Source organism: Eumetopias jubatus, unplaced genomic scaffold, assembly GCF_037043125.1.
Source record: "Eumetopias jubatus isolate StellerSeaLion01/CBP00866 unplaced genomic scaffold, mEumJub1_p1.0 scaffold_58, whole genome shotgun sequence".
Taxonomy (NCBI): domain Eukaryota; kingdom Metazoa; phylum Chordata; class Mammalia; order Carnivora; family Otariidae; genus Eumetopias; species Eumetopias jubatus.
The window spans coordinates 1,045,892-1,190,070 of NW_028274864.1; positions in this window are offsets into that span (position 1 = coordinate 1,045,892).

A 144,179-nucleotide genomic window follows, 5' to 3' on the forward strand; every position below is an offset into this window, starting at 1 on the left:
CTTCTGCGGGACCTTCTTGGGCGGGATGCCGCTGTTGTCCCCTTGAGCGCCACAGGTTTCTGAATATGACTGAAGCCCTAGAAGGGATGGAGGTAGATTCAGACGGGCCTTGACCATGCGGGATGTAAGCCAAGGCTCTACACCTGCCCCACCCTATTCCACTCTCTCCCACTCCCACGTCTCATCCAGATGCAGAGAGATTCTCACAGGCCTCCTCTCACCCCTGTAGACAAAGGAGAGCCCAGTCCCTCACCCCTGAGGATGTGACCATTTCACCCAGGGACAGATGTTTTCATAACTAATCAATAACACTGGACAACTGGGGCCTCCACAAGGAAGAGTGATGGGAAGCTTGCACTCCATCCATCCCAGAGCCCAAAACATTGTGTCTGTGCTATGCACCTGGGCAATGCTTTCATGTTTGTCTTTTGCAAAATGTCACTTTTCATCTCCATGGCAGACAGCTGCTGCCTAGTTCTGTAGGGTGAAACTAGACAGTCCATGTAATGGACGTCCACATAAAGCTGAGGAATGTTAGTATGTCCTCACTCAAGACTATCCTGCATCTCAAAGCCTTGTGGTACCTCCCCTACATCTTCTCCACTGACAGAAGTACTTAAACTAGGAATATACATTACAACTCATGTCATCCAATTCAGATCATCTTACCATGTGGTGGAGGAACGAGCTTCAGGTGAGGCCCCCCGGTCGAACTATGTGGAGGAGGCTGAGTTAGCCCATAGCCAGTGAAGCCTGGTAAACACCATCCCGTGTGGTAGGGCATATGGGGGGGGGGGGCTTGGAGCACGAGGAAACCCTCTCACATCTGTACCGACCTGCAGAACAGAGGACAAAATATTCGGCTAAGACAGCCAAAAGTTGCAACACCAAGAGATGAAACCCAAAGAGCCAGCTCTCAGCATCTGGCTCCTTCTCCAATACCACGTTCCAGAAGCGCTGCATCGTGCTAGAAAACTTTATCCCTCTCACTTGGTACCAACTATAATAAGGCAGGGAGCAGAGGAATAGATGTTACAGGAATAACCTACTGTCACCAAACATCACTACCCCTGTCTGCCAACGTTCAGTACCAAGAAGTAGTGTCTTAGAAGGTGAGAAGGGATCATGGGATAGGAGTAAAGCAGCATACTCCAGACACGGAGGCATCGAATTCCTGGGTAACACTTCATCGTTCCTCTTCAACCACCGTAGTTTTGGGTTTGTTAAGAAGAGACAGAATGTGATGAAACTGAATGCCCTTTCTCCACAAGGAATCCGAGCCACTCGAGCTGAATCCTTTGCCTGCCAAGCTCCTGAATCTCCCTACCTGCCTCACTTCCCGACAAAACGGTCTTCTACACTCTGCAGTTTCTGTCCAAGGCCACAAAGACCCTGGAGGAATGAGGGGCCTGTGGTCTGATAGGTGGCCTGGAAAAGGGTTTTCTGAGAGGAACATGATACCAAGATCCCTTATTTATGCAAAGCAGCTGTGTTTATCGTAAAACTCACTCTTCGGAAATTTCCGCACACTGAGTTCCAGAGCAATTTTGTCCAGTGGGAAATGAAGATGGGAAGGCTAAATAAGAGAATTCACATAAATGTATATGCTTTCTGATGGACAACTCTTGAGCGTGTGATGAGAGAAGAAACCAGCTCTCACAGTGACATAGGACCAAAACGACCTGCTCCTAGAAGCCCAAAGGAAGGGCTTGTGAGGCACTGGTCACACAGCTAATCACTGACATCCCCCCTTCAGAACCTGTGTGCCAGTCCACCCAACAGCTTTGAAAATTCAAAACAGTTGTAGAAAGGGTAACAAGTAGAGGGATTCTGTACAGCATTTTTACCAGCAGAAGTAAAACATGGATGACTTATGAAACTTGCCCTAAGAACATTCCAAACTGCAAAACAAACACTATAAAATGGAGAAGAGGTTCCCCTAGTTTCCAGTCGTGAGGATTACCACAGACCTTGTCACAGTTTAATCATCTAAACCCAGCATGAACACTACACAAATCGCACTTACTGACTGGGAGTCAGATCGGCCAGAGACTTCACCTTGCAGTGAGGTGTCATCCTTCTGAAGTTAATTCCCCCCACGGGCATTGTGGGCGGGCAGGTGTGAATGGACCCACACACATGCACACACACTCACGCACACACATCGAATGCCCTGCCATCCTTCACCTCCTAGCACCTGTGGCTTTGGAAGGTGCCACTGAATGTGATGATTTATAATGAAGAAGTCTGTCAGCCCCTGGGTGATTTGCTTGCATTTTGAAAGGTAAACAATGCCACAGACAAACTACAGGACCCACCCAACAGACACAAGGCCAGGACTGGATGTGGCTCACTAAGGGAAGTTCTGGAACACCTGGTAGAGGCCAAAGTAGTTATCTTGCCCATCCCTGGACCTTTATGAGGCTCGGTGCCCCTGTTCCTCATGGGAGCCCCAGCAGCTTCAGCATCAGACCAAAGCCTTAGAACCGATGGTGGTGGATTCAGAACGGCATTGACTGTGCAGAATTCAAACAAATGCTCCAAGCCTGCTGTCATCACATTTCCTTCGCTCCCACTCTCGGGTCCCTACTCAGACATAGAGCATTTCCCACATGTTTCCGCTGACACCTGAATACAAGGGGAAGACCTGTCCTTCCCCCTCAAAGAAGGGACCACAGCCCCCCAGCATCCTTCAGGAGTTTCCATAGCTAAGGAAAAAACAGTCCGGGCTCAAGCAGCTAAAAATGAACTGAGCTGGGGCGCCTGGGTGCCTCAGTCCGTTAAGTGTCTGTCTTTGACTCAGGTCATGATCCCGGGATCCTGATATTGAGGCGTGCATCGGGCGCCCTGCTCCGCGGAGAGCCTGCTTCTCCCTCTCCCTCTGCCTGCCGCTCTGCCTACTTGTGCTCTCTCTCTATTTCTCTGTCAAATAAATAAATAAAATCTTTTTAATAAAATGAACTGAGCAGTGTGCTTCATCCCTCAACAGCCCAAAATGTGGGAAATATCCTGGCTGAAAAATGTTATGTCTGACATTCTGTAAAATGTCTTTCTCTCTCTACAAGAGACAACTGTTACCCAGATGAAAATGGAAAAACGACACAGCCCCACAATGTAGTAATAGCATAGAAACTGATGAATCTTGGAATGTCTTTAGCCAGAGGAACCCCTACAATACAAATCCCTAGGGCACCACTTCTACATCTTCTCCAAAGTCTCCTCGTGGAGAAAGATGGATATGCTTTGCAAGTCAAGACCTAATGTTCAGATCACATTGCCAAATGCAGGAGGTGGAGGTGGTCGGTGAGGTTCATGAGGCCAGCAGGTTGCAGGCTGTAAACGTGGCCCATAGTACAGGAACGGTGATAAGGTAGGACCCCTGCGGTAAGGCCCGCAGTGTGGTCTCAGGAAATGACGAAGCCCTTGTGCATCCATACAGACGTACACACACAAAATAAACTATAGGCTGAGATGAGACAGAAAAGTAACAACACCAACAAAACCTGAAACCCAAAGAAACAGGTCTCAGCACGTGAAACCTCCACCACTACTTTCCAAGACAGGAGCATCACTGCCAGAGTTTACCTGTGTCCTGCGCCCCACCTATGGCCTAGGGTGAACAGATGCCATGGGGATAAACTACTGTCACCACATGTTAATATATGTCTGCGACTCTAAAGAGGCATGGAACCTGCCCCAAGGGCTTGACAGAGTTAATACCAAACTAATAAAAGGGTCTATTACAGATGGGCCGGCAATCATAGCACCTGATGTGCCATAACTGTGTGTGAATTCAGCAAACAGCCAACCCTTAGTGAGAGTTCAGAGAAGCTTTCTGGACAAGGAAAAAGGCATAATTTTGTCAGAGATTTAGTCACCTGCCAGCCTTCCTTCCTACATTCCTTCCCCCCTTCCTTCCATTTCCTTTCTTTCGGGATTTTATAATAATCCCAGGTTCTGAACTTCAGTGTGGATATCGGGTTGCAGTAAATTTCCGGAAATGATGAATTAATGAATATTTTTTAAATGTCTGCATGATACACTGTCAAAATAGAACAGGCTGAGCATTCATTTCCTAGAATGTGAATAGACTTTGGGGTCAAAAATAAGTTATATACCTTTGTGCTCTTTATCAGAAATGGAATGTGAACTATGATGACTTAATCAGGAAATTCCCATTTTGTCTTCTTTTTTACTCCTGTGAAGTCATTCTTTTAAACAATATGATTATTGTAATTTTATTGGATGACTTTTCCGGTATTGACCTGAACTAGAGGTTTTTACTAGTAATACTTTTTGACATGAAACTTAATTTTGTTTCTTCCTGTCTTAGATAAAGCCTCGACAATATGATGGTAAGGGTTTTGGCTTTGGTTTTCTTTGTCCTAAATTCTCAGTACCGTTGTTTGACGTGGGTATAATTAGACGAGGCGTAAATATGGTGACTTCTGATATCTAATTGACTTGTTCACTCCTGAAAATCATTCTCTTCCCCATGTGGAGTCTAAATGACAAGGTGGAGGGTGTTTCCAAACTTCTGAGACCAGGGGGAGGAACACCTCATGGGAGGGGGGAGAATAGAAAGAGTAATTTTTCAGAGAGATGTTTAGGAGGCAAGCGGTGATAGGAACCTGAGGTCTGGAGTGAGTATTTTGCCATGACCTGGCTCTTGGTGAAATGTCGAGATGAGAAAACACTCTTTGAGTCTAGCAAGCAGGCCACACTTAGAGAAGAAGCCACATATTGCCAGGCAGAGTGTGTGTCACAAGAAAGGTTGAAACCATGGTTTTGAGTCTGAGGTGGAGGGAGCCTTTCCTGCCAGGGGAGAATGAGTAGAAAGGAACGTGTGCCAGTGGGGGTGACGTGTTGTGTCCGTGCCTCAGAGGTTGTGGTGATTCCGCGGTGCTATCTGTTGATGGCCAGGGTGGCTGCTTGGCACTTAGCCAAACCTCAAATGCTGATGTTCGTCCCTGGGAGTGCAGCAATGGGGGTGGTGAGAAGAGAGATCTCAGGGCACGGGAGTGCTCACATTGGGCCAATAGAAGAGAAGTTTGCACTTTGAGGTAAGATGAGAGAAGTATTATTTTGTAAAAGATTCTGTTTAGTTGTTTGACAGAGACAGAGAGGCCAAGCAGACCGAGTGGCTGGCAGACAGAGGGGGAGAAGCGTGTACCCCACTGAGCCAAGAACCAGATGTGGGATCCCAGGGCCCGAAGTGGGATCATGATCCGATGTGGGATCCTGACCCGAGCTGAAGGCAGACACTTAACCGGCTGAGCCACGCAGGTGCCCCAGGATGAGAGAATTAAGGGCCAGTTAGTGGAGTCTGTGTTCTCCACCTCCGATGTGTTATCCATCTGCGATGGGGTGTTTCATGAGTGTTGTTTTCCTCTCAGGGTGGAGGGTAACCTTCTCATGTTGGGATGAGAAAAGCTTGTGTTCCAGGGAGTGTGAGTTATCCAGGCCCTCCCGAGATGGTGTAACGTGGAGTTTGTCCCCAAATGTGTTTGATTCCAAAGATCTTGTCTTCCAGAGCACCCACCTAGATTTCATGACAGGCCATCTGTGAACAGCAGGAAGTCACTGAAGGCCATGGAGTTGTCACTCAATTGCCATTTTGAGCTTTCCTTGTGTGGAATTCCAAGGAGGACCTGGAAATGGACGTGGCGCTGAGCAGGAGCAAAGGATGGTTTTGTTCATTTTGGGTGGTTTGCAGGGACCTATTTTTGCACCTTAATCATTGGAGGAGAGAAATGTTAGTTGACAGCATGCTTGTTTTTTCTGTTACATATCTGGGGATGACATTAGCATTTGCAGTGATTGCATTTTCCAAGAATGGGGCTTACAGATGGGCAAAAACTTAGAAGATATTTGATTGCTTTTCTCTATTTTTGAAAACAATTTCAAGTAGGAATCTCCCCGAAATAGGTTGTCTTAGGTTTCAAATGCTGGTAAAGCTTGCTTCCCTCGGGCAAAATGAGAATGCTAACAAGTTAGTTTCACCCAAGTGTCAGAGAATGTGTCTCTGGAGCTCATACACTGGGATATTCAATGTCACTGGTTTTGCTAATTATCTTAGAGATTCTTTTTTCTCCTTGTAGTTACCTTACAACAAATAAATGAGAAGATCCATTGACTTAGACAAGGAAACAGGGAGCTTGCTAAGGAAATATCCCTTCAGAAGCTGAAGGTATCAGGACCCTTTCAAATACTTTTTGTGATTTCATTTTGGTTACTTCCACCTCTTGTAGTTCATCCTACTGACCTAATTCATGTGGTCCACAAACGGTCCTGATTTGAGAGAAGCTTCACAAATGCAGAGCACTACCTCTCTATTTTGAAAGGTATCACAGATTAGTAGATAGGTTTATCTTACACAATGCTATTTTTGAATTCTGATTCCTTATTTCATATGTTTTATAGATCAGGGAAGGCAAGAAACATCTTGCAGAACACTGAATAAACATGAGTTTCTCACTGAGGATGTTCTGAAATTGAAGGTAAGAATCCCTGCTTTGCCTGAATTGTGTCCTAACAACAGAAATAAAATTAGTGAGTTATCATCATCATCATCATCTTCATCTTAAAGATTAATGGATTGATTGATTTGAGAGAGAGAAAGAGTGAGTGGTGGGGGGCAGAGGAAGAGAGAGAATCCCAAGCAGACTCCATGCTGAGGTTGTAGCCTGATGCAGGTGTCAATCCCATAACACTGAGATCAGGCCTTGAGCCAAAACGAAAGCAGAGAGACACTCCACCGATGGTGCCAACCAGATGCCAACCATGTGCCCCAAGGAATGCATTATTATTACTCACTCAAAACGTTTTGTTGAAGGAGAACATCAAAAAGGTTGAGGCAGTTAATGAAAAGTTAAATGACACCCTTCGTTAGGCACTGGCTCTGAGTTTTACCTTAATATGGCTCCGGGAGCCTTTTGGTTCACTGGGTGATGTGAGTGCAGCATCTTCACTTGCTGTTGACCACAGTAGAGAGTTGGGTTCTGGGCACTGAAAATCCTACGGAGCAGGTAGCTGGGATTTCACTTAGAACCACCATGATGAGGATTGCTCTTTCAAGGACTAGGAAGTATGGATAATTTCACGGCGAGGTAATGAACCCATCATTCAGCCCTGCCCTCCAAGATCTGTAGAAAATCCCCACAAGACACTTGGGCGATGAAGGGCAATGGCTTGCCCAATTGTACAGTGCCTTCCTCTTAATGCCAATCAGAGCATTTTCAATGTGAAGAGGGGAAGATATGTATATATGTATGTATGGGGATATATATATGAAAGAAAGCCACTAAGAAATCCATTTGTGAGTTCTTTGACTTGAACTATTTTCCACTTTGCTTACTTTCTCCTGATTCTCTTATGCCTTAAGGGCTTTCTTTGTTGCACTGCATGATCCTGTCCTGTTAGGCATCCTCACATTATACTGTGATCATGATTTCTTGAATGTCTTTTCTCATATCTGTCCTAAAGGGCCAAGAAAAATTGGAGGATGGAGAGCAGAGAGCCTTGAGGGTCAAAAAAGGAATACTGCAGGGTATGTTATTCTGGGGGAAGAAATCCCCATACGGTGGCAATGAGTTTGCATTGGGAACAGAAAGAATGCCTTCCTGCCTTCAAGGTCTTGCCCTTCTCCTTGCCCCATCCAACCCAAGTTCTCAGGTCATGTGCACATACACACACATTCCTTTCCAGAATGTGAAGAATTATTGAACTACCAATACAATGCCCTGAGTTCTTTGAAAACAACTCAAGAAGCCGAATTGAAAATGCTGAGGAGGAAAGTGGATATTGTGGTGGATTTCTCTAAACAAAGACAAGTGGCTGCAGGAAAGTAAGATATTCCTCTGTGAATTGTCACAAATATTGTTGTATAAAGTTATGTGACGGCCTGTCTAGATACTTGTATTTCTTTAGAATTAGATCTCGAGTATTTTTGCCAAATGCATTCTGTAGAATTGTGCCTGTCCCTCATGCCTTGATGTGTGTAACCTGCATTTCCCTTTCTGTTCTAACTGCTTGTCGCGCTTGTTGTGTGACTCCTTGGAGTAGAAGAGGGAAGGTACCATCATTAAAAACTTTGATACCTGGATCCCCTCTGGGTCTGCCTGCATTGTCCTTTTGGTTTCAGTATCATCACATGTTCTTATCAGCCCTGAATTCAGTCACTTTTGGTTCAGTACGAGACTTGGGTCAATAATATGGATAGAAAAATGGAATTGTCTTGCTGCAGAAACACTGGGAATTTCTTTGTGGAAAGTGGGTTGGGGCTTCAGCAGTCCCGGATCCCTTCATTCAGTGTACAACTGACATCCCTCACTTTAGCCCAGTCCCTAAGAAGGCCCGGGTATTTACCCTCCACCTGAGTTTCTAGGTGTAACTCTCTTGGGTCCCAATCAAAGCCCGTGGTTTCACTAGGGCTCACCTTTGCTGGCTGACCTTGAACTTCACTCGTTTCCTTCTAAGCCCATGCCCATAAAGTTGTTCAGCTTCTTTATAGTTCCCTTGCGTCTTCCAGAATGTATTGATGTGTCCTGGGGAGATTGGCTCCCACTGTTAGGCTGCCTTTCTCCTAACCTTCCTTCTTCTCCATGTGGTTCTCATGTTTCTTCATGTGCTCCTGAGAAATTGGGTGCATTCACTCATATGAGTTGGCTCTTTTGTCCAGTGTTTCCTTTATTTTCTCAGGAGGAGATCAGGACCTTAGAGTCCCTCATTCACGTGGAAATATAAAACTATCCCTGTCTTCGCTGGAGACTCAGCTTTGTGTTATTCCATCCCACACTGGGGTGGGGGCTGCTCTGTGTCATTGGCATCTTGGTTCTGTTCATTGGTAAGTTCTTTTGGGGGTGGGCACAGTGTCCTGACCACCTTTCCATCTTCTACACCTTCCACCTGAGCCACTCCATCCCAGCCGGTCCAGAAGGCACTTGCTGAAGGATTGCCTGAGAGACCAGAAGCAATGCATGTGTCTTTCTCTGTCTAGAGGTTTGACTCAGTTTCTAACGGTCTTTTTGCATGTGTTCTTGAGTAAATCAGGTGTCCTGTTGAAACCCTTTAAATCAACACCATGAACAAAAGAGTCTGAGGGCAACGCAGCAAACCAGCCTTTCTAAGCATCCTCCTTTGCTGCTTTCATTTCAGTGAACCCAGTCTTGTTAAAGTCGGTTGACTCCATGCAGTTGATAGTTTTCCATCTTAAATCTGTTGCATGGAGATAACACTGTGAGTATGTGACAGTTCACAGCATTTTACACTTCAGGACATATTGCCGGCACTAAGATTGGCCTCTTCAAACGAGGACTTCCATGTAGTCTTTCAATATTTGTTGTAGTAAGTTCTACTCTTGCTATTTCTCGTTTGGATGTGAAGGCATCTCAAACTATAAAGATCATTAATATTACCACTGTTAATGAACTAAATGAGCCCAGGGGAGACCATATTTAATGTTGTGTATGCATCTGGGTAATCAGAGTAGCATTAAGGCTTTCCGGAATGGCCAAGAAAATGTTGAGGAAAGAATGTTCTGTTGATGCCAACAAACATGATCATGAAGTGAATTTTTGCTCAGGTGCTATTAAGAGTATAGTCTTAGAATGAAGGGAATCCGTGAACGAACCTGCCCATGATAGCAAATAGCAGTCCTATTGGGAGAACATATTGAAAATGTGCTACAACAATAATATGTGTCATGGAGGATAATGACTAGGGATGAGTTAGCTCATGCAATGCCTGTTAGGCTTCCTATAGTAAATCGGAAAAGAAATCCTAGGGCTCATAGGATAGCAAGAGATAACTTGGTATTTCCTCCTTGAAGGGTGGCAAGTCAGCTGAATACATTGACTCCTGTTGGAATAGTAATAATTACAGTAGCTGATGTAAATTATGCTCGTGTTTCACTGTCTATCCCTACAGTAAACATACGGTTGGCCATATGATAAAGCCAAAGAAACCAATAGATATTATTGCTCAGACTGTTCCCACATACCTGAAGGGCTCTTTTTTGCATGAATATAGGTGAGATTATCCTGAAACCTTGTAAAATGAGGACACCAACTTCGTGGTGTCCAAAGAATCAGAATAGATGCTGATAAACACCGGGGTCCCCTCCTCTGGCTGTGACAAAGCATGTAGTATTAAGGTTTCAATCTGTTAATAGTATAGCAATTCCAGGTGCCAATATGGTAGTGATAGGAGCAGCAAAACTGCTGTCATTGGGATGAACCCTGTGAATAAGGGGGTTAGGTATTGGGATTGCAGGGGGTGAGTGTTATATTAATAATAGTAGTAATAAAATTAATAGTGCCTAGAATTGAGGACACACCTGTTAGATGTAGTGAGATGATTGTTAGATCCACGGGTGCTCCTGTGTGAGCTAGACGGCTGGCCAGAGGAGGGTAGACAGTTCATCCCATTCTGGCACCTGCTTCCACCATAGAAGAGGCAAGTAATAGCAAAAAAATGGTAGGAGTAATCAGAAGCTTATCTTATTTATTTGGATGAATGCTTCATCTGGAGAGCCAGTTATTCGAGGGCCAAATCGAATTCCAAAACCACCAATCAGTAGAACTACAAAGAAAATTATTTCGTGTGCATGGGCAGTTAGATTCCATTATAAACTTGGTCGTCTCCTAGTAGAGCATGGAGCTGAACTAATTCAGCACGGATCAGGAGACTAAGAGTGGCACCTCCCATGCCAGCCCACACACCAGATAAGACTTAAGAGTGCCAGGATTATGGTTTGTGGAAGTAATCAACGATATATGAACATCGATAAAATTGCTAGAAAATCATTAGACTGCAAATCTAAGAATAGATGTTTAGCCCTCTTCCTGCCAAGTTCTGTGGTGTAATATCACAGTGAATCAAAGCAGCAGCTTCAATTCCGCTGGGGCTTCTTCCGTCATTTTTCACCTACGTGGTGGGAGAAGTAGATTGAAGCCAGCTGATTTGGGTATTTACCTGTTAACTAAGATTTCACGGGATGGAAACCCACTGATCTAGTAAGGGCTTAGCTCAATTCAAGTGTTTGATTTGCATTCCACTGATGTAAGATAGATTCTTGCAGGCCTTAAATTTGAGTTCGGGAGTTTGATAATACTTAGCGCTTTGAAGGCCCTTGGTCTTCTTAGCCTAAACCTCTAGTCCAGAATTGATACTAGTAGGGTTAGTGGGAGCAATATGGTTGAGATTACAATCAGTGGTGGTAAGAAGGTTATCTTTTTTCTATTTTCAAAGTGTTGTTTTATATTGCTCATCGAAGGGAATATAGTTAGTGCTGTAGTGTAGGTTAGTTGAATGTAGAAAGAAGTTTAGTGATGCTCCAATAGCTCTTAGTGCTGGGATAATAATTCTATCATTTTTTATTTCTTAAATGATTATTCATTTGGGGATGAAACCTGAAAGTGGGGGGAGGCCTCCCAGTGAAGTATTAATATGAAGGTTAGTGAGGTAATACGTGGTAGTTTACTTCATGTGTGGGATAATGGTAGTGTTGTTGTGGATGCATTTTATATAAAAAATATGAATGTAGTGAGTGTTTTTATGATGTCAACTGTCAAGTTAAGGATCATCATAGGGTTATACACTCTAATGGCTGCTATTCATCCTATGGGCAATTGATGAGTAGGCTAAGATTTTTCATATTTGAGTTTGGTAAAGTCCTCGTCAACCTCCTAGGAGTATGGATGTAATGGCTATTGCTATTAATAGGTTGGAGTTGATGGATGGTGAGATTCACATAGAATGGCTAGTGGTGCGATGTTTTTGTCACGTTAGCAAGATTACGCCTGAAGATGATAAAATTCCTTGTGTTACTTCCGGAACTCAAGTGGAATGGGGACAATCCGAGTTTTACTGTTAGGGCAGTAGTTATTGTGGTTGATATAACAGGGTTAAGAATTTTTGAGAATGTTCATTGTCCGGAGAACAATAGGTTAATAACAATTGCTATTAGGAGCATAGATGCAGTGGCCTGTGTTAAATATTTTGTAGATGCTTCAGTGGCTAGTAAATTCTTTTATAAGAATAGGGATAATTGCTAATATCTTTATTTCAAAACCGATTCAGATTATGAGTTATTGAGGACTTAATATTACAAGGAAGGTTTCTGAGATAACGGTTGCTATAATGGTAATGAGAATAAGTTTTATTAGGTTTTATTATCCTAGGAAGGATAGGCACCAACCTTTTCAAGGTATGGGCCCAATAGCTTATTTAGCTGAATTTAATGTAGAATAGGGTGTAAATGGGAAGCGCGGATTTTGGACATTTTTTTTCCTTAAGATGAAGTTTGATTCCTATCATTCTAAAAATAAGAGAATTTAAACCTCTCTTATTTATGCTATCCAAGTAAATCTTCTGTCAGACATACTTCTTACGTTTGAGCTGGAATACTTGCTGTAGTGATGGGTAGGGATACATGTCACATGCATAAGGCTAGTGTGAGGGGTAGAAAATGTTTTCATAGTAGGTGTATTAGTTGATCATAATCGGAATCATGGGTAGGATGCTCGAATTTATAGGAAGGGGATTGTTAGGAGCAGAGTTTTGATGGTGAAATTAACGGTATATAACAGTTCTAGTATATACGGGCTGTGGAATGTGCCAAAGAATAAAATTGTTCTGAGAATATTTATGATGATGATGTTGGCAGATTCAGCTAGGAAGAATAGGGCAAATGGGCCTGCTCCATATTCAGGGTTGAACCCAGATCCTAGTTTGGATTCTCCTTCTGTTAGGTCACATGGGGCTTGGTTTGTTTCTGCTAAGGTTGAGATGAATCCTATTATGGCCAATGGTCATGCGGGGAAGATGAATCATAGGTGTTCTTGGACAATGATTAGTGTTGATAGTGTGAGAGATGCATTTATTTTAGGGCTGAAAAAAGGATAATTGCTAGTGTTCCTTCACATGAGATTGTTTGAGCTGTGGCTCGAAGAACTCCAGTTGAGTTATATTTTGAGTTTGAGGCTCATCCCGATCACAGGATGGAGTATACCGTGGGGGCTTGATACAGCTAATATGAATAGCACACCTCAGTTCATATTCAGTGGGTATGGTGTGGGTAGGGGAATTCATAGAGCTAAAGCAAGTGTTAGGGCTAAATTGGTGCTGTAATAAATATGGATATAGAAGAGTGGTTGTAGCGATTCTCTAGTGACAAGTTTTACAGCATCGGCAATGGTTTGTAGAAGGCCACACGGGCCTCCAGTATTTGGTCTTGTATTTTATATACCTCATACTTTTTAGTTGTATATACCCTCGTACTTTTCGTTCTACTAGGGTTCAGAAGGTCACAGTGAGAAGGCTAAGAATGATTAGCGAGTGAATGCTGATTACACACACATTATGTTAGGGAGAACAATTGAAACTCTGGGAATAAAGGCTTAAGTTTTATGTAATTACCAGGCTCTGTCACCCTAACAAGCCCTTCTCTTGGGCGTGACTTTTTATTTTTTTTTTAAGATTTTATTCATTTATTTGACAGAGAGAGACAAAGCGAGAGAAGGAACACAAGCAGGGGGAATGGGAGGGGGAGAAGCAGGCTTCCCATGGAACAGGGAGCCCGATGAGGGGCTCGATCCCAGGACCCTGGGATCAGGACCTGAGCCAAAGGCAGATGCTTAATGACTGAGCCACCCAGGCATCTTGGGTGTGATTTAAAGTCAACTGGTTAATGGCAAAAGATCTATACGATCTGAAGAGTAACCAGAGTATACAGTCAACTGGTTAGATTAAGATAATATCATCTATTAATCGAAGGTGCTTCAATAATTAGTTCTTATTTGTTTTGTCCTTTCGAACTGGAAGAAATTATTTAATAGATAGAAACTGACCTGGATGACTCCAGTCTGAACTCAGATCCCATAGGACTTTAACTATTGAATAAATGAACCGTTAACAGCTGCTGCACCATTAGGATGTCCTGATCCAATATCCGTAGGAACTCTCAAATAGGATTCTGCTGTTGTCCCCAGGGTAACTTGTTCCATTGATCAAAATTTTTTGCATCAACAAATAATATTTTGACTGGCGAGTCTAGGTTTCTATCACTTGGAGTTTATTTTGTTCTCTGAGTTCACCCCAACCTAAACTGCGAACCCACATAGAAGTTTGTTACTGCTGGTCAGTTAGATTGAGGAATTTCTTTGGGCTAGTTAATTCAAGCTCCAAAGGGTCTTCTGGTGTATTTTTTTTTTTTTTTAATCCCTGCCTCTTCACAGGAAGGTCAATTTCACTGAATGGAAAGAAGAGACAGTTAACCCCTCCTGTGGCCAATCATACAAGGCCTGATTTAGAGAACAAATAATTATGCTCTCCTTTGCAGGGTCTGGATCCCATGGCCGTTTAATGAATGTCAGTGGGCAGCAGTGCCTCCAATACTGGAAATGCTGGAGGGGATGTGTTTGGTAAACAGGCAGGGTTTGTGTTTGCCGAGTTCCTTTTTCTTCTTTTAATCTTTCCTTAATTGCATGCCTGTGTTGCATTAACAGTTAGTTTGATTAAGTGATTTGTTAGATACATTTTATTTTTTTAACTCTCAGTGGTTATATGCTCTGAAATAAGCTTATGCAAGGAGAAGAATTCTTGTTACTCATGTTAACATTATTGCTTCCACATTAATAGATTAACTGAGTGTTAGAAAAGGAGTTAAATATTTTTGGTATTAAATTTATTGAGCTTGAACACTTTCTTAATGACTGCTTTAAAGCCTATGTGGGTGTATTTATTCACTCTAAACAGGGTTGTATGCTTTTTCTAAAAAGCTGTACCTTTTAAGATTCTATTTTACTTTTTTAAGATTTTATTTATTTGAGAGAGACACAGTGAGAGAGGGAACACAAGCAGGAGGAGTGGGAGAGGGAGAAGCAGTCTTCCTGCTGAGCAGGGAGCCCGATGCAGGGCTTGATCCCAGGACCCTGGGTTCATGACCTGAGCCAAAGGTAGACGCTTAATGACTGAGCCACCCAGGTGCCCCTTTTTAGACTATATTTTAAACTTACAGTACAGTTTTTAGGTTTTTTACGTAAAGTTTAAAGTTGAACTGATATTCTATTCTGGGTAACCAGCTATCACCAGGCTCGTTAGGTTTTTCACCTCTATACTCTCACTATTATGCAACATAGATGACTTCATCCCCGTGGATTATTCATAGGTAGCTCCTCTGGTTTGGTGGGGGTTAGGGGCTTCGCTTAAATTCTCTTTAAGTTAGTCTAGCTAATTGATTATGCAAAAGGTAAAAGTGTTAATCTTTGCTATTTAGTACTTTTAATTTTTCTTTCATCATTCCCTTATGGTCCTTTCTCTATAGCTCCAATTAAAATTTCTCCTATATTTTTATAACTGTTTGTCTTGTGGTAATTTATAGTTGTTTGGGCTAGCTCTGCTTCAAAGTGGTCTTTATTATGAACTCTTCTTTGTATAAGCCAGATGCTGTATTTAAGCTTCACTTGGGTTTACCCAAGCACACTTTCCAGTATGTTAACCTTGTTAAGACTTGTCTCCTCTTGTGTTTTAGTGCTTTTAATATGGGATATTTAGATTCTATGACTTGAGGAGGGTGATGGGCTGTGTGTGCGTGCTTCCTGACCCAATTCAATTAAGCTCTCTACTCTTAATTTACTACTAAATCCTCCTTTGGTTTTTAGTTTCATAAAAACTTTCCTGGGTGTTGTGTTCTTAAGTAGAAAATGTAGCCCATTTCTTCCCACCCCATGGGTTACACCTTGACCTAACTTCTTCCTGTGTAATGTTTGTGCTTACTTTTTTTCCCTTTTAAGGGTTTGCTGAAGATGGCAGTATATAGACTGAATTAGCAAGGGGTGGTAAGGTTTATCGGGGTGTATCAATTATAGAACAGGCTCCTTTCAAGGGGTGTAAAGTACTGCCAAGTCCATTGAGTTGTCAGCTGTTGCTAGTAGTACTCTGGCGAATGATTTTGTTGAGCGAATTATTCATGTGTAGGGCTAAGCATAGTGGGGTATCAAATCCCAGTTTGGGTTTTACTTATTGTGTAGTCAGAAGGATTGAAGTCACTCCCGTAGCTTCTTTTTGTGGTCATTGTAGCTTCCTACGGCTTAGTTAAGTCTTAACATTTCTATTGCAATATCTTTAACACGTTTTACGCCACAGGCTTATTAATTTGGGTTAATCAAATGACTGCGGTGGCTGGCACAAAATTTACCAAACCTATTTTAACAGAGCTTAGTTGAACTTTCATTCATGGCCTAATTTATCACTGCTGTATCCCGTGGGGGTGTGCTTGACCAAGGCGTTGCGAGCTACTTGTATAGTGTTCTTGATCCCTGCTCCTTTTAATCATTTGTGATTTGGAGGGCATTTTCACTGGGAGGCAGAGGCTGGCATGTGTGATCTTATGAAGAATTCATGGCAAGGCCAGGACCGTACCTTTGTGCTTATGGAGTCTAATGACTCACATGAGCATTTTCAGTACCTTGCTTTCTGTATTAAGCTACAGTAACAGGTGTCCCTTGTGAAGATCTGTCATGGCTTGTAGTATTATGTTGTGAAATTAAGCATTGGTCCTTGAGGCCTATCATGGTAAGATTACGCAACAGGGGGATTTAGAGTTAAATGTTGTCTGTCTATAGATAGATTCTCAACTAAAATAGTATGCTGGTGTTATGAGTGATTGGGATTATGTAGTCAATCATGTAAAATTTGAGATGTTTAATCTTATATCTGTAGCATATACTTAGTTGTGTTTTTGGGATTTGGCAGGACAACAGTAAGTATTTGTGTACCTTTTTAAGGTTACGGGGGAGGGGGCTGGTTAAGCTACTTTTTTATCTGTTGTATATGGTTACAAGTACGTATCTACTCTAAAATTCTATCTTGTAACCACTTATTACACCTATGGTTACGTGATGTTGCTAAGTAACGTTCAACTCAAGCCCAGCTACATGTTATTTGACTGTGTGAGACCTTATGGTCCTAGCTGAGTGATACCACCCTTCCACCCTAAAAATTAAAAGATACCAAATGTATGACAGCGCAGTTATGTGTGATCATCAGCTGATTAGTCATTAGTCCATCAAGATGTCCCTGTAAGTAATTAATTACTCTAAGTAATACAGTAGATAAATCCTAGAACACACAAACTAGAGACGAGGCCAGGAGAGAGCACTGTATAAAGAGATTAAAGTTTCCTGAAATAGTTACAACGTAAAATTCTCACAGCATTTACCTTGACCCTCTCTGTGTCCATACTAAGGACTGAGCTATTTCTCATGGAAGCTGCACCAGGTCCTGCTTTTGATAGCGGCCAGAGAAGGGATGGAGGTTTATTCTGATTTGCATAGACTGGGTGGAAAAAGACAAAAACCCTCCATGGCTTTCACCATCTTAACACTGCTTCCTACACTCAGTTCCCTTGTGAGAGACAGAGGGTTTCCCACATGCCTCAGGTGACCCCTTTGGACTACGGGGAGACCTGTTCCCTCAGTCTTAAGGAAGGCTCTAGAAGGCCTTGGTTAGATATTTGATAATCAACTGTGGAGAGGTCAGAGATCAACTAGTTGGAAATCAACAATGAAACAAAGGTTTCCTGATATACAACACAGGAAATGAAAACTTATCAGATTAAAAATTACCCATGCCTCAGGCAGTAAGCCATCAGCACAAACAGCACCTGTCCTTTCTACAAGCTGTGGGTGGGTTATTCAGGTGTTTTACTGTATATTATCTGCTCTATATATCTGACAGGGGAAGATGTAAGTATTCATGACCAGAAATTACCTCAAAGAATTCATCTTTCCTCATTGCTATAGTATTAGTCTCTACGTGGAATTTCTTATAAAGTTTTAGCATGACACTACCTAATAAAATAACAGTAGAGGACTGAAATTACACAAGGATTCATTTCCCTATTGGGGAAGTGTAGTTGAGAACACAAAATTTTTTTGGAAAATGAAAAGGGATCTCCATAAAGAGGAAAGAAATGTCTGCTTTCTTAAAGCAGATTGTCTATGGAATATTTATCCGCAAAGACAAATCAAGAAAGCTTACCAGGACATACAGCCTCTCATCTCTAATTCTATTCATGTTATTTTTCTCAAATCAAAGAAAAACACAGCCTTCAACATTGTGTCAAGGTGGAAGGGGCCCTGACCCATGTCTATTCTCACACCCACTCTCAAGTTAAGTGTAACAGAGAGGTTGCTTGGGGAGGGGGGTGACAGTCAGCAGCGGGGCGTGAGCTCCACCACTCACAAGGGACAGACCCAAAGGGCCCTGCCACCTGGGGGCTTCTGAGGAATCAGAGTCCTGTCACCTCTGCGAGACAACCTGTTTCCTCTTGTAACCTCTTGTGATTATTTCCAGGAGACACAGAGATTGCCCACTGGAACAAGAAGCCAATTGAGGGGATGTTGCAGCAGAAATTAAACTGCTGCATTTCACATCGTGCCTCTTACCTGTCCACGGAGGGATGTCCTTGTCACATTCTCCTGGCACTGGTTTCTGCCTCCTGGATTCCTCTGGTGGCCTGTCTTTAGATTTCTTCCGGTCTTGGAAGATGGAGATGAATCAATTTCACTAAGAATTACCACACCCAGGCTTCCCCTGGACAAGAAACAGCTTCTCTTTAGAAACCTCACAACGTCCTTCACCGAAGTATGTCAAACTCCTGTACTGGTGTTTCAAGTGGGCAACCTCCCTGCTCTGCTCCACCCCGCCATCACCCCATCCAGATCAGGAGCCCTGAGATGTGGGAGAGAAACACAGCCATGTTCAGCTGGGGCAGAGCGCGCACAAGAGGAGGAGAGAAAAACATTCTTACCCAGTTGTCCAGAGCCACCTTCTCCTGAAGAGTGATCTGAAAGAATCTGCACATCAGTCAAAAACCCACGCGCAGAAATTCAGTGGGCCTTTGATCGTCTGCATTAGGTGCCGAAGGATTCAGAAAACACTGGGCAGAACTTATGGGCTCCCTGGTGTCTGAAAGGGGGAGCTCTTGCTGCTGCACCTGTTCTTACATCTCTTCTTTTGTCTTCCTGCGAGTGACAAATGCTTTCATCAGGCGGAGCACAACGTGGAGTAGGGCTTTTTAGTCTGCCCAGGTTCCTGTTATGAGAACTGAACTCTCATATACATTTTGCAATCATATAAGACATATTTCTCATAATTATCAAAATACGGTAGACTCGAAGCTGTTGCTAAGTCATTTTGTATTCACTATTTAATGCTTGTGGGGATCTGAGCTGATGAGGTCTCCTTACCAGTCATGACAGCTCCCTAGTTTATCCTGCAATGAATATCTTTCATCATAAAGTTTGATTCTCCTTTTCCTCATATCCTTCCCGTGTTTCTCCGGGCTACAACAAGTGGATCTCTAAAATGGCACGGTCCTTTTTTTTGATGTGATTTGTCCTACACCAAACTGCTTCTTAAGGTTTATAATCATTTACACCACCCTAGAAGCATGTCTGGGAACCACAGTTACCCATAGTCTGGCCAGCATTGGGGATCAGGAAACCTTTGGTAACTTAACTATTGAATATTTTCAACTGAACATCTGGAAAATTATTTTCACATATAAAATCTCTAAGTGTCTTCTGAACAGTGGTGGTTATTTGTGTGTGAGCTTGGACTAAACACCATACCCAGTTTCAGAATCATCCACCAGCGTTCACCGCTGGGGTTAGGAGCTGAACTCCCTTGTGGTTCCCTATCTTTTCTGCAACTAATTTCAGTTTCTCCCCCGCCCCCTGCTCACATTCTTTCAGTCCCAGCTTCCTAAGAGGGAAAGGAAACATCTATACCTTGTAGCCCATGTGGAACTCTGCCTTTCTTCTTTCCCAGGAATCTGAAGGCAGGACTCAAATGTCCCCACATACCTTCCACATAAACGCAACATTCACAAACCCAATCACAGGGACGAATTGATGCCCCCGCCCCCCAATAAGAGACTAAAACCACTCAAACTTCAGCCTGCTGGCAAGTCTTCAGCAGCTCTGAGCTTCTCTTCACAGTTCCCTATTGCTACTCATCAATACATCAAATAAATATAAAAAGCACATATGAGATGCACTATGTGTCCGCCCAGGCCCTGGTGATTGGGATGGCATAAGCGTATTTCATTACAACGTAGGAAACCAGGCCTGACCAACGCATCACTACTAAACGCATAAGGATGAAGCAGGGCTTCCTGACTTGTCTAGGTTCTCTTGAGAGCCCTGAATTTTCAGTTCAAGCCTGGGGCCATGACACTGTCATAGAGACACCTTTCCGGGACATGGTGTCATTAACACTGTGCTATTAACTACTGGACATTTCCTACAGTTCCCGAGGGAACTCGTGCCACCTACCTCAAAGACACTAGTTGAGAAGAATGCAAACCATGCTGAACAAAAAAAACAATGATCTGAATTGCTCCACTGTCAGGATATTGTCTCCTGGAAAAGGATTTTAGCTGGGAGGTGGGGAGGAATGAAGGAAAGGGAAAGGGAAGGGAGGGGGAGGGGAAGAGAAGAGAAAAGAAAAGAAGGAAAACTGAGTTCACAGGATTTGCGACTGCTGGCACCCCTCAGTCACCTGCCAGCCATTAACTCCCATCTTGTCTGCAGCAAGATACCATCAGGGTGCACCTCAGTTTTTCTCCAGATATTTCCTACCCAATATCTAGCGTTTAACAACGATAGCTATATGGCAGTCATGAGACTATGACATTCTGCTCTCTCTCACATTACAACTGAGCATGCCCACTTTGAGTGATGTCACTAAGGTTTGCATTAGCGCTCTCAAGTGTGTCCAGGTCATTCTTCAACAGAACATACAGACATCAGGAATACATACTCATTAATTTTACCTCTGTTTTGAGAGTGTAATCCAGGACAAAGAAAGGATTATTATTTATTTATTATTATTATTTTTTTACCTTAAGTCTACGGGCTCCATAAGAGGGAAGCTTCTTTGGCCACATGGTTTCTTGAGTACATTTCTTTGCTTCATTGATCTATACAAATATATAATAGAGGATTCAGAATTCAAAAAATTAATTATGGTGACAGCAAAACCGATCTCTCGTGGGTCAGTCATTATGGAAATAAAGGAAGCAATATTTTACATATGTGATGCTTGCTTTAAATTCAGCCTGGTATAGAATGGAATGAAAGGGACACTAGGATGAAAGAGGAGATGGCAAAATCAGGGACCTGGAAGTGGACATCATTCCACGTGAAACCATAAAAATGAAAAAAAAATGGGGGGTGATTGTACCTTCTGTTCAAAAATGCATATTGTTTCTGCAAGTTCTACATTTTCCTTCATGCAATTCTTAATCTTCTCAGAAATTTGATCTAAATTAACCAGAAAGATAAAAAAGCGATCTCTAAGGTGAGTACCAAAACCAATAAAATCAAATTACCCACTGCATCAACAGAAAAGGTGTGTGATCCCGCACTATGGGCACATGTAACATTTGAGCATTACTGTGGTCTGGGAAGAAAGCACGTTTTAGTTAGTAGCATTAAATGTTGGAAACAAATACGAAAATAAGAACCCCATTTCAATGAGGTTAATCTTTAGGGGAAACACAGTAAAACCTCTTAGCCTAATATCCCATCATTAAGCAACACTCATCTTAGAATATATGAACAGTTCAAATTGCTGTCATCACCGGCAGAGAAATGGACAAAAATCAAGTACCCTATTTCCTTATATTCTGCTCCTCCATTATCAAATAAATAAATCAGTGCAATTGATTTAAAAACAGAGGTTAAAAATCAAAATCCCTATTAAAAATAACCCACCTAATTTCTTCCAGGTTTTCCCCCAATTTCACCCCCATGCCTTGAAAAATAGAGAGAGAGTAATTATTCTAAATGTCACTTGTTTGGTACTCAGAGACTTCCAATGTCTTTCTGCTGCCCAGCAGAGTCCCCTCCATGAGAACCAGAGTGGGACGTGCAGATGGACATGGTCCTGGAATCAAACACCCTTGGGTGCAATGTCTGTTTTACTACCTAGTGGCTAGAGGCGCCGGGTAATTCCTCATATTCCTAAATCACAAGATGTTGAAGGGCCAAAATGCAAACATCAACACCTGCATTACTGGTAAACAACACTCAGGAAACGCTCACCTTACAAGTGGATAGCACATGTAAAGCACCCAGAACCGGGCCCAAGACGCCAGAATCTTCTCACATGGACTTAATTCTACTGCTGTACCCCAAACTGCAAACTGATCTTCTTTCTGTACAGTGGGAGAGCTCTGTGGCCCAGAGGTCACCTCTTCTATACCATCAATACTGTACTCATCATAGAAAGGCCAGCATTTGAGGGCCTACTATGTGTCAGGTCACTTAATCATCACAGTCCTTGAAGCCCATACACAATTCATTATCCCCATTTTGCATCCTGCCCACTTCCTCTCTCTCTGCACTGGCCTTAGTCTCCCTCCCCTCAAGACTCATAACACACACTTTTTAAACTTCTCTTGTGACACACACTTTGTCTGGCAATATTTGGTTCTTCTCTAAGCCTTGAGCTTCCTGACAGCCTCAAAGTCCCTTAATCTGTACATTTCCCCCAATAGCCAAGTCATGTCAAAGTACACCTGCCAGATTTCACACACACATAGTCACTGGCTTCTTAAACATTTCTAACCAGAGGTAAACTCATCTGCTTCTCCCTAATTGTGTAGTCTGTTCCTCCACCCGGTCTCCTGTCTCAATTGGTGGCAACCCAACCTGTGCTGTCACCTGGGCCTCAAACCAGGAAAAGCATCTGTGAAGAGTTAAGGGGCTAACCTGATCTGATAAATCAATGTATTTACTTCTAGCTGGATTAGAAACCACATCAAACAATTGTATTAAGAAAAGATTACCAGGCAGGGTGCCTGGGTGGCTCAGTCTTTAAACGTCTGCCTTTGGCTCAGGTCATGATCCCAGGGTCCAGGGATCCAGCCTTGTATCGTGCTGCCTGCTCAACAGGAAGCTTGCTTCTCCCTTTCCCACTCCCCCTGCTTGTGCTTTATCTCTCGCTGTGTCTCAGTCAAATAAATAAATATAATATTAAAAAAGAAAGAAAGAAAGAAACCCATGTTGAGCTCCCTCCTCTGCAGGGAATCTGCTTCTCCCTCTCCCTCTGCCCTTCTCCCTCTCCCTCTGCCCCTTCTCCCTGCTCATGCTGTCTATCAAATAAATAAAATCTTTACATAAAAAAAAGATTATCAGGCAAACCACAGAATGGGAGAAGGTATTTGCAAATGACCCTACAGATAAATGGCTGATATCCGAGATCTATAAAGACCTTCCCAAACTCAAATCCAAACAACAAATAATCAAGTCAATAAATGGGCAGAGGACCATGAACAGACACTTCTCCAAAGAAGACATACAAATGGCTAAAAGACACATGAAAAAATGTTCATCGTCATTAGCCATCAGGGAAATTCAACTCAAAACCACATTGAGATACCACCTTACACGAGTTAGACTGGCAAACAGTGACAAGGCCATAAACAACAAATGTTGGAGAGGTTGTGGAGCAAGGGGAACCCTCTTACACTGTTGGTGGGAATGCAAGGTGGTAGAACCACTTTGGAAAACAGTGTGGAGGTGCTTCAAAATATTAAAAATAGAGCTACACTATGACCCAGCAATTTCACCACTGGGTATTTACCCCAGAGACACAGATGTAGTGAAAAGAAGGGCCATATGCACCCCAATGTTCATAGCAGCAATGTCCGCAATAGCCAAACTGTGGAAAGAGCCGAGATGCCCTTCAATAGAAGAATGGATAAAGAAGATGTGGTCCATAAACACAATGGAATATTACTCAGCCATCAGAAAGGATGAATACCCAACTTTTCCATCAACATGGATGGGACTGGAGGACATGATGCTAAGTGAAATAAGTCAGGCAGGGAAAGTCAATTATCTTATGGTTTCACTTAGTTTTGGAACATAAGGAGTACCATGGAGGACATTAAGAGAAGGAAAGGAAAAATGAAGGGGGGAAATCAGAGGGAGGACAAACCATGAGAGACTATGGACCCCGGGAAACAAACTGAGGGCTTCAGAGGGGAGAGGGGTGGGGTGATGGGTTGGCCCAGTGATGGGAATTAAAGAGGTCATGGATTGCAGGGAGCACTGGGTGTTATAGGAAAACAATGAATAATGGAACAGTACATGAAAAACTCATGCTGTATTGTACGGTGACTAACAACATAATAAAATTTAATTAAAAAAAAAAAGGAAAAGACTACCAGGAAAAGTGAACCCTGAAATCTTACCTTCAAATGCTTGAGTCTTTACCTAGAAGAGGGAGAAACAAAATTGCAGTTGATGGAGAAAAAATATTTTTTAACAAAATTATACTTTATGACAAAACAGTCAAAATGATAATCTAATGGTACAATAATGGTATAGTTCAGCAGAGTAAATTCTATAAATTAAGAAGATTTCAAAGCATCAATCCCCTAATAGAGGGTGACAAGCATCAGGGCCTCATGATCCCCTGCACCTATCCATGTAACACCTCTATTATACCTGTCAGAAAACCCAACCACTGAGGACGGGAATTTGTCCAGACCTCTAAGCAATAATTAACACTGTAGACGCTCGCCATCACCTTATTCCCAACCCGCCCACCCTGACATCCATTCCAACTGACACCAAAGTCCTCACTGTAATTGACCAATGTGCTGTATTTAGTATTCCAGTTGATAAGGACTGCCACGATAATTTGCATTGACCTTAGAGAATGGCAATACACCTGGACTGTAAGGGCCCACGGTTTCACAGAATGCTTCCTATTTCCTACAAACCTTACTGGCTGACTTGGATGATAAAATGTGTGCTGTGGGCTCTCCTTTGTTACAATATGTACGTGATTGGCATCTCTGCTCCCCCCCTAACACCTCTGCACAGGAAGACAGCATTCCCCTGTGAAAACTTTTGGCCTTCAAAGGGACATCCAGTCTCCAAAGAAAAACTCCAGTTTGCTCAAACTCAGGTTAGGTATTTAGGACACCTGATCTCAGAACAAGGATGACAGCTGGAAACAGGTAGAGTCAAGGCAACCTCGATTTCCCACAGCCTTAAGCACCAATGACCAGGCTTTCTTGGACTGTCTGGCTACTGTCAACAATGGATTCCAAACTTATCTCTTAAGGCTCAGCTGCTATACAGTTTACTAAAAAATGACAAACCTAACACAATTTTTCAGAAAAACGGGGATGACATAGACTTTGAAACCTTAAACAAATGTCTAACAACAGACCCTGACCTCCAACTTCCTAATTATCTACTTCCCTTTTTCCTCTCTCTATGTGACAGGGAAGGGAATGCTCTTGGAGTGCTCAACACCAAACTCGGGGACCACCATCACCCCATAGAGTATTAGAGTCAACAGGGAGATGCTGTGGCTGGAGGATGTACCCCCTACCTCAGAGCCATTCCCGCCACGGCCCTCTGGGATAAGGCCACTGAAGAATTCATCACAGCCTCCCCTTTAACCATCCCTGGGCCCCATGTAGTAGAAGCCCTTCTGAATTCTCCTCACACTCAACATTTTCCAGTCACCTCACCTCCTATGAAATCCTCCTGCTTACCACTCCTCACATAACTCTTTCTGGTTCCAATAGCCTCAACCCTGGCACTCTTCTCCCCTCCTTCACATATGAAATCCATCACAGCTGCTTCACACTGACAGATCAACTGTTGACTCCCTGTGACGATTTTCAGCAAACTGCTCTAACCGAGGTAGACTTTTCATGCTTTCCTGATGGTTCTTATTTAAAGGAGGACAGGGATAAATATCATGCCAGGTCAGCTACGGCAACTCCTTTTGAAGACACGGAGGCAGCACCTCAAAAGTCTGTCTTTTACCGAAACTACTAACCGAATCCTGATTCTAATCCAAATGCATGGTTTCTGAATTTACAACACAACAGACCATTACTGATAACCCATATAGTTCTAAACAATTCTTTTGAAGTAACAATACTGTTTTGAAATATCCTGTCAGTATTCCTATTCTTACAACAAGTTCTCTCTTACTTCATGTTTTTCAGTGTACTCTATGTTCCCAAATGTGCTCAGTGATTTCATTCAGTGCATTCCCGCAGTATTTGACTGTTTTGCTCCTAGCCACTGGAGGAGGACACTTCCAGGATGCATACAGGACTCCGGGTTTGCCTTCAGTCCAAACAAGTGCCAATAAATATTTTCAGTTGGCTCCTTTCAGACCTAGGGTCCTGGATTAAAACCAACATATGGTTTGGAATTGTCATCTTGTTTTTGATTCTGTATTTGCTGTCTCTCAATCCTTTGTAGAAACGCTGTCCCAGTGCAGTTATGCTGGCTCACAGGTCTCAATCTTGAGCAAATACAGACTTCAGTGGAAAGTTCATGAGAGTTTCTCCCTTCTAATCCTCCCTGTACCTCAAGCATCACTTGAGTAGTTTACAACTGCGATGCACATTCCCTCCAACATGAGACATGCCAATCTGGAAAAGCTTTGCTGGCACTGAAACACAAAACCACGAAATATAAAGACCTTGACTGTTGATCAGAAAGCCTTCCAGGGATACCTGGCGGGCTCAGTCGACTAAGCATCTGCCTGTGGCTCAGGTCATGGTCCCAAGGTCCTGGGACTGAGTCCCACATTGGGCTCCTTGCTCAGCAGGGGCCTGTTGCTCCCTCTGCCTCTCTCTCTCTCTCTCTCTCTCTCACTCTCTCTGTCTCTCTCTCACACACACACATACAAATAAATAAAATCCTAAAAAGAAAAAAGAAATTCTCCCAAGGAAACATTTTTAAAATTTTTATTTACAATTAGTCCACATGCACTATTATATTCATTTCAGGTGTACAATCTAGAGATTCAACACTTCCAGGCAACACCTGGTGCTCATCACAAGTGCATGACCTAATCCGTGTCACCTATTCAACCCATTCCCCCAAACACCTCTCCTCTGGGAACAACAGGTTGTTCTCTCTACTTAAGAGTGTTTCTTGGTTTAACTCTTTTTTCTTCTCTTTGCTCATTTGGTTTTTCTTTTTTTTTATAAACTCCACAGATGAGTAAAATCATATAGTATTTGTCTTTCTCTGACTGCTTTATTTTGCTCATCAAAGCAAATCTTGATGAGAAGGAGTAAGGGTGTTACACAAAAACAATGAATCATGGAGCACTACATCAAAAACTAATGGACTGTAGGGTGACTAACATAAAAAAATAAAATTTTAAAAAAGGGTAAATTTGAAAACTCATAACAGGAAATGTCACAAAACACAGGCAGGTGGTTTGGGCAGGGGGAGCTCTCACACACTACCACTCCAAATAAATTGGGGACCCAACAGGAAGACATGGACTTGACCTCGCACATGGATACTCCACTATTCCAGCTAGCAGAACTCTATTCTCATCTCTATACCCCCCGCACCTCCTCCAACAGGACTCATCCATGAGGAGCTACAACACTTTGAACTACCAGATGCCGCCAAATGACCTTTGGTTATTTTGTTGTTGTTGTTGTTAAGATTTTATTTATTTGACAGAGCGAGTGAGGCAACACAAGCAGGGGGAGTGGGAGAGGGAGAAGCAGGCCGCCTGCCTAGCAGGGACCCCGATGTGGGGCTCGATCCCAGGACCCCAAGATCATAACCTGAGCCGAAGGCACACGCTCAATGACGGAGCCAGCCAGGTGACCCTGGACCTTTGGTTCTTAACAGCCTTCCAAATTGCCCCCTTTTCTCCTGAAAACAGTGAGCCTCTCTTATATTCCCCAATGTGCCTAAGGTTTAATCACAGCTTCTCTGTCTTACATTCAAGTCTCCATCCTTCCAAAGAAATCCGACGTTGGCGGATAATTCCCTGAGAGTTTCTACCTTTAAGGTTACAAACTGGAGGGCAGTTTGTGTTTTTACCTGGGGCTCTGGTTCCAGCAGAAATCAGAAAGTGGGATCCCAGCTCATTCTTCTAGAAGGTCCTGAGAGTCAGCAGTTAGTGTATTCACCTCCTAACTAAATGCTGCTCCACTTCCCCTAATTTGAGTCAGGATTTCTCCCCAGAAAGAAGCCTGCCTCTAACAAACCAACCACAGCATCTCTGAGGTGGCGTCGCAGGACCCCTCAATCCACGGATCCCTGAGTAAAATACCTCTTGTTCAAATACCCTCAGGGAAAATAAGGACCAAACCAGGGGATCAGCCCCCAAAATGCAAGCGACTGTGCTGCTTACCTACCAGTATGTCCCGGGGAAGCCGCCCAGAGTCCCCTCCTCAGCACTCAGGGAACAAGGCAGCTTCTCCGTCGCTCCTTAGGAGGCAACAAGATGCTGCAAAGGGCCCAGGTTCCCCCGGGCCGGCTGCAGAACTTATTGGAAACGTAGCTCTGGCTCTCGGAGGGGCGCTGGGTCCCAAGGGGGCGGCAGAAACCTCTCCTGCCCTGAGGCACCCTGGGTCAGGTAACGCCCTGGCGTCCTCTGACAGCAGGCGCTTGCTGCGCAGGCAGGGAAACCGCCCCTCGCGGGTGAGGTGCGCGCGCGCCCTCTGCCGGCTGCCCTGGGAATCCCTACAATGCTTAAGACCCAGGCTGCTCAGGTGCAGGCACTGAGGGTGCTTGGGTCCCGCCAAGCCTGTTCTCTAGACCGGGACAGGTCTTTGTGACAGTGCCTCGGGCACGAAGACATCTTTTCCTTCTCCTTTCTGTGTCACTGAAGAATGAAACCGATTTTGTCAATGTCATTAGGAAACGGCTAGGGCTGGCACCACTCCCCTCCAAAATACAGACTTCAAATTGACATAATGCAAACTCACATGATTGAATTTACCCACCAAAAGGTTCCTAGTACATAAAACACTGACGCCCAATACACTCTTTTAATTTTGCTTTCATTCTTCTTCCTCTTAAGAAAAGAATAAAGTCTGGTCAGGTCAGCATATTGAAATTCCATTTATACAAGACATCAACTAGGACCATGATCTCAATTGGGACAGCGCATTTTTTACTTTGCCAATCAAGTGTTTGAGGACACATTGGTGACAGGGTCAAAATGCAAACCTATAGGTAGCTACACATGCATTATGAATTACTGCATATCTCATGTCATAATATTTTCAATGAAAAGTGCTTTAGACATGGCAGATGGATGAAATTGTTTCCATGAGTCTGGTAAGGAACCAATTTTACCTTCAAATACTAATTGCCACCTGGTCACAACTAGAAGCTTGATGAAGTATGACGTTTCACAACTAGAAGCTTGATGAAGTATGACGTAAGAGATGCTTGGGGTTTGTTTGGGTTTTGTTCAGTTGTTTTAAGATTTCTTTTGACACAGAGAGAGAGTGAGAGAGGGAACACAGGCAGGGAGAGTGGGAGAGGGAGAAGCAGGCTTCCTGCTGAGCAGGGAGCCCGATGCGGGATTCGATCCCAGGACCCTGGGATCACGACCTGAGCCAAAGGCAGATGTTTAATGACTGAGCCACCCAGGCGCCCCGAATGCTTGGGATTTGAAACCATCCACCTACCATCCTGCATCAGGATCCACAGTGGACATGAGGATAGCAACCCCCATCCTGCTGCACATTGCTAGCTCCAGAGGGAGAATAAGGTCCTTATTCTTGAATACTCTGTGTCGAGATCAGCAATGCCTCTGTGCCAGTTCCAGGCTGCAGGACCTGGGGCCTGGTTTTGGAACTTGAGCAAGGCCCCGCTGGTACAGGAGGGCCTCCCTGGCCCATGGTTCCCCCTCCACACACTTGGACCGCCTCCCCCTTTCCTCCTTGCAATTCCTCTTTGTCCCTTCTCTCTACTCCTATCTCCCTCTGATTCTTCCTCACCCTCTCTCAGGTTCCTGGTGGTGCCACACTCCCTGGGTGTTGTCCAGGAGTCCCTTGAGAGAGAAGCTTATGAACTTTATGAATGAAAATTGTCATGGAGATCCCACACAGAGCAAGCACGAGATTCAGCTTGGCGTTTTTCCATTTATGTGCATAATTTAAACCCAACACTGACACCTAATGAGGTGACAGAGTTAAGAGGCATTTCTAGGAAAGTTTAACATGTAACAGCTTCTCCATTAGTATGGGATGATTTGAAAACTACATATCTTTCTATCCAAAGGCAAATTCCCAGGACAGAAAGAGGTCTATTTTACTGCAATATATTCAGTATCATGTTCATTCAGTTCACACCGTTTCTTCCCTTGAGATTTCCTTCTGGGGTGTTGTTCAATAGGCTATTCAATTACCAAAATATGTGGAAATTCTAGTTATCATTTCTACAATGATCCAGCACATTTGCAATTGTGATCAAAGAACATCCTTTGTGGGTTTCACTCTTCTGAAATATATTGACACTTGCTTTCTGTCCAATTCATGGTTAAATTTTATAAACATATGATATGTCCTTAAAAATAATGACTCTCTTTTATCTGTTTAGTAAATTAACCTATAGATATCTGCATATAAATGTATGTATTAATATATATATAGTTCTATATCTGTATATATTCATTTTAAACGAATGTATAGAATATTGTTTCATTTTTAACTTATATTTTATTTTATCTATTATCTAAATGTATATTATACCTATATTTTATTTCTTTATTTTGTATCTCCATATCATATGTACTTTATATGATTATGTATCTACTTCTACATTCAGATGTTTTAACTGTCCAAATCTTCTGCACCCTTACTAATTTGGGGGCTGCTGAGAGAGGGCTGTAAAAATTTGCCACTCGAGGATTTTATTTCTCCTGCAGTTTTTCTTTTTAAGATTTTAATTATTTATTTGAAAGTGAGAGCAGAGAGAGAGAAAAAGCATGAGTGGGGGGAGGGACAGAGGGAAGGGAGAAGCAGACTCCTGCTGAGCAGGGAGCTGGATGTGGGGCTCAATCCCAGGTCCCTGGGATCATGACCTGAGCTGAAGGCAGACGCTTAACTGACTGAGCCACCCAGGTGCCGCAAAAGTTTACGCTTGTTAGTCGGTTCGTTGGTTTAGAAAGTTGTGGATTTTTATCTGGATCTTTTTGTCCATTGCATTCAATGGGATTTTTCTCTTTGACTTTACATTTACCATCTCATGATGTGCGTTCTATTTGTCCAGACCTTCCTATTTTTTCTTCTCTTTTTAAAATCTGTTACTATCTGATATTATGCCCTTCACTTTGAACCTGCCTCAGGAGCCACATGGAAACAGTCTAGTTTCACTGTAGGTAAGTGGAGTTAAGTTCACCGTGGTTCCCACAGTCCATAGCTTGTGCCCTAACATCATTTCACACAAAGACCACCTACTGATAACTGGTGGCTGAACTGTTATGATGTTTTTATTAAAGGTGATTTCTTCTTTCCACGGTCTACTCCTATCTTTAATTCTGAGCAATCTTTTGTAAAGATGTTTCCCTTCTGTCAATCTCGATTTTCAAAGCTTTTCTTAAGTAGTTCTCTAGACTCACGTGTTATCATTCAGTATTGGGAAACTATTCCTGCCATGATTCATTTTGATGTGCAGGTTTTCTTGATTTGGACAGTGGTGACCCTTTTAAGCTGGTTCCTGCATCCTTTTCACATGAAGAGGTCCTCATTCTCGGTCCTCAGAAGGTCAAGCACGGAAACCCGGAGCCTGAGAAAGGATTCACGTCTGCTTGATACAAAAATCTCTCAGTCTACATCAGAGTCCAGTAAGTTTGGGGAACAACGTGATGGGTCTGATAAAGGTTCTGGTTGATAAATAACCTCATCAGAGGTGGAATAAGAAGCCACTGGCCTGAGGTCAACGCTGAGATTTCCCCCAAGACAGGCCTTCTGAATCTATTCTTTCCTGGGTAGGCCTTTTATTCTGTTTTCTCTTCTCCACACAGAATATTTTGAGTTCTATGAGGATTTAAATACCCCTTTGCTCCCTTCACCAGAAAGAATCAAGTGGCATGTGGCTCTATAAAAGCTTATAGAGTCTTCAGTAGAAGGGAAGGATTTCCATTGGTTGGAATCTCAGCTCCTTCACTCACAAGCTGTCTGCCTTTCTCTGAGCCTCAACATGTTCATCTCCAAAACGGGGATGACACTGAGATTTTTGTACTGTGGGGCACTGTCGCCTGAGAGAAGAATGATTAGTAAAGATCTTTGAAGCACACCTGACATAAAGCACTCAATAAGCATGACATCCTATTACTTACCTTTCCTTTCCTCACATTTTTTAGCTACTGGCTTTATATCTGGACCATCTTTCAGGGCAAGGCGTAAACACTGAGCGTGTCTCCCAACCTCCACCCTCCCCAAAATATGCAGGTGCTCTTTCCAGTGCCTGGCAAAAGCCTAGAGTTCAATGTATTTGTGTTGAATTCAATTAATTCTTTGCTATAATATATGATTTATCTTAACATAAACTATGTAAAATAGATCATTCTGTGATTTCTACATTGTTGTGTATTACTCAATTATTGTAACATAAATGATATTATTTAAATGAAACAATAGAACAAGGTATGTGTCAATTACTAGTAAGTAATGGTAGAACTAATTATGCAACATTATGTGTTAACAAAGAAAACATAATGATGACTAATAAACTTTTCACTTTATAACAGGTTTAGATTTATCAACAAAATCAAATAGGAAAGACAGTATTGAGATTCCCATATGCATAACACAGTTGGCCAACTATTTTTCTTTTATTTTAATTCAAGTACAGTCAACATACAGTGTTCTATTAGTTTCTGGTATACAGTAGAGTGATTCAACACTTCCATGCATTATCAAGGGCTCATCAGGACAAGTGCACTCCTTAATCCCCATCACCTATCTCACCCATGCTCCCAACCGTCACTCTTCTGGTAACCATCACTTTGTTCTCTAGAGTTAAGAGTCTGGATGAAAGACCTCCAATGGAGACAGGAATCTATCAAAATCCTAGAGGAGAACAGAGGCAGCAACCTCTTCAACCTCAGCCACAGCAACTCCTTCCCAGACATATCTCCAAAGGCAAGGGAAAGTAAAGCAAAAATGAACTACTGGGACTTTATCAAGACCAAAGACTTCTGTACAACAAAGCAAACAGTCAACCTAACTAAAAGTCAACCTACAGAATGGGAAAAGGATTTGCAAATGACATATCAGATAAAGGGCTACTATGGTAAATGAAATAAATCAAGCAGAGAAAGACAATTATCACATGGTTTCACTCATATGTGGGACATAAGGAATAGCACGGAGGACTACAGGGGAAGGGAGTGAAAACCGAAGGGGAAGAAATTAGAGAAGGAGACAAACCATGAGAGACTCAGGACTCCAGGAAAGAAACTGAGGGCTACAGAAATGAGGGGTTTGGAGGAAAGGGTTAGCCAGGTGATGGGTATTAAGGAGGGTACGTGTTGTGATGAGTATTTGGTTGTTATATGCAACTAATGAATCATTGAACACTACACCAAAAACTAATGATATACTCTATGTGGGCTAACTGAACATAATATTTTTTTTTTAAAGGGCCAGTATTGGGACACCTGGGTGGCTCAGTTGTTAAGTGTCTGTCTTCAGCTCAGGTTATGATCCTGCTCAGGGGTAAGCCTGCTTCTCCCTCTCCCACTCCCCCTGTTGGTGTTCCCTCTCTCGCTGTCTCTGTCAAATAAATGAATAGAATTTTTAAAAGAAAGGGCTACTATCCAAGATGTATAAAAAACTTATCAAACTCAACACCCAAAAAACAGAGAATCCAGTCAAGAAATGGGCAGAAGATATGAACAGACATTTCTCCAAAGAAGACATCCATATGGTCAACAGACACATGAAAAAATTCTCCATATCACTTCGCATCAGGGACTTACAAATTAAAACCACAATGAGATACCACTTCACACCAGTCAGAATGGCTACAATTAACAAGGCAGGAAACAGTAGATATTGGCGACGATGTGGAGAAAGGGGAACCCTCCTACACTGCTAGTGGGAATGTAAACCAGGGCAGGCACTCTGGAAAATGGTATGTTCCTCAAAAAATTAAAACTTCAGCTACCCTATGACCCAGCAATTACACTACTAGGTATTGACCCAAAGATGCAAATGTAGTAATCTGAACAGGCACCTGCACCCCAATGTTCATTGAAGCAATGTCCACAATAGCCAAACCGTGGAAAGAGCCCAGATGTCCATATAACAGATGAATGGATAAAGAAGATGTGCTATACATATACAGTGGAATATTAGTCAGCCCTCAGAAAGGATGAATAATTACCATTTACATTGACATGAATGTTACTGGAGGGTATTATGCTAAGAGAAATAGTTCAATCAGAGAAAGCAATTATCATATGGTTTCACTCATATGTGGAATAAAAGAAACCGGGCACAGGACCATAGGGGAAGGGAGTGAAAACAGAACGGAAAGTCATCAGAGAGGGAGAAAAACTAACAGAGACTCTTAATCATTGGAAACAAACTGAGGGAATGTATGGTGATTAACATAACAATAGAAAAAGAAAATAAAAAGAAAACAAACTAAGGGTTGCTGGAGGGGAGAAGGGTTGGGGGGATGAGTTAATTGGGCGATGAGCATTAAGGAGGGCACATGATGTGATGAGCACTGGGTCTTACACACAACTGATCATTTTTGAACACTATATCTGAAACTAATGATGTACCTATAAGTTGGTTAGTTGAATTTATATTTTAAAAAAGAAAGAAAAAAGAGTACCTGTTTCTTGGTCTGTCTCTCTCTCTTTTTTCACTTTAACAGCCACATGATGGAATCCATCCAAGTGTCCATTCACAGATGAATGGATAAAAAGGATGTGGCATACAAATACAATGGCATATTACTCAACCAGAAAAAGGAATGAAATCTTGCCATTTGCAAGAACGTGGACAGACTTAGAGAATAGAATGCTAAGCAAAAGAAGTCAGAGAAAGACAAACACCAGATGATTTCACTCACGTGAATTTAACAAACAAATGAGCAGTCTGCCAAATATATCGCCTCAGTTGGTATATCTTCACAATTACTATTCAAAATAGATAATTATTAACTAAAATCTATGATTTTACTCAGATTTGGTTAGGTTTTAACCCTTTCTGTTCCAGGCTCATCCCAGCTGGCACATCACCCTCAGTCACTCTCCTTGGCCACGACAGTTCTCAGACTTTCCATATTTTTCATCATCTGGAAAGTTTCGAGGACCACAGTTCATGTACTTTGTAGAATGATCGTCAGTTGGTTTATGTCTAACGTTTTTCTCAAAGGACTAGACAGAAGTTATGTGTTTGGGCGCGGGAGATCACAGAGACAAATTATCCTTATCACTTCACATCAAGAATGTTTCCTCTCAAGATGGCTTATCACTGTTGATGTTTATCTTTGATCACCTTGCTGGGGGTGTGTTGGCCAAGTTTCTTCTCTGTCCATAAGGTATATTTCCTCTGGTGAAGTCACTATAGGCACATCTCAAAGAGTGGCAAGTTATGTGTCACATCGTGAAGGCCTAGGTATCTACATAATGCAAGTATTTTATGCATAGAAAATATTCCTTCATTTATGGACTCCTTTCTTTGGTAAGTCTAAGCCTATTTTCAATGAAGAGTTTATTAGTGATAACTATTTTATTTTTTCTAACACATGTGATTGCATAATTAGTTCTAGTAGGACTACTAATAACAGACCATTATTCTTATTATTCTTCTAATTGTTTTATTTAAATAACAACACGCATGTCAAAGAAAACTGAATACAGCAAAATATAAATTCACAGAGATCTGTACCTCATATTTTATATTAAGATAATAACATATCTATAACATGCCATTTTATATAATGTTAATAAGTAGTTTTGTGGTCTTGAAGGAGTGTCATTGATTAGTTGAGCATAAAGCAGGTCATCCTAGATCACGGGCAATATTTGGATTTTAGAGTATATGGTATTTCACACCATGGCTGAACCTATTCAAAAAATGTACAAATGGCCAAGTGATTCATTGTGGCTGGATCAGTTGTTCTCAGGAATCCTCATTTTTATCTTCTTCCCCTTCATCCTCCTCAGCAGTAGTAGAACAATCAGGTATTTCAAATTTAAATAGACATTCAAAGACTGAAAGAATGTAGAGTGATTTCAATGAGTTTCAGGCTGAAGGAAAAGATGTGACCATGAGGTGGCAGTAACATGAAACAACCTTTCTTGGGGGACTGATAAGTTTGCAAGAGGGGAGATCCATCACAGTATTAACACTTCCAATACTGGGGACATTGAAGAAGGTGCTTATGTGCCGAAGTGATGTCTTTCTGCAGCCTGGCTAGGGGGGGCGGTTCTGGATCAGAGACTTAAAAGGCCAACAGCAGTTCAGGGCCTTTTAGAGCTGAAGGGTTGATCTTGATTGATTGACTCACTGATCTTATTTATGATTAGGAACCGTTGGACACAGTTTCACGGGATATGGAAATCACGCTGGCAGTCAGGGCCTAAAAATCTGCTCTTCAGGGTTATGTTTTTAAAAGACTTATGTGTAAAAACCAATTCTGAGTTTGGCACCAGCAGCAGGTGTTTGAGCTAATGGGTACCAGCCTGCCAATAAACAGTGGGCCACCTCTGGCTCACTGATATTACAGGAGGAAAAAAGAATCAGTTACAATGAACATATCACGTTTCATCGTGATGTGTTTTTATAAACAAAGGGTTCAAAAATTATGCAAACTAATAATTTATTCTGTTGTGCTCTGCAGCAAGTGAAAAAATATTTAAAAGTGAAAGAATATTTTGGGAGTGATTTTGATGTCACGTTTTGTGCAATAAACAATTTACATCTTAGGGGATCACTGGAAAATACTGAAAGCCCAAACACTAGAAAGATTCTGAATTTAGGGACGCCTGGGTGGCTCTGTTAGTTAAGAGTCTGCCTTCAGCTCAAGTCATGATCCCAGGGGCCTGGGATCAAGTCCACACGCGGCTCCTTGCTCAGCAGGGAGCCTGCTTCTCCCTCTGCCTGTCGCTGCCTCCTGCTTGTGTTCTCTCTCTGGCAAATAAATAAAATCTTAAAAAAATAAGATTCTGAATTTTGAGTACTGTAGATTATTATAATTTCTATATGCCTAACTATAAAGGTATTGATAGATAAGATCTGGTCTTATTTGTGTAATACAATTCAAAAAGAATTTGTAATGCCTCTACAAAATTATTTTAGACCTAAAACACTATTAAGAATATTCAGAGAGGGGGAGCGGAGCAAGATGGCGGAGGAGTAGGAGACCTGGATTTCGTCTGCTCTCAGGAATTCAGCTGAATAGGGATCAAACCATTCTGAACACCTACGAACTCAACAGGAGATTGAAGAGAGTAGCAACAACTCTGAACAGAGAAGGGACTACTTACTGGAAGGTAGGACGTGCGGAGAAGTTAATCCGAGGCGATATTCGGGAGGATAGACGGTGGGCGAAGGGGCTTCCGCCGCTTCTGGCAAGTGATAGAGCTGCATAGCACAAAATTGGAACTTTTAGAAATCGGCTCTGCTGAGGGACCATCGCTCCAGTGGCTAAGTGGGGGGGTGGAACCCTCGCGGGACAGTGTGGCTCAGGACCCTCGGGGTCACAGAAAAACCGGGGGTGCCTGATTGCAGCAGACCTCCCAGGTATTGGAGTGGGGAAGCCAGCTGCAGAGACGGAGCCGGGGCGTGGGCTCTCAGCTCGGGGTTGCCATAAACTGTGATCCGCGGCACAGTCGGGCCACTGTTCCTCCAGCAGGGATGCAACAAGCGACAGAGCTGGGGAGACTCTCCTTCCTCCCTGGGGAGATCTGCACGGGAACGCACCGCAGGGATCTGCTGGGGTGGAGACTCCACACGGGGTCGGGTGCCAGAGATAGAAACGCTCGGTCACAGGCCGTGTGAGCACGGAGTGCGGTCGGAGACCGGGGAGAGGGGAGTGACTGCTTTTCTCTGGGGGCGCACTGAGGAGCGGGGCCCCGAGATCTCAGCTCCTCCAGGTGGACATTGGGAGGCCATCATTTTCACCCTGGTCCTCCAAAGCTGTCCTGAGAGCTTGCAGGGAACAAAAACTCCTGAGAGCAAACCCGAGCAGCTTTCTTAGGCTGGACCGACAAGGGCGGGGCAATTCTGCCTCCTGCAAAGACATTTGGGAACCATGGCAAGAGGCCTCTCCCCCAGAAGATCAGCATGAACAGCCAGCAAGCCAAGACCAAGTTTACCGATCAAGGAGAACGGGAGAACTCCAGCGCTAGAGGAATATTGCACATAGAATTCACGGCTTTTTTTTACCATGATTCATTAGTTTTTCAAAGTTAGTTTTTTAACTGTTTTTTTTTTTAATTTTTCCTTTACCGTTTTTCAACCAACATCTTCTAAATCCTTTTTAAAATAATTTTATTTTTCATTTTTAGAGTCATATTTTATCCCTTCATAGTAGTTACCCTTATTTTTGGCATAAAAGTTGATCTCTCTTTAAATTTTTGAGATACAGTTTCTTCTAACAGATCAAAATATACAGTAAATCACTAGTGTTTGGCTTTGTTCTAGTCTCCTGCCTGATCACAATCTCTCCCCTTTTTCTCTCTCTCTTTTTTTTAATCTTCTTTCTTTTTTCAAACAACTTCTTAACTTATCAATTCCTGTTATAAAATATTTTATAATTTTCATCTTTACAGTCATCTTCCATCCCTTCATTGTATCAACCCTTATTTTGTACATATATGTCTCCCTTCCTTCAAAATTCTAGGAGGCACTTTCTTCTAACAAAACAAAATACACCCAAAATCTAGTGTGGCGCTGATCTGTGCACTAGCCTGATCATATTTGATCAAATTCTGCATTTTTTGTATTGTTCTGTTTTTGTTTTTATCTTTTTGTTTTGTTTTGTTTTTTTCTCTCTCTCTTTTTTCTTTTTTTCCCATTCTTTTCCCCTGGTTTCAGGTCTTTTCTGATTTGTACAGGGTATATTTCCTGGGGAAGTTGTTAACCTGTTAGCATTTTGTTCTTTCATTCATCTATTCTCCTCTGGACAAAATGACAAGACGAAAAAAATCGCTTCAGCAAAAAGAACAAGAGGTAGTACCGTCAGTCAGGGACCTATTCAATATGGACATTAGTACGATGTCGGACCTAGAGTTCAGAATCAGGACTTTAAAGATACTAGGTGGGCTTGAAAAAAGCGTGGAAGATTTTAGAGAAACCCTTTCTGGAGAAATAAAAGAACTAAAATCTAACCACTTCAAAATCAAAAAGGCTATTGATGAGGTGCAATCAAAAATGGGGCCACTAACTGCTAGGATAAATGAGGCAGAAGAGAGAATCAGTGATATAGAAGACCAAATGATGGAAAATAAACAGGCTGAGAAAAAGAGAGAGATACAACTACAGAATCACGAGGGCAGAATTCGAGAGCTAAGCGATACGATAAGATGAAACAACATTAGAATAATTGGCATCCCAGAAGAAGAAGAGAGAGAGAGAGGGGCAGAAGGTATATTGGAGCAAATAATAGCAGAGAACTTCCCTAATGAGAGGAAGGAAACAGGTGTCAAAATCCAGGAGGTTCAGAGAACCCCTCTCAAAATCCATAAAATTAGGTCAACACCCCGACATCTAATAGTCAAACTTAGGAGTCTCAGAGATAAAGAGAAAATCCTGAAAGCAGCTCTAGAGTAGAGATATGTAACCTAGAATGGTAGAAATATTAGATTGGGAACAAACCCATTCCACAGAGACCTGGCAGGCCAGAAAGGACTGGCATGATATCTTCAGAGAACTAAACGAGAAAAATATGCAGCCAAGAATACTATATCCAGCTAGGCTGTCATTGAAAATAGAAGGAGAGATAAAAAACTTCCAGGACAAACAAAAACTAAAGGAATTTGCGAACACAATTCCAGCCCTCCAAGAAATATTGAAAGGGGTCCTCTAAGCAAAGAGAGAGCCTGAAAGCAGCATAGTTCAGAAAGGAACACAGACAACATACAGTAAGAGTCACCTTACAGGCAATACAATGGCACTAAATTCCTATCTTTCAATAGTTATCCTGAATGTAAATGGGCTAAATGCCCCAATCAAAAGACACAGGCTATCAGATTGGATTAAAAAACAAGACCCATCGATATGCTATCTGCAAGAGTCTCATTTTAGACCCAAAGACACCTCCAGATTTAAAGTGAGTGTGTGGAAAACCATTTACCATGCTAATAGACACCAAAAGAAAGCTGGGGTGGCAATCCTTATATCAGACAAATTAGATTTTAAAACACAGACTCTAAAAAGAGATGAAGAAGGACACTATATCCTACTTAAAGGGACTGTCCAACAAGAAGATCTAACGATTGTAAATAACTATGCCCCTAACATGGGAGCAGCCAATTATATGAGGCAATTAATACAAAAGCAAAGAAACACATTGACAACAGTACAATAATAGTAGGGGACATTAACACCCCCCTGACTGAAAAGGACAGATCATCTCAGAAAAGATCAACAAGGAAATAAAGACTTTAAATGACACACTGGACCAAATGGACTTCACAGACATATTCAGAACATTCCATCCCCAAACAACGGAATACACATTCTTCTCTAGTGCCCATGGAACATTATCCAGAATTGATCACATCCTAGGTCACATATCAGGTCTCAACTGGCACCAAAAGTTTGGGATCATTCCCTGCATATTTTCAGACCACAATGCTTTGAAACTAGAACTCAATCACAAGAAGAAAGTCAGAAAGAACTCAAATACATGGAGGCTAAAGAGTATCCTACTAAAGAATGAATGGGTCAACCAGGAAATTAAAGAATTAAACAAATTCATGGAAACCAATGAAAATGAAAACACAGCTGTTCAAAATCTTTGGGATGCAGCAAAGGCAGTCCTAACAGGAAAGTATATAGAAAAAGAAGCCTTTCTCAAGAAACAAGACATGTCTCAAATACACAATCTAAAACTATACCTAAAGGAGCTAGACAAAAAACAGCAAATAAAGCATAAACCCAGCAGGAGAAGAGAAATCATAAAGATCAGAGCAGAAATCAATGAACTAGAAACGAAAAGAACAGTAGAACATATCAACGAAACTAGGAGCTGGTTCTTTGAAAGAAATAACAAGATTGATAAACCCCTGGGCAGGCTTATCAAGAAGAAAAGAGAAATGACCCAAATCAACAAAATCATGAATGAAAGAGGAGAGATCACAACCAACACCAAAGAAATACAAACAATTATAAGAACATATTATGAGCAACTCTATGCCAGCAAATTAGAAAACCTGGAAGAAATGGGTGCATTCCTAGAGACGTATCAACTACAAAATTGAATCAGGAAGAAATAGAAAACCTGAACAGACATATAACCACTAAGGAAATTGAAGCAGTCATCAAAAATCTCCCAGCAAACAAAATCCCAGGGCCAGATGGCTTCCCAGGGTAATTCTATCAGACATTTAAAGAAGAATTAATACCTATTCTACTGAAACTGTTCCAAAAAATAGAAATGGAAGGAAAACTTCCAAACTCATTTTATGAGGCCACCGTTAACTTGACCCCAAAACCAGACAAAGACCCATCAAAAAGGAGAATTACAGACCAATATCCTTGATGAGCATGGATACCAAAATTCTCACCAAAATACTAGCCAACAACATCCAAAAGTACATTAAAAGGATTATTCAACATGACCAAGTGGGATTTATCCCTGGGCTGCAAGTTTGGTTCAACATTCGCAAATCATTCAACGTGATACAATACAGTAACAAAAGAAAGAACAAGAATCATATGATCCTCTCAATAGATGCAGAAAAAGCATTTGAAAAGTACAGCATTGTTTCTTGATCAAAACTCGTCAAGTATGGGATAGAGGGTACATACCTCAATATCATAAAAGCCATCTCTGAAAAACCTACAACGACTATCATTCTCAATGGGGAAAAGCTGAGAGCTTTTCCCCTAAGGTCAGGAACGCGGCAGGGATGCCCACTATGACCCCTGCTATTCAACATAGTGTTAGAAGTCCTAGCCACAGCAATCAGACAACAAAAAGAAATCAAAGGCATCCAAATCGGCAAAGAGGAAGTCAAACTCTCACTCTTTGCAGATGATAGGATACTGTATGTGGAACCCAAAAGACTCCACCCCAAAACTGCTAGAACACATAAAGGAATTCAGTCAAGTAGAAGGATATAAAATCAATGCAAAGAAATCAGTGGCATTCCTATACACCAACAACAAGAGAGAAGAGAGACAAATCAAGGAGTCGATCCCATTTACAATTGCACCCAAAACCATAAGATATCTAGGAATATATCTAACCAAAGAGGCAAAGCATCTGTACTCAGAAAACTATAAAATACTCATGAAAGAAATTGAAGAAGACACAAAGAAATGGAAAAACTTTCCATGTTCATGGATTGGAAAAACCAACATTGTGAAGATGTCAACGCTACCTAGAGCCAGCTACACATTCAATGCAATCCCCATCAAACTACCATCCACTTTTTTCAAAGAAATGGAACAAATAATCCTAAAATTTGTATGGAACAAGAAGAGACCCTGGATAGCCAGAGGAATCTTGAAAAAGAAAAGCAAAGCTGGGGGCATCACAATTCCGGACTTCCAGCTCTATTACAAAGCTGTCATCATCAAGACAATATCGTACTGGCACAAAAACAGACACATAGATCAATGGAACAGAATCGAGAGCCCAGAAATGGACCCTCAACTCTATGGTCAATTCAACTTTGATAAAGCAGGAAAGAATGTCCAATGGAAAAAAGACAGTCTCTTCAACAAACTGTGTTGGGAATATTGGACAGCCACATGCAGAAGAATGAAACTGGACCATTTCCTTACACCGCACACAAAAATAGACTCCAAATGGTTGAAAGAACTAAACATGAGACAGGAGTCCATCAAAATCCTAAAGGAAAACACAGGTAGAAACCTCTTCGACCTCGGCCTCAGCAAATTCTTTCTGGAAACATCGCCAAAGGCAAGGGAAGCAAGGGCAAAAATGAACTATTGGGATTTCATCAAGATAAAAAGCTTTTGCACAGCAAGAGAAACCATCTAAAAAACCAAAAGACAACCAAGAGAATGGGATAAAGTATTTTCAACTGACATATCAGATAAAGGGCTAGGATCCAAAATCTATAAAGAACTTATCAAACTCAACACGCAAAGAACAAATAATCCAATCAAGAAATGGGCAGAAGACATGATCAGACATTTGTTCCAAAGAAGAGATCTAAATGGCCAACAGACACATAAGAAAGTGCTCAACATCGCTCGGCATCTGGGAAATCCAACTCAAAACCTCAATGAGATACCACCTCACACCAGTCAGAATGGCTAAAATTAACAAGTCAGGAAATGACAGATGTTGGTGGGAATGCGGAGAAAGGGGAACCCTCCTACACTGTTGGTGGGAATGCAAGCTAGTGAAACCACTCTGGAAAACATTATGGAGGTTCCTCAAACAGTTGAAAATAGAGCTACCATAGGATCCAGCAATTTCACTACTGGGTATTTACCACGAAGATACAAATGTAGGGATCCAAAGAGGTACGTGCACCCCGATGTTTATAGCAGGAATGTCCACAATAGCCAAACTGTGGAAAGAGCCAAGATGTCCATCGACAGATGAATGGATAAAGAAGAGGTGGTCTATATACACAATGGAATATTATGCAGCCATCCAAAGGAATGAGATCTTGCCATTTGAAACGACTTGGATGGAACTGGAGGGTGTTATGCTGAGTGACATCAGTCAATCAGAGAAAGACATGTATCATATGACCTCACTGATAGGAGGAATTCTTAATCTCGGGAAAGAAACTGAGTGTTGCTGGAGAGGTGGGGGGTGGGAGGGAAGGGGTGGCTGGGTGATAGGCATTGGGGAGGGTATGTGCTATGGTGAGCACTGTGAATTGTGCAAGACTGTTGAATCACAGATCTGTACCTCTGAAACAATTAATGCAACATATGTTAAGAAAAATGAAAAAGAAGAAGATAGCAGGAGGGGAAGAATGAAGGGGAGTATGTCGGAGGGGGAGACGAACCATGAGACACGATGGACTCTGAAAAACAAACTGAGGGTTCTAAAGGGGAGGGGTTCGGGGGATGGGTTAGCCTGGTGATGGGTATTAAAGAGAGCACATTCTGCGTGGACCACTGGGTGTTATGCACAAACAATGAATCATGGAACACTACATGTAAAACTAATGATGTAATCTATGGTGATTAACATAACAATACAAAATTTTTTTAAAAAGATGAAAACAAAGAGGGAGACAAACCGTAAGAGACTCTTAACTATAGGAAACAAACTGAAGGTTGCTGGAGGGGAGGTGGGTGAGTGGGATTCGGTAACTGGGTGATGGGTATTAAGGAAGGCACATGATGGGATGAGCACTGGGTGTTATATGCAACTGAAGAATCACTGAACTCTACCTCTGAAACTAATGATGGCTAATCCTTAGTTTAATTGATGGCTATTCCATTGACTAATTGAATTAAAATAAAATAAATAATTTGAAATAATTTAAAAAAAGAATATTCAGAGAAAATGCTTCTTCTTGGTTATTGATGGTAAAACAGATGTAGCCCATCAATGAGGAAAAGCTTCAATTATAAGAGACGTCATATTAAGAATAACGTCATAAAGGGGCACCTGGGTGTCTCAGTGGGTTAAGCAGCGGCCTTCCGCTCAGGTCATTTCTCAGGGTCCTGGGATCGAGCCCGGCATCAGGCTCCCTGCTCAGCAGGGACTCATCTTCACACTCTGCCTCGCCTCTTCCATTCATGATCTCTCTTCCTCTCACAAATTATTAAATAGAATCTTAAAAACAAAGAATTGTGTCATAAGAAATGATGATACTTCTTTAGGTTTTTCTTATCATGGAGAAAAAAATGATATGTTTAGTTTCTTAAATTAATAAATTATAAAAAGATACTATCATAAGATTGCTCATATCCATACCCTGAGTGTTAACTAAGTAGAATTTAAATAAAAAATTGAAAAGAAAAAATAATTGCTCATATCCAGATATATGATAATGAAACAACTGTAGCATGTTTGTAAAAGAATAGAAGCCATAATTTCGTCCCCAAAAATGATTATGTCACTTGCAACTTGCTCAGCAAATGGCCTTAATTTAACAGGCAACTCTCTGCATTTATGAGTTCAAATATGCAAACCTTCAAAATTTCATACTTTTTCCATATGCAGTGAACTTATGAGATATTCTCAAATTTTAGACATAAATATAAAATATCAAAAGAAGAAACACAGTATAATGAAATGAAATCATACTGATACAAGGAGATTACAATTTTTATGTAACTTGTCAATGTGGGATGATATTTTCAAATGGGCGGGAAAAGTTTCTAAAAACCTAATCAACAAATCTTGAAATTATACAAAGCTGCATCCTCATCAAATGGTCTGTCTTCTTTCTGACAAATGACGGAAAGGATCCTTGAAAGTACACGTGAGGAATTTAAATCTCAGGAAGATACAGGAATATAATATCTGAAATAGAAATAAGCAACAAAGGAAAATAAAAGAAAAAAGTTGGGAGTGCATAAACCAGTGGATGTAAGCATCTATTTTAATATCTTAAAAAAAATACCATCATGCTTTTTCTTCAAACAGTGATTCACAAATTTTGCTTAGTTAGGATAATCTTCCATATATTTAGAAGTGGTCCTGACACTTTGAACAGAAGACGTCACAGTGGGATCCTGTGAATGAGCTTTAGTAGACTGCAACCAATTTAAAACTATTGAAGATTGTTATGGTTCATGAGAAATTAGAAAACATGGCAAATCTCAGTTGAAAAGAGATAAGCTGTGGCGCTTGGGTGATTCAGTCACTTAAGCGTCTGTCTCAGGTCTTGATCTCAGGGTCCCAGAGATCGAGTCCCATGCCGGGCTCCCTGCTCAGTGTTGAGTCACCGTCTCCCTCTGCCATCCCCCACCCCACCCCCGTGGTTCTGATATAAAATCTTAAAAAAAAAAGGAAGAAGAAGAAGAAGAAAGAAAGAAAAGGAGGTGAGAAAATGAGTACATTTGAAAGGTATTATGGATGAGTTTCCTTCCAAGGAAGACAGGAAAGGATAATTATAACAAATCATGTTTCAGGTGTAAATTTAACAGTAAAATAATGGAAGTTTTAGGACATCAAGTACCGGTCAAGTTTTCAGTCATTTCCAACTACTGTAACATTGTCGGCAAAAAATACGATTGAAAATTAATAAAAGCATGTTTAAGTGGAGGACACTCTGTGCTTTTACCTAAGGCTCTGGCTCCAGCAGAACTCAGAAAGTGGGATCTCAGCTCCTCCTTCTAGAAGGTTCTGAGAGCAGTTCCTGTATTCGTGTCCCAACTGAATGCAGCTCCCATTTCTCTGAATTGGAGTCAGGATTTCTCCCCAGAAACAAGCCTGCATCTGTAACAAACCAACCACAGCATCTCCGATGTGACGTCGCAGGACCCCTCAATCCACGGATCCCTGAGTAAAACAGGTCTTGTTCAAATACCCTCAGGGAAAAGGAGGAGTGAACCAGGGGAACAGCCCCCCAAATGCAAGCGACTGTGCTGCTCACCTACCAGCACATCCTGGGTAAGCCGCCCAGAGGCCCCTCCTCAACACTCACCCAACAAAGCAGCTTTTCTCAGTCGCACCTCAGGAGGCACCAAGTGGCTGCAAAGCCGCCAGGGTCTCCCACAGGGCGGCAGCAGAACCTACTGGAACCGCAGCTCTGGCTCTCTATCCTGGGTCAGCCAGTGTGGGGCTGGATCCTTGGGCTGCTACAGAATTCCTTCTTGCTCTGATACCCTGGGTCAGCACAGGCAGAGACACCTCCCCTCCGGGTTGGAGGTGCGCAGGTGCCCTCTGCTGGCCGCCCTGGGAATCCCTAGAATGCTCAAAGCCATGGCCCCTCAGCTGGAGGGACAGAGCATGCTTAGGTCCAGCCAAGCCCTCTCTCTCCATGACAGATCCTGAGTCTTGGCCCCACCACCCTAAGCAAAAGGATGTGCCCATCTTCCCAAGTGAAATGGTTTCTACAAAGCTCAGCCCTAGGGAGGTTGGAGCTTTGGTGTCAGGGAAATCTGATCGTCTGCTTTCCCACCTTGTCTGGTCCCAACGTGGGGATCACCTACATTGACTTCCTCTACCCTGGAGTATGGTCCACCTCCAACACCTAGACCAGCAACCTCTTTTCATCCTTGAAATTCCTCTTGGTCTCTGCTTCTCTCTACCGCATCTCTCTCTTTGTTCCTCTCAATTTCTAGGTCTTGCTCAGTTCACCCACCACTCATTCAGTGTCTCTCTCCCTGACAGTCTCTTTCCCTATCTCTCCCCAGGCCCTTAGGCCTTCTGCTCTGTGTAGCCCTGTCCAAGACCACAGGGAACCACCTCTCCTGTCTGCCCCACTCTGCTGCCATCATTTGGCCCAGGCCCTGCTCACAAGGTATAACAATCACATTTACCAAGCCTGCTCAGGCTGATTTGATTGCAGCAGTGCAGTTACCAGCCACTCCTGGACAGAAAAACCTGGACACCTTAGTGGCCCAGCCATGACCCCAAAGCTACTGGAGGATGGCTGCTTCCACAACCTGGGAAGAAGGAGGGCTATGCAAGATCCAGGAGCTCTGGTGCAGAATGGATTGGAGTAAACAACCTACAAAGTGACAGGGGCATACACCCAACTCCTCCTGTGTGGTGAGTGAGGAATGGGTCTCCTGTCATTGGCCTCTGCCCTGCCCATCTCCCAACAATGACACTGTGGGAGGATTAGGGGCATCATGAGTCTTACCAAGAAAACCGCCAGCATCAGCTTCCCCTCAGAGCCCACCTGCTGTTGGGGGGCAACTGGTAGCGTGAAACCAGTGCACAAAATCTGGATTAATGCAGGGCCTCCTCACCAGTCTCTCAGGGCCACTAGGGATGCTTCATTCACTCCTCACCGTCACAACAAACCGCTGCATGGGGACAGACCCCTATCCTGCCGATCGACACACACACCCTAAACTAGCAGGTGCCATGTGCTCAAGAGTATCTATCACCTGAGTTAATACAACCACCAACAGACCTAAATACAAGATGTGCCTGCCTCCCCAGAAGGATTTCTTACGCCCCCTGCAGGAAAATTACCACAACGGGGAATCCTGCTATATCCTCCATCAGCACCATTGCTGCCAGTTTGTTCTGTGTACAGGATTCACACTGTGCACTCGAAGGGGAGTTAGTGTAGTGCCTCCTGAAGGCAGACGCTGACACAAAGACCGAAGTGTGAAAGGTTTATTTGGGGGATACCAGGAGAGACAGAGCACAGGGGACAGGATGGGCAGGGACAGTATTCAGGACATTAGGCTGATCTGACAATTTTCTAAATATATACACACACCGCCTGGTTGTAATTGCTCAGGGAGGTCTTCAAATTTCAAATTTCCTGTCCTGTAAGGCAAATAGATTTGGGTTAGTACAGTGTGATCTTCTGTTTTCCTAAATGCATTTGCTTCCTATACTCTATCTGAGGCCTTGAATGGACACCTGAGTGTGTGGCTGCCTCCACAAGTCTATATGTAATAGAAAACAATTGTCTTAACATCCCAGGTATAGATCTCTGAATGTACATGTTCTTGGAATGATCTTTCACTTCATTCTTAGCTAGGACCTAAAATTTTTTAGAAATTAAAAAGGGGTCTTTGCCTTATTTTTTTAAATATTTTATTGTTATGTTAATCAGCATATATTACATCATTTGTTTTGGTGTACTGTTCCATGATTCATTGTTTGTTCATAACACCCAGTGCTCCATGCAGAATGTGCCCTCCTCAATACCCATCACCAGGCTAACCCATTCCCCCACCCTCCTCCCCTCCAGAAACCTCAGTTTGTTTTTCAGAGTCCATCATCTCTCCTGGTTCGTCTCCCCCTCTGACTTACTCCCCTTCATTCTTCCTCTCCTGCTATCTTCTTCTTTTTTTTTTAACTAAAAATATGTTGCGTTATTTGTTTCAGAAGTACAGATCTGTGATTCAACAGTCTTACACAATTCACAGTGCTCACCATAGCACATATCTTCCCCAATGTCCATCACCCAGCCACCCCATCCCTCCCACCCCCGACCACTCCAGCAAGCCTCAATTTGTTCCTGAGATTAAGAATTCCTCATATCAGTGAGGTCATATGATACATGTCTTTCTCTGATTGACTTATTTCACTCAGCATAACACCCTCCAGTTCCATCCACGTCGTTGCAAATGGCAAGATCTCATTCCTTTGGATGGCTGCATAATATTCCATTGTGTATATATACCAATTCTTCTTTATCCATTCATCTGTCGATGGACATCTTGGCTCTTTCCACAGTTTGGCTATTGTGGACATTGCTGCTATAAACATTGGGGTGCACGTACCCCTTCGGGTCCCTACATTTGTATCTTTGGGGTAAATACCCAGAAGTGCAATTGCTGGATCGAATGGTAGCTCTAATTTCAACTGTTTGAGGAACCTCCATACTGTTTCCCAGAGGGGTTGCACCAGCTTGCATTCCCACCAACAGTGTAGGAGGGTTCCCCTTTCTCCACATCCCCGCCAACATCTGTCGTTCCCTGACTTGTTAATTTTAGCCATTCTGACGGGTGTGAGGTGGTATCTCATTGAGGTTTTGATTTGGATTTCCCAGATGCTGAGCGATGTTGAACACTTTTTCATATGCCTGTTGGCCATTTGGATGTCTTCTTTGGAAAAATGTCTGTTCATGTCTTCTGCCCATTTCTTGATTGGATTATTTGTTCTTTGCGTGTTGAGTTTGATAAGTTCTTTATACATATTGGATACTAGCCCTTTATCTGATATATCATTTGCAAATATTTTCTCCCATTCTGTCAGTTGTCTTTTGGTTTTCTGGACTGTTTCTTTTGCTGTGCAAAAGCTTTTTATCTTGATGAAATCCCAATAGTTCATTTTTGCCCTGGCTTCCTGTGACTTTGGTGATGTTTCTAGGAAGAAGTTGCTGCGGCTGAGGTCGAAGAGGTTGCTACGTGTGTTCTCCTTTAGGATTTGGATGGATTCCTGTCTCACGTTTAGGTCTTTCAAACATTTGTAGTCTATTTTTGTGTGTGGTGTAAGGAAATGGTCCAGTTTCATTCTTCTGCATGTGGCTGTCCAATTTCCCCAACACCATTTGTTGAAGAGACTGTCATTTTTCCACTGGACATTCTTTCCTGCTTTGTCAAAGATAAGTTGACCATAAAGTTGAGGGTCCATTTCTGGACTCTCGATTCTGTTCCATTGATCTATGTGTCTGTTTTTGTGCCAGTACCATACTGTCTTGATGATGACAGCTTTGTAATAGAGCTGGAAGTCCGGAATTGTGATGCCGCCAGCTTTGCTTTTCTTCTTCAATATTCCTCTGGCTATTCTGGGTCTCTTCTGGTTCCATACAAATTTTAGGATTTTTTGTTCCATTTCTTTGAAAAAAGTGGATGGTATTTTGATGGGGATTGCATTGAATGTGTAGACTGCTCTAGGTAGCATTGACATCTTCACAATGTTGGTTCTCCCAATCCATGAGCATGGAACGTTTTTCCATTTCTTTGTGTCTTCTTCAATTTCTTTCCTGAGTATTTTATAGTTTTCTGAGTACAGATCCTTTGCCTCTTTGGTTAAATTTATTCCTAGGTATCTTATGGTTTGGGGTGCAATTGTGAATGGGATCGACTCCTTGATTTTTCTCTCTTCTGTCTTGTTGTTGGTGTATAGGAATGCCACTGATTTCTGTGCATTGATTTTATAGCCTGCTACTTGACTGAATTCCTGTATGAGTTCTAGCAGTTTTGGGGTGGAGTCTTTTGGGTTTTCCACATAAAGTATCTTATCATCTGCAAAGAGTGAGAGTTTGACTTCCTCTTTGCCGATTTGGATGCCTTTGATTTCTTTTTGTTGTCTGATTGCTGTGGCTCGCACTTCTAATACTATGTTGAATAGCAGTGGTGAGAGTGGACATCCCTGCCACGTTCCTGACCTTAGGAGAAAAGCTCTCAGCTTTTCCCCATTGAGAATGATATTCGCTGTAGGCTTTTCGTAGATGGCTTTTATGATATTGAGGTATGTACCCTCTATCCCTATACTCTGAAGAGTTTTGATCAAGAAAGGATGCTGTACTTTGTCAAATGCTTTTTCTGCATCTATTGAGAGGATCATATGATTCTTGTTCTTTCTTTTGTTACTGTATTGTATCACGTTGATTTATTTGCGGATGTTGAACCAGCCTTGCAGCCCAGGGATAAATCCCACTTGGTCGTGGTGAATAATCCTTTTAATGTACTGTTGGATCCTATTGGCTAGTATTTTGTTGAGAATTTTTGCCTCCATGTTCATCAAGGATATTGGTCTGTAATTCTCCTTTTTGATGGGGTCTTTGTCTGGTTTTGGGATCAAGGTAATGGTGGCCTCATAAAATGAATTTGGAAGTTTTCCTTCCATTTCTATTTTTTGGAACAGTTTCAGGAGAATAGGTATTAATTCTTCTTTAAATGTCTGATAGAATTCCCCTGGGAAGCCATCTGGGCTTGGGCTTTTGTTTCTTGGGAGATTTTTGATGACTGCTTCAATTTCCTTAGTGGTTATAGGTCTGTTCAAGTTTTCTATTTCTTCCTGGTTCAGTTTGGTAGCTGATACATCTCTAGGAATGCACCCATTTCTTCCAGGTTATCTAATTTGCTGGCATAGAGTTGCTCATAATATGTTCTTAAAATTGTTTGTATTTCTTTGTTGTTGGTTGTGATTTCTCCTCTTTCATTCATGATTTTGTTGATTTGGGTCATTTCTCTTTTCTTTTCGATCAGTCTGGCCAGGGGTTTATCAATCTTGTTAATTCTTTCAAAGAACCAGCTCCTAGTTTCGTTGATCTGTTCTACTGTTCTTTTGGTTTCTAGTTCATTGATATCTGCTCTGATCTTTATTATTTCTCTTCTCCTTCTGGGTTTAACTTTATTTGCTGTTCTTTCTTCAGCTCCTTTAGGTGTAGGGTTAGATTGTGTATTTGAGACCTTTCTTGTTTCTTGAGAAAGGCTTGTATTGCTATATACTTTCCTCTCAGGACTGCCTTTGCTGTATCCCAAAGATTTTGGACAGTTGTGTTTTCATTTTCATTGGTTTCCATGAAATATTTTAATTCTTCTTTAATTTCCTGGTTGACCCATTCATTCTTTAGTAGGATGCTCCTTAGCCTCCATGTATTTGAGTTCTTTCCGACTTTCCTCTTGTGATTGAGTTCTAGTTTCAAAGCCTTGTGGTCTGAAAATATTCAGGGAATGATCCCAATCTTTTGGTACCGATTGAGACCTGATTTGTGACCTAGGATGTGATCAATTCTGGAAAATGTTCCATGGGCACTAGAGAAGAATGTGTATTCCGTTGCTTTGGGATGGAATGTTCTGAATATGTCTGTGAAGTCCATTTGGTCCAGTGTGTCATTTAAAGTCTTTATTTCCTTGTTGATCTTTTGCTTAGATGATCTGTCCATTTCAGTCAGGGGGGTGTTAAAGTCCCCCACTATTATTGTATTGTTGTCAATGTGTTTCTTCGCTTTTGTTATTAATTGCCTTATATAATTGGCTGCTCTCATGTTCGGGGCATAGATATTCACAACTGTTAGAACTTCTTGTTGGATAGAACCTTTAAGAGGGATATAGTGTCCTTCCTCATCTCTTATTCCAGTCTTTGTTTTAAAATCTAGTTTGTCTGATATAAGGATTGCCACCCCAGCTTTCTTTTGGTGTCCATTAGCATGGGAAATCGTTTTCCACCCCCTCACTTTTAATCTGGGGGTGTCTTTGGGTCTAAAATGAGTCTCTTGCAGACAGCATATGGATGGGTCTTGTTTTTTAATCCAATCTGATAGCCTGTGTCTTTTGATTGGGGCATTGAGTCCATTTACATTCAGGGTAACTATTGAAAGGTATGAATTTAGTGCCATTGTATTGCCTGTAAGGTGACTGTTACTGTATGTTGTCTGTGTTCCTTTCTGATCTTTGCTCCTTTTAGGCTCTCTCTTTGCTTAGAGGACCCCTTTCAATATTTCTTGGAGGGCTGGTTTCATGTTTGCAAATTCCTTTAGTTTTTGTTTGTTCTGGAAGTTTTTTATCTCTCCTTCTATTTTCAATGACAGCCTAGCTGGATATAGTATTCTTGGCTGCATATTTTTCTCGTTTAGTGCTCTGAAGATATCTTGCCAGTCCTTTCTGGCCTGCCAGGTCTCTGTGGATAGGTCTGTTGCCAATCTAATATTTTTACCATTGTAGGTTACATATCTCTTCTCCCGAGCTGCTTTCAGGATTTTCTCTTTGTCTCTGAGACTCGTAAGTTTTACTATTAGATGTCGGGGTGTTGACCTATTTTTATTGATTTGAGAGGTGTTCTCTGTGCCTCCTGGATTTTGATGCCTGTTTCCTTCCTCACATTAGGGAAGTTCTCTGCTATTATTTGCTCCAATATACCTTCTGCCCCTCTCTCTCTTTCTTCTTCTTCTGGGATCCCAATTACTCTAATGTTGTTTCATCTTATCGAATCACTTATCTCTCGAATTCTGCCCTCGTGATCCTGTAGTTGTTTCTCCCTCTTTTTCTCAGCCTCTTTACTTTCCATCATTTGGTCTTCTATATCACTGATTCTCTCTTCTGCCTCATGTATCCTAGCAGTTAGTGCCCCCATTTTTTATTGCACCTCATCAATAGCCTTTTTGATTTCGACTTGGTTAGATTTTAGTTCTTTTATTTCTCCAGAAAGTGTTTCTCTAATAACTTCCACGCTTTTTTCAAGCCCAGCTAGTATCTTTAAGGTCATGATTCTGAACTCTAGGTCCGACATCGTACTAATGTCCGTATTGAGTAGGTCCCTGGCTGACGGTACTACCTCTTGTTCTTTTTGCTGAGGTGATTTTTTCATCTTGTCATTTTGTCCAGAGGAGAATAAATGAATGAGAGAACAAAATGCTAACACGTTTACAACGTCCCCAGCAAATATACTGTATACAAATCCGAAAAGACCTGAAACCAGGGGGGAAGAAAGGGAAAGAAAGAAAAAAGAAAGAGAAAAAGAAAAGAAAAAAGAAATAAAAGATAAAAACAAAAACAGAACAATACAAAAAAAGCAGAATGTGATCAAATATGATCAGGCTAGTGCATAGATCAGTGCCACACACTAGATTTTGGGCGTATTCTTTTGTCTGTTAGAAAAAAGTGCCTCCTAAAATTTTAAAGGAAGAAAGACATATATGTACAAAATCAGGGTTGATACAATGAAGGGATAGAAGATGACTGTAAAGATGAAAATTATAATAGATTTTATAAAAGGACTTGATAAGATAAGAAGTTGTTTGAAAAAATAAAGAAGATTTAAAAAAAAAAGAAAAAAGGGAGAGAATGTGATCAGGCAGGAGACTAGAACAGAGCCATACACTAGTGATTTAGGGTCTATTTTTATCTGTTAGAAGAAACAGTATCTCAAAATTTTAAAGAGAGAACAACCTATATATATATGCCAAAAATAAGGGTAACTACTATGAAGGGACAAAATATGACTCTAAAAATGAAAAATAAAAAAAAAATTTTAAAAGAGATTGATACGATGTTGGTTCAAAAAGGGAAAAAGAAAAAGAAAAAAAACAGTTAACAAAAATTAACTTTGATGAACTAATGAATCATGGTAAAAAAAAAGCCATGAATTCTATGTGCAGTATTCCCCTAGCGCTGGAGTTCTCCCGTTCTCCTTGGTCGGTAAACTTGGTCTTGGCTTGGTGGCTGTTCGTGCTGATCTTCTGGGGGAGGGGCCTGTTGCTGTGGTTTCCAAATGTCTTTGCCGGAGGCTGAATTGCCCCGCCCTTGTCGGTCCGGGCTAAGCAAGCTGCTCGGGTTTGATCTCAGGAGATTTTTTTCCCTGCAAGCTCTCCGTACAGCCTTGGAGGACCAGGGCAAAAATGGTGGCCTCCCAATCTCCACCCGGAGGAGCTGAGAACTCGGGGCCCCGCTCCTCAGTGCGCCCTCAGAGAAAAGCAGTCACTCCCTTGTCCCTGGTCTCTGGCCGCACTCCGTGCTCACCCGGCCTGTGACCGAGCGTTTGTATCTGTGGCACCCGACCCCGTGGGCAATCTCCAAACCCAGCAGATCCCTGCGGTGCGTTCCCGCGCCCCTCCTCCCCGGGAAGGATGGGGAGTCTCCCCGGATCTGCTGCCTGTTGGGTCCCTGCTGCAGGAGAAGTGGCCCGACTGGGCCGCGGATCACAGTTTATGGCAACCCCAAGCTGAGAGACCGCGCCTCAGCTCCGTCTCTGCAGCCGGCTTCCCCGCTCCGATACCTGGGAGCTCTGCCGCACTCAGGCACCCCTGGTCCTTCTGCGAACCCAAGGGTCCCGAGACCACACTGCCCCGGGAGGATTCCACCCCCTGCTTAGCCACTGCAGCGATGTCCCTCAGCGGAGCCGACTTCTAAATGTTCCGATTTTGGGCTCCGCGGCTCTAGCACTTGCCAGAAGCAGCCGGCGGAGGCCCCTCCCCCACCGTCTATCTTCCTGAATATCGCCTCGGATTCACTTCTCCGCACGTCCTACCTTCCAGAAAGTGGTCGCTTCTCTCTTCAGATAGTTGTTGCTACTCTCCTCTTTGATCTCCTGTTGAGTTTGTAGGTGTTCAGAATGGTTTGATCCCTATTCAGCTGAATTCCTGAGACCAGACGAAATCTAGGTCTCCTACTCCTCTGCCATCTTGCTCTGCCCCTGCCTTATTTTTGAAATCAGGATTGACAAAATCTGGGCTGATGTGTTATACTCTCAGTATAATGGTGTGGACTGAAAAGAACATCTTTTCATGATCATCTGCATGGAGCTATTTTCATTTAAACAGTGAGAAGGGGGAGTGGCCCACAGCCCAGATATTTTACATATTCTTTTTCTTTTTTTCCGACAGAGAGACAGAGAAAGAGAAAGGGCAAATTGTGCAAGAAAGGGGAGGGTGGGTGGAGAGAGAAACTCCTAGATAGGCTCCACAATCAACGCCGAGCATGACTTGGGGCTCGATCTCAGAAACTTGAGATCATGTCCTGAGCAGAAATCAAGAGTCCGAGGCTTAACCCACTGAGCCATCCAGGGGCCCTTGCAGATACTTTATGTACTTCAACTCCTATTCTTCTAATCACCTCAGAAACCAATATGCTCCCCTTCACAGATAACAAAGTTGAGGCTCTAGAGAGCTGGCCGCACTGAGAGCTGGCATCTGGGCTGAGAAATCAGGAACACGGGTAAATCCGCAGGATGTTGTGACGAATTTCAGGGAGATGCAAAGTGCAGGCAGAGTGGTGACTGAGAGGCAGAGGCGTCGTGACATGGATCCAGCTAGGGTGGATCCTGGTCAATCCTGAATTCCCCACGAAGAGTCTGGCTCAGCCCAAAGGCCAAGGCAGCCACTCTGCTGATCTCGGTCCCGTCTTCACTTTTTCTCACTGGGGCCCACAAACTCAGGCAGACCAGTATCCCCAAAGGAACCAAGTTAAATTTCTCAAATCTCCACCACATTCTGTCACCCAGTTCAGAACCTTCAGAAATCCAGCGGAAACAACAATCTTTATAGAGTATGAAGGAACAGCTTTATGGCAACAGTGGCGTTCTGGTACAAATAACTGCATTATTCACACTGTGTGACACACAGGCAGCAACTCGGTGTGGATCTCACGGTGTCCTCACACTCACTGCTCAGGCTGCTGGCCTGCCAGGAACTGCCCCCGCTCTACTCTAGAGAGGCCCATCCCCTCCCCTGAGCACCTCCATCCTTCTCATCCACAACCTACTCTTTCTAGTGACTCATGGCTCCCTGTCTTGTCCTTCAGATTCATCCCTGGTGCTTCCCTTTTATGGAACACAAGATCTATGTCGTTTAAAGAATATGTCCCTCCCTGCTCTCAGACACATTAAATTTCTAACGTTCAGAGTAGGCGTCATCCCGGATGGACTCTGAAAAACAAACTGAGTGTTCTAGAGGGGAGGGTGGTGGAGGGATGGGTTAGCCTGGTGATGGGTATTAAGGAGGGCACGTTCTGCGTGGAGCACTGGGTATGATGCGCAAACAATGAACCATGAAACACTACATCCAAAACTAATGATGTCATGTATGGTGATTAACATAACAATAAAAAATTAAGAAAAATAAAGAGTAGGCGTCATCCCTCTGAGAGCACAGACTATCGTCTCTGTAGAGTGTGCGTGCGCATACCCGCTGTGCCCAGCTTTCGGAGAAGAGTGGCTCTCCTTCACCACAAAGGGACCTGCCACCCACCTCAGTTATGAGCAAAAGACAAAGTGCATCAAATGTATCTCCTGAGCAACCTGAAGAATGTTACCATGTTCACTCTCCCATAACATGAGAGGCCTGCATGCAGGACTGCTATTCCTTATGGAGGATGCCCCAACGTCTGTATCTGACCCACGTCAGAGAAAAGACAGAAGAACATCCCATTGGAAGTGACTCAGCAACATTCCAACATACCGTCTACACCTGCCTAGAGCATCTGCCACTGTTTGTCATTCTCATCACCCTTACCGGACAAGAGGGTTCCCCACAAGTATCCACTGACTGCCGAGGACAAGGGACAGACCCCTACCCGAATGATTAATCAAGGGACAATAGCCTTGCTTTGGGTGTTTATATAACTAAAGAAATGACAGCTTAAACTCAACACGCTGCAAACAAAGTGAGAGGTGTGTATCATCCCTCCCAGACAACAAATGTGGACTCTGGACGTGCACGATGGTAAGAAATATATGTCTCCATTGTGTAATAAAGACACTTCCTTCCCAACAACGGCACCTCCCCCACTGCTCAGTGCGTGGAAATAGCCAAGCACAACACATGTATGTCCTGAGAAACTTCAGGATGTTAAAACGTGCCCAGCCAGGATTCCCCTTGTAATGGCAAGGATTCAGCAAAACCCTGTGTTTCTTCCACCGACACAAACCTAAGGTGATGATCTGGAAACAGAGAAGCCTGTAGGCTCTGAATGAAGACTTAACATTTTGAAACGTAAATGACACCACACACAGATCCCAGGACAAACCCAACAGATACATGGTCAGGACAGGGTGCTGCCCAGACAGGAACAGGATTCCAGACATGATTACAACTAAAAACAGCTACAGTATTTACCTGGTCTTTCTGCGGGACCTTCATGGGCAGGGTGCGGCTGTTGTCCCCTTGAGCGCCACAGGTTTCTGAATATGACTGAAGCCCTAGAAGGGATGGAAGTGGATTCAGACTGGCTTGGACCATGAAGGATGTAAGCCAACCCTCTACACCTGTCCCACCCTATTCCACTCTCTCCCACACCCACGTCTCATCCAGACGCAGAGAGTTTCTCATAGGTCTCCTCTTACCCCTGTGGACAAAGGAGAAGTCCAGTCCCTCACCCCTGATGATGTGACCACTCCACCTAGGGACAGATGTTTTCATAACTATTCAATTACACTGGAGAACTGAGGCCTCCACAAGAAAGAGTGATGGGAAGGTTGCACTCCATCCATCCCAGAGCCCAAAACATTGTGTCTGTGCTATGCACCTGGGCAATGCTTTCATGTTTGTCTTTTGCAAAATGTCACTTTTCGTGTCCATGGCAGACACCTGCTGCCCAGTTCTGTAGGATGAAACAAGACAGTCCATGAAATGGATGTCCACAGAAAGATGAGGAATGTTATTGTGTCCTCACTCAGGTCTATCCTTGCATTGCAAAGCATTGTGGTACCTCCTCTATATCTTCTCCAATGACAGAAGTACTTAAACTAAGAATATACTTTGCAACTCATGTCATGCAATTCAGATCATCTTACCATGTGGTGGAGAAACGAGCTGTGGGTGAGGCCCCACAGTCCGCCCATGTGGAGGAGGCTGAGGTAGTCCATAGCCAGTGAAACCTGGTAAACACCACCCCGTGTGGTAGGGCATATGGGGGGGCTTTGGAGCACGAGGAAACCCTCTCTCATCCGCACCGACCTGCAGAACAGAGGACAAAATATTCGGCTAAGACAGCCAAAAGTTGCAACACCAAGAGGTGAAAACCAAAGAGCAAGCTCTCAGCATCTGGCTCCTTCTCCAATACCACGTTCCAGAAGAGCCGCATCATGCTAGAAAACTTTATCCCTCTCACTTGGTACCAACTATAATAAGGCAGGGAGCAGAGGATTAGATGTTACAGGAATAACCTACTGTCACCAAACATCACTACCCCTGTCTGCCAACGTTCACTACCAAGAAGTTGTGTCTTAAAAGGTGAAAAGGGATCATTGGATATGAGTAAACAGCATACTCCAGACACGGAGGCATCGACATCCTGGGCAACACTTCATTTTTCCTCTTCAGCCACCGTAGATTTGGGTTTGTTAAGAAGGGACAGAATGTGATGAAACTGAATGCCCTTTCTCCACAAGGAATCCGAGCCACTCGAGCTGAATTATTTGCCTGCCATACCCCTGACTGTCCCCACCTGCCTCACTTCCCGACAAAGCAGTCTTCTACTCTCTGCAGTTTCTGTCCAAGGCCACAAAGACCCTGGAGGAATGAGGGGCCTGTGGTCTGACAGGGGGCCTGGAAAAGGGTTTTCTGAGAGGAACATGATACCAATAGCCCTTATTTACCTGCAGCAGCTGTGTTTATCCTAAAACACACACTTCAGAAATTTCCGCACACTGAGTTCCAGAGCAATTTTCTCCAGTGGCAAAAATGATGAGAAGGCTAAATAAGAGAATTCACAAAAATTATATGCCTTCTGATGGACAACTCCAGAGTGTGTGATGACAGAAGAAACCAGCTCTCACAGTGACATAGGACCAAAACGACCTGCTCCTGGAAGCCCAACGGAAGGGCTTGTGAGGCACTGTTCACGCAGCTAATCACTGACATCCCCCCTTCAGAACGTGTGTGCCAGTCCACCCAACAGCTTTGAAAATTCAAAAACAGTTGTAGAAAGGGTAACAAGTAGAGGGATTCTGCACAGCATTTTTATCAGCAGAAGTAAAACATGGATGACTTATGAAACTTGCACTATCTAGGAACATTCCAACATGCCAAACAGACATTATAAAATGGAGAAGCGTTTCCCCAAGTTTCCAGTTGTGAGGATTATCAGAGACCTTGTCACAGGTTAATCGTCTAACCCCAACATGAACACTATCCCAATCCCACATGATCGTAACCTAGTGACTCGGAGTCAGGCCAGCCAGAGACTTCACCTTGGAGTGAGGTGTCATCCTCCTCGAGTTAACTCCCCCCACGGGCATTGTGGGCGGGCAGGGGTGGATGGACACAGACACACACACACGCACCCACACTGAGCGCCCTGCCATCCTGCACCTCTAAGCACCTGTGGCTTTGGAGGTTGCCACTGAAGGTGATGATCTGTAATGGAGAAGCCTGTCAGCCCCTGAGTGAACTGTTTGCATTTTGAAAGGTTAACGACACCACAGACCAACTGCAGGACACACCCAACAGACACAAGGCCAGGACTGGGTGCAGTTCAGTAAGGGAAGTTTGCGGAACACCTGTAAAAGGCCAAAAGAGGTACCTTGCCCATCCCTGGACCTCTGTGATCCTCAGTGCCCCTGTTCATCATGGGAGCCCCAGCAGCTTCAGCGTCAGACCAAGGCCTAGAACCGATGGAGGTGGATGCAGACCGGCATTGACTGTCCAGAATTCAAACCAATGCTCCAAACCTGCTGCCATCACACTCCGTTCTCTCCCACTCTTGGGTCCCTTCTCAGACATAGAGCATTTCCCACATGTTTCTGCTGGTGCCTGCATACAAGGGGATGCCCTGTCCTTCCCCCTCAAAGAAGGGACCATAGCCCTCCATATTGCTTCAGGTGTTTTCATAGCTAAGGAAAAAATTGTCCGGGCTCAACCAGCTAAAAATGAACTGGGCTGGGATACTGGTTGGCTCAGTCCGTTAAGTGTCTGCCTTTGACTCAGGTCATGATCCCGGGATCCTGGGATGGAGCCCTGCGTCGGGCACCCTGCTCCTCAGAAAGCCTGCTTCTCCCTCTCCCTCTGCCTGCTGCTCTGCCTACCTGTGCTCTCTCTCTATTTCTCTGTGAAAGAAATAAACAAAATCTTTTAAAAAAAAATGAACTGAGCAGTATGCTTCATCCCTCAACAGCCCAAAATGTGGTCCCTGGAAATATCCTGGCTGAAAAAGGTTATGTCTGACATTCTGTAAAATGTCTTTCTCTCTCTACAAGAGACACCTGCTACCTAGATCAAAATGGAAAAATTACAAACCCCCAGAATGTAATAATAGTGTAGAAACTGATGAATCTTGGAATGACTTTAGCCAGGGGAGCCCCTGCAATACAAAGCCTTAGGGCAGCAGTTCTACATCTTCTCCAAAGTCTCCTCGTGGAGAAAGATGGATATGCTTTAAGACCTGCTGTTCAGATCACTTTACCAATTGCAGGAGGTGGAGGTGGTCGGTGAGGTTCATGAGGCCAGCAGGGTGCAGGCTGTGAACATGGCCCATAGTACAGGAATGGTGACGAGGCAGGATCCCCGGGGCAAGGCCCGCAGGGTGGTCCTAGGAAATGACACAGCCCCTGTGCATCCATACAGACATACACACACAAAATAAACTATAGGCTGAGATGAGACACAAAAGTAACACCACCAAAAAAAGCTGAAACCCAAAGAAAAAGGTCTCAGCACCTGAAACCTTCCCCACCACCACATTCCAGGACAGGAACATCTGTGCCAGACCTTACCTATCTCCTGCGTCCCACCTATGGCCTGGGGTGAACAGATGCCATGGGGATAGACTACTGTCACCACATGTTAATATATGTCTGCAAATCTACAGAGGCACGGAATGTGCCCCAATGTCTTGGCAGAGTTAATACCAAACTAATAAAAGGTCTATTAGAGATGGGCTGGCATCAACGTCCAGGACCACACTTTACCTGCCGTGACAACTACAGAATCTACTTCTGTATACTGAGCACAGACAGAATGAGTGGCAATGGGAAGCCCAGTGTCCAAGATGGACGATCAGCGCATCGTGGGTCCAACTGCTGCCCACTAGCCCCCGCCTGATCCCGCTCCAATTCCCTCATGAAAAAGGAGACTTCTACTATCCCAAGTGTGTCCATGGCCACAGACACTACTCAGGAGACAGGAATTTCTGCAGTTCAGTAGCGGACCTGGAAAAGTGCTGAGAGGTGCACAATCCCTATGAATTAGTGAGACTCAGCTCTGTGGATCTGCGTCACCAACATTCCGATGCTCCTTAGCTCAGGCAGAGAGCAAATGCATCGTCCTTGGTGCCAAGAACCACTGAAGGGCCGATTCTGCATCCCCGGATGCAAACCAATGTGTCTGGATAGCAGGTGTGACCCTCCCAGGATGGATCAGGAGAGACGCTGTCAATTGGCACAGCCACCAAACCGAATCAGAACCCGCTCACAGGAGCACAGCTGAAACATGTGTGAGGTGTGGGCCCTGCAAGGAGTCACTGGGATTCCCTCTTGACAGCTGTGGTCTGGGGGGTATTTTCCACCACACACCTGGCACCTGGCACCTGGCAGAGTTCACCTTCATCTCACGCAGGGTGCAAGTGGAGGGATTCTGGGTCATGTCTTTCCCCACACAGATGGAACACACATGAGGTCGCAGCTCACCTACTCCAACAACACTCACAGCTGCCCAAAGCACATGGTACAGAGTGTGAGGCAGGGCATGGCTTTTCCCGCTGCCAGCTGTGAGGATTACCGCAGACATTCTCCCAGGTCAGTCTCCTGACCCAAAAACCAACACCACTAGTGCTCCCGCGAGAAAGCAACCTGCAAGGGGTCAGCAGGACTGGCCGACTTCAGTGTGGAGTGAGATGTTGCCCTCCTGAGGGGTTTACACACACACACACACACACACACACAAATTTGGGGTGAGCATCCTGCCATCATTTGCCTCTAAGCATCTACAACTTCGGGTGGAAACACGTAAGCTGAGGATCTCTAATGGGGAAGACTGGAGGCTCCTGGGTAAACAGCTTGCATTCTGAAAGGGGAAGGATGCCTCAGATAGATCACAGAACACACCCAACAGCCACAAGGCCAGGACAGGGCGCTGTCCCTACAGGAGTAACTTCCAGAAACAGGCACATCTTAAAACGCCTGTAGCATTTACCGTAGCCATCTCCGGGTCCTTTTTCGGGCTGGTGCTGCTGTTCATCCTGGGAACCGGTCTAGATTCTGGATGGGACAAAGGATGGAGGTTTATTGTGGTTTGCATACCCTCCGTGCCTTCCTCCTCCATCTTACACTCTTTCCCACACTCGGGTCCCTGATCTGAAGAGAGGGTTTCCCCACATCACTGAAGCGACTTCTTTGTTAAGAGAGATACCAGTCACCTGACTCTTGCGGGAGATACTCCAGGACCCTGGTTCCAGTGTTTCCATAAGTAATCAATCAACAGTGGACAGACTGGGGTACAACTGCCTGGAAATTAATACTGAAATTGGGGTGCTCAATACAAATCCAAAAAAATCACTTTTTTCATAGATTAAAATTCTAAGTGAGAATAGCCTTGAGTGGGTGATATCAACAAACCCGCAACATGAACGGCATGCATTCTTTCTTCAGGCCGCCAGTTAATGGTGCAATCTTTCAGTCTCTAGATAAGTCCTAGCATGTGTGACTGGCTATTAGGTAAATATTGAAGAGAAGAATTGGAGAACACTAATCGTACAGTCAGGAGCAAAGAAAAAAACAGGTGGATTGAGAAGTAAAGCTGTGGCATTATAGCGATAACATTAGAGGAGTAAAATGCACAAATTTCAGTGATGAATATAGTACTGTAGATTACAAATAAAACAAAAATAAAAGAATCTCCATAAGGGGTAAATGTCATTTTTCTCAAGCAGTCTTAACTTTTTTTTTCAAATGTCTTCACCATTGCGTCAAGGTGGGAAGGGAGCTCAGGCTCACAACTCCTCCAGGCTCAGCTCTTCAGTAGGGGGATGGTGGAGGGGGTGGTGGGGGTCTGCAGTCAGGGGAGGGGTGTGAGCTCCACCTGTCACAGGGACAGGTGCCCTGCTGCCAGTAGGCACCTGAGGAAAGCACCCTCCCGTCACGCCTTCAGACAACCTGCTGTCCTTAGGGAGTGCCTGTGATTCTCTCTTGGACACACAACGATCACCCACAAGAACGGGGAGAACATCAAATGCTTTCCCAGCAGAAATCAAGCTGCTGCATTTCACAGCGTGCTCCCTACCTCTCTGCACACGGTTCCATATCTCGGATCTTCCCAGCATCGGTTCCTGCCTCATGGATCCCTCAGGAGGCATGTCTCTCCTCATCATGTGCAGTCTTGAATACAGAAAAAGAATGGACGTCTATAAGAATTACAACACCATGTCTTCTACCAGATACTAAACAGCTTAGCCTTGACCCCTCAAGACACCCATAAAAAGGCATGTCAAACCTGCACACCTGTGTTTCATGTAGGTGTTCTCCCTGCTCTGCTGCACTATCTTCCACTCCCAAAACCGAGCCTTAACCTGGGTGAGGAAAACACATCCACCATCAGTTGTGCCGGACTGTGCCCCAAACGAAGAGGAGGAAAAAGAAAACACTTACCCAATTATCTAGAGCATTTCTCACATGAGCTGCGACCTGAAAAAGTCAATTCACCAAGAGCGCATGTTCAGGGATCTAAGGGCCACTTCCATCACCTGCAGGAGGCACGAAGAGGCCAGTATGTAGGGGTAGAACTCAGGTTACCTTGAGTTTGAAGTTGAGCTCTGACTTCTGCAGCTGATCTTGCATTTCTCCAATTTCTTGTCTGTGAGTTATAATTACTTTTGTCAGATAAAGCCCAATATTGGCTGTGATTTTAGTTTTTTTAAGGATTTTATTTATTTATTTGACAAAGAGAGACACAGTGAGAGAAGGAACGCAAGCAGAGGGAGTGGGAGAGGGAGAAGCAGGATTCCTGCAGAGCAGGAGCCCGATGCGGGGCTTGATCCAAGGACCCAGGGACCATGACCTGAGCCGAAGGCAGACGTTTAACGACAGACACCCAGGCACCCCTTGGGTGTGATTTTAAGTCACCTGCCCATGTGGCCATCCTCCTCTGATCTGTCCCCTCATACGATATATCCTGACACAGGAAACACTTTCCCATGATAATAAATGTACAGTAGGATCAAAGCTATCGTTAAATCCTCTCCTTACTCGTTTTTCCACACCTGCAGGGTTCAGAGTTGACATAATTTCCTAACCTGATATCAATCTTTCCCTGATTTATCACATGACAAGGAGCTTTTACCATGAAGCTCTATTGTCCTTTAACTTCTATCCTCGCCATGGTTCCGAGGGTTGCAAAGACCGCGCCATCAGATGGCACTACCGGGTTCATGGGCAGGATTCATCCTACGACAAACTGCTTTCCTCGAGATTAGGACCACTGACACCACCCCTGGGGGGTGGAATGGCATGGCGGAAGTTTCCACAGAGTCAGGCCAGCGCTGGGGATCCGGACATGTTTAGTAACATAATTCTTTTGTTCTTTCTAAAACTTGTCTCTTTGGGTCTGTTAATTCTCTCTGGATATGGCCTCTGAGTTTTTGTTTATGTTACTTGTTAATTGAGTCTAAACCATGTACAAAGATTAAAAATAAGAAGTGAACAGGGATTTCAGGAGCCACTAATATTTAGTGTCTGAACTCACTTATACTTGTGTAACTCTTCGAGAACCAGTTTCAAATTTTCCTCAGCAGCTGCCAGTTGACTATTCTGTGCCTTCAGTTTACAGTGTGTATTTTCCAGCTTCCTAAGATGGGAAAGGTATATACAAAGTCCAGTAGCCAAGGTCCTGAATTTCTGCCATTTTTCCTCCCAACACACGGGATGGCCTAGATTCAAATGACCCCCATAAATGCACAGACTGACAACACAGTGAGGGAAACAAACGGAAGGCCCCACTTAGGGTTAAAGAAAAATCAAACTCTGGAAGCTGCCAAGTCTCCGGCAATCAGAGTTGTCTTTATACTTCTCTACTTCAATTCATTCATCATCAAACCCCCAAATAACATTGCACTTTGTGCCATCTCAGAGTTGGTCTTTTGTCTGAGACGGTGAGAGTTCCTTTCAGGTCAAAGCGAAAAACCATGCTTGACCAACTATACCCATTAGGATGAAGCAGGGGACCATCCTTAGTCTTACATCTCCATGGGGAACCGTGATCCTCAGACCAAGGCTGACAATCAACCTGAAAGGAAGGCTTCCAGAATATTGCTTCATTGGCATGGCAAATCACTCCCAGACATTTCTAGGATCTAGAAGTACAACCCCGCCGCCTCCTTCGAAGATCCTGGAGGAGGAAAAGGCCAATCGTAGTGCCGGGAATATGTCATCATGTATAAAACTCTGTGAACTGTTAGATAGTCAGGGTGTTATCTCCACGAAACAGATTTCAGAGGTAAAACTATCAACTGCATGGAGTCAACCGACTTTAACAAGACTGAGTTCACTGATCGTGAAAGCAGCATAGGAGGATGCTTAGAAAGGCTGGTTTGCTGTGCTGCCCTCAGACTCTTTGTTCATGGTGTTGGCTTAACCACTTTCAATGGGACACCGGATTTACTCAAGAACAAATGCAAAAAGACCCTTAGAAACTGAGTCAGAAGCTCTAGACAGAGAAAGACACATGTATTTGCTTCTGGTCTCTCAGGCAATCATACAGCAAATGCCTTCTGGAGCGGCTGTGATGCAGTGGCTCAGGTGGAAGGTGTAGAAGACAGAAAGATAGGACACTGTACCTCTGCCCAAAAGAACTTACCAATGAACAGAACTAAGATGCCAATGACACAGAGCAGCCCCCACCACCGGTGTGGGATGGAATAACACAAAGCTGAGTCTCTAGGGAAGAACAGGAAGAGTTTTGCTTTTCCCCGTGAATGAGGGACTCTAAGGTCCTGATCTGCTCCTGAGAAAATAAAGGAAAACTGGACAAAAGAGCCAACTCATATGAGTGAATGCACCCAATTTCTAAAGTGCACATGAAGAAACATGAGAACCACATGGAGAAGAAGGAAGCTTAGGAGAAAGGCAGCCTGGCAGTGGGAGCCAATACCCCCAGGACACATCAACACATTCTGGAAGAGACAAGTGAACTATAAAGAAGCTGAACAACTTTATGGGCATGGGCTTAGAAGGAAACGAATGAATTTCAGGGTCAGTCAGCAAAGGTGAGCCCTAGTGAAACCGCAGGCTTTGGCTGGGACCCAAGAGAGTTACACCTAAAAAAATCAGGTGGATGGGAAATACCCTGGCCTTCTTAGGGACTGGGCTACAGTGAGGGATGTCAGTTGTACACTGGATGAAGGGATCCTGGACTCCTGGATCCCCAACACACTTTCCACAAAGAAACTCCCAGTGTTTCTGCAGCAAGTCAATTCCATTTTTCTATCCACATTATTGGCCCAAGTCTCGTACTGAACCAAAAGTGACTGAATTCAGGGCTGATAAGAACATGTGATGACACTGAAACCTAAAGGACAATGCAGACAGACCCAGAGGGGATCCAGGTATCAAAGTTGGTAATGATGGTACCTTCCCTCTTCTACTCCAAGGGGTCACAAACCAAGCGCGTCAAGCATTTAGAACAGAAAGGGAAATGCTGGTTACACACATCAAGGCAGGAAGGGCAGGCACAATTCTACAGAATGCATTTGGCGAAAATACTCGAGATCTAATTCTAAAAGAAATACAAGTATCTAGACAGGCCGTCACATAACTTCATACAACATTATTTGTGACAATTCACACAGGAATAGCTTACCCTTCTGCAGCCACTTGTCTTTGTTTAGAGAAATCCACCACAATATCCACTTTCCTCCTCAGCATTTTCAATTCGGCTTCTTGAGTTGTTTTCAAAGTACTCAGGGCATTGTAGTGGCCTTCCAATAACTCCTCACATTCTGGTAAGGAATGTGTATGTATGTGCACATGACCTGAGAACTTGGGTTTGACGGGGAAAGGAAAAGGGCAAGACCTTTAATGCAGGAAGGCGTTCTTTCCCTTCCCAATGCAAACTCATTGCCACCGTATGGGGATTTCTTCCCCAAAATAACCTACCCTGCAGTGCTCGTTTTTTGGCCCTCAAGGCTCTCTGCTCTCCATCCTCCAATTCATCTTGGCCCTTTAAGACAGATATGAGTAAAGTCATTCAAGAAATCATGATCACAGAACAATATGAGGGTGCCTAACAGGACAGGGTCATGCAGTGCAACAAAGAAAGCCCTTAAGGCATAAGAGAATAAGGAGAAAGTAAACAAAGTGAAAAATAGTTCAAGTCAAAGAACTCACAAATGGCTTTCTTAGGGGCTTTCATTCATATATATATCCACATCCATACATATATATGCATCTTCCCCTCCTCACATTGAAAATGGTCTGTTTGGCATTAAGAGGAAGGCACTGTACAATTGGGCCAGCCATCGCCCTTCATCGCCCAAGTATCTTGTGGGGATTTTCTACAGATCTTAGAGGGCAGGGCTGAATGAGGGGTTCATTACCTCGCCGTGAAGTCAACCATACTTCCTAATCTTTGAAAGAGCAAACCTCATCATGGTGGTTCTAAGTGAAATCCCAGCTCACTGCTCTGTAGAAGTTTCAGTGCCCAGATCCCCACTCTCTACTGTGTTAAACAGCAGGCGAGGATGCTGCACTCACCTCACCCTGTGAATCAAAAGCCTTCCGGAGCCACATAAAGGTAAAACTCAACAGCCAAATCCTACCACGTCCTGATCCTTGACCTTCTCCTCTCTCTCAGCTTGCAAGGGAGCCAGTGCCCAGCAAAGGGTGTCATTTAACTTTTCATAAAATGCCTCAACCTTTTTGATGTTCTCCTTCAACAAAATATTTTGAGTGAGTAATAATAATGCATTCCTTGGGGCACATGGGTGGAATCTGGGTAGCACCGTCGGTGGAGTGTCTGACTGCTTTCGTTTTGGCTCAAGGCCTGATCTCGGGGTTATGGGATTGACCCCTGCATAAGGCTACAAACTCAGCATGGAGTCTGCTTGGGATTCTCTCTCTCCCTCTGACCCCATCACTCACTCACTCTCTCTCTCTCTCAAATCAATCAGTTAATCTTTAAGAAATCAATAGGAAGTATATTCTCAGACCACAAATGACGAAACTAAACATCAAGTACTGAAAGATAGCTGGAGAATGACCAAAAAATGGAGAGTACACAACACACTTCTAAAAAACACATGGGTGCGGGTGGATGGATGGATGAAAGAGGTGAAGGGGATTAAGAGTACACATACTGTGATGAACATTGAGAAATGTATAGAATTTCTGAATCATGTTGTACACCTGAAACTCATATTACACTGTTGGCCAATTATGTTTGCACTTTAAAAAAAAAAGAACTTATGGATCACAGAAGGCACTGCAACACAAATTTAAATGTATTTCTATTTGGTGATCATCAAAATTGATGTATTAGAGGGAAATTTATATTACTGAATGGATAGAAAAGTTCCAGTGACTATACAATTTTCTGCTCATTTATGAAGAACAGTATATACAAGCTACTTTAGTATACTCACAGCGAGGATGGTACTCCAGAAATAAAGGAGAAACAGACAAATTCCCAAGGAGGCTGTGATAATGGGAAGTTTCCATAGAACTCCAACCCCATCAGGGCCAAGAGGGAAATAGTCAGGCACAACACGGACGAGCTGAAATAACACGTGAGACGATGAGGAATCTCAAAGATTTAAAATGTCTCTGTCCCAAACAATCAACTTTACAAACCCTTAACCAGCCTCACCCAGGTAAGCAAACCTCTTAATTGCCTCCCCATGAAGGAGAAGGAGCACAGAGAAATTACAAAGGAGCAAGGGCAAACTTTTGGGATTGATGAGTGTGTTTACTACCTTACTGTGCTGATGGTTTCACTGTGTTTACCTATGTCAAATACCAACAAACTGTATTCGTTTTCTTAAGATTTTTTTTTATTTATTTGAGAGAGAGAGAAAAAAACAGCATGAGAAGGGAGAGGATCAGAGGGAGAAGCAGGCTCCCTGCTGATCTGGGAGCCCGATGAGGGACTCGATCCCAGGATTCCGGGATCATGACCTGAGCCTAAGGCAGTCGCTTAACCAACTGAGCCACCCAGGCGCCCCCCAACAAACTGTATTCTTGAAAAAGATGTTGTGATCATATATACATTATATCACACTGAAGCTGTAGGAAAAATCTAATAGGCACATCTTAAGAGGTTTTATTTTGACTACAAACACGTGGCAAATACATCTTCTATAGCTAACAGAACTGAAGAATTTATAAGCCAACATAAAATAGACAAGTAAGTAAATGTAAACGTACAGTAGGTAAGAAGTCAGTGACTTCTATAGTACATCCATGAAGGACCTGGATAAACTGCTCTGGAACGTTTCCAAAAACATGCCCCAAGATTATGGAAGGATGAGAGAAAGGAGGAATAAAACATGTCCTAGACATATAAAAGAGAATGTTCTATGGACGGAGATGTTTATAGATAAGGACATGAGTGAGAGAGAGACAGGAGGCTTCTATTAGAATAATATGGGATTATTATTCCAACAAAAATCAAATAGAATTATTGTTTAGTTTCTGAAAACAGTGTTGTTTTCTTTCAATGCCCACTTTGCTTCAAAATCACAGCCCAAACTGTCAGATTTCAGGAGTCCATAAAGATTTTCATAATCTGGTGATCTTGTTTTTTTGGATGATAACTGTGACAATTTCAGTTCCTTGAACACCTTTTTCCAAACAGCCAGTGAAAGGCATTCATGCTCCTATTTCTTAGTATTGTAAATAAATCATTCAATAGCAAGTCTAAAATTTAATTTCTTAAAAGATTTTATTTATTTATGTGAAACACGACGCAGGGGAAGGGGTAGAGGGAGACAGAGAAGACTGCTGGCTGAGCACGGAGCCCAAGCAGGGCTCAATCCCAGGACTCTGGGATCATGACCCAAGGCTAAGGCAGAAGCTCAACTGACTGAGCCACCCAGGTGACGATGAAATTTCATTTCTAAAAGAATACAAAATCCCTGCATATGGACACCAAAACAAAGAACGCATCTCATTTTACAAAAACTGGAGTTCCAAGTATTGTAGGAGACAAGACGCTCACATTGCAATTCATACTAATTCACACGAATCTTGAATGTTGTGCAAACACAACTCTCTAGAAAGTAACCCTGAAATCGATAACATTTTCATCTTCAGCCCTCACACCTGAGGTCAAAAACACGTGTGCTGGTGGGAAACATACAAGGTCCTTGATCAGCCGCTGTCTGAAAGAGGACATTACCTATCTGCACAATGGTTGATCATGGGGATCAAATGCCCAAAAGACAGAAGCCATCTTGTCACAAATGGAAAATGCCCCCAGTCGTGGCCACTTGGTACATCTGACAGCTGTCTGGTTGCTGACCAGTAGCTGACTCTTAACTAGATGACATCCAATGGGGCCAATAACACTAGGTTCTCACAGACAATGGCCATGAGCAGGGGGAGGAGGGAAATGCAAGGCCAGTTAGTTTATGCAAGAGCTCAGAGATGAGGGAGGGTGAGAAAGCTGAACTGATCTATGAGATGCAGCCTAGGAAGATGGGAATATTTCCAATAAAGACTACCAAGAAATTCCTTCCTTTGAAGACTCAAAAGAAACAGAATTGAGTCTATTTTGACTGGAGGTATTCATGTGGGATGAGTCGGCCTCAACACAAGGGTCCTTCCTGACTACTCCCACTTTGTAGACCCCTCTCTAAGAATCTGGTGTAGGCTGATCTAAAGAAGTCTGCTCATTTCTAGGGTGTTGCCTGTCTGTCTCTCTCTCCTGGGGGTAAGGGTTTTACTTTTTAAGGAGTGAAATAGTCACACTAGGAACCGGGTATTTCTTTTATCTTTGGACATTCCTAAGGACATCAGGAGCTTTTTACTTTGGGGAAATCAATACTCTGTACATACTGGGCTAAAGAAAGGATAACAACACATTCACTTCCTGATCACATCACTCCATCAGATTCTCCTGTGACAAAAGTTCCAGCAAGATGCGGTCACTTAGTGTCCGCTGGGCTTCTCGGGGCTCCCACGGACCTGGTGGGACACAGAGTCCCCGGGGACAGCCTCCAAGGCCAGAAGGAAAGAGCTGATTCCGAAGTTGTTCAAATCAACCAACCAGGAAGCACAGAGCACAAAGGACATTTCACTTGTTAACACTCGAGTCCCAACAGCAAGGTGTAAGATGCCACTGTTCCCAGGGCTGCCAAACATCATAAATATGAACAATGTGCTGATAGGAAAACAAACTACATGGAAGATGGACCCTAAACCTGCAAGGCTTGAGGCAGGATCTTCACTGGGCTTCCAGATGCCAGTCTAATACCCACAGCTACTATGGAGTTCCTGACATTCTTAAAGACCTATCATGCAAACCCCTTTTTGAAGACAAAGTACCCAATGGCTTTTTGTATCTTCTCAAATCCTTCCTTCTTGACACCATAAACCTAGTATGCTCAGGTTTCCATCCTGCCAAAGCTGCTCTTTTTGGACCAAGCAGCACACACAGGACCCAGAACTTGATGTGGACGGCTGTGGCCACAAACCCTTCAGGCTGACCGAGAAACCTGCCCTGTGGTGCTCGCTCTTCAGGAAGAACTGCAGTTCTTCTGCAGTGCCCACCAAGAACCCCCTAAAAAAGTTATTATTTAACCAGCGTGTGAAAGAACCCATTATGAAGGAAGACAACATCAGCATCTTTGAGTCACCGGGTGGCTCAGTCAGTTAAGAAACGACATCTTGGTTTGGATAAAGTGATGATCCATGGTCCTGAGGCTGAGCCCCTTCAGGCTCTGGACTCACTGCACCGCTGCCTTGGGGTTTTCTCTCTCTCCCTCCCCCTCTGCCCTTCCCCCATGCCTGTGCCCTCTCTCTTTCAAAGGGAGACACCAGTGAAGTGCCACGTTTACTCACATTTGGGTTTGGGGAACTAGGGCACCAGACCAAGAGCAGCCAGAACAACAGCCTCTGCACCTTCATGTCTTGGTCCTTTCAAGGGGCGCTGGGGTGCCGGGGAGGAGGTGGAGATGGGGGGTGGAGTGGAGGGAGGGGTGGGTTGGTAGTGAGGGGTAGGAAGGGGACAGGGTTTTAAGGAGGGATGGGAGCAGGGTAGAAATAGAGGGTGGGATTGGGGAAAGCGTTTGTCAGGAGAAGAAGGGGTCAAGGACAGTGTCAGGGTCAGATTAAGTACTGGAGGGGTGGTTCAGGAAGGGGAGTAGGTCAGCAGGTGAGTAAATCACTAGGTCAGGAAATCACTAGGTCAGGACGAAACAGTAGCAGGTTAAGGGATTGGAAGAGGATCCACCGATCTCCAAGCCTTCCCCTGGTTGAAACATTCCTTAGCAACCCAGAGGCTTTATACTCTCTCAACCAATCAGCTGCCTTTGCCCCTGGTAGATCATAATGGACACCCCACGTGACTTCATATTTCAATAGCCTTTATGTCTCAAAGATAAACACTCAGAAAGCACAGCAATGTAATAGTACAAAACAAAGACACGTTAACCTTGGGGCCAGTGTAGCCCCTCAAACTTTGTTTTTCAACAAACAGCATGATATTGACATTCATCCACAGCCTTTTTCCTCTCAACAAGATACTATACTCTCTTTTAGGTTACAAATAAATATCTGCATCATGTTTAAGATATGTAATATTAAATACCATGAATAAGTCAATCATTTCTCTAATGTTGGACACTTTCATAGGTTGCACAGAATCAAACACAAATGAAATTGAATAAAGTCTATCATAATGTATTACAGGCCTGAGTAAATATTATTTTGTTAACCTTTGTTTGTGATGTATCTTTATAGGTATTGGGTTGCAATTTAAAATGCGTTCCTGGAGAGAGTCTAAGGTGGTGGAGGATTAGGAGACCTTCATTTCGTCTGCTCCCAGGAATTCAGCTAGATGCCTATCAAACCATTGTGAATACCTGTGAACTCATCCAAAATGGAGTGGAAGAGAAGCTGCAACTCTACAAATACAAAAGTGACTACTTTCTGCAAGGTAGGAGGTGGGAAAAAGTGATTGCGAGGCCATATGTGGGCAGATAGACTGCAGGGGGAGGGAACCTCCGTAAGCTGGCTACCAGAAAGTGACATAGTAGCAGAATGCCAAGTCAGACCTTTGAGAAGTCAGCTCCAGTGAGGGATGTCCCTGCCTGAAATGTACCCAGGTGGCAAGAGAGGGCAGAATCCTAGGTGGGACCGCATGGCCTCAGAATCCCCAGGATCACAGACATAACAGGGGTGCCTTAGTGGGGCAGAGCTCCCAGGTGTGGAAGCAGGAGAAGCCAGCTGGAATCAGTGAGCCCAGGAGTGGGCCCTCGGCTTAGAGATTCCATATACCACGAACAACAGCATGCTCAGGTGACTGCTCTCCAATCAGGGGCCCAGCCATCAGCAGAAGCAGGGAGGTCCCCCCCTTCCTCCTCTGGGGAGCAAAGGCTCAGGGTGTTCACCACAGGAGTCTGCAGTGTTTCGAGACTCGAACGGGATCCCAGCCTGAGATACAAATTCTCAGTCACAGGCTGGGTGAACGGAGAGAGCGGACAGAGACCAGGGAGAGAAAAGTGACTGATTGCTTTTACCTGAGGGAGCACTGAGGAGTGGGGCCTCGAGCTCTTGGCTCCGGGTTTGGAGTTTGGGAGGCTGCCATTTTCATTCTCATCCTCTAAAGTAGCGGGGAAAGCCTTCAGGGAACAAAAGCCACACAGAGCAAACCAGACCAGGTTACTTAGCCTGGCCCTCTGGCAAGGGCGGTACAATTCCACGCTGGCAAAAACAGTCGAAAATCAAAGCAACAAGGCACTCCCCAAGATCAGCAAGAACATCCATCCAAGAACAATTATACCAATCATTGAGAACTGCAGGACTCCAGTGCTAGGGAACATGTAGGATTCATGTTTTTTTCCCCAGGATTCTTGAGTCTTTCTATTTTAATTCCTTTGCTCTTTCATTTTTCCACCAATTTCTTATTTTATCAACTCTTTTCTATTTTTTTAAAGATTTTATTTTTTTATTTAATTGACAGAGAGAAAAAGCGACAGTCAGTGAGGGAACACAAGCAGGGGGAGTGGGACAGGGAGAAGCAGGCTTCCTGCCGATCAGGGAGCCTGATGTGGGGCTAGATCACAGGACTCTGGGATCATGACCTTAGCCGAAGGCAGTCGCTTAACAAACTGAGCCACCCAGGTGCCCCATATCCACTCTTTTCTTAAAATCATTTTAAATTTTCATGTGTACGGTTACCTTCTATCCTTCCACTGCATTTAATTTTGATTTTGGAAATATTTGCATATTTCTTTCCTTACAGTGTTGGGATGCAGTTTCCTCTAACAGACCAAATATACCCAGAACCTAATGTATGGCTAACTTTCTCTTCATTGTCTGATCATATTCTCTTTTATTGCCCCCTCTTCTTTCGGTTTGTTTCTTTGGGGGGTTTTTTTGTTTTGTTTTCTTAAATTGGAAAATTTTCATCTTTACAGATACATTCAATCTTTTCAATGTATTTAAATTATTATTCAGCCATCAGAAACGATGAATAACCACCATTTGCATCGAAATGGATGGAACTGGAGGGGATTACATTAAGTGAAGAAAGTCAAACAGGGAAAGACAATTGTCATACGGTTTCTCTCATATGTGGAACATAAGCGGTAGCACAGACGACATAGGGGAAAGGAAGGAAATCCAAAGGGAGCAAAATCAGTGAGGGAGATGAACCATAAGAAACTATGGACCCCAAGAAACAATCCGGAGGTTTGAGACGGGAGGACGGTGGGAGGAGGGGGTAACAGGGTGATGGGTATTGAGGAGGGCATGTGGTGTGATGAGCACTGGGTGTTACACTTAACTAATGAATCACTGAACACTGCATCAGGGACTAATTATGTACTATACAGTGGCTAATGGAACATAATAAAAAAATTATTTCTGTATATATAAGTTTTTCTTTCTTTACAATTTTGAGATGTAATTTCCTCTAACAAACTAAACAAAATACACTCAGGATAGAGTTTATGACTCTGTTCTGTTCACCTGTCTGTGTATTCTTTTGTTCTCTTTGTTTTCTGTCATTTAATTTTCATTTTTATATTTACGTTCAATTTTAGGTTTTACATTGTCTTCAACTTAATTTTTGTACATATATAAGTTTTTTTTTTTTGTTTACAACTTTGTGATCTCGTTTTCTAACAAACAGACCAAAATCCACACAGGATACAGTACACTGTTTACTATACATTTCTCTCGGGTCGTTGTTGGCATTTTGTATTTTGTTCTATCATTCATCAATCCTTCACCGGACAGAATAACATGGAAAAACTCACCTCAAAAAAAGGGAACAAGGGCGCCTGGGTGGCTCGGTTGGTTAAGCGACTGCCTTCGGCTCAGGTCATGATCCTGGAGTCCTGGGATCGAGTCCCACATCGGGCTCCCTGCTCAGCAGGTAGTCTGCTTCTCCCTGTGACCCTCTTCCCTCAAGTGCTCTCTATCTCTCATTCTCTCTCTCTCAAATAAATAAATAAATGAAATCTTAAAAAAAAAAGGGAACAAGACACAGTACTGATTGCCAGGGACCTCATCGGTATGGACTGAAGTAAGATGTTGGTACTTGAGTTTAAAATAATGATTAGAGAGATAAGTAGCTGGGCTTGAAAAAAGCATAGGCGACACTAGAGGATCCCTTCCTAGAGAAACAAAAGAACTAAAATCTAATCAAGTCAAAAGCAAAAAGGCTATTAATGAGATGCAATCAAAAATGGAGGCTCTAGCCCCCAGGATAAATGAGGCAGAACAGAGAATTAGGGATGAAGAAGACAAAATGATGGAGAATAAAGAAGCTGAGGAAAAGAGAGATAAACAACTACTGGATCATGTGGGGAGAATTCAGGAGATAACTGATACCATAAAGTGAGACAATAATAGAATAATTGGGATCCCAGAAGAAGAGGAGAGACATAGGGGCAGAAAGCAGGTTGGAGCAAATTGTAGCAGAGAACTTCCCTAATCTGGAAGACAAAACAGGCATCCAATTCCAAGAGACACAGATAATCCCCCTGAAAATCAATGAAAATAGGTCAACACCCTAACGTATAATAGTGAAACTTGCAAATCTCAGAGACAAAGAGATACTCTTGAGAGCAAGCTCAGGCCAAGAGGTCCTCAACCTACAATGGGAGACACCTAAGACTGGCAGCCACGATTACTTTAGCTAGCTAGGATGTCCATCAAAATACAAGGAGAGATAAACAGCTTTCAGGACAAACAGAAATGAAAAGAACTTCTGATTACCAAACCAGCCCTACAAGAAATACTAAAAGGGATTCATGAAGCAAAAAGAGAGCCCCAAAGTAACACAGACCAGAAAGGAACAGAGACAGTATACAAAAACAGTGACTTTAAAGGTAATCCAATGGCACTAAATTTGTATCTTCCAATAGTTACTCTGAATGTAAATGGGCTAAATGCCCCAATCAAAAGACACAGAGGATCAGATTGAACGAAAAAACAAGACCCATCCGTATGCCGTCTGAAAGAGACTCATTTCAGACACAAAGACACCTCCAGATTGAAAGTGAGAGGGTGGAAAACTTATCATGCTAATGGAATTCCAAAGAAAGCTGGGGTGGCAATCCCTATATTAGATTTAAAATCAAAGACTGTAAGAAGAGATGAGGAAGGACACTGCATCATCATTAAAGGGTCCATCCGACAAGAAGATCTAACAATTGTAAATATGTATGCCCTGAACCTGGGGGCAGCCAGTTAGTAACAAAATTAAAGAATCACATCGGTAATAATACAAGGATAGTAGGGGATGTTAACACCCCACTCAATGCAATGGACAGATCATCTAAGCAGAAAATCAACAAGGAAATAAGGGTTTTGAATGACACACTGGACCAGATGGACTTCACAGTTATATTCAAAACATTCCACACTAAGGTAACAGAATACACCTTCTTCACAAGTTCACATGGAACATTCTCCAGAATTGATCACATACTGGCTCACAAATCGGAAACAAAAGAGGGGATCAGTCCTGCGTATTTTTGGACCACAATCCTTTGAAACTGGAATTCTATCAGGAGAGGGAATTTGGAAAGAACTCAAATACATGGAGACTAAAGAGCATCTTGCTAAAGAATGAATGGGACAACCAGGAAATTAAGGAAGAACTTAAAAACTCATGGAAAGAAATGAAAAGGAAAACAAAACTACTGAAGACCTTTGGGATGCAGCAAAGGCAGTCCTAAGAGGGAAAGAGATACCACTACAAGCCTTTCTCAATGAACAAGGAAGGTCTCAAAACACAAACCTAACATTACGCCTAACGAAGCTGGAGAAAGAACCTCAATTAAAGCTTGAAACCGGCAGAAGAAGAGACATAAGATTAGGGCAGAAATCAAGGAAATAGAAACCAAAGGAACAGTAGAACAGATCAACAAAACTAGGAGCTGGTTCTTTGGAAGAATTAATAAGATGGAGAAAACCCTTCCCAGACTTATCAAAAAGAAAAGAGAAAGGACCCAAATAACTAAAATCCTGAATGAAAGAGGAGAGATCAAAACTAACACCAAAAGATACAAAAAATTATAAGAACATATTAAGAGAAACTAAATGCCAACAAATTAGGCAATCTGGAAGAAATGGATGCATTCCGAGAGATGTCTAAACTACCAAAACTGAACTAGGAAGACATAAAGAACCTGAAGAGACCCATAACCAGCAAGGAAACTGAAGCAGTCAGTAATCAAAGATCTCCCAACAAACAAGAGCCCAGGGCCAGACGCCTTCCCATGGGAGTGCTACCAAACATTTAAAGCAGAATTAATACCCAGTCTTCTAAATTGGTGTCAAAACACAGAAATGGAAGGAACACTTCCAAACTCTTTCTATGAGGAGAGCATTACCTCAATCCTAAAACCAGACAAAGACCCCCCACCAAAAAGGAGAATTATAGACCAATACACCTGATGAACATGGATGCAAAGAATCTCACCAAAATACTAGCCAATAGGATCCAACAGTCCATTAAAAGGATTATTCACCACGACAAAGTGGACCTTATTCCTGGACTGCAAGGATGGTTCAACCTGTCCAAATCAATCAGTGGGATACACAACATTAATAAAAGAAAGGACAAGAAACATAGGATCCTGTCAATAGATGCAGAAAAAGCACTGGACAAGTAGACCATCCTTTCTTGTTTAAAACTCTTCACAGTGTAGGGATAGATGGCACATGCCTCCATATCATAAAAGCCATCTATGAAAAGCCCATTCATTCTCAATCGGGAAACACTGACAACTTTTCCCTTAAGGACAGGAACATGACAGGGATGTCCACTATCACCATAGCTGTTCAACATAGTCCTACCCTCAGCAGTCAGATACCAAAAAGAAATAAAAGGCATCTGAATCAGCAAAGAAGAAAGCAAACTCTCACTCTCTGCAGATGATACGATACTCTATATGGAAAACCCAAAAGACCACACCCCATAACTGCTAGTCACATACGGGAATTCAGCAATGTGGCAGGCTATAAAATCAATGCACAGAAATCAATTGCATTTCTATACACAAACAATGCCAAAGAAGAAAGAGTAATTAAGGTGTCGATCCCGTATACAACTGAACCTACAATCAGAAGACACCAAGGAATAAAACTGACCAAAGAAACAAAGGACCGGTCCTCTGAGAACTACAGAACACTCATGAAAGAAATTGAGAAAGACACAAAAAATGGAAAAACGTTCCATGATCATAGACTGGAAGAACTAATATTAGTAAAATATCTATGCTACCTAGAGCAAATTCTACCTTCAATGCAATCCCTATCAAATACGATCTTCTTTTTTCAGAGAGCTGGGAGAAATAATCCTAAAATTTGTACAGAACAAGAAAAGACCCCAAAGAGCCAAAGGAATGTTGAAAAAGAAAACCAAAGCTGCTGGCATTACAATTCCAGACTTCAAGCTCTATTACAAAGCTGTAGTCATCAAGACAGTATGGTATGGCACACAAACTGACCCACAGTACAATGGGACAGAATGAGAGCCCAGAAATGGACCCTCAAGTCTATGGTCAACTAATTTTTGACAAAGCAGGAAAGCATATCCAATGGGTAAAAAACAGTCTCTTCAACAAATGGTGTTGGGAAAATTGGACAGCCACATGCAGAAGAATAAAAGTGGACCATTTCCTTACACCATACTCAAAATGGATGAAAGACCTAAATGTAAGAGAGGAAACCAACAAAATCCTACAGGAGGACACAGGCCATGACATCTATGACCTCGGCTAGAGCAACTTCTTGCTAGATACATCCCCAAAGGCAAAAATGAACTATTGGGATTCATCAAGACAAGAAGCCCTTGCACAACAAAGGAAACAGTCGACAAAACTGAAAGACAACTGAGAGAATGGTGAAGATATGGTAAATGACATTACAAATAAAGGCCTAGTATCCAAGATCTGTAAAGATCTTATCAAACTCAACACCCAATGAACAAATAATCCAGTCAAGAAGTAGGGAGAAGATATGAATAGACATTTCTCCAAAGAAGATATCCAAATGGCCAACAGACACATTTACTTGGCATCAGGGAAATAAAAATCAAAAGGACAGTGAGATACCACCTCACACCAGTCAGAATGGCTAAAATTACTAAGTCAGGATGTGACAGATGTTGGCGAGGATGTGAAGAAAGGGGAACCGCTTACACTGTTGGTGGGAATGCAAGCTGCTGCAGCCACACTGGAAAATAGTATCGAGGTTCCCCCATGAAGTTGCAAAGAGAGCTACCCTACTACCCAGCAATTGCACTACTGTGTATTTACACAAAAGATGCAAATGTAGTGATCTGAAGGGGCCCCTGCACCCCAATGTTCATAGCAGCAATGTCCACAATAGCCCAACTATGGAAAGAGCCCAGAGACCCATGGAGAGATGAATGGATAAGATGTGCTATATATATACACAATGGAATATTCCACAGCCATCAAACAAATGAAATCCTATCACTTCCAATAATGTGGATGTTTAGAGGGTATTATGCTGAGCAAAATAAGTTAATCAGAAGAAGGCCGCCCGGGTAGCTCTGTTGGTTAAGCGACGGCCTTCAGCTCAGGTTATGATTCTGGAGCCCCGGGATCGAGTTCCGCATCGGGATCCCTGCTCAGCGGGGAGTCTGCTTCTCCCTCTGACCCTCTCACCTCTCATGCTCTCTCTCTCTCTCTCTCTCTCTCATTCTCTCTGTCAAATAAAATAAATAAAATATTTAAAAAAAGAAAAAGACAATGATTATATGATCTCACTAGTATACGGAATTTAAGAAACAAAACACAGGATCATAGGGAAAAAGAGGGAAAAATAAACCAAGGTGAAGTCAGAGAGGTAGACAAATATAAGGACTCTTTAGTCATAAAAAGGAGACTGAGGGCTGCTGAAGGGTAGGAGTGTGGAGGATGGGGTGTCTAGGTGCCGGGCGTTATGGAGGGCACATGATGTATGGAGCACTGGGTGTTCTATAAGACTGATATCACTGACCTCTACCTCTGAAACCAATACTACATTATATGTTGAATAACTGAATTTACATTAATACAAACCTAAAAAAGAAAAAAGAAAAAAAGAAAATGTATTCATTACTATGAATAATGGTTTGAAAAATGTGTGGCAGTTGTTGATTTGTTTTTTTGTTGTTGTTGTGTTTCTTTGCCCATAGCCTCTCGTGATTCATCTTCCTCTCTGATTCTCCCCTTTCATTTTTTCCTTCCTTCTCCTAATGTCCTCCATGCTATTCCTTATGTTCCACAAATAAGTGAAACCATACGATAACTGTCTTTCTCTGCTTGACTTGTTTCACTTAGCATAATCCCCTCCAGTTCCATCCATGTCGATACAAATGTATTCATCCTTTCTGATGGCTGAGTAATAGTCCACTGTATTCATGGACCACATCTTCTTTATCCCTTTGTCTGTTGAAGAGCATCTCGGCTCCTTCCTCAGTTTGACTAGTGTGTACATTCTGCTATGAACATTGGGGTGCATGTGCCCCTTCTTTTCACTACATCTGTGTCTTTGCAGTAAATACCCAGTAGTGCAATTGGTGGGTCATAGGGTAGCTCTATTTGTAACTTTTTGAGGAACCTCCATACTGTTTTCCATAGTGGCTGCACCAATTTCATTCCCACCACCAGTGTAAGAGGGTTCCCATTTCTCCACAACTTCTCCAACATCTGTTGTTTCCTGCCTTCTTAATTTATGCCCTTCTAAATGTAAGGTGGTATCTTAATGGGGTTTTGATTTGAATTTCCCTGATGGCTTTTCTTTTTCAAATTTTGAAAGATGACAAATAGCCTTCAGGGGCGCCTGGCTGACTTAAGCGTCCGACTCTTGATTTTGGTTCAAGTTGATCTCAGGGTCATGAGATCAAGTCCTGCGTTAGGGTCCATGCTCCATAGAGAGTCTTACCTAAGATTCGCTCTCTCCCTCCCAGTTTATCCTTCTCCTCTCACTCTCTCCCTCTCAAAAATAAATAAATGTATCTTTTAAAAAAGGAAAGAAAGATTACAAATAGACTTTCTGGATATTTCTAGACACTTATCTGATATTTTTCTGTAGGTTGACATGTAAGCCACGGATCCCTTTTCGTTTTCTGACACAGGATAGAGGTTCCAGCTGATTGAATTGGAGCGCCCTAAATCCCTTAGTTGAATGCTTCTTCAGTAGAGAAAAATGCTCACTCCATGGGCTACATAATCTCCACCCCAGCCACCCTACGAGATTTGGGGCAGGAGAGCCCACGGCCCACTGGAGGGGACCAAATGCTATCCCTATGCCCTCTCTCACCTTCCTGGGGTACTTATGCGGGGCTGTCACTGACTTCACATGCCACTGCAGCTCCTCCATGAGCTGGTCCCTGACATGGGAAACAAATTCCACTGTCAGGACAATAAATGCCTTCAACACCTGCAGCGCAGAACCAGAGTGTAGGCTCAGGGGCAGTGGCAATCAAATGTGTAGTGTAAATCATGAACAGACATTTTTCCAAAGGAGACATCCAAATGGCCAACAGACACATTAGAAAGTTCTCAACATCGCTTGCCATCAGGGAAATCCAAATCAAAACCTCGATGAGATACCACCTCACACCTGTCAGAATGGCTAAAATTACCTAGTCAGGAAATGACAGATGTTGGCGGGATTGTGGAGAAAGGGGAACCCTCCTACACTGTTGGTGGGAATGCAAGCTGGTGCAACCCCTCTGGAAAACAGTATGGAGGTTCCTCAAACAGTTGAAAATAGAGCTACCCTACGATCCAGCAATTGCACTACTGGGTATTTACCACAAAATACAAATGTAGGGATCTGAAGGGGTACGTGCACCCCGATGTTTACAGCAGCAATGTCCACAATAGCCAAACTGTGGAAAGAGCCAAGATGTCCATCGACAGATGAATGGATAAAGAAGAGGTGGTATATATACCCAACGGAATATTATGCAGCCATCCAAAGGAATTAGATCTTGCGATTTGCAACGATGTGGATGCAACAGGGGGTGTTATGCTGAGTGACACAATTCAATCAGAGAAAGATGTAGCATATGACCTCACTGATATTAGGAATTCGTAATCTCAGGAAAGAAACTGAGTGTTGCTGGAGTGGTGGGGGCTGGGAGGGAAGGGGTGGCTGGGTGATAGGCATTGGGGAGGGTATGTGCTATGGTGCGCACTGTGAATTGTTCAAGACTGTTGAATCACAGATCTGTACTTCTGAAACAAATAATGCACCATATGTTAAGAGAAAAGAAAAAGAAGAAGATAGCAGTAGGGGAAGAATAAAGGGGAATAAGTCAGAGGGGCAGACGAACCATGAGAGACGATGGACTCTGAAAAACAAACTGAGGGTTCTAGAGGGGAGGGGGGTGGGAGGATGGGTTAGCCTGGTGATGGGTATTAAAGAGGGCACATTGTGCATGACGCACTGGGTGTTATGCACAAACAATGAATCATGGAACACTACACGTAAAACTAATGATGTAATATATGGTGATTAACATAACAATACAAAATTTAATAAAAAAAGATGAAAACAAAGAGGGAGACAAACCGTAAGAGATTCTTAACCATAGGAAACAAACTGAAGGTTGCTGGAGGGGAGGTGGGTGAAGGGCAGGGTTAACTGTGTGATGGGTATGAAGGAGGGCACATGATGGGATGAGCACTGGGTGTTATATGCAACTGAAGAATCACTGAACTCTACCTCAGAAACTAATGATGGCTAATCCTTATTTTAATTGATGGCTATTCCTTTGGCTCTTTGAATTAAAATAAAAAAAAATTAAAAATAATTTATAAAAAAGAATATTCAGAGAAAATGCTTCTTCTTGGTTATTGATGGTAAAACAGATGTAGCCCATCAATGAGGAAAACCTTCAATTATAAGAGATGTCATATTAAGAATAACGTCATAAAGGGGCACCCGGGTGTCTCAGTGGGTTGAGCAGCTGCCTTCAGCTCAGGTCATTTCTCAGGGTCCTGGGATCGAGCCCGGCACCGGGCTCCCTACTCAGCAGGGACTCATCTTCACACTCTCCCTCACCCCTTCCATTCATGATCTCTCTTCCTCTCACAAATTATTAAATAGAATTTTAAAAGAATTGTGTCATAAGAAATGATGATACTTCTGTAGATTTTTCTTATCATGGAGAAAAAATGATATGTTTAGTTTCTTAAATTAATAAATTATAAAAAGATACTGTAATAAGATTGCTCATATCCATACACTGAGTGTTAACTAAGTAGAATTTAAATAAAAAATTGAAAAGAAAAAATAGTTGCTCATATCCAGATATATGATATTGAAACAACTGTAGCATGTTTGTAAAGAATAGAACACATTATTTCGTCCCCCAAAATGATTATGTCACTTGCATCTTGCTCAGCAAATAGCCTTAATTTAACAGGCAAATCTCTGCATTTATGAGTTCAAATATGCAAACCTTCAAAATTTCATACTTTTTGGACATTCAGTGAACTTATGAGATATTCTCAAGTTTTAGACATAAATATAAAATATCAAAAGAAGAAACAGTATAATTAAATGAAATCATACTGATACAAGGAGATTACACTTTTTATGTAACTTGTCAAGGTGGGATGTTATGTTCAAATGGGCGGGAAATGTTTCTAAAAACCTAAACAAATCTTGAAATTATACAAAGCTCCATCCTCATCAAAACGTCTGTCTTCTTTCTGACAAATGACGGAAAGGATCCTTGAAAGTTCACGTGAGGAATGTAAAGCTAAGGATGATACAGGAATATAATATCTGAAATAGAAATAAGCAAAAAGGAAAATAAAAGAAAAAAGTTGGAAGTGCATGAACCAGCGGATGTAAGCATCTATTTTAATATCTTAACAAAAATACCATCATGCTTTTTCTTCAAACAGTGATTCACAAATTTTGCTTAGTTAGTATAATCTTCCATATATTTAGAAGTGGTCCTGACACGTTGAACAAAGAAGTCACAGTGGGATACTGTGAATGAGCTTTAGTAAACTACAACCAATTTAAAACTATTGAAGATTGTTACGGGTTCATGAGAAATTAGAAATCATGGCAAATATCAGTTGAAAAGAGATAAGCTGTGGCGCCTGGGTGATTCAGTCACTTAAGCGTCTGTCTCAGGTCTTGATCTCAGGGTCCCCGAGATCGAGTCCCATGCCGGGCTCCCTGCTCAGTGTTGAGTCAACTTCTCCCTCTGCCATCCCCCACCCAACCCCCGTGGTTCTGGCATAAAATCTTAAAAAAAAAAGGAAGAAGAAGAAGAAGAAAGAAAGAAATGGAGATGAGATAATGAGTACATTTGAAGGGTATTATGGGTGAGTTTCTTTCCAAGGAAGACAGGGAAGGATAATTATAACAAATCATGTTTCAGGTGTAAATTTAACAGTAAAATAATGGAAGTTTTAGGACATCAAGTACCGGTCAAGTTTTCAGTCATTTCCAACTACTGTAACATTGTCGGCAAAAAATACGATTGAAAATTAATAAAAGCATGTTTAAGTGGAGGACACTCTGTGCTTTTACCTAAGGCTCTGGCTCCAGCAGAACTCGGAAAGTGGGATCTCAGCTCCTCCTTCTAGAAGGTTCTGAGAGCAGTTCCTGTATTCGTGTCCCAACTGAATGCAGCTCCCATTTCTCTGAATTGGAGTCAGGATTTCTCCCCAGAAACAAGCCTGCATCTGTAACAAACCAACCACAGCATCTCCGATGTGACTTCGCAGGACCCCTCAATCCACGGATCCCTGAGTAAAACAGGTCTTCTTTAAATACCCTCAGGGGAAAGGAGGAGTGAACCAGGGGAACAGCCCCCCAAATGCAAGCGACTGTTCTGCTCACCTACCAGCACGTCCTGGGGAAGCCGCCCAGAGGCCCCTCCTCAGCACTCACCCAACAAAGCAGCTTTTCTCAGTCGCACCTCAGGAGGCACCAAGTGGCTGCAAAGCCCCCAGGGTCTCCTACAGGGCGGCAGCAGAACCTACTGGAACCGCAGCTCTGGCTCTCTATCCTGGGGCAGCCACAGTGGGGCTGCATCCTTGGGCTGCTACAGAAGTCCTTCTTGTTCTGAGATACCCTGGGTCACACAGGCAGAGACACCTCCCCCTCCGGGTTTAGGTGCACAGGTGCCCTCTGCTAGCCGCCCTGGGAATCCCTAGAATGCTCAGAGCCATGACCCCTCAGCTGGAGGGGCAGAGCATGCTCAGGTCCAGCCAAGCCCTCTCTCTCCATGACAGATCCTGAGGCTTGGCCCCACCACCCCAAGCAAAAGGATGTGCCCATCTTCCCAAGTGAAATGGCTTCTACAAAGCTCAGCCCTAGGGAGGTTGGAGCTTTGGTCTCAGGGAAATCTGATTGCCTGCTTTCCCACCTTCTCTGGTCCCAATATTCAGATCACCTACATCGACTTCCTCCACCCTGGAGTATGGTCCAGCTCCAACACCTAGACCAGCAACCTCTTTTCATCCTTGAAATTCCTCTTGGTCTCTGCTTCTCTCTACCCCATCTCTCTCTTTGTTCCTCTCACTTTCTAGGGCTTGCTCAGTCCCCCCACCACTCATTCAGTGTCTCTCTCCCTGACAGTCTCTTTCCCTATCTCTCCCCAGGCCCTCAGGCCTTCTGCTCTGTGCAGCCCTGTCCAAGACCACAGGGAACCACCTCTCCTGTCTGCCCCACTCTGCTGCCATCATTTGGTCCCGGTCCTGCTCACAGGGTATGAGAATCTCATTTACCAAGCCTGCTCAGGCTGATCTTGACTGCAGCAGTGCAGTTACCAGCCACTCCTGGACAGAAAAACCTGGACTCCTTAGTGGCCCAGCCATGACCCCAAAGCTACTGGAGGATGGCTGCTTCCACAACCTGGGAAGAAGGAGGGCTTTGCAAGATCCAGGAGCTCTGGTGCAGAATGGATTGGAGTAAACGACCTAAAAAGTGACAGAGGCATACACCCAAATCCTCCTGTGTGGTGAGTGAGGAATGGGTCTCCTGTCATTGGCCTCTGCCCTGCCCATCCCCCAACAAGGACACTGTGGGAGGATTATGGGCATCATGTGTCCTACCAAGAAAACTGCCACCATCAGCCCCCCCTCAGAGCCCACCTGCTGTTGGGGGCAGCTGGTAGCGTGAAAAAAGTGCACAAAATCTGGATTAATGCAGGCCTCCTCACCCGGCTCTCAGGGCCACTAGGGATGCTTCATTCACTCCTCACCGTCAGAACAGACCGCTGCCTGGGGACAGACCCCTGTCCTGCCGATCGACACACACAGCCTAAACTAGCAGGTGCCATGTGCTCAAGAGTATCTATCACCTGAGTTAACAACAACCACCAATAGACCTAAATACAAGATGTGTCCGCCTCCCCAGAAGGATTTCTTATGCCCCCTGCAGGAAAGATACCACAACGGGGAATCGTGCTATATCCTCCATCACCACCATTGTTGCCAGTTTGTTCTGTGTACGGGATCCACACTGTGCAATCGAAGGCGAGTGACTGTAGGGCCTCCTGAAGGCAGACGCTGACACAAATACAGAACTCTGAAACGTTTATTTGGGGGATACCAGGAGAGACAGAGCATAGGGGACAGGATGGGCAGGGACAACATTCAGGACATTAGGCTGATCTGACAATTTTCTAAATATATACGCACACAGCCTGGTTGTAATTGCTCAGGGAGGTCTTCAAATTACAAATGTCCTGTGCTGTAAGGCAAACAGATTTGGGTTAGTACAATGTGACCTTTTGATTTCCTAAATGCATTTGCTTCCTATGCTATATCTGAGGCCTTGAATGGACACCTGAGTGTGTGGCTGCCTCCACAAGTCTATGTGTAATAGAAGACAATTGTCTTCACATCCCAGGTATAGATCTCTGAATGTACATGCCTTTTTAATGATCTTTCACTTCATTCTTAGCTAGGACCTAAAATTTTTTAGAAAATTAAAAGGGGTCTTTGCCTTATTTTTGAAATCAGGATTGACAAACTCTGGGCTGATGTGTTATACTCTCAGTGTAATGGTGTGGACTGAAAAGAACATCTTTTCATGATCATCTGCATGGAGCTATTTTCATTTAAACAGTGAGAAGGGGGAGTGGCCAACAGCCCAGATATTTTACATATTCTTTTTCTTTTTTTCCAACAGGGAGACAGAGACAGAGAAAGGGCAAAGTTGTGCATGAACGGGGAGGGTGGGGGGAGAAACTCCTAGGTAGGATCCACACTCAACGCCGAGCATGACTTGGGGCTCGATCTCAGAACCTTGAGATCATGACCTGAGCAGAAATCAAGATTCCGATGCTTAACCCACTGAGTCATCCAGGGGCCCTTGCAGATTTTTTATGTACTTCAACTCCTATTCTTCTAATCACTTCAGAAACCAATATGCTCCCCTTTCACAGATAACAAAGCTGAGGCTCTAGAGAGCTGGCCGCACTGAGAGCTGGCATCTGGGCTGAGAAATCAGGAACACGGGTAAATCCACAGGATGCTGTGACAAAGTTCAGGGTGATGAAAAGTGCAGGCAGAGTGGTGACTCAGAGGCAGAGGCGTAGTGACTGAGATCCAGCTAGGGTGGATCCTGGTCAATACTGGATTCCCCACGAAGAGTCTGGCTCAGGCCGAAGGCCAAGGCAGCCACTCTACTGATCTCGGTCCCATCTTCACTTTTTCTCACTGGGGCCCACAAACTCAGGCAGACAAGAATCCCCAAAGGAACCAAGTTAAATTTCTCAAATCTCCACCACATTCTGTCACCCAGTTCAGAACCTTCAGAAATCCAGCGGAAACAACAATCTCTAGAGTATGAAGAAACAGCTTTATGGCAAAAGTGACGTTCTGGTACAAATAACTGCATTATCCATACTGTGTGACTGACACAGGCAGCAACTCGGTGTGGGTCGCACGGTGTCCTCGAACTCACTGCTCAGGCTGCTGGCCTGCCAGGAACTTCCCCCGCTCTACACTAGAGAGGCCCATCCACTCCCCTGAGCACCTCCATCCTTCTCATCCACAACCTCCTGTTTCTAGAGACTCATGGCTCCCTCTCTTGTCATTCAGATCCATCGCTGGTGCTTCCCTTTTATGGAACACAACATCTATGTCGTTTAACTAATGTGTCCCTCCCTGCTCTCAGACACATTAAATTTCTAACGTTCAGAGTAGGCGCCATCCCCGATGGACTCTGAAAAACAAACTGAGCGTTCTAGGGGGGGTGGTGGAGGGATGAGTTAGCTGGTGATGGGTATTAAGGAGGGCACGTTTTGCATGGAGCACTGGGTATGATGCACAAACAATGAACCATGGAACACTACATCCAAAACAAATGATGTCATCTGTGGTGATTAACATAACAATAAACAATTAAGGAAAAAAAAGAGTAGGCGTCATCCCTCCCATAGCACGGAATATCGTCTGTAGAGTGTGCGTGCGCATACCGCTTTGCCCAGCTTTCGGAGAAGAGTGGCTCTCCTTCACCACAAAGGGACCTGCCAACCACCTCAGTATCAGTAAAAGACAAAGTGCATCAAATGTATCTCCTGAGGAACCTGAAGAATGTTATCATGTTCACTCTCCCATAACATGAGAGGCCTGCATGCAGGACTGCTATTCCTTATGGAGGATGCCCCAGCGTCTGTATCTGACCCACGTCAGAGAAAAGACAGAAGAACATCCCATTGGAAGTGACTCAGCAACATTCCAACACACCGTCTACACCTGCCTAGAGCATCTGCCACTGTTTGTCATTCTCATCACCCTTACCAGACAAGAGGGTTTCCCACAAGTATCCACTGACTGCCGAGGACAAGGGACAGACCCCTACCCGAATGATTAATCAAGGGACAATAGCCTTGCTTCGGGTGTTTATATAACTAAAGAAATGACAGCTCAAACTCAACACGCTGCAAACAAAGTGAGAGTTGTGTATCATCCCTCCCAGACAACAAATGTGGACTCTGGACGTGCACGATGGTAAGAAATATATACCTCGATTGTGTAATAAAGACACTTCCTTCCCAAAAACGGCACCTCCCCCACTGCTCAGTGCATGGAAATAGCCAAGCACAACACATGTATGTCCTGAGAAACTTTAGGATGTTAAAACGTGCCCAGCCAGGATTCCCCTTGTAATGTCAAGGCTTCAGCAAAACTCTGTGTTTCTTCCACCGACACAACCCTAAGGTGATGATCTGGAAACAGAGAAGCCTGTAGGCTCTGAATGAAGACTTAGCATTTTGAAGGGAAATTACACCACACACAGATCCCAGAACAAACCCAACAGATACAAGGTCAGGAGAGGGTGCTGCCCAGACAGGAACAGGATTCCAGAAATGATTACAAATAAAAACAGCCACAGTATTTACCTGGTCCTTCTGCGGGACATTCTTAGGCGGGGTGTCGCTGTTGTCCCCTTGAGCGCCACAGGTTTTTGAATATGACTGAAGCCCTAGAAGGGATGGAAGTGGATTCAGACCGGCATTGACTGTACAGAATTCAAACCAATGCTCCAAACCTGCTGCCATCACATTCCGTTCTATCCCACTCTCGGGTCCCTTCTCAGACATAGAGCATTTCCCACATGTTTCTGCTGGTGCCTGCATACAAGGGGATGCCCTGTCCTTCCCCCTCAAAGAAGGGACCACAGCCCTCCATATTGCTTCAGGTGTTTTCATAGCTAAGGATAAAACAGTCCGGGCTCAACCTGCTAAAAATGAACTGACCTGGGGCACTGGTTGGCTCAATCTGTTAACTGTCTGCCTTTGACTCAGGTCATGATCCCGGGATCCTGGGATTGAGCCCTGCGTCGGGCACCCTGCTCCTCAGAAAGCCTGCTTCTCCCTCTCCCTCTGCCTGCCTCTCTGCATACCTGTGCTCTCTCTCTATTTCTCTGTCAAATAAATAAACAAAATCTTAAAAAAAAATGAACTGAGCAGTGTGCTTCATCCCTCAACAGCCCAAAATGTGGTCCCTGGAAATAGCCTGGTTGATAAAGTTTATGTCTGACTTTCTGTAAAATGTCTTTCTCTCTCTACAAGAGACACCTGCTACCCAGATCAAAATGGAAAAATGACACAGCCTCACAAAGTAATAATAGTGTAGAAACTGATGAATCTTGGAATGTCTTTAGCCAGGGGATCCCCTGCAATACAAACCCCTAGGGCAGCACTTCTACATCTTCTCCAAAGTCTCCTTGTGGAGAAAGATGGATATGCTTTGCAAGTCAAGACCTACTGTTCAGATCACTTTACCAAATGCAGGAGGTGGAGGTGGTTGGTGAGGTTCATGAGGCCAGCAGGGTGAAGGCTGTGAACGTGGCCCATAATACAGGAACGGTGATAAGGTAGGACCACTGGGGTAAGGCCCGCAGGGTGCTCCTAGTAAATGACGAAGCCCCTGTGCATCCATACAGACATAAACACACAAAATAAACTATAGGTTGAGATGAGACAGAAAAGTAACACCACCAACAAAACTGACACCCAAAGAAACAGGTTCTCAGCACCTACAACCTTCCCCATCACCACATTCCAGGACAGGAGCGTCTGTACCAGAGGTTACCTATCTCCTGCGTCCCACCTATGGCCTGGGGTGAACAGATGCCATGGGGATAAACTACTGTCACCACATGTTAATATATGTCTGCAACTCTACAGAGGCACGGAATCTGCCCCAATGTCTTGGCAGAGTTAATACCAAACTAATAAAAGGGTCTATTAGAGATGGGCTGGCATCAACGTCCAGGACCGCACTTCACCCGCCGTGATAACTACAGAATCAGCTTCTGTATACTGAGCACAGACAGAATGAGGGGCAATGGGAAGCCCAGTGTCCAAGATGGAAGAACAGCCCATCTTGGGTCCAGCTGCTGCCCACCAGCCCCCGCCTGACCACGATCCGATTCCCTCGTGACAAAGGAGTTTCTACTCTCCCAGTGTGTTCATGGCCACAGACACCGCTCAGGAGACAGGAATTTCTGCAGTTCTGCAGCGGACCTGGAAAAGTGCTGAGAGGTGCACGATTCCCATGAATTAGTGAGACCCAACTCTGTGGATCTGCGTCACTGACATTCCGATGCTCCTTAGCTCAGGCAGAGAGCAAATGATTCGTCCTTGGTGCCAAGAACCACTGAAGGGCCGATTCTGCAACACCGGATGCAAACCAATGTGTCTGGATAGCAGGTGTGACCCTCCCAGGATGGATCAGGAGAGACGCTATCAGTTGGCATCGCCACCAAACCGCATCAGAACCCGTTCACAGGAGCACAGCTGAAACATGTGTGAGGTGTGGGTCCTGCAAGGAGTCACTGGGATTCCCTCTTGACAGCTGTGCTCCGGGGGGCGTTTTCCACCACACACCTGACACCTGGAGGGGTTCACCTTCATCTCACCCGGGGTGCAACTGGAGGGATTCTGGGTCATGTCTTTACCCACACAGATGGAACGCACATGAGGTTGTAGCTCACCTTCTCCACCAACACTCACAGCTGCCCAAAGCACATGGTACAGAATGTGAGGCAGGGCATGGCTTTTCCCATTGCCGGCTGTGAGGATTACCGTAGACATTCTCCCAGGTCAGTCTCCTGACCCGAAAACCAACACCACTACCGCTCCCGCAGGAAAGCAAACTGCAAGGAGTCAGCGGGACTGGCCGACTTCAGTGTGGAGTGAGATGTTGCCCTCCTCCATGGTTTTACACACACAAACACACACACACACACACACTTGAGTTGAGCATCCTACCATCATTTGCCTCTAAGCATCTACAACTTTGGGAGGAAGCACGTAAGCTGAGGATCTATAATGGGGAAGCCTGGAGGCTCCTGGGTAAACTGCTTGCATTCTGAAAGGGGAAGGATGCCTCAGATAGATCACAGAACACACCCAACAGCCACAAGGCCAGGACAGGGTGCTGTCCCTACAGGAGTATCTTCCAGAAACAGGCACAACTGAAAACGCCCGTAGCTTTTACCATAGCCATCTCCGGGTCCATTTTCGGGCTGGTGTTGCTGTTCATCCTGGGAACCGGTCTAGATTCTGGATGGGACAAAGGATGGAGGTTTATTGTGGTTTGCATACCCTCCGTGCCTTCCTCCTCCATCTTACACTCTTTCCCACACTCGGGTCCCTTATCTGAAGAAAGGGTTTCTCCACATGACTCAAGTGACTTCTTCGCTAAGAGAGATACCAGTCACCTGACTCTTGCGGGAGACATTCCAGGACCCAGGTTCTAGTGTTTCCATAAGTAATCAATCAACAGTGGACAGATTGGTGTACAACTGGCTGGAAATTAATACTGAAATTGGGGTGCTCAATACAGATCCAAAAAAATCACTTTTTCTTCATAGATTAAAATCTAAGTGAGAATAGCCTTGAGTGGGTGATATCAACAAATCCGCAACACGAACGGCATGCATTCTTTCCTCAGGCCACCAGTTAATGGTGCAATCTTTCAGTCTCTAGATGAGGCCTAGCATGTGTGACTGGCTATTACGTAAATATTGAAGAGAAGAATTGGAGTAGACTAATCGTACAGTCAGGAGCAAAGAAAAAAATAGGCGGATTGAGAAGTAAAGCTGTGGCATTATACCAATAACATTAGAGGAGTAAAATGCACGAAATTCATTGATGAATATAGTACTCTAGATAACAAATAAAACAAAAATAAAAGAATCTCCATAAGTGGTAAATGCCATTTTACTCAAACAGCCGTGTTTTTTTTTTTTTTTTTCAAAAAGCCTTTACCATTGTGTCAAGGTGGGAAGGGAGCTCAGGCTCACAACTGCTCCAGGCTCAGCTCTTCAGTAGGGGGATGGTGGAGGGGGTGGGCGTGCGGGTCTGCAGTCAGGGGAGGGGCATGAGCTCCACCTCTCACAGGGACAGGTGCCCTGCTGCCTGTAGGCACCTGAGGAAAGCACCCTCCCAACACGCCTTCAGACAACCTGCTGTCCTTAGGTAGTCCTTGTGATTCTCTCTAGGACACACAACGATCACCCACAAGAACGGGGTGGACATCAAGTGCTTTCCCAGCAGAAATCAGGCTGCTGCATTTCACAGCATGCTCCCTACATCTCTGCACATGGTTCCATATCTCAGGTCTTCCCGGCATCGCTTCCTGCCTCATGGATCTCTCAGGCGTCGTCTCTCTCCTCATCATGTGCAGTCTTGAATACAGAAAAAGAATGAATGTCTATAAGAATTACAACACCATGTCTTCTACCAGAGAATAAACAGCTTAGCCTTGACCCCTCAGGACACCCATAAAAAGGCATGTCAAACTCACACACCTGTTTCATGTAGGCCTTCTCCCTGCTCTGCTGCACTATCTTCCTCTCCCAAAACCGAGACTTGACCTGGGGGAGAAAAACACATCCACCCTCAGTTGTGCCGGACTGTACCCCAAACGAAGAGGAGGAAAAAGAAAACACTTACCCAATTATCTAGAGCGCTTCTCTCATGAGCTGCGACGTGAAAAATCAATACACCAAGAGTCCAAGTTCAGGGATCTAAGGGTCACTTCCATCACCTGCAGGAGGCACGAAGGGGCCAGTATGTTGGGGCAGAACTCAGGTTACCTTGTGTTTGAAGGTGAGCTCTGCCTTTTGCAGCTCATCTTGCATTTCTCCAATTTCTTGTCTGTGAGTTATAATTGCTTTTGTCAGATAAAGCCCAATATTGGGTGTGATTTTAGTTTTTTTTAAAGACTTTATTTATTTATTTGACAGAGAGAGACACAGTGAGAGAAGGAACGGAAGCAGAGGGAGTGGGAGAGGGAGAAGCAGGCTTTCCGCAAGAGCAGGAGCCCGATGCGGGGCTTGATCCCAGGACCCTGGGACCATGACCTGAGCCGAAGGCAGACGCTTAAAGACAGCCACCCAGACGCCCCTTGGGTGTGATTTTAAATCACCTGCCCATGTGGCCATCCTCCTCTGATCTGTCCCCTCATACGATTTATCCTGACATAGGAAACACTTTCACATGATAATAAATGTACAGTAGGATCAAAGCTATCGTTACATCCTCTCATTACTCGTTTTTCCACACCTGCAGGGTTCAGAGTTGACATATTTTCCTTATTGATATCAATCTCTCCCTGATTTATCACATGACAAGGAGCTTTTACCATGAAGCTCTATTGTCCTTTATCTTCTATGCTCGCCATGGTTCCAAGGGATGCAAAGACCATGCCATCAGATGGCACTACCGGGTTCATGGGCAGGATTCATCCTACGACAAACTGCTTTCCTCAAGATTAGGACCACTGACACCACCCTTGGGGGTGGAATGGCATGGTGGAAGATTCCACAGATTCAGGCCAGCACTGGGGATCAGGACATGTTTAGTAACATAATTGTTTTGTTCTTTCTAAAACTTGTCTCTCTGGGTCTGTTAATTCTCTCTGGATATGTCATCTGAGTTTTTGTTTACATTACCTGTTAATTGAGTCTGAACCATATACAAAGATTAAAAATACGAAGTGAACAGGGATTTCACGAGCCGCTAATATTTAGTGTCTGGACTTACTTATACTTGTCTATCTCTTCGGTAACCAGTTTCACATTTTCCTCAGCAGCTGCCAGTTGACTCTTCTGTGCCTTCAGTTCACAGTGTGTATTTTCCAGCTTCCTAAGATGGGAAAGGTATATACACTGTCGAGTAGCCAAGGTCCTGAATTGCTGCCGTTTTTCCCTCCAACACACCTGATGGCCTAGGTTCAAATGACCCCCATAAATGCACAGATTGACAACACAATGAGGGAAACAAACTGAAGGCCCCATTTAGGGTTAAAGAAAAATCAAACTCGAGGCTGCCAAGTCTCCGGCAATCAGATTGTCTTCGTACTTCTCTACTTCAATTCATTCATCATCAAGCCCCCAAATAATATTGCACTTTGTGCCATCTCAGAGTTGGTCTTTTGACTGAGACGCTGAGGGCTCCTTTCAGATCAAAGCGAAAAACCATGCTTGACCAACTATACCCATTAGGATGAAACAGGGGACCATCCTTAGTCTTACACCTCCATGGGGAGCCCTGATCCTCAGACCAAGGCTGTGCCTGACACAGACAATCATCCTGAAAGGAAGCCTTCCAGAATATGGCTTTATAGGCATGGCAACTCACTCCCAGACATTTCTAGGATCTAGAAGTACAACCTCGCCAACTCCTTCGAAGATCCTGGGGGAGGAAAAGTCCAATCTTAGTGCCGGGAATATGTCCTGAAGTATAAAACGCTGTGAACTGTCACATAGTCAGGGTGTTACCTTCACGCAACAAATTTCGGATGGAAAACTATCAACTGCATGGAGTCAACCGACTTTTACAAGCCTGAGTTCAGTGATAGTGAAAGCAGCAAAGGAGGATACTTAGAAAGGCTGGTTTGCGGTGCTGCCCTCAGACTCTTTTGTTCATGGTGTTGGTTTACCCACTTTCAACAGAACACTGGATTTACTCAAGAACACATGAAAAAAGACCCTTAGAAACTGAATCAAAAGCTCTAGACAGAGAAAGACAAATGCATTTGCTTCTGGTCTCTAAGGCAATCCTTCAGCAAATGCCTTCTGGAGCGGCTGTGATGGAGTGGATCAGGTGGAATGTGTAGAAGACAGAAAGATGGTCAGGACACTGTACCTATGCCCAAAGAACTTACCAATGAACAGAACCAAGATGCCAATGACACAGAGGAGCCCCCACCACCGGTGTGGAATGGAATAACACAAAGCTGAGTCTCTAGGGAAGACCAGGAACAGCTTTGCTTTTCCACGTGAATGAGGGACTCTAAGGTCCTGATCTCCTCCTGAGAAAATAAAGGAAACACTGGACAAAAGAGCCAACTCGTATGAGTGATTGCACCCAATTTCTAAAGAGCACATGAAGAAATATGGGACCCACATGGAGAAGAAGGAAGCTTAGGAGAAAGGCAGCCTGGCAGTGGGAGCCAACTCCCCAGGACACATCAATACATTCTGGAACAGGCAAGTGAACCATAAAGAAGCTGAACAAATTTATGGGCATGGGCTTGGAAGGGAACGAGTGAAGTTCAGGGTCAGACCGCGAAGGTGAGCCCTAGTGAAACCGCAGGCTTTGGCTGGGACCCAAGAAAGTTACACCTAAAAAAATCAGGTGGATGGGAAATACCCTGGCCTTTTTAGGGACTGGGCTACAGTGAGGGATGTCAGTTGTTCACTGGATGAAGGGATCCGGGAATGCTGGAGCCCCAACGCACTTTCACAGAGAAACTCCCAGTGTTTTTGCAGCAAGACAATTCCATTTTTCTATCCACATTATTGACCCAAGTCACGTACTGAACCAAAAGTGACTGAATTCAGGGCTGATAAGAACATGTGATGATACTGAAACCAAAAGGACAATGCAGGCAGACCCAGAGGGGATCCAGGTATCGAAGTTTGTAATGATTGTACGTTCCCTCCTCTACTCCAGGGAGTCAAAAAACAAGCACGACAAGCGGTTAGAACAGAAAGGGAAATGCAGTTTACACACATCAAGGCAGGAAGGGCAGGCACAATTCTACAAAATGCATTTGGCATAATAATCGAGATCTAATTCTAAAAGAAATACAAGTATCTAGACTGGCCATCACATAACTTCATACAACAGTATTTGTGACAATTCACAGAGGAATAGCTTACTCTTCTGCAGCCACTTGTGTTTGTTTAGAGAAAACCACCACAATATCCACTTTCCTCCTCAGCATTTTCAATTCGGCTTCTCGAGTTGTTTTCAAAGAACTCAGGGCATTGTAGTGGTCTTGCAATAACTCCTCACATTCTGGAAAGGGATGTGTATGTATGTGCACATGACCTGAGAACCTGGGTTTGACAGGGAAAGGAGAAGGGCAAGATCTTGAAGGCAGGAAGTCATTCTTTCCCTTCCCAATGCAAACTCATTGCCGCCATATGGGGATTTCTTGCCCCAAAATAACATACACTGCGGTGCTCATTTTTTGGCCCTCAAGGCTCTCTGCTCTCTATCCTCCAATTCATCTTGGGCCTTTAGGAAAGATATGAGAAAAGGCATTCAAGAAATCATGATCACAGAACAATGTGAGGATGCCTAACAGGAGAGAATCATGCAGTGAAACAAAGAAAGCACTTAAGGCATAAGAGAATCAGGACAAAGTAAGCAAAGTGGAAAATAGTTCAAGTCAAAGAACTCAGAAATGGCTTTCTTAGTGGCTTTCATTCATATATATATGCACATACATAGATATATACACATCTTCCCCTCTTCACATTGAAAATGCTCTGTTTGGCATTAAGAGGAGGGGACTCTACAATTGGGCCAGCCATCACCCTTCATCACCCAAGTGTCTTGTGGGGATTTTCTACAGATCTTGGAGGGCAGGGCTGAATGATGGGTTCATTACCTCGCTGTGAAGTCAACCATACTTCCTAGTCCTTGAAAGAGCAAACCTCTTCATGATGGTTCTAAGTGGAATCCCAGCTCACTGCTCCATAGCAATTTCAGTGCCCAGATGCCCACTCTACTGTGGTAAACAGCAGGCGAGGATGCTGCACTCCCCTCACCCAGTGAGCCAAAAGTCTCCCAGAGCCACATAAAGGTAAAACTCAACAACCAACTCCTACCACATCCTGATCCTTGACCTTCTTCTCTCTCTCAGCTTGCAAGGGAGCCAGTGCCCAACCAAGGGTGCCATTTAACTTTTCATAAAATGCCTCAACCTTTTTGATGTTCTCCTTCAACAAAACATTTTTAGTGAGTAATAATGATACATTCTTTGGGGCACATGGGTGGCATCTGGGTAGCACCGTCGGTGGAGTGTCTGACTTCTTTCGTTTTGGCTCAAGGCCTGATTTCAGGGTTATGGGATTGACCCCTGCATCAGGCTACAAACTCAACATGGAGTCTGCTTGGGATTCACTCTGTCCCTCTGACCCCATCACTCATTTTTTCTCTCACTCTCAAGTCAATCAGTTAATCTTTAAGAAATCAACAGGAGGTATGTTCTCAGACCACAAATGACAAAATTAACATTAAGTGCTGAAAAATAGCTAGAGAATGAACAAAAAATGGAGAGTACACAACACACTTCTAAAGAGCACATGGGTTGCAGGTGGATGGATAGATGAAAGAGATGAAGGGGAAGAAGACTACACTTACTGTGATGAGCACTGAGAAATGTATAGAATTGCTGAGTCATGTTGTACACCTGAAACACATATTACACTGTTGGCCAATTATGTTTGCACTTTAAAAAAAAAAAGAACGTATGAATCACAGAAGGCAATGCAACACAAATTTAAATGTATTTCAATCTAGGTGATCATCAAAATTGATGTATTAGAGGGAAATTTATATTACTGAATGGATAGAAAAGGACCAGTGCCTATACTATTTTCTGCTTATTTATGAAGAACAGTATATATAAGCTACTTTAGTATATTCACAGCGAGGATGGTTCTCCAGATATAAATGAGAAACACACAAATTCCCAAGGAGGCAGTGATAACGGGAAATTTCCATAGAATTCCAACCTCATCAGGGCCAAGAGGGAAATAGTCAGGCACAACACGGACAAGCTGATATAACATGTGAGACGATGAGGAATCTCAAAGATTTACAATGTCTCTGTCCCAAACAATCAACTTTACAAACCCTCAACCAGCCTCCCCCAGGTAAGCACACCTCTTAACTGCCTCCCCATGGAGGAGAAGGAGCACAGAGGGATTACAAAGGAGCAAGGGCAAACTTTTGGGAGTGATGAGTGTGTTTACTACCTTACTGTGCTGATGGTTTCAATGTGTTTACCTATGTCAAATACCAACAAACTGTATTCTTTTTTTTTAAGATTTTTTTTATTTATTTGAGAGAGAGAGAGTAAAACAGCATGAGAAGGGAGAGGGTCAGAGGGAGAAGCAGGTTCCCTGCCGATCTGGGACCCCGAAGTGGGACTCGATCCCAGGACTCTGGGACCATGAACTGAGCCTAAGGCAGTCGCTTAACCAACTGAGCCACCCAGGAGCCCTCCAACAAACTGTATTCTTAAAAAAGATGTTGCGATCATATATACAATATATCACACCGAAGCTGTAGGAAAAATCTTATAGGCACATCTTAAGAGGTTTTATTTTGACTAAAAACACGTGGCAAATACATTTCTATGGCTAACAGAACTGAAGAATTTATAAGCCAACATAAAATAGACAAGCTAAGTAAATGTAAACGTACAGTAGGTAAGAGGTCACTGACTTGTATTGTACATCCACGAAGGACCTGGATAAACTGCTCTGGAACATTTCCAAAAACATGCCCCAAGTTTATGGAAGGATGAGAGAAAGGAAGAATAAAACATGTCCTAGACATATAAATGAGAATGTTCTATGGACGGAGATGTTTATAGATAAGGACATGAGTGAGAGAGAGACAGAAGGCTTCTATTAGAATAATATGGGATTATTATTCCAACAAAAATCAAATAGAATTACTCTATTGTTTCTTAAAACAGTGATGTTTTCTTTCAATGCCCACCTTGCTTCAGAATCACAGCCCAAACTGTCAGATTTCAGGAGTCCATAAAGATTTTCATAATCTGGTGATCTTGTTTATTTTGATGATACCTGTGACATTTTCAGTTACTTGAACACCTATTTCTAAACAGCCAATGAAAGGCATTCATGCTCCTATTTCTTTGTATTGTAACTAAGTCAGTCAATAGCAACTCTAAAATTTAATTTCTTAAAAGATATTATTTATTTATATGAAACACGGCGCAGGGAAATGGGTAGAGGGAGATAGAGAATACTGACGGCTGAGCATGGAGCCCAAACAGGGCTCAATCCCAGGACTCTGGGATCATGACCCAAGGATAAGGCAGAAGCTCAACTGACTGAGCCACCCAGGTGACCATGAAATTTCAATTCTAAAAGAATACAAAACCTCTCCATATGGACACCAAAACAAAGAACGCATCTCATTTTACAAAAACTGGAGTTCCAAGTATTGTAGGAGACAAGACGCTCACAATGCAATTCATACTAATTCACACGAATCTTGAATGTTGTGCAAACACAACTCTCTAGAAAGTAACCCTGAAATCGATAACATTTTCATCTTCAGCCCTCACATCTGAGGTCAAAAACACGTGTGCTGGTGGGAAACATACAATGTCCTTGATCAGCCGCTGTCTGAAAGAGGACATTACCTATCTGCACAATGGTTGATCATGGGGATCAAATGCCCAAAAGACAGAAGCCATCTTGTCACAAATGGAAAATGTCCCCAGTCGTGGCCACTTGGCACATCTGGCAGCTGTCTGGATGCTGACCAGTAGCTGACTCTTCACTAGATGACATCCAATGGGGCCAATAACACTAGGTTCTCACAGACAATGGCCATGAGCAGGGGGAGGAGGGAAATGCAAGGCCAGTTAGTTTATGCAAGAGCTCAGAGATGAGGGAGGGTGAGAAAGCTGAACTGATCTATGAGATGCAGCCTAGGAAGACGGGAATATTTCCAATAAAGACTACCAAGAAATTCCTTACTTTGAAGACCCAAAAGAAACAGAATCGAGTCTATTTTGACTGGAGGTATTCATGTGGGATGAGTCAGCCTCAACACAAGGGTCCTTCCTGACCACTCTCACTTTGCAGATCCCTCTCTAAGAATCTGGTGTAGGCTGATCTAAAGAAGTCTGCTTATTTCTAGGGTGTTGCCTGTCTGTCTCTCTCTCCTGGGGGTAAGGGTTTTATTTTTTAAGGATGAAATATTCACACTAGGAAACGGGTATTTCTTTTATCTTTGGACATTCCTCAGGACATCAGGAGTTTTTATTTTGGGAAAATCAATACTCTGTACATACTGGGCTAAAGAAAGGATAACAAATCATTCATTTTCTGATCACATCACTCCATCAGATTCTCCTGTGACAAAAGTTCCAGCAAGATGCGGTAACTTAGTATCCGCTGGGCTTCTCAGGGCTCCCACAGACCTGGTGGGACACAGAGTCCCCGGGGACAGCCTCCAAGGCCAGAAGGAAAGAGCTGACTCAGAAGTTGTTCAAAGTCAACCAACCAGGAAGCACAGAGCACAAAGGACATTACACTTGTTAACACTCGAGTCCCAACAGCAAGGTGTAAGATGCCACTGTTCCCAGGGCTGCCAAACTTCATAAATATGAACAATGTGCTGATAGGAAAACAAACTACATAGAAGATGGACCCTAAACATGCAAGGCTTGAGGCAGGATCTTCACTGGGCTTCCAGATGCCAGTCTAATACCCACAGCTATTATGGAGTTCCTGACATTTTTAAAGACCTATCATGCAAGCCCCTTATTTAAGACAAAGTACACAATGGCTATTTGTATCTTCTGAAATCCATCCTTCTTGACACCATAAACCTAGTATGCTCAGGTTTCCATCCTGCCAAAGCTGCTCTTTTTGGACCAAGCAGCAGAGACAGGACCCAGAACTTGATGTGGACGGCTGTGGCCACAAACCCTTCAGGCTGACCGTGAAACCTGCCCTGTGGTGCTCACTCTTCAGAAGAACTGCAGTTCTTCTGGAGTGCCCACCAAGAAACCCCTGAAAAAGCTATTATTTAACCAGCGTGTGAAAGAACCCATTAGGAAGGAAGACATCACCAGCAGCTTTGAGTCACCGGGTGGCTCAGTCAGTTAAGTAACGACGTCTTGGTTTGGATCAAGTCATGATCCATGGTCCTGAGGATGAGCCCCTCTTCAGGCTCAGGACTCACTGCGCAGCTGCCTTGGGGTTTTCTCTCTCTCCCTCCCCCTCTGCCCTTCCCCCACACCTGTGCCCTCTCTCTTTCAATGGGAGACACCAGTGAAGTGCCACGTTTACTCACATTTGGGTTTGGGGAACTGGGACACCAGAGCAAGTGTAGCGAGAACAACAGCCTCGGCACCTTCATCTCTTGGTCCTTTCAAGGGGAGCTGGGGTGCCGGGGAGGAGGTGGAGATGGGGTGTGGGGTGGAGGGAGGGGTGGGTGGGTAGGGAGGGGTGGGAAGGGGACAGGCTTTTAAGGAGGGATGGGAGCAGGGTAGAAATAGAGGGTGGGATTGGGTAAGGCGTTTGTCAGGAGAAGAAGGGGTCAAGGACAGTGTCAGGGTCAGATTAAATACTCGAGGGGAGGTTCAGGAAGGTGTGTAGGTCAGCAGGTGAGTAAATCACTAGGACAGGAAATCACTAGGTCAGCACGAAAGGGTAGCAAGTTAAGGGATTGGAGGAGGATCCACCGATCTCCAAGCCTTCCCCTGGTTGAACCATTCCTTAGCAACCCAGAGGCTTTATACTCTCTCAACCAATCAGCTGCCTTTGCCCCTGGTAGATCATAATGGACACCCCGCGTGACCTCATATTTAAATAGCCTCCTCCCACCTGGTGCCCCACCACCACACCATCCCAATAACAGGTCCTCTCTGGAACTTTGGCTGTCCTTCTTGTTTCTGTTCCCTCCCAAACCAAGTGCCTGTTCCCCTCTTCTGGGCATGCTCTCCTTGCTTCCAGAACTCCTGTCCTAGAGCCTTTGGCTGAACAACATAGAAAGCAAAGCAGGACAGAACTGCAACAATGAGCAAATACACAAGCAGAGTGGGAAGTTTCAACCCTCTGTCAGTGACTCAAAGCAGACGGAATATCCATAACATGTAGACCTTGATAGCAAATCATCTGAATCCCACAGCTATCTCCATATGTCTGTCCACATCCATATGCCACGGTGGAGGACACACTAACTTTAGGCATATAGGATACACTTACAAAAATGCTCCCAATGTATTTTGGCCAAAAGGGAAATTTCAGCATGTTTCAGAGGCATGAAATCACACAGAGCATGTTGTGGTAATATAATGTGCTAGAAATCATGGATAAAAAGCTAACTAGAAATTCCCATATGTTTAGAAATTGAGAAGTACCTCGAGGTGCGTGGGTGGTTCAGTCCTTAAGCGTCTGCCTTTGGCTCGGGTCATGATCACAGGGTGGTGGGATCAAGCCCCACATCGGGCTCCCTGCTCTGCAGAAAGCCTGCTTTTCCCTCTCCCACTCCCCCTGCTTGTGTTCCCGCTCTCGCTGTATTTATTTCTGTCAAATAAATATATCTTAAAAACAATTTATTTTTGAAGTACTTCTAAAATGAAATAGGAGTAAAGAAATCCAAAAGAAAATGCGCTATATTGGAACTGAAAGATATGAGCATGATAAAATTGTAATCAATAATGTCTTTGGCTGGGAATATCCTGGAATCTTAGTGTGAGAAGACTGTATGGTCTGAAAATCATACCTAATAGCCCGAGACATACAATCTAACCTGGTTGAGGATAAAGCAAACCCATCCCGACTTAGTCCTGCTGTCATTTCTTACCCATGCCCCAGACTCCTCTTCTGCCCCTGCACAGTCCCCCAGATGGGTGGCACCATGTGGTGGCCCCAGTAGGCTCCACGAAGGCATGTCAGAGTGTCCCCTGACCCGGGAAGTTCGATACAGTCCTGTGATATGCTCTGACCAGTGAGATGTGAGTAGGAGTGAGGCGTGCCACCTCGAACAGAACACTTGGGACAACTGGGTCTGGCACTCCCTCTGTACATCTCCTCTAGCACCTGGCAGTTACCTATGGTGGGTGCTCTTTCATCCTGCGGCCAGGAAGACCATGCGGACATGTGGCATGAGCAAAAAAGATACTTCCCTAGTAGGAGCCACTAAGACGAGGGGCGTCTAGTTACTCACAGTAACATCAGCCCATCCTAACTGGCATGCATCCTCCAGTCTACTCTCTAGCAGGCAGCAGAGCCTTACGTGCGAAACATGGACTCTGTCATCTGATACACGTGGTTTGAGTTCACCTCTGCCCTTTTCTTCACTCCAACCTCAGGCAAGTTGCTGTGAGTCTCTGAGCCTTCCCTGTTTCCATTCTGTCATATGGATGGTTATACCATTCAGGTTTGGGGAGGGATTAAATGAAATCATAATTCACGGAAAGCTTTGAGTCCCACTCCAGGCACACATAGTAAATGTTCAATAAATATTAGCTCTCTAACTTTATGTCTCAAAGGTAAACACTCAGAAAGCACAGCAATGTAATAGTACAAAAAAAAAGACACGTTAACTTTGGGGCTGTGTAGCCGCTCAAACTTTGTTTTTCAACAAACTGCATGATATTTACATTCCTTCACAGCCTTTTTCCTCCCAACAAGATACTGTGCTCTTTTTAGGTTACAAATAAATATCTGCATCATGTTTTAAGATATATAATATTAAATACCATGAATAAGGCAATCATTTCTCTAATGTTGGACTCTTTCATAAGTTGCACAGGATCGAACACAAATGAATTCGAATAAAGTCTATCATAATGTTTTACAGGCCTGAGTAATATTATTTTGTTAACCTTTGTTTGTGATGTAACTATATAGGTATTGAGTTGCAATTTAAAATGCGTTCCTGGAGAGAGTCTAAGGTGGTGGAGGATTAGGAGACCTTAATTCTATCTGCTCCCAGGAATTCAGCTAGATGCCTATCAAACCATTGTGAATACCTGTGAACTCAACCAGCATGGAATGGAAGAGAAGCTGCAACTCTACAAATACAAAAATGACTACTTTCTGCAAGGTAGGAGGTGGAAAAAGGGAATGCGAGGCCATATGTGGGCAGATAAACTGCAGGGGTGGGAACCCCCGTAAGCTGGCTACCGGAAAGTGACATAGTAGCAGAATGCAAAGTCAGACCTTTTAGAAGTTAGCTCCAGTGACGGATGTCCCTGCCTGAAAAGTACTCAGGTGGCAAAAGAGGGCAGAATCCTAGGTGGGACAGCGTAGCCTCAGAATCCCCAGGATCACAGACATAACATGGGTGCCTGAGTGGGGCAGAGCTCCCAGGTGTGGAAGCGGGGGAAGCCAGCTGGAATCAGCGAGCCCAGAAGTGGGCTCTCGGCTCAGGGATTCCATATACCACGAACTGCAGCATGCTGAGGTGACTGCTCTCCAAGCAGGGGCCCAGCAAGCAGCAGAACCAGTGAGGACCCCCGCCCCCGTCCTCCTCTGGGGAGCAAAGGCTCAGGGTGTTCACCACAGGAGTCTTCAGGGTTTGGAGACTTGAACAGGATCCCGGCCAGAGATACAAATGCTCAGTCACAGGCTGGGTGAACAGAGACAGTGGACGGAGACCAGGGAGACAAGAGTGACTGACTGCTTTTCCCTGACAGAGCACGGAGGAGTGGGGCCTCGAGCTCTTGGCTCCAGGGTTGGAGTTTGGGAGGCTGCCATTTTCATTCTCATCCTCTAATGAAGTGGGGAAAGCCTTCAGGGAACAAAAGCCACAGAGAGGAAACCAGACCAGTTTACTTAGCCTGGCCCTCTGGCAAGGGCGGTACAATTCCGCGCTGGCAAAGACACTTGAAAATCAATGCAACAAGCCCCTCCCCACGATCAGCAAGAACATCCATCCAAGAACAAGTATACTGATCATTGAGAACTGCAAGACTCCAGTGCTAGGGAAATATACCATGTAGGATTCATGTTTTTTTTTCCCCAGGACTCTTCACTCTTTCCATTTTAATTCCTTTGCTCTTTCATTTTTCCACCAATTTCTTATTTGATCAACTCTTTTCTTTTTTTTTTTTAAGATTTTATTTATTTATTTAATTGACCAAGAGAGAAAGCGACACTGAGAGAGGGAACACAAGCAGGGGGAGTGGGAGAGGGAGAAGCAGGCTTCCTGTTGAGCAGGGAGCCTGAAGCGTGGCTAGATCCCAGGACCCTGGGATCATGACCTGAGCCGAAGGCAGTCGCTGAACCATCTGAGCCACCCAGGTGCCCCATATCCACTCTTTTCTTAAAATCTTTTTAAATTTTCATGTGTACGGTTACCTTCTATCCTTCCACTGCATTTAATTTTGTTTTTGGAAATATTTACGTATTTCTTTTCTTACAGTGTTGGGATGAAGTTTCCTCTAACAGACCAAATACACCCAGAACCTAATGTATGGCTAACGTTGTCTTCACCTGTCTAATCATATTCTCTTTTATTGCCCTCTCTTCTTCTTCTTTGGTCTGTTTGTTTTGGGGGTTTTTTTGTTTTGTTTTCTTAAATTGGAAAATTTTCATCTTTACAGATACATTCAGTCCTTTCAATGTATTTAATTTATTATTCAGCCATCAGAAACGATGAATACCCACCATTTGCATCAACATGGATGGAACTGGAGGGGATTATGTTAAGTGAATTAAGTCAGACAGAGAAAGACAATTCTCATACGGTTTCACTCATATGTGGAACATAAGCGGTAGCACAGACGACATAGGGGAAAGGAAAGAAATCCAAAGGGAGCAAAATCAGAGAGGGAGATGAACCATGAGAAACTATGGACAGCAAGAAACAATCTGGAGGTTTGAGAGCGGAGAACGGTGGGAGGAGGGAGTAACAGGGTGATGGGTATTGAGGAGGGCATGGGGTGTGATGAGCACTGGATGTTATACTTAACTAATGAATCAGTGAACACTGCATCAAGGACTAATTATGTACTATACAGTGGCTAATGGAACATAATAAAAAAATTATTTTTGTATATATGTTTTTCTTTCTTTACAATTTTGAGATGCAGTTTCCTCTAACAAACTAAACAAAATACACTCAGGATAGAGTTTATGACTCTGTTCTGTTCACCTGTGTGTATATTCTTTTATTCTCTTTGTTTTTTGTCATTTAATTTTCATTTTTATAGTTACGTTCAATTTTAGTTTTTACATTGTCTTCAACTTTATTTTTGTACATATATAAGTTTTTTTTTTTCTTTACAATTTTGGGAACTCGTTTTCTACCAAACAGACCAAAATCCACACGGGATCCAGTACACTGTTTACTATATATTTCTCTCGGGTCATTGTTGGCATTTTAGTATTTTGTTCTCTCATTCATCAATCCTTCGCCGGACAGAATAAGATGGAAAAACTCACCTCAAAAAAGAGCATGAGACACAGTACTGATTGTCAGGGACCTCATCGGTATGGACAGAAGTAGAATGTTGGAACTTGAGTTCAGAATAATGATTAGAGAGATAACTAGCTGGGCTTGAAAAAGCATAGGCGACACTAGAGAATCCCTTCCTAGAAAAACAAAAGAACTAAAATCTAATCAAGTCAAAATCAAAAAGGCTATTAATGAGATGCAATCAAAAATGGAGGCTCTAACCCCTACGATAAATGAGGCAGAACAGAGAATTAGGGATATAGAAGACAAAATGATGCAGAATAAAGAAGCCTAGGAAAAGAGAGATAAACAACGACTGGATCATGTGGGGAGAATTCGGGAGATAACTGATACCATAAAGTGAGACAATAATAGAATACTTGGTATCCCACAAGAAGAGGGGAGAGACAGGGGCAGAAGGCAGGTTGGAGCAAATTATAGCAGAGAACTTCCCTAATCTGGAAGACGAAACAGGCATCCAAGTCCAAGATGCACAGAGAATCCCCCTCAAATTCAATAAAAATAGGTCAACACCCTAATGTATAATAGTGAAACTTGCAAATCTCAGAGACAAAGAGAAACTCTTGAGAGCAAGCTCAGGCCAAGAGGTCCTTAGCCTACAATGGGAGACACCTAAGACTGGCAGCCACGATGATTTTAGCTAGCTAGTATGTCCATCAAAATACAAGGAGAGATAAACAGCTTTCAGGACAAAAAGAAATGAAAAGAACTTCTGATTACCAAACCAGCCCTACAAGAAATACTAAAAGGGATCCATGAAGCAAAGAGAGAGCCCCAAAGTAACACAGACAAGAAAGGAACAGAGAGAGTATACAGAAACAGTGACTTTACAGGTAATCCAATGGCACTAAATTCGTATCTTCCAATAGTTACTCTGAATGTAAATGGGCTAAATGCCCCAATCAAAAGGAGGAGGATCAGATTGGATGAAAAACAATACCCATCCATATGCCATCTGAAAGAGACTCAATTCAGACACAAAGACACCTCCAGATTGGAAGTGAAGAGGTGGAAAACCAATTTTCATGCTAATGGACATCCAAAGAATGCTGGGGTGGCAATCCCTATATTAGATTTAAAATCAAAGACTGTAAGAAGAGATGAGGAAGGACACTGCATCATCATTAAAGGGTCTATCCGACAAGATATAACAATTGTAAATATGTATGCCCTGAACATGGGGGCAGCCAGTTTGTAACAAAATTAAAGAATCACATCGGTAATAATACAAGGATAGTAGGGGATGTTAACACCCCACTCAATGCAATGGACAGATCATCTAAGCAGAAAATCAACAAGGAAACAAAGGTTTTGAATGACACCCTGTACCAGATGGGCTTCACAGATATATTCAAAACATTCCACCTTAAAGCAACAGAATACACATTCTTCGCAAGTGCACATGGAACATTCTCCAGAATTGATCACATACTGGCTCACAAATTGGTAAGAAAAGAGGGGATCAGTCCCTGCGTATTTTTGGACCTCAATCATTTGAAATTGGAATTCAATCAGCAGAGGGAATTTGGAAAGAACTCAAATACATGGAGACTAAAGAGCATCTTGCTAAAGAATGAATGGGAAAACCAGGAAATTAAGGAAGAACTTAAAAACTCATGGAAAGAAATGAAAAGGAAAACACAACTACTGAAGACCTTTGGGATGCAGCAAAGGCAGACCTAACAGGGAAAGAGATACCACTACAAGCCTTTCTCAATGAACAAGGAAGGTCTCAAAACACAACCCTAACACTATGCCTAAAGAAGCTGGAGAAAGAACCTTAAATAAAGCCTGAACCCAGCAGGAGAAGAGAAATAAGATTAAGGCAGAAATTAAGATAATAGGAACCAAAGGAACAGTAGAACAGATCAACCAAGCTAGGAGCTGGTTCTTTGGAAGAATTAATAAGATGGAGAAAACCCTGCCCAGACTTATCAAAAAGAAAAGAGAAAGGACCCGAATAAGTAAAATCCTGAATGAAAGAGGAGAGATCAAAACTAACGCCAAAAGATGCAAACAATTATAAGAACGTATTAAGAGAAACTAAATGCCAACAAATTAGGCAATCTGGAAGAAATGGATGCATTCCTAGAGACGTCTGAACTACCAAAACTAAACTAGGAAGACATAAAGAACCTGAAGAGATCCATAAACAGCAAGGAAACTGAAGAAGTCAGTAATCAAAGATCTCCCAACAAACAAGAGCCCAGGGCCAGAGGCCTTCCCAGGGGAATGCTACCAAACATTTAAAGCAGAATTAATACCGATTCTTCTAAAGTGGTGTCAAAAAACAGAAATGGAAGGAACACTTCCAAACTCCTTTTATGAGGACAGCATTACCTCAATCCCAAAACCAGACAAAGACCCTCCACTAAAAAGGAGAATTATAGACCAATACCCCTGATGAACATGGATGCAAAAATTCTCACCAAAATACTAGCCAATAGGATCGAACAGTCCATTAAAAGGATTATTCACCACGACAAAGTGGACCTTATTCCTGGACTGCAAGGATGGTTCAACCTGTGCAAATCAATCAGTGGGATACACAACATTAATAAAAGAAAGGACAAGAAACATAGGATCCTGTCAATAGATGCAGAAAAACACTGGACAAGTAGACCATCCTTTCTTGATTAAAACTCTTCACAGTGTAGGGATAGATGGCACATGCCTCAATATCATAAAAGCCATCTATGAAAAGCCCATTCATTCTCAATCGGGAAACACTGACAGCTTTTCCCCTAAGGACAGGAACATGACAGGGATGTCCACAATCACTACAGCTGTTCAACATAGTCCTAGCCTCAGCAGTCAGATAACAAAAAGAAATAAAAGGCATCTGAATCAGCAAAAAAGAAAGCAAACTCTCACTCTCTGCAGATGACACGATACTCTATATGGAAAACCCAAAAGAACACACCCCAAAACTGCTAGACTCTTACAGGAATTCAGCAATGTGGCAAGATATAAAATCAATGCACAGAAATCAATTGCATTTCTATACACAAACAATGCCAAAGAAGAAAGAGGAATTAAGGAGTCGAACCCGTATACAACTGAACTTACAATCAGAAGACACGAAGGAATAAACCTAACCAAAGAAGCAAAGGACCGGTCCTCTGAAAGCTACAGAACACTCATGAAAGAAATTGAGAAAGACACAAAGAAATGGAAAAACGTTCCATGATCATAGACTGGAAGAACTAATATTAGTAAAATATCTATGCTACCTAGAGCAAATTCTACCTTCAATGCAATCCCTAACAAATACTCTCCACTTTTTTCAGAGAGCTGGGAGAAATAATCCTAAAATTTGTACAGAACAAGAAAAGACCCCAAAGACCCAAAGGAATGTTGAAAAAGAAAACCAAAGCTGGTGGCATCAAATTTCCAGACTTCAAGCTCTATCACAAAGCTGTCATCAAGACAGTATGGTACTGGCACAAAAACTGACCCACAGATCAATGGGACAGAATGAGAGCCCAGAAATGGACCCTCAAGTCTATGGTCAACTAATTTTTGACAAAGCAGGAAAGCATATCCAATGGGTAAAAAACAGTTTCTGCAACAAATGGTGTTGGGAAAATTGGACAGCCACATGCAGAAGAATAAAAGTGGACCATTTCCTTACACCATACTCAAAATGGATGAAAGACCTAAATGTAAGAGAGGAAACCAACAAAATCCTGGAGGAGGACACAAGCCATGACATCTATGACCTCGGCCAGAGCAACTTCTTGCTAGATACGTCCCCAAAGGCAAAAATGAACTATTGGGATATCATCAAGACCAAAAGCCCTTGCACAACAAAGAAACAGTCAACAAAACTAAAAGACAACTGAGAGAATGGGTGAAGATATGGTAAATGACATTACAAATAAAGGGCTAGTATCCAAGTTCTGTAAAGATCATATCAAACTCAACACCCAAAGAACAAATAATCCAGTCAAGAAATAGGCAGAAGATATGAATAGACATCTCTCCAAAGAAGACATCCAAATGGCCAAATAGACACATTTAAAGATACTCCACATCACTTGGCATCAGGGAAATACAAATCAAAAGCACAATGAGAAACCACCTCACACCCGTCAGAATGGCTAAAATTACTAAGTCAGGACGTGACAGATGTTGGCAAGGATGTGAAGAAAGGGGTACCGCTTACACTGTTGGTGGGAATGCAAGCTGCTGCAGCCACACTGGAAAATAGTATCGAGGTTCCCCATGAAGTTGCAAAGAGAGCTACCCTACTACCCAGCAATTGCACTACTGGGTATTTACCCAAACGATGCAAATGTAGTGATCTGAAGAGGCACCTGTACCCCAATGTTCATAGCAGCAATGTCCACAATTGCCAAACTATGAAAAGAGCCCAGAGACCCATGGAGAGATGAATGGATAAGATGTGGTATATATACACAATGGAATATTCCACAGCCATCAAACAAATGAAATCCTGTCATTTGCAATAATGCGGATGGATAGAGGATATTATGTTGAGCAAAATAAGTTAATCAGAAAAAGATAAGGCGCCCGGGTGGCTCAGTTGTTTAAGCGACTGCCTTCGGCTCCGGTCATGATCCTGCAGTCCCAGGATCGAGTCCCGCATAGGGCTCCCTGTTCAGTGGGAAGTCTGCTTCTCCCTCTGACCCTCTCACCTCTCATGCTCTCTCTCTCTCTCATTCTCTCTCAAATAAAATAAATAAAATCTTTTAAAAAAAGAAAAAGACAATGATATATCATCTCAATAGTATACGGAATTTAAGAAACAAAACAGAGGATTTTAGGGAAAAAGAGGGAAAAATAAACCAAGGCGAAATCTGAGAGGTAGTCAAACATAAGGACTCTTTAATCATAGAAAGGAGACTGAGGGCTGCTGAAGGGGAGGAGGGTGGAAGATGGGGTGTCTGGGTGCCGGGCGTTAAGAAGGGCACATGATGTATGGAGCACTCTGTGTTGTATAAGACTGATATCACTGACCTCTACCTCTGAAACCAATACTACATTATATGTTGAATAACTGAATTTACATTAATACAAACCTAAAAAGAAAAAGAAAAAAAGAAAATGTATTCCTTACTATGAGTAATGGTTTGAAAAATGTGTGGCAGTTGTTGATTTGTTTTTTTGTTTTGTTTTGTTTCTTTGCCCATAGCCTCTCGTGGTTCATCTTCCACTCTAATTCCCCCCTTTCATTTTTTCCTTCCTTCTCCTAATGTCCTCCCTGCTATTCCTTATGTTCCACAAATAAGTGAACTCATCCGATAACAGTCTTTCTCTGCTTGACTAATTTCACTTAGCATAATTCCCTCCAGTTCCATCCACGTCGATACAAATGTATTCATCCTTTCTGATGGCTGAGTAATATTCCACTGTATTTATGGACCACATCTTCTTTATCCCTTTGTCTGTTGAAGAGTATCTCGGCTCCTTCCTCAGTTTGGCTAGTGTGGACATTGCTGCTATGAACATTGGGGTGCATGTGCCCCTTCTTTTCACTACATCTCGGTCTTTGGGGTAAAAACCCAGTAGTGCAATTGGTGGGACATAGGGTAGCTCTATTTGTAACTTTTTGAGGAACCTGCATACTGTTTCCCAAGTGGCTGCACCAATTTCATTCCCACCACCAGTGTAAGAGGGTTCCCATTTCTCCACAACTTCTCCAACATCTGTTGTTTCCTGCCTTCTTAATTTATGCCCTTCTAACTGTAAGGTGGTATCTTAATGGAGTTTTGATTTGAATTTCCCTGATGGCTTTTCTTTTTCAAATATTTAAAGATGACAAATAGCCTTCAGGGGCGCCTGGGTGACTTAAGCATCCGACTCTTGATTTTGGTTCAAGTTGATCTCAGGGTCATGAGATCAAGCCCTGCGTTAGGGTCCATGCTCCATAGAGAGTCTTACCTGAGGTTCGCTCTCTCCCTCTCAGTTTATCCTTCTCGTCTCACTCTCTCCCTCTCAAAAATAAATAAATGTATCTTTTAAAAAAGAAAAGAAAGATTACAAATAGACTTTCTGGATATTTCTAGACACTTATCTGATTTTCTTCTGTAGGTTGACTTGTGAGCCACATATCCCTTTTCGTTTTCTGACACAGGATAGATGTTCCAGCTGATTGAATTGGATCCCACCAAATGCCTAAGTTGAATGCTTCTTCAGTAGAGAAAAATGCTCACTCCATGGGCTACATAAGCTCCACCCAAGCCACCCTACGAGATTTGGGGCAGCAGAGCTCACGGCCCACTGGAGGGGACCAAATCCCATCCCTCTGCCCTCTCTCACCTTCCTGGGGTACTTATATGTGGCTGTCACTGACTTCACATGCCGTTGCAGCTCCTCCATGAGCTGGTCCCTGACATGGGAGACGAATTCCACGGCAGGACAATAAATGCCTTCAACACCTGCAGCACAGAACCACAGTGGAGGCTCAGGGTCAGTGGCAATCAAATGTGTAGTGTAAACCATGAACAGACATTTTTCCAAAGAAGACATCGAAATGGCCAACAGAAACATGAGAAAGTGCTCAACATCGCTCGGCATCAGGGAAATCCAAATCAAAACCTCAATGAGATACCACCTCACCCCAGTCAGAATGGCTAAAATTATCAAGTCAGGAAATGACAGATGTTGGCGGGGATGCGAAGAAAGGGGAACCCTCCTACACTGTTGTTCGGAATGCAAGCTGGTGCAACGACTCTGGAAAACATTATGGAGGTTCCACAAACAGTTGAAAATAGAGCTACCAGAAGATCCAGCCATTGCACTACTGGGTATTTACCACAAAGATACAAATGTAGGGATCCAAAGCGGTACATGCACCCCGATGTTTATAGCAGCAATGTCCACAATAGCCAAACTGTGGAAAGAGCCAAGATGTCCATCGAGAGATGAATGGATAAAGAAGGGGTGGTCTATATACACAATGGAATATTATGCAGGCATCCAAAGGAATGAGATCTTGCCATTTGCAACGACGTGGAAGGAACAGGGGGTGTTATGCTGAGTGACATCAGTCAATCAGAGAAAGACATGTATCATATGAATCACTCATATGAGGAATTCGTAATCTCAGGAAAGAAACTGAGTGCTGCTGGAGTGGTAGGGGGTGGGAGAGATGGGGTGGCTGGATGATAGGCATTCGGGAGTATATGTGCTATGGTGAGCACTGTGAATTGTGCAAGACTGTTGAATCACAGATCTGTACTTCTGAAACAATTAATGCAACATATGTTAAGAAAAAAGAAAAGAAGAAGATAGCAGGAGGGGAAGAATGAAGGGGAGTATATCGGAGGGGGAGACGAACCAGGAGAGATGATGGACTCTGAAAAACAAACTGAGGGTTCTAGAGGGGAGGGGGTGGGGGGATGGGTTAACATGGTGATGGGTATTAAAGAGGGCACATTCTGCGTGGAGCACTGTGTGTTATGCACAAACAGTGAATCATGGAACACTACATGTAAAACTAATGATGTAATATATGGTGATTAACATAACGATACAAAATTTAAAAAAAGATGAAAACAAAGAGGGAGACAAACCATAAGTGACTCTTAACCATAGGAAACAAACTGAAGGTTGCGGGAGGGGAGGTGGGTGAGGGGGATGGGGTAACTGTGTGATAGGTATTAAGGAGGGCACATGATGGGATGAGCACTGGGTGGTATATGCAACTGAAGAATCACTGAACTCTACCTCTGAAACTAATCCTTGTTTAATTGATGGCTATTCCTTTGGATAATTGAATTAAAATAAAAAAATAATTTAAACTAATTAAAAAAAAGAATATTCAGAGAAAATGCTTCTTTTGGTTATTGGTGGTAAAACAGATGTAGCCCATCAATGAGAAAAGTTTCAATTATAAGTGATGTCATATTAAGAATAAAGTCATAAAGGGGCACCCGGGTTTCTCAGTGGGTTAAGCAGCTGCCTTCGGCTCAGGTCATTTCTCAGGGTCCTGGGATTGAGCCCGGCATCGGGCTCCCTGATCAGCAGGGACTCATCTTCACACTCTGCCTCTCCCCTTCCATTCATGATCTTTCTTCCTCTCACAAATTATTAAATAGAATCTTAAAAACAAAGAATTGTGTCATAAGAAATGATGATACTCCTATAGATTTTTCTTATCATGGATAAAAAAATGATATGTTTAGTTTCTTAAATTAATAAATTATAAAAAGATACTGTCATAAGATTGCTCATATCCATACCATAAATGTTAACTAAGTAGAATTTAAATAAAAAATTGAAAAGAAAAAATAATTGCTCATATCAAGATATATGATAATGAAACAACTGTAGCATGTTTGTAAAAGAATAGAAGACATTATTTCGTCCCCCAAAACGGTTATGTCACTTGCATCTTGCTCAGCAAATAGCCTTAATTTAACAGGCAAATCTCTGCCTTTATGAGTTCAAAAATGCAAAACTTCAAAATTTCATACTTTTTCCACATTCAGTGAACGTATGAGATATTCTCAAGTTTTAGACATAAATATAAAATATCAAATGAAGAAACACAGTATAATGAAATGAAATCATACTGATACAAGGAGATTACACTTTTTATGTAACTTGTCAAGGTGGGATGATATTTTGAAATGGGCGGGAAAAGTTTCTAAAAACCTAAACAACAAATCTTGAAATTATACAAAGGGGCATGCTCATCAAAATGTCTGTTTTCTTTCTGAGAAATGATGGAAAGTATCCTTGAAAGTACACGTGAGGAATGTAAAACTCAGGAAGATACATGAATATAATATCTGAAATAGAAATAAGCAACAAAGGAAAATAAAAGAAAAAAGTTGGAAGTGCATGAACCAGTGGATGTAAGCATCTATTTTAATATCTTAAAAAAAAAATACCATCATGCTTTTTCTTCAAACAGTGATTCACAAATTTTGCTGAGTTTGTACAATCTTCCATATTTTTAGAAGTCGTCTTGACACTTTGAACAGAAGAAGTCACAGTGGGATCCTGTGAATGAGCTTTAGTAAACTGCAACCAATTTAAAGATTTTATTTTTTATTTATTTATTTGAGAGAGAGAGAGAATGAGAGATAGAAAGCACGAGAGGGAAGAGGGTCAGAGGGAGAAGCAGACTCCCCGCTGAGCAGGGAGCCCGATGTGGGACTCGATCCCGGGACTCCAGGATCATGATCTGAGCCGAAGGCAGTCGCTTAACCAACTGAGCCACACAGGCGCCCAAATTGCAACCAATTTAAAACTATTGAAGATTGTTACGGGTTCATGAGAAATTAGAAAACATGGCAAATCTCAGTTGAATAGAGATAAGCTGGGGCACCTGGGTGACTCAGTTCCTTAAGCGTCTATCTCAGGTCTTGATCCCAGAGTCCCGAGATCGAGTCCCATGCCGGGCTCCCTGCTCAGTGTTGAATCACCTTCTCCGTCTGCCGTGCCCCGACCCACCCCAGTGGGGCTGGCATAAAATCTTAAAAAAAAAAAAAGGAAGAAGAAGAAGAAGGAAGAAAGGAAAGGAGATGAGATAAAGAGTACATTTGAAAGGTATTATGGATGAGTTTCCTTCCAATGAAGACAGGAAAGGATAATTATAACAAATCATGTTTCAGGTGTAAATTTAACAGTAAACTAATGGAAGATTTAGGACATCAAGTACCGGTCAAGTTTTCAGTCATTTCCAACTACTGTAACATTGTCGGCAAAAAATAACGATTGAAAATTAATAAAAGCATGTTTAAGTGGAGGACACTCTGTGCTTTTACCTGGGGCTCTGGCTCCAGCAGAACTCAGAAAGTGGGATCTCAGCTGCTCTTTCTAGAAGGTTCTGACAGCAGTTCCTGTATTCATGTCCCAAATGAATGCAGCTCCCATTTCTCTGAATTGGAGTCAGGATTTCTCCCCAGAAACAAGCCTGCATCTGTAACAACCCAACCACAGTATCTCCGATGCGACGTCGCAGGACCCCTCAATCCACGGATCCCTGAGTAAAACAGGTCTTGTTCAAATACCCTCAGGGAAAAGGAGGAATGAACCAGGGGAACAGACCCCCAAATGCAAGCGACTGTGCTGCTCACCTACCAGCATGTCCTGGGGAAGCCGCCCAGAGCCCCCTCCTCAACACTCACCCAAGAAAGCAGCTTTGCTCAGTCGCACCTCAGGAAGCACCAAGTGGCTGCAAAGCCCCCAGAGTCTCCCACAGGGCGGCAGCAGAACCTACTGGAACCGCAGCTCTGGCTCTCTATCCTGGGGCAGCCAGAGGGGGGCTGGATCATTTGGCTGCTACAGAAGTCCTTCCTGCTCTGAGATGCCCTGGATCAGCACAGGCAGAGACACCTCCCCCTCTGGGGTGGAGGTGCGCAGGTGCCCTCTGCTGGCCGCCCTGGGAATCCCTACAAGGCTCAAAGCCATGGCCCCTCAGCTGGAGGGACAGAGCATACTCAGGTCCAGCCAAGCCTTCTCTCTCCATGACAGATCCTGAGGCTTGTCCCCACCACCCCATGCAAAAGGAGGTGTGCCCATCTTCCCAAGTGAAATGGCCTCTACAAAGCTCAGCCCTAGCGAGGTTGGAGCTTTGGTCTCAGGGAAATCTGATTGCCTGCTTTCCCACCTTCAATGGTCCCAATATTCGAATCACCTATATCGACCTCCTCCACCCTGGTCCATGGTCCACCACTAACACCTAGACCAGCAACCTCTTTTCATCCTTGAAATTCCTCTTGGTCTCTGCTTCTCTCAACCCCATCTCTCTCTTTGTTCCTCTCAATTTCTAGGACTTGCCGAATCCCCCCACCACTCATTCAGTGTCTCTCTCCCTGACAGTCTCTTTCCCTATCTCTCCCCAGGCCTTCAGGCCTTCTGCTCTTGGCATCCCTGTCCAAGACCACAGGAAACTTCCTCTCCTGTCTCCCCCTTTCTGCTGCCATCATTTGGCCCAGGCCCTGCTCACAGGGTATGACAATCTGATTTAGAAAGGCTGTTCAGGCTGACCATGACTGCAGCAGTGCAGTTACCAGCAACTCCTGGACAGAAAAACCTGGACACCTTAGTGGCCAAGCCATGGCCCCAAAGCTACCAGAGGATGGCTGCTTCCACAGCCTGGGAAGAAGAAGGGCTTTGCAAGATCATGGGGCTCTGGGGCAGAATGGATTGGAATAAACAACCTAAAAAGCAACAGAGGCATACACCCAACTCCTCCTGTGTGGTGAGGGAGGAATGGGTTTCCTGTCATTGGCCTCTGCACTGTCCATCCCTCAACAAGGAAACTGTGGGAGGATTATGGGCATCATGGGTCTTAAGAAGAAAACTGCCACCATCAGCGCCCCCTCAGAGCCCACCTGCTGTTGGGGTGCAGCTGGTAAGGTGAAACCAGTGCACAAAATCTGGATTAATGCAGGGCCTCCTCACCGGTCTCCCAGGGCCACTAGGGATGCTTCATTCATTCCTCACCATCACAAGAGACCGCTGCCTGGGGACAGAAAACTGTCCTGCTGATCGACACACACCCCCTAAACTTGCAGGTGCCATGTGCTCAAGAGTATCTATCACCTGAATTAAAAAAACAACCAACAGACCTAAATACAAGATGTCTCCGCCTCCCCAGAAGGATTTCTTACGCCCCCTGCAGGAAAGATAGCACAAAGGGGAATCTTGCTACTATCCTCCATCACCACCATTGCTGCCAGTTTGTTCTCTGTGTGTACGGGCTTCACACTGTACACTGGATCGGGAGTGAGTGTAGGGCCTCCTGAAGGCAGACGCTGACACCGAGACAGAAAGTTTTATTTGGGGGATACCAGGAGAGAAAGAGCACAGGGGACAGGATGGGCAGGGACAACATTCAGGACATAAGGCTGATCTGACAATTTTCTAAATATATACACACACAACCTGTTTGTAATTGCTCAGGGAGGTCTTCAAATTACAAATGTCCTGTGCTGTAAGGCAAATAGATTTGGGTTAGTACACTGTGACCTTATGATTTCCTAAATGCATTCACTTCCTATACTCTATCTGAGGCCTTGAATGAACACCTGAGTGTGTGGCTGCCTCCATGAGTCTATATGTAACAGAAAATAATTGTCTTCACCTCTCAGATATAAATCTCTGAATGTATTTGTTCTTGTAATGATCTTTTACTTCATTCATAGCTAGGACCTAAAATTTAATAGAAAATAAAAAGGGGTCTTTGCCTTATTTTTTGAAATGAGGATTGGCAACCTCTGGCGTTAGGTGTTATACTCTCAGTGTAATGATGTGGACTGAAAAGAACATCTTTTCATGATCATCTGCATGGAGCTATTTTCATTTAAACAGTGAGAAGGGGGAGTGGCCAACAGCCCAGATATTTTACATATTCTTTTTCTTTTTTTCCGATAGAGAGACAGAGACAGAGAAAGGACAAAGTTGTGTGCAAACGGGGAGGGTGGAGGGAGAGAGAAACTCATAGGTAGGCTCCACACTCAATGCCGAGCCTGACGTGGAGCTTGATCTCAGAACCTTGTGATCATGACCTGAGCAGAAATCAAGAGTCCGATGCTTAACCCAGTGAGCCATCCAGGGGCCCCTGCAGATTCTTTATGTACTTCAACTCCTATTCTTCTAATGACCTCAGAAACCAATATGCTCCTCTTTCACAGATAACAAAGCTGAGGCTGTAAATAGGCCCCATGGAGAGCTGCCATTCGGACTGAGAAATCAGGAACACGGGTAAATGCACAGGATCCTGTGACGACGTTCAGGGAGATGCAAAGTGCAGGCAGAGTGGTGACTCAGAGACAGAGGCGTAGTGACAGGGATCCTGCTAAGGTGGATCCTGGTCAATCCTGAATTCCCCACATAGAGTCTGGCTCAGGCTGAAGGCCAAGGCAGCCACTCTGCTGATCTCAGTCCCATCTTCACTTTTTCTCACCGGGGCCGACAAAATCAGGCAGCCGAGAATCCCCAAAGGAACCAAGTTAAAGTTCCCAAATCTCCACCACATTCTGTCACCCAGTTCAGAACCTTCAGAAATCCAGCAGAAACATCAATCTTTATAGAGTATGAACGAACAACTTTATGGCAAGAGTGACGTTCTGGTACAAATAACTGCATTATCCACACCGTGTGACGGACACAGGTAGCAGCTCGGTTTGGAACTCACGGTGTCCTCTCACTCACGGCTCAAGCTGCTGGCCTGCCAGGAACAGCCCCCGCTCTACCCGAGAGAGGCCCATCCACTCCCCTGAGCACCTCCATCCTTCTCATCCACAACCTCCTGTTTCTAGTGACTCATGGATCCCTCTCTAGTCCTTCAGATCCATCGCTGGTGCTTCCCTTTTATGGAACACATCATCTATGTCATTTAACGAATGTGTCCGTCCCTGTTCTCAGACACGTTAAATTCCTAATGTTAAGAGTAGGCTTCATCCTTCCTGGAGCACGGAATATCGTCTCTGTAGTGTGTGCGTGTGCATACCCGCTCTGCCCAGCATTCGGGGAAGAGCGGCTCTCCTTCACCACAAAGGGACCTGCCAACCACCTCAGCATGAGTGAAAGACAAAGTGCATCAAATGTATCTCCTGAGCAACCTGAAGAATGTTATCATGTCCTTAGCAACATTCACTCACCCATAACATGAGAGGCCTGCATGCAGGACTGCTATTCCTTAAAAAGGATACCCCAGCATCTGTATCTGACCCACGTCAGAGAAAGGGCAGAAGACCAACACATTGGAAGGGATTCAGCAACTTTCCAAAAACCATCTACACCTGCCTCCAGCATCTGCCACTATTTCTACTTCTCACCTCCCTTACTGGACAAGAGGTTTTCCCACAAGTATCCACTGACTGCTAAGGACAAGGGACAGACCCCTAACCTAATGATTAATCAAGAGACAATAGCCTTGCTTCAGGTGTTTATATAACTAATGAGATGACAGCTCAAACTCAACACGCTGCAAACGAAGTGTGAGGTGTATATAATCCCTCCAAGAACAACAAATGTGGACTCTGGATATGCACGATTGTAAGAAATATATGTCTGCCATTGTGCAATAAAGATACTTCCTTCACAACAATGGCACCTCCCCCACTGCTCAGTGCATGGAAATAGCCAAGCACAACACATGTATGTCCTGAGAAACTTCAGGATGTTAAAACGTGCCCAGCCAGGATTCCCCTTGTAAGGTCAAGGCTTCAGCAAAACTCTGTGTTTCTTCCACCGACACAAACCTAAGATGATCATCTGGAAACAGAGAAGCCTGTAGGCTCTGAATGAAGACTTAGCATTTTGAAAGGAAATTACACCACACACAGAACCCAGGACAAACCCAACAGATACAAGGTCAGGACAGGGTGTTGCCCAGACACGAACAGGATTCCTGAAATGATTACAACTAAAAACAGCCACAGTATTTACCTGGTCCTTCTGCGGGACCCTCTTGGGTGGGGTGCCGCTGTTGTCCCCTTGAGCGCCACAAGTTTCTGAATATGAATGAAGCCAGAAGGGATGGACGTGGATTCAGAATGGCCTTGACCATGCAGGATGTAAGCCAACCCTCTACACCTGCCCCACCCTATTCTACTCTCTCCCACCCCCATGTCTCATCCAGATGCAGAGAGTTTCTCACAGGTCTCTTCTCAGCCTTGTGGACAAAGGAGAGACCAGTCCCTCACCCCTGAGGATGTGACCACTCCACCCAGGGACAGATGTTTTCATAACTATTCAATAACACTGGACAACGGGGGCCTCCACAAGTAAGAGTGATGGGAAGGTTGCACTCCATCCATCCCTGAGCCCAAAACATTGTGTCTGTGCTATGCACCTGGGCAATGCTTTCATGTTTGTCTTTTGCAAAATGTCACTTTTCGTCTCCATGGCAGACGCCTGCTGCCCAGTTTTGTAGGGTGAAACAAGACAGTCCATGAAATGGACGTCCACAGAAAGCTGAGGAATATTATTCTGTCCTCACCCAGGTCTATCCTTGCATTGCAAAGCCTTGTGGTAACTCCTCTACATCTTCTCCACTGACAGAAGTACTTAAACTAGGAATATATTTTGCGACTCATGTCATTCAATTCAGATCATCTTACCATGTGGTGGAGGAACGAGCTGTGGGTGAGGCCCCCCGTCCACCCATGTGGAGGAGGCTGAGGTAGCCCATAGCCAGTGAAGCCTGCTAAACAAAACCCCGTGTGGTAGGGCATATGGGGGGGGGGGCTTGGAGCATGAGGAAACCCTCTCACATCCGTAGAGACCTGCAGAACAGAGGACAAAATATTCGGCTAAGACAGTCAAAAGTTGCAACACCAAGTGATGAAACCCAAAGAGCAAGCTCTCACATCTGGCTCCTTCTCCAATACCATGTTCCAGAAGCGCCACATCGTGCTAGAAAACTTTATCCCTCTCAGTTGGTACCAACTATAATAAGGCAGGGAGCAGAGGGATAGATGTTACAGGAATAACCTACTGTCACCAAACATCACTACCCCTGTCTGCCAACTTTCACTACCAAGAAGTAGTGTCTTAAAAGGTGAAAAGGGATCATTGGATACGAGTAAAGCAGCATACTCCAGACACGGAGGCATCAACATCCTGGTCAACACTTCATCATTCCTCTTCAATCACTGTAGATTTGGGTTTGTTAAGAAGGGACAGAATGTGATGAAACTGAATGCCCTTGCTCCACGAGGAATCCGAGCCACTCGAGCTGAATCCTTTGCCTGCCACGCCCGTGACTGTCCCCACCTGCCTCACTTCCTGAAAAAGCGGTCTTCTACTCTCTGCAGTTTCTGTCCAAGGCCACAAAGACCCTGGAGTTATTAGGGGCCTGCGGTCTGACAGGGGACCTGGAAAAGGGTTTTCTGAGAGGAACATGATTCCAATAGCCCTTATTTACGTGCAGCAGCTGTGTTTATCTTAAAACACACTCTTCAGAAATTTCTGCACACTGTGTTCCAGAGCAATTTCGTTCAGTGGGAACTTAAGATGGGAAGGCTAAATAAGAGAATTCACAAAAATGTATATGCTTTCTGATGGACAACTCCAGAGCGTGTGATGAAAGAAGAAACTAGCTCTCACAGTGACATAGGACCAAAACGACCTGCTCCTAGAAGCCCAACGGAAGGGCTTGTGAGGCACTGGTCACGCAGCTAATCACTGACATCCCCCCTTCAGAACGTGTGTGCCAGTCCACCCAACAGCTTTGAAAATTCAAAAACAGTTGTAGAAAGGGTAACAGGTAGATGGATTCTCTACAGCATTTTTACCAGCAGAAATAAAACGTGGATGACTTATGAAACTTGCCCTATCTAAGAACATTCCAAACTGCTAAACAAACACTATAAAATGGAGAAGAGGTTCCCCTAGTTTCCAGTTGTGAGGATTACCACAGACCTTGTCACAGGTTAAACATCTAACCCAGCATGAACACTACACCAATCGCACCTACTGACTGGGAATCAGGTCGGCCAGGGACTTCACCTTGGGGTGAGGTGTCATCATTCTCAAGTTAATTCCCCCCACGGGCATTGTGGGGGAACAGGGGTGGATGGACATACACACATGCAGACACACACACACACACACACACACACACACACACACACACACACACAGTGAGCGCCCCGCCATCCTTCACCTCTAAGCACCTGTGGCGATGGGAGGCGCCACCGAAGGTAATGATTTGTAATGAAGAAGCCTGTCAGCCCCTGGGTGAATTGCTTGCATTTTGCAAGGTAAATGATGCCACAAAATACAGGACCCACCTAACAGACACAAGGCCAGGACTGGATGTGGTTCAGTAAGGGAAGTTTCCAGAACACCTGGTAGAGAAAAAAGTAGTTATCATGCCCATCCCTGGACCTCTATGAGGCTTGGTGCCCCTGTTCCTCATGGGAGCCCCAGCAGCTTCAGCATCAGACCAAAGCCCTAGAACCGATGGAGGTGGATTCAGAACGGCATTGACTGTGCAGAATTCAAACAAATGCTCCAAACCTGCTGCCATCACATTTCCTTCTCTCCCACTCTCGGGTCCCTTCTCAGACATAGAGCATTTCCCATATGTTTCTGCTGATGCCTGAATACAAGGGGAAGACCTGTACTTCCCCCTCAAAGAAGGGAACACAGCCCCCCACCTTCCTTCAGGTGTTTTCATAGCTAAGGAAAAAAAAGTCCGAGCTAAACCGGCTAAAAATGAACTGAGCTGGGGCACCTGGGTGGCTCAGTCCGTTAAGTGTCTGCCTTTGACTCAGGTCATGATCCCGGGATCATGGGATTGAGCCCTGCATCGGGCGCCCTGCTCTGCAGAGAGCCTGCTTCTCCCTCTCCCTCTGCATGCCGCTCTGCCTACTCGTGCTCTCTCTCTATTTCTCTGTCAAATAAATAAATAAAATCTTTTTTAAAAAATGAACTGAGCAGTGTGCTTCATCCCTCAACAGCCGAAAATGTGGGAAATAGCCTGGCTGAAAAATGTTATGTCTGACATTCTGTAAAATGTCTTTCCCTCTCTACAAGAGACAACTGTTACCCAGATCAAAATGGAAAAATGACACAGCCCCACAATGTAGTAATAGCGTAGAAACTGATGAATCTTGGAATGTCTTTAGCCAGGGGAACCCCTGCAATACAAAGCCCCAGGGCACCACTTCTACATCTTCTCCAAAGTCTCCTCGTAGAGAAAGATGGATATGCTTTGCAAGTCAAGACCTACTGTCCAGATCTCTTTCCAAATGCAGGAGGTGGAGGTGGTCGGTGAGGTTCCTGAGGCCAGCAGGCTGCAGGCTGTGAACGTGGCCCATAGTACAGGAACGGTGATAAGGTAGGACCCCTGGGGTAAGGCCCACAGGGTGGTCCCGGGAAATAACGAAGCCGCTGTGCATCCATACAGAAGTACACACACAAAATAAACTATAGGCTGAGATGAGACAGAAAAGTAACACCACCAACAAAACCTGAAACCCAAAGAAACAGGTCTCAGCACGTGAAACCTCCACCACCACGTTCCAAGACAGGAGCATCACTGCCAGAGGTTACCTGTGTCCTGCGTCCCCCTATGGCCTGGGGTGAACAGAAGCCATGGGGATAGACTACTGTCACCACATGTTAATATATGTCTGCAACTCTACAGAGGCACGGATTCTGCCCCAAAGTCTTGGCAGAGTTAATACCAAACTAATGAAAGGGTCTATTACAGATGGGCCGGCAATCATAGCACCTGATGTGCTGTAACTGTGTGTGAATTCAGCAAACAGCCAACCCTTAGTGAGAGTTCAGAGAAGCTTTCTGGACAAGGAAAAAGGCATAATTTTGTCAGAGTTTTAGTCACCTGTCTGCCTTCTTTCCTACATTCCTTCCTCCCTTCCTTCCATTTCCTTTCTTTCGGGATTTTATAATAATCCCAGTTTCTGAACTTCAGTGTGGATATCGGGTTGCAGTAAAGTTCCGGAAATGATGAATTAATGAATATTTTTTAAATGTCTGCGTGATCCACTGTCAAAATTAAGCAGGCTGAACGTTCATTTCCTAGAATGTGAATAGACTTTGGGGTAAAAAATCAGTTATATACCGTTGTGCTCTTTATCAGAAATGGATTGTGAACTATGATGACTTAATCAGGAAATTCCCATTTTGTCTTCTTTTTTACTCCTGTGAAGTCATTCTTCTAAACAAAATGATTATTGTAATTTTATTGGATGACTTTTCCGGTATTGACCTGAACTAGAGATTTTTACTAGTAATACGTTTTGACATCAAACTTAATTTTGTTTCTTCCTCTCTTAGATAAAGCCTCGACAAAATGACGGTAAGTTTTTTGGCTTTGGTTTTCTTTGTCCTAAATTCTCAGTACCAATGTTTGATGTGGGTATAATTAGACGAGGTGTAACTATGGTGAATTCTGATGTCTACTTGACATGTTCACTCCTGAAAATCATTCTCTTCCCCATGTGGAGTCTAAATGACAACGTGTAGGGTGTTGCCATAACTTCTGAGACCAAGGGGATGAACACCTCATAGGAGGAGTGAGAATAGAAAGAGTAATTTTTCAGAGAGATGTTTAGGAGGCAAGCGATGTTAGGAACTGGAGGTCTGGAGTGAGTAATTTGCCATGACCTGGCTCTTGGTGAAATGTCGAGATGAGAAAACACTCTTTGAGTCTAGCAAGCAGGCCACACTTAGAGAAGAAGCCACATATTGCCAGGCAGAGCGTGTGTCACAAGAGAGGTTGAAACCATGGTTTTGAGTCTGAGGTGGAAGGAGCCTTTCCTGCCAGGGGAGAATGAGTTGAAAGGAACGTGTGCCAGTGCGGGTGACGTGTTGTGTCCGTGCCTCAGAGGTTGTGGTGATTCCGCGGTGCTGTCTGTTGATGCCCAGGTGGCTGCCTGGCACTTAGCAAACCCTCAAATACTGGTGTTCGTCCCTGGGAGTGCAGCAATGGGGGTGGTGAGAAGAGAGATCTCAGGGCACGGGAGCGCTCACATTGGGCCAATAGAAGAGAAGTTTGCACTTTGAGGTAAGATGAGAGAAGTATTATTTTTTAAAAGATTCTGTTTAGTCATTTGACAGACAGAGAGAGCCCAAGCAGACCGAGTGGCTGGCAGAGGGAGGGGGAGAAGCGTGTACCCCACTGAGCCAAGAACCAGATGTGGGATCCCAGGGCCCAAGGTGGGATCATGATCTGATCTGGTATCATGACCCGAGCTGAAGGCAGACACTTAACTGACTGAGCCACGCAGGTGCCCCAGGATGAGAGAATTAAGTGCCAGTTAGAGGAGTCTCTGTTCTTGACCTCCAATGTGTTATCCATCTGTGATGGGGTGCTTAATGATTGTTGTTTTCCTGTAAGGGTGGAGGGTAACCTTCTCATGTTGGGATGACAAAAGATTGTGTTCCAGGGAGTGTGAGTTATCCAGGCCCTCCCGAGATGGTGTAACGTGGAGTTTGTCCCCAACTGTGTTTGATTCAAAGATCTTGTCTTCCAGAGCCCCCGCCTAGGGTTCATGACAGGCAATCTGTGAGCAGCAGGATGTCACTGAAGGCCAGGGAGTTGTCACTCAATTGCCATTTTGAGCTTTCCTTGTGTGGAATTCCAATGAGGACATGGAAATGGACGTGGCGTTGAGCAGGAGCAAAGGATGGTTTTGTTCATTTTGGGTGGTTACAGGGACCTATTTTTGCACCTTAATCATTGGAGGAGAGAAATGTTAGTTGACAGCATGCTTGTTTTTTCTGTTACATATCTGGGGATGACATCAGCATTTGCAGTGATTGCATTTTCCAAGAATGGTGCTTACAGAAGGGAGAAAACTTAGAAGACATTTGATTGCGTTTCTCTAACTTTGAAAACAATTTTAAGTAAGAATCTCCCCGAAATTGGTTGTCTTAGGTTTCAAATGCTGGTAAAGCTTGCTTCCTTCTGGCACAACGAGAATGCTAACAAGTTAGTTTCACCCAAGTGTCAGAGGATGTGTCTCTGGAGCTCATACCCTGGGATATTCAATGTCACTGGTTTTGCTAATTATCTTAGAGAGTCATTTTTCTCCTTTTAGTTACCTTACAAGAAATAAATGAGAAGATCCATCTACTTAGACAAGGAAACAGGGAGCTTGCTAAGGAAATAACCCTTTGGAAGCTGAAGGTATCAGGACCCTTTCAAATACTTTTTGTGATTTCATTTTGGTTACTTCCACCTCTTGTAGTTCATCCTATTGACCTATTTCAGGTGGTCCAGAAACTGTCCTGATTCGAGAGAAGCTTCACAAATGCAGAGCACTGCCTCTCTAGTTTGAAAGGGGTCACACATTAGTAGATAGGTTTGTCTTATATGATGCTATTTTTGAATTCTGATTCCTTCTTCATATGTTTTATAGATCAGGGAAGGCAAGAAACATCTTCCAGAAACTCTGAATAAAGATGAGTTTCTCACTGAGGACGTTCCGAAATTGAAGATAAGAATCCCTTCTTTGCCTGAATTGTGTCCTAACAACAAAAATAATAATAGTGAGTTATCATCATCATCATCATTTTAAAGATTAATTGATTGATTGATTTGAGAGAGAAAGAAAGAGTGAGTGGTGGGGGACAGAGGGAGAGAGAGAATCCCAAGCAGACTCCATGCTGAGTTTGTAGCCTGATGCAGGGGTCAATCCCATAACCCTGAGATCAGGCCTTGAGCCAAAACGAAAGCAGTCAGACAGTCCACCGACGGTGCCACCCAGATACCACCCATGTGCCCCAAGGAATTCATTATTATTACTCACTCAAAATGTTTTTTTGAAGGAGAACATCAAAAATGTTAAGGCAGGTAATGAAAAGTTAAATGACACCCTTCATTGGGCACTGGCTCACTTGCAAGCTGAGAGAGAGAAGAGGGTCAAGGATCAGGATGTGGTAGGAGTTGGCTGTTGAGTTTTACCTTAATGTGGCTCCTGGAGGCTTTTGGTTCACTGGGTGACGTGAGTGCAGCATCTTCACTTGCTGTTTACCACAGTAGAGAGTTGGCATCTGGGCACTGAAACTACTATGGAGCAGTGAGCAGGGATTTCACTTAGAACCACCATGATGAGGATTGCTCTTTCAAGGACTAGGAAGTATGGATGATTTCACAGTGAGGTAATGAACCCATCATTCAGCCGTGCCCTCCAAGATCTGTAGAACATCCCCACAAGACACTTGAGTGAGGAAGGGCGATGGCTGGCCAAATTCTACAGTCCCTTCCTCTTAATGCCAAACAGAGCATTTTCAATGTGAAGAGGGGAAGATGTGTATATATGTATGTATGTGCATATATATATGTGTGAAAGCCACTAAGAAAGCCATTTCTGAGTTCTTTGACTTGAACTATTTTCCACTTTGCTTACTTTCTCCTGATTCTCTTATGCCTTAAGGGCCCTCGTTGTTGCACTGTATGATCCTGTCCTGTTAGGCATCCTCACATTGTTCTGTGATCATGATTTCGTGAATGTCTTTTCTCATATCTGTCTTTTTTCTTTTAATTTTTTATTATTATGTTAATAACCATATATTACATCATTTGTTTTGGTGTACTGTTCCATGATTCATTGTTTGTTCATAACACTCAGTGCTCCATGCAGAATGTGCCCTCTTTAATACCCATCACCAGGCTAACCATCCCCCTACCCTCCTCCCCTCTAGAACCCTCAGTTTGTGTTTCAGAGTCCATCATCTCTCCTGGTTCGTCTCCCCCTCTGACTTACTCCCCTTCATTCTTCCTCTCCTGCTATCTCCTTCTTTCCTTTTTTCTTAAAATATGTTGCGTTATTTGTTTCAGAAGTACAGATCTGTGATTCAACAGTCTTGCACAATTCACAGGGCTCACCGTAGCACATACCCTCCCCTATGTCTATCACCCAACCACCCCATCCCTCCCACCCCCAAACACTCCAGTAACACTGTTTGTTCCTGAGATTAAGAATTCCTCATATCAGTGAGGTCATATGATACATGTCTTTCTCTGATTGACTTATTTCACTAAGCATAACACCCTCCAGTTCCATGCACGTCATTGCAAATGGCGAGATCTCATTCCTTTTGATGGATGCATAATATTCCATTGTGTACATATACCAATTCTTCTTTATCAATTCATCTGTCGATGGACATCTTGGCTCTTTCCACAGTTTGGCTATTGTCGACATTGCAGCTATAAACATTGGGGGGCACATACCCCTTCAGGTCCCTACATTTGTATTTTGCGGTAAATACCCAGTAGTGCAATTGCTGGATTGAATGGTAGCTCTAATTTCAACTGTTTGAGGAACCTCCATACTGTTTTCCAGAGGGGTTGCACCAGCTTGCATTCCCACCAACAGTGTAGGAGGGTTCCCCTTTCTCCACATCCCCGCCAACATCTGTCATTCCCTGACTTGTTAATTTTAGCCATTCTGACTGGTGTGAGGTGGTATCTCATTGAGGTTTTGAGTTCGATTTTCCTGATCCCGAGCGATGTTGAGCACTTTTTCATCTGCCTGTTGGCCATTTGGATGTCTTCTCTGGAAAAATGTCTGTTCATGTCTTCTGCCCATTTCTTGATTGGATTATTTGTTCTTTGTGTGTTCAGTTTGATAAGTTCTTTATAGATTTGCATACTAGCCCTTTATCTGATATGTCATTTTCAAACATTTTCTCCCATTCTGTCGGTTGTCTTGGTTTTCTGGACTGTTTCTTTTGCTGTGAAAAGCTTTTTCTCTTGATGAAATCCCAATAGTTCATTTTTGCCCTGGCTTCCCCTGCCTTTGGTGATGTTTCTGGGAAGAAGTTGCTGTGGCTGAGGTCGAAGAGGTTGCTACCTGTGTTCTCCTTTAGGATTTTGATGGACTCCTGTCTCACGTTTAGGTCTTTCAACCATTTGGAGTCTATTTTTGTGTGTGGTGTAAGGAAATGGTCCAGTTTCATTGTTCTACATGTGGCTGTCCATTTTCCCAACACCATTTGTTGAAGAGACTGTCTTTCTTCCATTGGACATTCTTTCCTGCTTTGTCAAAAATAAGTAGACCATAGAGTTGTGGGTCCATTTCTGGGCTCTCGATTCTGTTCTATTGATCTATGTGTCTGTTTTTGTGCCAGTACCATACTGTCTTGATGATGACAGCTTTGTAATAGAGCTGGAAATCCGGAATTGTGATGCTGCCAGCTTTGCTTTTCTTTTTCAATATTCCTCTGGCTATTCGGGATCTCTTCTGGTTCCATACAAATTTTAGGATTATTTGTTCCATTTCTTTGAAAAAAGTGGATGGTGTTTTGATGGGGATTGCTTTGAATGTGTAGATGGCTCTAGGTAACATTGACATCTTCACAATGTTGGTTCTCCCAATCCATGAACATGGAATGTTTTTCCACTTCTTTGTGTCTTCTTCAATTTCTTTCCTGAAATTATTTTATAGTTTTCTGAGTACAGATCCTTTGCCTCTTTGGTTAATTTTTTTCCTAGGTATCTTATGGTTTTGGGTGCAATTGTGAATGGGATCGAATCCTTGATTTGTCTCTCTTCTGTCTTGTTGTTGGTGTATAGGAATGCCACTGATTTCTGTGCATTGACTTTATAGCCTGGTACTTGACTGAATTCCTGTATGAGTTCTAGCAGTTTTAGGGTGGAGTGTTTTGGGTTTTCCACATAAAGTATCATATCATCTGCAAAGAGTGAGTTTGACTTCCTCTTTGCCGATTTGGATGCCTTTGATTTCTTTTTGTTGTCTGATTGCAGTGGCTAGGACTTCCAATAATATGTTGAATAGCAGTGGTGAGAGTGGACATCCCTGCCGCGTTCCTGACCTTAGGGGAAAAGCTCTCAGCTTTTCCCCACTGAGAATGATATTCGCTGTAGGTTTTTCGTACATGGCTTTTATGATATTGAGGTATGTACCCTCTATCCCTATACTCTGAAGAGTTTTGATCAAGAAAGGATGCTGTACTTTGTCAAATGCTTTTTCTGCATCTATTGAGAGGATCATATGATTCTTGCTCTTTCTTTTGTTGATGTATGGTATCACGTTAATTGATTTGTGGATGTTGAACCAGCCTTGCAGCCCAGGGATAAATCCCACCCGGTCGTGGTGAATAATCCTTTTAATGTACTGTTGGATCCTATTGGCTAGTATTTTGGTGAGAATTTTTGCATCCATGTTCATCAAGGATATTGGTCTGTAATTCTCCTTTTTGATGGGGTCTTTGTCTGGTTTTGGGATCAAGGTAATGGTGGCCTCGTAAAATGAATTTGGAAGTTTTCCTTCCATTTCTATTTTTTGGAACAGTTTCAGGAGAATAGGTATTAATTCTTCTTTAAATGTCTGATAGAATTCCCCTGGGAAGCCATCTGGGCTTGGGCTTTTGTTTCTTGGGAGATTTTTGATGACTGCTTCAATTTCCTTAGTGGTTATAGGTCTATTCAGTTTTTCTATTTCTTCCTGGTTCAGTTTTGGTACATGATACATCTCTAGGAATGCACCCATTTCTTCCAGGTTATCTAATTTGCTGGCATAGAGTTGCTCATAAGATGTTCTTATAATTGTTTGTATTTCTTTGGTGTTGGTTGTGATCTCTCCGCTTTCATTCATGATTTTGTTGATTTGGGTCATTTCTCTTTTCCTTTTGATCAGTCTGGCCAGGGGTTTATCAATCTTGTGAATTCTTTCAAAGAACCAGCTCCTAGTTTCGTTGATCTGTTCTACTGTTCTTTTGGTTTCTATTTCATTGATTTCTGCTCTGATCTTTATTATTTCTCTTCTCCTGCTGGGTTTAGGCTTTATTTGCTGTTCTTTCTCCAGCTCCTTTAGGTGTAGAGTTAGGTTGTGTATTTGAGACATGTCTTGTTTCTTGAGAAAGGCTTGTATTGCTATATACTTTCCTCTCAGGACTGCCTTTGCTGTATCCCAAAGATTTTGAACAGTTGTGTTTTCATTTTCATTGGTTTCCATGAATTTGTTGAATTCTTCTTTAATTTCCTGGTTGACCCATTCATTCTTTAGTAGGATGCTCTTTAGCCTCCATGTATTTGAGTTCTTTCCGACTTTCTTCCTGTGATTGAGTTCTAGTTTCAAAGCATTGTGGTCTGCAAATATGCAGGGAATGATCCCAATCTTTTGGTACCGGTTGAGACCTGATTTGTGACCCAGGATGTGATCAATTCTGGAGAAGGTTCCATGGGCACTAGAGAAGAATGTGTATTCCGTTGCTTTGGGATGGAATGTTCTGAATATATCTGTGAAGTCCATTTGGTCCAGTGTGTCATTTCAAGTCTTTATTTCCTTGTTGAACTTTTCCTGAGATGATCTGTCCATTTCAGTCAGTGGGGTGTTAAAGTCCCCCACTATTATTGTATTGTTGTCAAGGTGTTTCTTTGCTTTTGTTGTTAATTGCCTTATATAATTGGCTGCTCCCATGTTCGGGGCATAGATATTTACAATTGTTAGATCTTCTTGTTGGATAGACCCTTTAAGTAGGATATAGTGTCCTTCCTCATCTCTTATTACCGTCTTTGTTTTAAAATCTAGTTTGTCTGATATAAGAATTGCCACCCCAGCTTTCTTTTGGTGTCCATTAGCATGGTAAATGGTTTTCCACCCCCTCACTTTCAATCTGGGGGTGTCTTTGGGTCTAAAATGAGTCTCTTGCAGACAGCATATGGATGGGTCTTGTTTTTTAATCCAATCTGATAGGCTGTGTCTTTTGATTGGGGCATTTAGCCCATTTACATTCAGGGTAACTATTGAAAGGTAGGAATTTAATGCCATTGTATTGCCTGTAAGGTGACTGTTACTGTACGTTGTCTGTGTTCCTTTCTGATCTTTGCTGCTTTTAGGCTCTCTCTTTGCTTAGAGGACCCCTTTCAATATTTCTTGGAGGGCTGGTTTCGTGTTTGCAAATTCCTTTAGTTTTTGTTTGTCCTGGAAGCTTTTTATCTCTCCTTCTATTTTCAGTGACAGCTCGCTGGATATAGTATTCTTGGCTGCATATTTTTCTCGTTTAGTGCTCTGAAGATATCTTGCCAGTCCTTTCTGGCCTCCCAGGTCTCTGTCGATAGGTCTGTTGCCAATCTAATATTTTTACCATTGTAGGTTACATATCTCTTCTCCCGAGCTGCTTTCAGGATTTTCTCTTTGTCTCTGAGATTCCTAAGTTTTACTATTAGATGTCGGGGTGTTGACCTATTATTATTGATTTTGAGAGGGGTTCTCTGTGCCTCCTGGATTTTGATGCCTGTTTCCTTCCTCACATTAGGGAAGTTCTCTGTTATTATTTGCTCCAATATACCTTCTGCCCCTCTCTCTCTTTCTTCTTCTTCTGGGATCCCAATTATTCTAATGTTGTTTCATCTTATCGTATCACTTATTTCTCGAATTCTGCCCCTCGTGATCCTGTAGTTGTTTCTCCCTCTTTTCCTCAGCCTCTTTATTTTCCATCATTTGGTCTTCTATATGGCTGATTCTCTCTTCTGCCTCATTTATCCTAGCAGTTAGGGCCCCCATTATTGATTGCACCACCTCAATAGCCTTTTTGATTTCGACTTGGTTAGATTTTAGTTCTTTTATTTCTCCAGAAAGGGTTTCTCTAATAACTTCCACGCTTTTTTAAGCCCAGCTAGTATCTTTAAAGTCATGATTCTGAACTCTAGGTCCGACATCGTACTAATGTCCGTATTGAGTAGGTCCCTGGCTGACGGTACTACCTCTTTTTCTTTTTGCTGAGGTGATTTCTTTCGTCTTGTCATTTTGTCCAGAGGAGAATAGATGAATCAGAGAAGAAAATGCTAACAGGTTTACAATGTCCCCAGCAAATATACTGTATACAAATCCGAAAAGACCTGAAATCAGGGGAAAAGAAAGGGAAAGAAAGAAAAAAGAAAGAAAAAAAGATAAAAAGAAAAACAGAACAATACAAAAAAAGCAGAGTATGATCAAATATGATCAGGCTAGTGCATAGATCAGTGCCACACATTAGATTTTGGGCGTATTTTGGTGTGTTAGAAAAAAGTGCCTCCTAAAATTTTAAAGGAAAAAAGATATATATGTACAAAATAAGGGTTGATACAATGAAGGGATAGAAGATGACTGTAAAGATGAAAATTATAAAAGATTTTATAAAAGGACTTGATAAGATAAGAAGTTGTTTGAACAAAGAAAGAAGATTAAAAAAAAAAGGAAAAAGAGAGAGAATGTGATCAGGCAGCAGACTAGAACAGAGCCATACACTAGTGATTTAGGGTATATTTTGATCTGTTAGAAGAAATTGTATCTCAAAATTTTAAAGAGAGAACAACTTATATATATATGCCAATAATAAGGGTAACTACTATGAAGGGATAAAATATGACTCTAAAAATGAAAATTAAAAATGTTTTGTTTTTTTTTAATGATTGGTAAGATTTTGGTTGAAAAAGGGAAAAAGAAAAAAAAACAGTTAACAAAAATTAACTTTGATGAACTAATGGATCATGGTAAAAAAAAGCCATGACTTCTATGTGCAGTATTCCCCTAGCGCTGGAGTTCTCCCGTTCTCCTTGATCGGTAAACTTGGTCTTGGCTTGCTGGCTGTTCGTGGTGATCTTCTGTGGGAGAGGCCTGTTGCTGTGGTTTCCAAATGTCTTTGCCAGAGGCTAAATTGCCCCACCCTTGTCGGTCCGGGCTAAGCAAGCTGCTCGGGTTTGATCTCAGGAGTTTTTATTCCCTGCAAGCTCTCCATACAGCCTTGGAGGACCAGGGCAAAAATGGTGGCCTCCCAATCTCCACCCAGAGGAGCTGAGAACTCGGGGCCCCGCTCCTCAGTGCGCCCACAGAGAAAAGCAGTCACTCCCTTGTCCCCGGTCTCCGGCCGCTCTCCGTGCTCACCCGGCCTGTGACGGAGCGTAGCTATCTGTGGCACCCGACCCCGTGTGGAGTCTCCAAACCCAGCAGATCCCTGCGGTGCGTTCCCGTGCTGCTCCTCCCCGGGAAGGTAGGGGAGTCTCCCCGGATCTGCCACCTGTTGGGTCCCTGCTGGAGGAGCAGTGGCCCGACTGGGCCGCGGATCACAGTTTATGGCAACCCAGAGCTGAGAGCCCGCGCCTCGGCTCCGTCTCTGCAGCCGGCTTCCCTACTCCGATACCTGGGAGCTCTGGTGCACTCAGGCACCCCGGGACTTTCTGTGACCCCGAGGGTCCTGAGACCACACTGTCACGCGAGGATTCCACGCACCGCTCAGCCACTGGAGCGACGTCCCTCAGCGGAGCTGACTTCTAAAAGTTCCGATTTTGTGCTCCGCGGCTCTATCACTTGCCAGAAGCGGCCGACGACGGCCCCTCCCCCCCCGTCTATCCTCCCGAATATCGCCTTGGATTCACTTCTCCGCACATCCTACCTTCCAGTAAGTGGTCATTTCTCTGTTCAGAGAGTTTTCGCTACTCTCCTCTTTGATCTCCTATTGAGTTCGTAGGTGTTCAGAATGGTTTGATCCCTATTCAGCTGAATTCCTGAGACCAGACGAAATCTAGGTCTCCTACTCCTCCGCCATCTTGCTCTGCTCCCCTCTCATATCTGTCTTAAAGGGCCAAAAAGAATTGGAGGATGGAGAGCAGAGTGCCTTGAGGGCCAGAAAACGAGCAAGGCAGGGTATGTTATTTTGGGGCAAGAAATCCCCATAGGGTGGCAATGAGTTTGCATTGGGAAGGGAAAGAATGCCTTCCTGCCTTCAAGGTCTTGTCCTTTTCCTTTCCCTGTCAAACCCAAGTTCTCAGGTCATGTGCACATACACACACATTCCTTTCCAGAAGGTGAGGAATTATTGGAAGACCACTACAATGCCCTGAGTTCTTTGAAAATGACTCAAGAAGCCGAATTGAAAATGCTGAGGAGGAAAGTGGATATTGTGGTGGATTTCTCTAAACAAAGACAAGTGGCTGCAGAAGAGTAAGCTATTCCTGTGTGAATTGTCACAAATACTGTTGTATGAAGTTATGTGGTGGCCTGTCTAGATACTTGTCTTTCTTTTAGAATTAGATCTCGAGTATTATGCCAAATGCAATCTGTAGAATTGTGCCTGCCCTTCCTGTCTTGATATGTGTAACCTGCATTTCCCTTTCTGTTCTAACTGCTTGTCGCGCTTGTTGTGTGACTCCTTGCAGTAGAAGAGGGAAGGTACCATCATTACAAACTTTGATACCGGGATCCCCTCTGGGTCTGTCTGCATTATCCTTTTGGTTTCAGTGTCATCACATGTTCTTATCAGGCCTGAATTCAGTCGGTTTTGGTTCAGTACGGGACTTGGGTCAATAATGTGGATAGAAAAATTCAATTGACTTGCTGCAGAAACACTGGGAGTTTCTTTGTGAAAAGTGGGTTGGGGCTTCAGCAGTCCCGGATCCCCTCATTCAGTGTACAACTGACATCCCTCACCGTAGCCCAGTCCCTAAGAAGGCCGGGGTATTTCCCATCCACCCGAATATTTTAGGTGTAACTCTCTTGGGTCCCAGCCAAAGCCCACGGTTTCACTAGGGCTCACCTTTGCTGGCTGTCCCTCAACTTCACTCGCTTCCTTCTAAGCCCATGCCCATAAAGTTGTTCAGCTTCTTTATAGTTCACTTGCGTCTTCCAGAATGTATTGATGTGTCCTGGGGAGATTGGCTCCCACTGTCAGGCTGCCTTTCTCCTAAGCTTCCTTCTTCTCCATGTGGTTCTCATGTTTCTTCATGTGCTTTTTATAAATTGGGTGCTTTCACTCATATGAGTTTGCCTTTTTGTGCAGTGTTTCCTTTATTTTCTCAGGAGGAGATCAGGACCTTAGCGTCCTTCATTCAGCTTGAAAACAAAAACTGTTCCCTGTCTTCCCTGGAGACTCAGCTTTGTGTTATTCCATCCCACACCAGGGGTGGGGGCTGCTCTGTTTCATTGGCATCTTGGTTCTGTTCATTGGTAAGTTCTTTTGGGCATAAGGTACAGTGTACTGACCACCTTTCTGTCTTCTACACCTTCCACCTGAGCCACTGCATCACAGCCGCTCCAGAAGGCATTTGCTGTATGATTGCCTGAGAGACCAGAAGCGAATGCATGTGTCTTTCTCTGTCTAGAGCTTTTGACTCAGTTTCTAAGAGTCTTTTTGCATGTGTTCTTGAGTAAATCAGGTGTCCTGTTGAAAGTGGTTAAACCAACACCATGAACAAAAGAGTCTGAGGGCAGCACAGGAAACCAGTCTTTCTAAGCATCCTCCTTTGCTGCTTTCACTATCAGTGAACTCAGTCTTGTTAAAGTCGGTTGACCATGCAGTTGATAGTTTTCCATCTGAAATCTGTTGCGTGGAGATAACACCCTGAGTAGGTGAGAGTTCACAGCATTTTATACTTCAGGACATATTGCCGGCAATAAGATTGGCCTTTTCCTCCTCCAGGATCTTCGCAGGAGGTGGCAGGTTTGTACTTCTAGATCCTAGAAATGTCTGGGAGTGAGTTGCCATGCCGATGAAGCCATATTCTGGAAGGATTCCTTTCAGGTTGATTGTCTGTGTCAGGCACAGCCTTGGTCTGAGGATCAGGGCTCCCCATGGAGGTGTAAGACTAAGGATGGTCCCCTGTTTCATCCTAATGGGTATAGTTGGTCAAGCATGGTTTTTCGCTTTGACCTGAAAGGAGCCCTCACCGTCTCAGACAAAAGACCAACTCTGAGATGGCACGAAGTGCAATGTTATTTGGGGCCTTGATGATGAATGAATTGAAGTAGAGAAGAATAAAGACAACTCTGGTTGCCAGAGACTTGGGAGCATCCAGAGTTTGATTTTTCCTTAACCCTAAATGGGGCCTTCAGCTTGTTTCCCTCATTGTGTTGTCAGTCTGTGGATTTATGGGTGTCATTTGAATTTATCTGACAAAACAATTATAACTCACAGACGAGAAATTGGAGAAATGCAAGATCAGCTGCAGAAGGCAGAGCTCACCTTCAAACACAAGGTAACCTGAGTTCTGCCCCAACATACTGGCCCCTTCGTGCCTCCTGTTGGTGATGGAAGTGGCCCTTAGATCCCTGAACATGGGCTCTTGGTGTATTGATTTTTCAGGTCGCAGCTCATGAGAGAAGCGCTCTAGATAATTGGGTAAGTGTTTTCTTTTTCCTCCTCTTCGTTTGGGGCACAGTCCGGCACAACTGAGGGTGGATGTGTTTTTCTCCCCCAGGTCAAGGCTCGGTTTTGGGAGAGGAGGATAGTGCAGCAGAGCAGGGAGAAGGCCTACATGAAACACAGGTGTGCGAGTTTGACGTGCCTTTTTATGGGTGTCTTGAGGGGTCAATGCTAAGCTGTTTACTGTCTGGTAGAAGACATGGTGTTGTAATTCTTATAGACGTCCATTCTTTTTCTGTATTCAAGACTGCACATGATGAGGAGAGAGACGCCGCCTGAGGGATCCATGAGGCCGGAACTGATGCCGTTAAAACCCGAGATATGGAACCGTGTGCAGAAAGGTAGGGAGCATGCTGTGAAATGCAGCAGCCTGATTTCTGCTGGGAAAGCACTTGATGTCCTCCCCGTTCTTGTGGGTGACCTGTGTATCCTAGAGAGACTCACAAGCACTACCTAAGGCCAGCAAGTTGTCTGTAGGCGTGATGGGAGGGTGCTTTCCTCAGGTGCCTAACGGCAGCGGGGCACCTGTCCCTGTGAGAGGTGGAGCTCACACCCCTCCCCTGACTGCAGACCCGCACGCCCACCCCCTCCACCATCCCCCTACTGAAGAGCTGAGCCTGGAGCAGTTGTGAGCCTGAGCTCCCTTCCCACCTTGATGCAATGGTGAAGGGTTTTTGAAAAAAAAAAAAAAAGACTTTTTTTGAGAAATGCCATTTGAAAAAATGGCATTTACCCCTTATGGAGATTATTTTATTTTTGTTTTATTTGTAATCTACAGTACTATATTCATCAATGAAATTCGTGCATTTTACTCCTCTAATGTTATTGGTATAATGCCACAGCTTTACTTCTCAATACGCCTATTTTATTCTTTGTTCCTCACTCTACGATTAGTCTACTCCAATTCTTCTCTTAAATATTTATGTAATAGCCAGTCACACATGCTAGGCTTCATCTAGAGACTGAAAGATTGCACCATTACCTGGCGGCCTGAGGAAAGAATGCATGCCGTTTGTGTTGGTGGGTTTGTTGATATCACCCACTCAAGGCTATTCTCACTTAAATATTTAATCTATGAAGAAAAAGTGATTTTTTTTGGATCTGTATTGAGCACCCCAATTTCAGTATTAATTTCCAGCCAGTTGTACCCCAATCTGTCCACTGTTGATTGCTTACTTATGGAAACATTGGCACCATGGTCCTGGAGTGTCTCCCGCAAGAGTCAGGTGACTGGTATCTCCTTAGCAAAGAAGTCGCTTGAGTCATGTGGGGAAACCCTCTCTTCAGATCAGGGACCCGAGTGTGGGAAGGAGTGTAAGATTGAGGAGGAAGGCACGGAGGGTATGCAAACCACAATAAACCTCCATCCTTTGTCCCATCCAGAATCTAGACCGGTTCCCAGGATGAACAGCAACACCAGCCCGAAAAAGGACCCGGAGATGGCTATGGTAAAAGCTACGGGCGTTTTCAGTTGTGCCTGTTTCTGGAAGTGACTCCTGTAGGGACAGCACCCTGTCCTGGTCTTGTGGCTGTTGGGTGTGTTCTGTGATCTATCTGAGGCATCCTTCCCCTTTCAGAGTGCAAGCTGTTTACCCAGGAGCCTCCAGTCTTCCCCATTAGAGATCCTCAGCTTACGTGCTTCCACCCGAACTTGTAGATGCTTAGAGGCAAATGATGGTAGGATGCTCACCTCAAATGTGTGTGTGTGTGTGTGTGTGTGTGTGTGTGTCTGTGTGTGTGTGTGTAAATCCCTGGAGGAGGGCAACATCTCACTCCACACTGAAGTCGGCCAGTCCCGCTGACTCCTTGCAGTTTGCTTTCCTGCGGGAGCAGTAGTGGTGTTGGTTTTCGGGTCAGGAGACTGACCTGGGAGAATGTCTGCACTAATCCTCACAGCTGGAATCGGGAAAAGACATGCGCTGCCTCACACTCTGTACCATGTGCTTTGGGCAGCTGTGAGTGTTGGTGGAGAAGGTGAGCTGCGACCTCATGTGCGTTCCATCTGTGTGGGTAAAGACATGACCCAGAATCCCTCCAGTTGCACCCTGGGTGAGATGAAGGTGATCTCTGCCAGGTGCCAGGTGTGTGGTGGAAAACGCCCCCCGGAGCACAGCTGTCAAGAGGGAATCCCAGTGACTCCTTGCAGGGCCCACACCTCACACATGTTTCAGCTGTGCTCCTGTGAGCGGGTTCTGATGTGGTTTGGTGGGTCTGCCAACTGATAGCGTCTCTCCTGATCCATCCTGGGCGGGTCACACTTGCTATCCAGACACATTGGTTTGCATCCGGGTATTGCAGAATCGGCCCTTCAGTGGTTCTTGGCACCAGGACGATGCATTTGCTCTGTGCCTGAGGTAAGGAGCATCGGAATGTCGGTGACGCAGATCCACGGAGCTGGGTCTCACTAATTCATAGGGATCGTGCACCTCTCAGCACTTTTCCAGGTCCGCTGCTGAACTGCAGAAATTCCTGTCTCCTGAATGATGTCTGTGGCCATGGTGAGCACTTGGGAGAGTAGAAGACTCCTTTGTCAGGGAGGGAATCGGATCGGGGTCAGGCGGGGGCTGGTGGGCAGCAGTTGGACCCACGAGGGGCTGTTCTTCATCTTGGACACTGGGCTTCCCATTGCCCCTCATTCTGTTTGTGCTCAGTATACAGAAGGAGATTCTGTAGTTGTCACGGTGGGGAAGGGTGATCCTGGACGTTGATGCCAGCCCATCTGTAATAGACCCTTTTATTAGTTTGGTATTAACTCTGCCAAGGCTTTGGGGCAGATTTCCTTCCTCTGTAGATTTGCAGACATATATTAACATGTGGTGACAGTAGTTTATCCCCATGGCATCTGTTCACCTCAGGCCATAGGTGGGACGCAGGAGATAGGTAAAATCTGGCACTGATGCTCCTGTCCTGGAATGTGGTGGTGGGGACGGTTTCAGGTGCTGAGACCTGTTTCTTTGGGTTTTAGTTTTTGTTGGTGGAGTTACTTTTCTGTCTCATCTCAGCCTATAGTTTATTTTGTGTGTGTACATCTGTATGGATGCACAGGGGATTCGTCATTTCTTGGACCACCCTGTAGGTATTACCTGAGGGGTCCTACCTTACCACCGTTCCTGTACTATGGGCCACGTTCACAGCCTGCACCCTGCTGGCCTCAGGAACCTCACTGACCACCTCCACCGCCTGCATTTGGCAAAGTGATCTGAACAGTAGGTCTTGACTTGCAAAGCATATCCATCTTTCTCCACGAGGAGACTTTGGAGAAGATGTAGAAGTGCTGCCCTAGGGCTTTGTATTGCAGGGATTCTGCTGGCTAAAGACATTCCAAGATTCATGAGTTTCTACACTATTATTACATTGTGGGGCTGTGTCATTTTTCCATTTTGATCTGGGTAGCAGGTGTCTCTTGTAGAGAGAGAAAGACATTTTACAGAAAGTTAGACATAACATTTTTCAGCCAGGCTATTTCCAGGGAGTATATTTTGGGCTGTTGAGGGATGAAGCACACTGCTCATTTCTTTTTTTTTTTTTTTAAAGATTTTGTTTATTTATTTGACAGAGAAATAGAGAGCACAAGTAGGCAGAGCAGCAGGCAGAGGGAGAGGGAGAAGCAGGCTCTCCGTGGAGCAGGACGCCCGACACAGGGCTCTATCCCAGGATCCTGGGATCATGACCTGAGTCTAAGGCAGACAATTAAGAGACTGAGCCACCCAGGCAGCCCAGCTCAGTTCATTTTTAGCTGGTTGAGCCCGGATTTTTTTTTTCTTAGCTATGAAAACACCTGAAGGAAGGTGGGGGCTGTGGTCCCTTCTTTGAGGGGGAAGGACAGGTCTTCCCGTTTATTGAGGCACCAGCAGAAACATGTGGGAGATGCTCTATGTCTGAGAAGGGACCCAAGAGTGGGAGAGAAGGGAATGTGATGGCAGCAGGTTTGGAGCATTAGTTTGAATTCTGCACAGTCAATGCCA